The sequence below is a fragment of the Lytechinus variegatus genome, chromosome 1 (assembly GCF_018143015.1).
Source record: "Lytechinus variegatus isolate NC3 chromosome 1, Lvar_3.0, whole genome shotgun sequence".
NCBI classification, from domain to species: Eukaryota; Metazoa; Echinodermata; class Echinoidea; order Temnopleuroida; family Toxopneustidae; genus Lytechinus; species Lytechinus variegatus.
The window spans coordinates 38,677,832-38,822,010 of record NC_054740.1 but is presented as its reverse complement, the minus strand read 5'-3'; the positions used below and the strand labels follow the sequence as shown (position 1 = coordinate 38,822,010).

The 144,179-nt window shown below is 37.6% G+C and overlaps 4 protein-coding genes and 1 long non-coding RNA gene across 8 annotated transcripts in view; 2 read left to right on the top strand and 3 right to left on the bottom strand.

Annotated features, from left to right (window-relative positions):
• LOC121413541 (iduronate 2-sulfatase-like) overlaps positions 1 to 10,776 on the bottom strand; it is a 13,221-nt gene extending 2,445 nt beyond the window's left edge. Inside the window, exons 1-6 of the mRNA XM_041606394.1 lie at positions 10,609 to 10,776; positions 8,341 to 8,483; positions 4,442 to 4,619; positions 3,512 to 3,600; positions 554 to 991; positions 1 to 78 (exon numbers count right to left, since the gene is read on the bottom strand). The exon at positions 1 to 78 is cut by the window's left edge and continues 49 nt beyond it. Coding sequence (XP_041462328.1) covers positions 1 to 78; positions 554 to 991; positions 3,512 to 3,600; positions 4,442 to 4,619; positions 8,341 to 8,483; positions 10,609 to 10,663 — 981 coding nt within the window. The 5' untranslated portion in view covers positions 10,664 to 10,776. The remainder of the gene's footprint in view (positions 79 to 553; positions 992 to 3,511; positions 3,601 to 4,441; positions 4,620 to 8,340; positions 8,484 to 10,608) is intronic.
• Positions 10,777 to 14,766: 3,990 nt separating this feature from the next.
• On the top strand, positions 14,767 to 46,752 carry LOC121413525 (probable asparagine--tRNA ligase, mitochondrial). Its single transcript, XM_041606368.1, has 12 exons — positions 14,767 to 14,950; positions 31,042 to 31,157; positions 31,689 to 31,809; positions 34,578 to 34,799; positions 35,676 to 35,770; positions 37,760 to 37,892; positions 39,520 to 39,624; positions 40,607 to 40,644; positions 41,361 to 41,427; positions 42,188 to 42,319; positions 44,092 to 44,219; positions 46,401 to 46,752. Exons 1-12 carry the CDS (start codon positions 14,774 to 14,776, stop codon positions 46,543 to 46,545), a joined length of 1,479 nt encoding a protein of 492 aa, XP_041462302.1. The 5' UTR covers positions 14,767 to 14,773; the 3' UTR covers positions 46,546 to 46,752.
• A 12,638-nt stretch (positions 46,753 to 59,390) lies between these two features.
• On the bottom strand, positions 59,391 to 67,531 carry LOC121406426. 2 transcript variants are annotated; one of them, XR_005968799.1, is made up of 3 exons: positions 67,416 to 67,531; positions 66,239 to 66,519; positions 59,391 to 59,424 (listed from the first exon to the last, which is right to left on the bottom strand). It is a non-coding gene; the product is annotated as an uncharacterized LOC121406426 (long non-coding RNA). The 2 variants fall into 2 exon arrangements; XR_005968800.1 differs by having other exon boundaries at positions 67,423 to 67,531.
• A 3,316-nt stretch (positions 67,532 to 70,847) lies between these two features.
• Positions 70,848 to 117,479, top strand: LOC121413510 (sushi, von Willebrand factor type A, EGF and pentraxin domain-containing protein 1-like). 3 transcript variants are annotated; one of them, XM_041606347.1, is made up of 20 exons: positions 70,848 to 71,348; positions 72,151 to 72,513; positions 73,513 to 73,932; positions 75,447 to 75,563; positions 78,445 to 78,573; positions 80,349 to 80,474; positions 82,065 to 82,184; positions 85,819 to 85,971; positions 89,141 to 89,266; positions 100,210 to 100,338; positions 103,283 to 103,405; positions 106,305 to 106,388; positions 106,934 to 107,044; positions 109,605 to 109,796; positions 110,265 to 110,489; positions 111,212 to 111,348; positions 113,072 to 113,174; positions 115,117 to 115,401; positions 116,412 to 116,585; positions 117,191 to 117,478. In XM_041606347.1, the coding sequence occupies exons 1-20, from the start codon at positions 71,093 to 71,095 to the stop codon at positions 117,229 to 117,231; spliced, it is 3,414 nt and encodes a 1,137-aa protein (XP_041462281.1). In that variant the 5' UTR covers positions 70,848 to 71,092; the 3' UTR covers positions 117,232 to 117,478. The 3 variants fall into 3 exon arrangements, with proteins under 3 accessions (XP_041462281.1, XP_041462272.1, XP_041462289.1); XM_041606338.1 differs by having other exon boundaries at positions 116,412 to 116,597; XM_041606355.1 differs by lacking the exon at positions 82,065 to 82,184 and having other exon boundaries at positions 116,412 to 116,597; positions 117,191 to 117,479.
• A 3,261-nt stretch (positions 117,480 to 120,740) lies between these two features.
• LOC121413499 (histone PARylation factor 1-like) lies at positions 120,741 to 138,406 on the bottom strand. The gene is made up of 8 exons (XM_041606327.1): positions 138,329 to 138,406; positions 138,135 to 138,266; positions 135,717 to 135,873; positions 134,807 to 134,944; positions 126,933 to 127,119; positions 126,018 to 126,116; positions 124,941 to 125,179; positions 120,741 to 122,604 (listed from the first exon to the last, which is right to left on the bottom strand). Exons 2-8 carry the CDS (start codon positions 138,252 to 138,254, stop codon positions 122,303 to 122,305), a joined length of 1,242 nt encoding a protein of 413 aa, XP_041462261.1. The 5' UTR covers positions 138,255 to 138,266; positions 138,329 to 138,406; the 3' UTR covers positions 120,741 to 122,302.
• Between the last annotated feature and the right edge of the window lie 5,773 nt (positions 138,407 to 144,179).

The following is a 144,179-nucleotide window of genomic DNA, read 5'->3' as shown; positions in this document are numbered from 1 at the left end:
GTTGAGTGTCTGAAGGAGTTTTCCAACCAGGAAATCTGTGTAGGTTGCAGCAGCGTAGTAACTCTGTCTCATCGGAGCCTGCCCAACAAAACGAAAAACAAAAGCAAAAAATACAAAACTATATTGACTTGGTAAACAGATGCATGTAACGTATAATACATGTATGTAATCCATATTGTAAATTGGTGGCTGAGTTTAGTAAAGATCACTTACATGTATATTCTAAATATATTTTACAATTTCATAGAGCCTTAATTCTGACCAGTGGGCGTGTCATGATCAAATTGTATTTTCTGCATGCAATTGTTGGGAAACTGCAGAATGAGAAAAATAAAAAGTTGAGAGAAAGGGGGAAGGAAATTCACGAGCTACCACTTTATCCAATTAATTTTGATGAACCACTAAAAGAGTTTATTTGTTTTTACTGTTTTGTTGCATATATGTATCACTGTGCATTGTATTATAATTGATAAATTTGTATTGATGTTGAATGCACAAGAAAATAATACAAAAGTGAACAATCTCAGGCTGATGTTGTAATGGGCATTTTTACGTGGAATTGAAGAGGAATCGTCCCATTGGGGAAGCTCATATTCAAAGCGTTGATATCATCCCTCTGTCTCAACGTGTTATAGTCTTCGTAGGCAACAGCCGGCTGGGTTGGGGACCGGGAAGGATTAGATGCGATGGAAATCGACTCGATCGGGTACAGCGATTTGAATTCCTCCGGATACTTCCACGGAATGTGCGGCTTGTGAAATCCTACCGCCAAGAAAAACGGCGGTTGCATATCCGGTTCCCGAGGGGACCGCCTGGCTTTATCCGGCCTACCGTGCGCGTTCGTCGGATGTGAAGCTACGGATAGGTTCTTCAGGATTGATGATGAATACTCCAGAGACTGCATGTCTGGGAGCGACTGAAGTGGCATGGCACTCACATTGACTGGACACATGACATTGTCGTGAAGCGTGCCATCCAAATTGGGACACACCTGGCAGAAATGCAAAAAAATAATAATTTTTCATATTGTTGATATGACAAACAGATAGTTGTACATGTTGAAGGATGGTTAAGGGAACCTTGTAAACGGGCCAGTTTGTAGGCATGACCTGAGCATGACATTGTTGGAGATATGATACTCTGTAAACTTATTTTATTTGGAAAATGTGGTAGGTTTCATTCTTTGGGAAGAGGTGGATGAGACAATTATAAAACAGTCCACAACATCGGCTATTCTTAGAGTATATATGTTTACATGATATGTTCAGGATCCCCTCAACATTAAAGTATATAAGATACATCTAGACTTCTAAATTGTGTACACCGTTCAATATGGTAAAAAATAATCAAAGTGTTGGTTAATATGAGTCTGATGACCCAAGTAACCAAAATTTATCTACGCGGTGCTGCACTCAACCCAGGTGAGGTGAATGGGTACCTGGCAGGAATTTATTCTTTGAAATGCGTGTGCACTGTAATCTTAGTAATTACGGCTGCCAAGCTACAGCTGGGGTAATAATATCCAAGTCCTCTGGAAGCGCATAGAGACAGTATCTATAATTGTGATATGCGCTATACACGAACTTTTTTTTATTATCATTATTATTATTGTTATTATTATCATTATTATATAATAAGAATCATCTTCCTCAAATTATTGCTTACTACTTAGCAGAATTTTGGTATGCGGCGCTTGGTGTGTTGGTGGGGGACCGATGGACAATTTTTCACCAGCACATGGTGAAAATGCCCCATCTTTTTTTAAGAGTGAATTGAAAAAATAACAGGTGATGGTATCGGATGCGTTATGGTGAAATGCTACTAAATTCAGAAGATATTCAGTTCATCTTTAATACACTGTAAAAAACACTAAAATTTTAGTAAGCCCGCCACTCTAACAGTCATCATTAAAAAAAATTAACAAGTTTCAAAGTTTAAACACCTTTTTTTCAAAAGTGTAAACAATTAAGTTTAAACAATTTGTTACGAAATTTATATAAGGGGATTGGAAATTATTAAATCACTTTAGTGTATGCACGCACAGATCTCACTGAGTTCACAAGTGTTCATTTTCTCCCCTCTCACTGTCTCTGTATAAAAGTTCTCACTTCAATTCTTTCAGTTCTCTCAGAACGTAAATCAACTATCCGTACATATATTCTCTCACAAGTGGGGAACAGCAAAGTGAAACAATCAAAGCTGACTTTTAGGTTAGACTGTCCGTTTATTATAATAACACGTTCGAGGAATAAGACACAATCCAACTACTATACAATCGATTGAAATGGACTCCAAGACATGCCCCGAGAATCTCTTTCCGAAATGCAAATTACCACCCCTTTTATAGAGAGCTAAATCGAGCCTTGAGCTAGTTTATATCCCTCTCCCAAGAACAACATTCGTCCTCGGCCGAGATGGGCTGCACGCGACTGAGAGTCGGTCCTTGATGTTGCATAACACAAGGGCAGACTCTGTTTGCGAGCGAGCAAGACCCTGGACTTATGCAAAACAGAACTGTCCTCGGCGTGAGGTCAGGCGGGGTCGCACGCGACAGAGATCTGTCATCGCTGGGCGAGGTCGCACGCGACTGAGAGACTATCCTCGCCGTTACGTAAGCGAAGGAGAGTTGCTCCTGACGAGCGAGGCCCAGGTAATATAGTGTTTGACCTCAGCTGGGAATGTCAAGGACGCTGGCAGAACGAGATGTAGACATCCCGCAAGCTGCGCGAGTTACAAGCTCGAGAAGACTTTGTTTTTAGTGAATACCGAGAATGCAACAGTATAGTACAAATACAAATTCGTGAAAAAATGTTTAAAAAATTAAACAATTGTTTTAAAGTTTAAACAAATTGTAAGAGTGACAGGCATAAACAACGTGCTAGATACTTTGTTTTACTGTGTGTGCAAAAGAGTACATTTACTGCTTGGTAGTGCTGCATTGCTTACAATTTTTGTTTGGGGCGTGTGGTGTGGATGGACAAATACCTTATCCTTTTTAAGAGTGACAATGGTTCTAAAATTGGACACAGTGTAAGTGGAATGCTACTAAATTCAGGGATTATTGGGTAATCTTTGAAATATTAACCAAGATACGAAAGGGATCCATGACTGTAAATTCCGCATACTAATTAAATGACTAATTTCAACCTTGGATTTACCCCACTCTATACCCAACCCTAGACATAACTTAAGCACTGCAGCCATAACCCTACATTTTGTGTCACCACAAAAGGAATGCAATCATTGGTGGATCGAGGGGGGGGGGGGAGTCACAGCCGGCCCGTGACCCCCCCCCCCCTCCTTCCCTTTTGAGAGGCACGATTAAAATTTTTAATGTAAAAATGCCGTTAAAACACCAATGTACCCCCCCCCCCCCTTGAAAGTGAAGACCTTTTTTTTGCTTGTCAAATTTTATCGTGGACGGAATGTCCTTAATTTTTTGGTTGAAAAATTTTTCCCTAGGGAAAATGTGCCCCCACCCTGGGATCCGCCCCTGAATGTAATACAATACCTTAGCTCCTTGGTAGTGTTCTGTCGGTGGATGGTAAGGTTGAATCGACCAGCTATAGGGATAATCATCATTACCACCACTAGGAATACCTTGTTAAACAAAATAAAAACCAAGAAAATTAGGCTACTCTTAGCTATGACACTTTTTTTACATTTTCCATCTATGGTACGCAGTAAAAACATTGTTGTTTAACATAACTTTAATCAAACATGCTTTTCAATATCAAATTTGGCTTAAGATTTTGAATAGTTGTTTATCCATTTAAATAACTGATGTATAGGGTTCATGTACAACTTTGAATAAAGCAAAATAGCAGCATTTTTACTGTGTTAACAGGAGAAGCATTTGATCGTATGTATGTCATCGTCTTTGGGAATATAGTTACTTTTATTGATGGCATTGCAATGATAAAATTGTCCAAAAGAAACCTGGTGACTTTCTATTATGATCATTTAAATTGCAAGCCCCTTTAGTTTTACTGTACAATGCAAAAAAATCGTCTGAGGTAATTTCATTTTTGAATTGTGTTCCGTGTATCTCAATGACATTATATTTAAGTTTTCATATTTTACGTCCAATTTTGATGAAATTTTCACCCTTACAATTGATTTTTTCTCTTTTCATTTAAATAAACTTTTGTTGGGTTCCCTTGCTCTTTGATTTCCCAACCCATAGTCCTTGAGGATGCTGAGTGTATTATTCTCCAGAGGCAGCATCCCTGGAATTCTGGAAGGTGTGACAAAATAATGGAAAAATGTAACAAATTTGACCTACATTTTGTACAGAAACCTTTTTATTTGCTTGTCAAATTTCTCGGGACCAAAATGACCTTCATTTTGTTGTGAAACCTTCTCTTCTTTTTTTTTAGCTTGTCAAATTTACAGCCCCCCGCCCCAGTCTAAAAAATGTTCCCAGGGCCCTGTCCCATACCTGGATGAAAAACCTTTCCGACTGATGCGGTGAAGTACCCATTATCTTTGAAGTGTTGCGGTAATGTCGTGTAATTCCCTGCATGCGTCCTCCAGTACGACCCGAAATCGTAGAGCCGAGTGGTGTCTGGGCGTCGCCCCGTCAAGAAGGATACGCGACTGGGAGCACATACAGATTGCTACAGAGAGAGGTGAGGGGGGGGGGAGGGTGAGAGACCATATAATGCCATCGTTATTCTGCTGTTAGTATACAATTCCTGATGAAAGGTGAACATGCATAAGCCAGCCATCTTGAAGAGGAAGAGCCTGGAGCTGAACAACCGCGTAGCCAGGATTTCATTTTGGAGGGGGCGGTAAATGCACGCGAAGCGTGCCAACACTTACAGAGCGCGCGAAGCGCGCTCCCTAGGGGGTGGGTGCAGGGAGGGGGAGTTTCCCCCTCCCGCGCGAAGCGCGAAGCTTTTAGTGTTTCATAAATTAAAATGAAAAGGAGCCGTTTCTCTTGTCTCTAGTACCTCCAATTCGGTTGACTATATTGCGATTTTGAACCTTGTTTTCAAATGATTGTGAATGCACAAAAGAGGTATACAATGGAGGAAATTAAAATGATAATAAATCCGCGCGAAGCGCGGAAGCTAAAGCGTTTTATCAATTTTTCTTGCCATAAAAAGGGTCCCGAGAAAAGGGTTTTCTTAAAGATATATTGAATACTTTCTTTGGAAAGATCAGATCATTGATTACAAAGAATTTAGCAACAGTGCATATTTTTAACTCGCAAAACAGAGAAGATTGGTAAAGGAAGATATTCCTCCCCGCGCAGAGCAATGAAACTCTGAAATTTCAAAGGGCGGACGTTTCATCAAATGTAGATGAATACCCAATCGGCTCTAATTCAATTGATTTTCTAAGATTATTGAACTTCATTCAAGGAATATAGTGCGCAAAAAGTTGAAACTTCTGCGATTTATTGAAACTATCTATCTATATAAAAAAAGGATGCCTAATTTTTTTGACTTATCCTGAAGCGCTTCATTTTGAATATAAAGAAACTTAAGTGTCATTCAAAATTTCCAACTGAGGGCGCATAACAGGACAGGAGATGAATGTATATACAGGGAAATGACATGAAGTTTAATACAATTTGATAATTGTGGAGCGTTGTGGCCCAGTGGATTAGTCTTGGGACTTTGAAACAGAGGGTCGTGGGTTCGAATCCAAGCCGTGGCGTAATTCCCTTTGGCAAGAAATTTATCCACATTGTGCCGCACTCGACCCAGGTGAGGTGAATGGGTACCCGGTAGGATTTATTCCTCGAACGCTTTAGCGCCTATTAATATGGCGGCTCAGCTACAGCCGGGGTAATAATATGATACCAAGTATCAAAGAGCAGTTGAGTATTTGCATATAAAAACTGCGCTATATAAATGGACAAATTATTATTATTATATATTATTATAAAAAATATTGTACTTTATTTAATACGACACGAACGAAATTAGGAACCTGTTTGCCCCAAAATTATGGTTGTTTAGTAATGAGCTGAAAAGCGGGAGAAGTTGACTTTATGTAGGTGACGGCAGAAACTGATATAAAGATTTTACCCGCCCGGAGCCGACCAGACCAGAAGTTGCGCGATCAATTGAAAAAAAAGATAACTTCATATATTTACTTCGGTCTAACCTTACTCAAATTCATACCCTAATGTATACAATTTTAACTTTAACTGGCAAGAAGCACATAGCTGAGGTAGAAAAACAGGGTTAGAGAAAAGGTGGGGAAACAATGGAGAACTTCAATATTGTCATCTAACCGCGCGCAGCGCGGAAGCAAAATTCGTATATAAATTTAGAGCAAGAAGATTGAAGGAGTTTCTCTTTTGAGAAAAAATAAAGAATAAAAAAAAAATACAAAGCTACCTTCCTTTCTTCCCTTTCCTCCCTTCCCTTTTCCTTTTCTCCTCTCTTTTTTTCCTTCTTTTTTTTCTTTTTGGGGACGTTTTGGGGGGGGCGACCGCCCCCACCGCCCCCCCTGGCTACGCGCCTGGAGCTGAATATGGAAGTGCACACAACAAAAGTCCTGTATGAAATCTTAAAAAACATTTTTGATTTTTAATACTTAATTCTCAATAAATTAAGCACGGTTGCTTAAATTGTTGAACAACTCCTGCAAGGTAACTTTCCATGGTAAGCAGAGGTGTATGCAATTTTGAACAGTGTTTTTTTTGTGTGTGTATTATGCTTTTGTTCAGAATCTTCCCGATATAATGTTGCTTATTTCAGGGGCACAAGGCAACCACCCTTCTTAAGTAGTGATTGATAAAGAAAAAGATTAAAAGAAGAAAGGAAGAACATTATATAAAGAGAGGTCGATCTGGTTTCACATTATATGGCTCAGTGGCATACAGATGGGGGACTTGAGGTGCTTGCCCCCCCCCCTCTCACAAAAAAACAATAAATGAATAAAATAACAATGACTAAACAGAGAAGGGAAAGGAGAAGGGTGAAATTTTATTTTCTGAATATTATGTCAAAATCAATCACAAAATTTGTTTTTTGTTACAAAAAATGGTTACCTTGCTTGCATTGCTCACTCGCAACTTTTTAAACCTGCCCCCTCAATTTTTTGACTCATTATACCACTGATATGATCCTATTTTAATAATATTTATGATGATGATGCTGACGATGATGACGGCGATGATGAAGATGATGATGATAGTAATAACAGTAATAATTCCAATACTTATACTAAAAACATAAGTATTATCATTTTTTATATTATAATTACTATTAGAATACAAATAATGATTATGATGATGATGATGACGATGATGGTGGTGGTGGTGATGATGATGATGATAATGATAGTGGTGGTGGTGGATGATACAGCTGATAGTGATAATGATGGTGATAATGATGATCATGATCATGATGATAATGATGGATGATGATCATGATCATGATGATGATCATGATGATCATCATGATGGATGATGATCATGATAGTGGTGATGGTGATGATGATGATGATATCCTGGCGCTGCCCCTGAACAGGAATTGTAGCTCAAATTGATTGGACAATTATATTGGATCAAACGAATCTGCCTCCCCAACATAAAAGAAACATATCAGACAAAAAGGGAGAGAGATATATCACTTTTAAATTGCTGTCCACCTTATAATAGCATATTAATGCTTATCTTATTGGAGAAGGAACGAGCTTCCTTCCATCTCATTCTGCATCTTATTTCCAGGGGAGGGTCAAGGATTTTTCAAAGGGGATGGGTATATTTACCCGAGGAGAAACTTGAACAAAAAAAGGTTTTCAGCCAAAAATGAAGGACGTTTCGTCCCTTAAAAAAATTGACAAGCAAGCAACAAAAAAACCCCTCATTATTCCGACTAGAAAATGATTCTTATCTCTGTAATGAAAGTCATACTTATGATAATAATATAGATATATTTACCCAGGGTAGCCGCTTCAATTCCGAAAACTGTTCTAACAGCGGGCCCTGATTATTACCCTTTCACCTCACCTGGGTTGAGTGCAGCACAATGTGGATGAGTTTCTTGCTGAAGGAAATTACGCCATGGCTGGGATTCGAACCCACGACCCTCTATTTCAAAGTCAGAAGACTAATCCACTGGGCCACAACGCTCCACTTTTTAACAAGTTTGATAAATAAGAGTTGTTATAATTTTGAAAAATGAAGCATAACATATTCAAATATTAGCAAAACGAAAACAGAGAAAAACAAAACATGATGAACATGAGTGAAATTTTAGAAACAAACCAGCACTTTGGAAATCGTTCCCATGCAGGCCCCTGATGATGAAGTAAATTAAACTTTGTTGAATCCATATCATACCTCCATAGAATAAAATCATACAAAATACTTACTTGCACTTTGGCGTTGCTGAAGAGAGCCGATCGCGAAGCAAGTTCAGTGATGTATGGCGATATGATTGGACCTCCATAGCTCTCAAGGGAGGCCCGTAAGTCATCAATCACGATGAATAACACATTTGGTTTCTCAGACAACGCTGTGAACAGGAACATTAAAAAATGAACATGTAATCGTCATACTCAGCTAGGGGCGCCGACTGACGGGGGCTATATACCCCCCCCCCCCATTTACGGCGTTAACCTCTCAAGGGATGGTGAATCCTCTATCACAATGAATAATACATTTGGCATTTGGTTTCTCTGACAATTAATTAATCAAAATTTATCGTTATATACCAAGTGGCAACAACTGACAGGGGCTATAACCCCCCCTCCCCCGCCTTATGGTGGTAATTATGATTGAACCTCCATAGCTCTCACCTCACAATGAATTACACATTTGGTTTCTTAGTGATAATATTGCTGTGAAAAGAAACATGAAAATGCATGAACTCAATCGTCATACTCAGGGGCGTCGCGATCGACTGACAGGGGATAGCCTGACCCCCTTATGGCGGTAATTATGATTGGACCTCCATAACTTTCAAGGTATGCTCGTAAAATCAGTCACAATAAATATCACATTTTGTTTATATCTGACAATGCTTTGAACAGAAACATGAAATTATACAATCGTCATACCCAGCTAGGGGCACCAACTGATAGGGGCCAATATGTATTTTATTGGCAATACATGATTGGCAGCCAGAGGAACATATTTATATGGTATGAACATGGATATTATACAAGACTGGATATCTTTTTTAAATGATAAGCATTCAATAAATAAATTACTCAAAAAGTTTACACAAAGATATTCATTATAATGGATATATGGCGATAATTTTGATAACTTTCGAGAGATGTTCGTAAAATCGTCAATCACATGTAAATAAAACACCTTTTTGACAATGATACTGTGAACAAAAAAAAATGGAAACGATCAGAGAGCAAGGGGGATATCGCCCCCTTTATCCTCCATGGATATATATATATATTTTAAGTAGAGAAAAAAGAGAAAGAAAACGGAATAAAGGGTGATTTTTTTTTAAATGAGGTTGATAACACTCCCTCTCCAAACTCTATGCTTGATCTTCCTCCTCTCCATCTCGAGCTCTTTTATAGATATTATCAATGAAAATACATCAAATCAAGATATAACGAAAATACAGTCACTTCAGATCATTGCCTTACAATATAAATGATCAGTCAAAAATAAGAAATGTAAATCCTTTTCCTCTCATCCCCCCACCTCTCTCTCTCCCTCTCTCAGTGACAGTCACACTTTGTTGCACTCACACGTAACACGGGGCGTAACATAATTATAACGACCTCCAACCCGTGGATCTATCCATCTACCTGCCTGTCTATAACTATTTATTTATAGATTTCTATCTTGTATCTATTTGCTTGAATATCTGTCTACTTATCCATTCATATTTAATCTAATATTTATTTATCTGTTTAAATAATTATGTATGTATGTCTATCTATCTATCTATCACATATTCTATCAATCTATCCACCTATCTTTTATCTATCCACCAATCCATCTATCTATCAATATATCTGTCTATCTTTTATTAATCTATCCACCTATCATTTATCTCTCTATCCATCTCTCTATTTATATCTGTCTTATATGTATCTGTTTAAATATGTATGTCTATCTATCCGTCTATTTATCTTTCAATGGCAAAAAGAAGCTGCTGAAAACTGCTTATCTAAAAAAAAGAGCCAATGGAGTGAGAGTCAAAAGGGGCCTAAGCTTTCGATCCTAGCAGAATCTTCTTCGGAGGCAAAATGACAAACAAATGAGTAGATATTAGATTGAAAGATAAATAGACAGATAGACATACATATTTAAACAGATACATACGGGGATACATAATGAGGAAGATATCTAGATAGATGGATGGAGAGATAAATGTTAGGTGGGTCACAGGGATTGCCTTCGATATAATATGGCTGTGATATTATGCTATGAATGATATAGCCCACGTACATGCATAAAAATTGAAATAATATTATATGTATATATATATATTATAAAATTGTAACTGTATTATACTCAATACTGAACCGATCATCGATAGATATCACATGATCATGATAGGCATATATCACGTGAGAATATCTATGAATGTCACATGATCCGGCATGTCTATATAGGGTTGTATCACATTACACCTGTGAATATATAGCAGCGTCGATCCGTCCTACCTGAATTGGAAGAAATGTTCAACAGAACACACAATATAGCCACGATATACTTCATGATTCCTTCCTTATGCAGAAAATACCAGCAGTTTCACTAAATATTATACCGCAAAAACGAAAACAATAGTTAGGTGTACTGTGTTGCGTATAGAGAAAAGAACAGCGAGCGTAAAAATTTTCAGCTACCAATGCTGCCGCGACATTGATCAGGTAGACTTGAGTATTTAGTTTAACCCGGGAGTTTGACTATTATTGCGAGCATCGGTCTATTAAAAACCGTGGGTGTATCAACAGACGAGTGCACTTATGGAAATTAATTAGTCTTCCTGGTATGGTTGAGCTTCAGCTCCATATCATTTGGGTGAGTCAGTCCCCGGGGGGGGCACTCAGTATATAATGCATAGTGGGTATGTGCCGCGGAGGGGACCCCCATTTTCACACTCAAATTTCCGTTCCAAGGCATAGCAGTTTTGCCTTGTTGAGAAAAAGAACAAAGAAAGCCGCTCCAAGGCATAGCATTTTCTTCTTATCGAGAAAAAGAAGAGGTAAATCCGCTCCAAAGCTTCGCATATTTTTCGTTACGCCGCTCCGATCGCATTGAATGAGTCGAATTTTGGTGAAAAGCGGCCGGAGAGCTCCCCCGGCGGAGGCCGCGCTAGCTGCATCATGCACGCATGACCGTTCCATAGGGATGCATACGCACTCACACGCTGGCGATCCGTTCCAAGGACCCCCGTTTTCACAAACATTTGTCGTTCCGAAGCCCGTTCCGAGGACCCTCCTTTTTACAATAAGCCCGCTCCAAGGCCCCCGTTTTTTGTCTCTCCCGCGGCACACCCCCACCACATTTTTGGTCGAGTGCCCCCCGGGAGTCAGTCTGTATAGTTTTGCAACCGTGCCATTGTCGATCGGGTGACATCAACTGCAAAAAAATTAACAATGTGCTTATTGGCCCATGGAATATAGTCTACCAATGTAGACCCACATCTGTAGTGTATGTATAACAGCCGATTCAAGGAGTCTACATAGCAGACTAGGTATACTCTGACTGCAGATTCTGAAATGGCTCGTTAGCTTTGCCCTTTCAGGCTGCTACGAAAACCAGCAGCAGGGCGCTTCGCGCGCTGAGATCCCACCTCACGAGTCATTCAGAGTCTGCATAGCAGAATACATGGAATATATATGCTCCCGTCCTCGTCCAGAATCCCGGGGGGGGGGGCACTTCCATGATGGGTCTCTTTTGGGGCATGTTACGTATGCCTACGTAACGTAATAGGGTGTCAAAACACTAAAATACTGGAAAAGAGTATATATTTCGCTAGGAAAGCTGCGTGATTACGGTCAAATTTGCGAGGGTATTAAAAGACTAAAATGCTTCGTAAAGGATGTAGGCCTACTTTTTGACCCATCACTACGAGTTTATAGTCCGTTTTGAGCAAGGTGTAGGAGCTCGAGGTGCCGCGGTATTTTACCAAATTAATATGGTAACAAAATTATAACAGAGAAGTTTTAATAATAAGCCCGGGGGGGGGGGCACTTCCATTCACGAGTCGATACCATGCGCGACCATGGGGTCTCGAAAAGCACCCTAAACACGTAATTTCCATATTCTGAAAATGCACCCCTTAACAAGTATTGGCGTGTGAAACCCTACCCTTAACAAGTATTGGAAACAAAACGATACTCTTGGCAAATATTCCCTGAAATGAACCCCTAAACAAGTACAGGAATGTTTTATTATATACGGGTCCTTCGTTCGTCGGCTTTACCTTATTTGGTTTAGTACTCGTGCAAATAGGACTCTACACACGTAGTGTTGGGGCAAAAGGACATCCTTTATAAAACATTTTAATTTTGTTTTATCATCCCCGCAAATTCGACCCTAAACACGTAATTTTCCTAGCGAAATAGATACCCTTTTTGAATTATTTTTGTGTTTTTGACACGTTTATCACGTTACGTACGTAACGTGCCCTATCGTGAAAAGGACATCCTTTTACGTGTTTTTTGGTCGCGCATGGTATCCACTCGTCAATGTAAGTGCCCCCCCCGGGGTAATAAGTTAAGCCTGCTGTTCTCCCAGCGGATCCTGCTATTATACCCCGGCTTTATACTGTACATAAAATAAAATAACATGCGGAAGACGGATTGACATCATAGGCAAAATGCTTGAAGATATGACAAACCAAAATATATATTAAATATGTAATCATATTGAACAAGCATTAGGCTTTTTAGATTTATAAATAAGATATTAATGTAATAATCGTATTGTCCCTGTTTTAGAATGGAATATCGACAAGTTTCATCTCGTGCTAGAGAGAAATAGGAAGATAGTCATCATTTTCATATTATGACATAATGTTCTGTGTCGCGGTTCTCAAAACTCAAAGAAATAATAAAGAAACATATCAGCTCTTTTTAACTGATATTCATATCCACCTCACAATGTTCCTACAAAGTGCTTTAAATAGCTTAAATTGACCCTTTTCAGATCGGAATATCAAATATTTCAAGCTTGCGCTTCGCGCTCGCTTTATTGATTTTCACGGTAAAAAAGGTATTTTTAGAATGCCCAGATTCTAGTTCGAATCTGAAACACGCGCGCGCATGTTAATTCAGATACGCAGCTTGTTCTCTATTTAAATCATTATCTATTACACTATCACAATATAAAAAATTTTCTGCTCGAGCTTTGCGCTAGCATTTTTTAATGTAGGAAGATTTCCAATTACTCATCCTTTTCATGATTTACAAAACATGAAAAGAGTGTCCCATTTTTATAGGTGTAAATCTCGAATTTTTCAGCTAGCGCTCGCATCAGTTCTTTAGTTATCAGGTTATCCTTTTTTACGATTTCCAAAGTGTTTAGAATTTCTAGCACTTTCCACTTTTTTGTCCAAAAATAAATCGGGGCACTGATAGGTTTACTTATAGTAAGTAACTAAAAATTTTAGTCGATATCATTTTCGAGGAAGATATTTTGATAAATTAATTAGATTTTAAGGGTCCGATGCGTTTTGAAAACGCTAAATGCGGTGCCTAATCTAATAAATCCGATATGCAAAATTGCAATATAGAAATCTTTCCCCATCTTTGTTTACTTCAGTGTGTGGTCATTTTTGTTTTTTCAGTTGCTAATTCTCTCAAAATCCCGGGGGGGGGCCACTTCCATTCACGAGTGGATACCATGCGCGACCATGGGGTCTCGAAAAGCACCCTAAACACGTAATTTCCATATTCTGAAAATGCACCCCTTAACAAGTATTGGCGTGTGAAACCCTACCCTTAACAAGACAGTATTGGAAACAAAACGATACTCTTGGCAAATATTTCCTGAAATGGACCCCTAAACAAGTACAGGAATGTTTTATTGTTACGGGTCATTCGGTCGTCGGCTTTGGTTTAGTATGACCCCACCTTCTACACCTCGCGCAAATCGGACTCTAAACACGAAGTGTTGGGGCAAAAAGGACATCTTTTATAAAACATTTTAATTTTGTTTTATCATCCCCGCAAATTTGACCCTAAACACGTAATCTTCCTAGCGAATTAGATACCCTTTTTTCATTATTTTTGTGTTTTTGACACCCTTTTCACGTTACGTACGTAACGTGCCCTGTCGTGAAAAAGACATCCTTTTTACGTGTTTTTTTGGTCGCGCATGGTATCCACTCGTCAATGTAAGTGGCCCCCCGGGCTCAAAATACAAACAATACCTACTTCATTCGATAGATTTAAAAATAAAACTGCAACCAAGAGGGAAGAAATATTTAAGTTATAAAAAAATGGACATATCATGCTCTATTCAAACGTAAATTAAATTGTGACAAAATGATCCCACATTTACAAAAAAGTAGCTTATTTATCGAATGTTGCACACACACCAATACGAGGTAAGATGAGACAATATGACATCTTCGTAGAAGAATAGTAATTGTTCTGTTTTATATTTAGCAAACGATGATTACTGTGTAAAAAATTAATGAAAGACAATGGAAAGTAGAATTCAATGTAAATTTATAATTTGCTCAACATCTAGGTATTGTTAATAGATGAATTATCGTTGCCGAAGTATTTTTGCACAAGCAACAATTATGATGTTGATGATGACGATGATGATTATTATTATAATCATATTTTTTCTTCAAAGCTGCCATATCTCAAGATGGCATCCTCCTGTGCGCACGTCGTGTGTAAAAGGCATGGCATTTTTTTTAAAAGACTGAACATTTTGCAGGGGATACCAATTTCAGTCAGGAATTTCGGTGACGCACATTCTGCCAATAACATCAAAGATTTGATCGGTTATGAAGGAAATGTTGGAAAGGATGTGGAAGCAAAGGTAAGTAAACACGAAGCAATCGCTCGAGTCGATCTGCATCTGCCGTCGCGTCGACTGCTCGCGGTTGGCCCTGCCGGCTGCCCCCGGGCCCGGGCACCTCGCGCCTCGATCGGCAACAAGGTAGTCTCGTGCTCCGCGCGAATCTACCAAACTCACTGCCTCCCGATCCATGCCGAGAAGAGTGAAATGGAATAAAAGGAGAGAGAAATTAGAAATCAAAAGTAGGAAAGTCTTGAAAGAGACAAATCACAGGAGAGAATTTAAAGCTCAAATTACTGAATAAAGCCAAGGGGAAGAGATGAAACTACAGTACTAAGTATTAAAATGAGAAAAGTCAAAACTAAAATAAAAAAGGGAGAAAGAAAGGGGAAAAGCATTAATAAGTGTTGAGTAGCTAGAAGCCAAGGCAAGTGCAGGGCATATTTAAACAACGTTGTTCGTTGAACAAGTTGAAAGAGTGGCGAAAGGGGAAAAGTAGATTGGGAAATGAGAACAGAAAAACGAGGAAGAAAATGAGGCAAAATGCCAAAGATAATATTAATAAGGCAGAGGTTTAAAGCTAAGCCTAAAGCCAAAGGGAAAGACAACAAGAACAAAGGGTAGCAAACAATAATAACCGACACTTAAATTAAAAGAAAATGATACTGATTTAGCCTTAGGGGAATAAAGGAAAACGTCATTGGGAAACAAAAGATTGGTGAAAAAATATAGAAATGATCGAGTGGCAGAAGACCTAAAAAAGGAGGAAAAATAGGAAATTGAAACAGGAAGAGGACATGGAATCAAAGGTATAAAAAGGGACAGTTCATCAAAATAAAAGAAAAAATTTGCCTTGAATTGTGGCACTGAGGGTCAAGGGGACGCACAATCCCATTGCCGTTAGAAATCCTTCTGGAACAAATTTAGTAATAGATTAAGGGTTAGAAGTTAAGATGAGTCCAAAACAAAGAGTGATGACAGTCGGTCCGGGATCGGGATGAATTCCCGGCGGTCTGAGGCTCCGAGACGGTTCCGGGATCAATCAACTTAGACCGTATCCCGGCAGGAAAATAAAATCAATAATGGCCAAATTCATGTTGTAATATTTCCCTAATTAGTAATTGTACTTACGAAATACGAGAGAACAATTTAGTTTCAACTGGCTGTGTGCACATGCACCTCGAAATATTACGCAATTACATATAGCTATCTGTACTCGTCGATCGCATGAGCATGCACGCAATCTAGCTTTGCACACGGCTTCGAGAGATCTCCGCAGACAACAATCGTCTACTGTATAGTCTCATGTGCAGACCTCTTTCGCCTCGGTTCGTTTTACTGAGTCATTCATTTACCCCATACTTTCGAGTTGAATCTGCTACGATATGTATGGACTAGTGAATTTATCATGAAATAATTTTATACTAACAATTGACAATGATGATCTATGTGTATTTGCAAATTTAGTCATTTAAAAAAAGTCGACATTAATTTTGTGATGATTGTATTTGTTGGGGTATTTTTTTGTGAAAGGGTTTGCAAATAACAACTAGACGAATGCGCATCATGTTTCAGCTGGTTAGTGCCGGGAGAGAGAGAGAGAGAGAGAGAAGGGGGGATTACGGGAAGTGCTTGGTCGTTCACGACTGGGGACCATCTGTCATCTGTTGACTTGATGTTTACAATTGCAAACCAGTCGATCAAATCATGGAGCTGTTAATAGCTCTATGGTCAAATCATTTCTCCTAGATATATTTCGACTTAAATTGTAAAATTGTACCAAAACGCTGTTAGAATTGGGGATGTTTAAAGTGGCGTTGTTTAAACTTTGAAACAACATTGTTTTGAAAGTCATATCATACCCTATATGTTGTAAAAATATGTTGTTAAATGCATCAAACAAATTTCCAATGATATTAACAGTTTTAAATGATATCGTTGGAAATTGCAAAAAATATTTAAAAACAAACTGTTTAAAGTTTAAAAAAATTCTATTGGTTTAATAGTTTAAAAAATAGTTGTATATTGACTGGCTTAAACAATGTTTCTTAATATTTAAATAGTTGTTCAAAATATTTTTTTACTGTGAATAGTCTGAGTATCTATTCAAATGTTTTCTCGATCGAAAGTAATTCATGATTAAAGAAAAAATGAGTTTGTTGTTTTGATGCGAAGTGCCGGCCGCCGGGAGTAATCTTGTGTAAATTTCCAAATAAGCTTCTCTGATAAGATAGTATTCACTTTTCTCAGTAGTAGTGATATGAAGGAGATATCTCCTTGGTGATATCATACTGTTCAGAGTTACGAGAGAGGGAGAGAGAGTGAAACTGAAAGTAAATCCATATTCTGGGCTAGCTAGGGCCACAGGCGCACTGACAAGACATTACGCAATTTGCTTATAACTGTCAACCACGTGCGCACCGACCACAGATCAGTGGCACCGACACGTGTGTTATTGGACTGTCAGATCAGCAGCTGGGTCAACTCAAACATAATTCGGGTCATGTCAGTGGTCATTAATGTTTACAGTTTGCGGTGGTGGCACGCTTTGACTGTCTCATCATTATTTTCCCCACGTTTTGAGTGAATGTTTACAATTTGCGGTGGTGGCATGCACACTTTGACCATGGAGCTAACAGTTAATAGTTCTATGCTTTGACTGTCTGGTGCACCGCCAGTGCGCAGTGTTTAAGGCTGGAAATGTAGGTATACACTTTTGGATTGCATTTGTGCGTGGAGATATGTTTCGGGATTCGGGACGAGCCGGGATCCCGATAAGGAAATTTTGAAGTTGCCGGGACGGTTTCGGACCGGGATTTTTTTTCTAGATAACAACACTAGATGCCTGTCTCGTTGCAACCCAAAAATTTAGAAAATTTATGTATTATACTTTATGGCTATGTAGTGTTTCACCCTGGCCCCCCTTTTTTCCTTCTTTCCCCCCTCAAGTATATTTCTCTTTGGTTTTATTTTTTATATTAACATTATTATTATAACAAATGGACAATAACTTATGAGTTGTTCTTAGAGAACCTAAAGTACAAGCTCTATTTTTGAATAATTTTTCCTTTATATTCTCATGTTTTTATATGTTTCCAGTCTCAACCATTGCCATATTTTATTGATTTTTTTAATGTACTTATTTGTTATGAAGGTTTTGTTCTTTATTGTTGAATGTTACAAGGTACACATGAATTATATTTTGTGACATATGAAAATAAACCAAACTGAAGTGAAATTATCAAGTGATTTAAAAAAGCAAATGGAACCATATTGTTATACAAACCTTTGTAAAAATATGTTTCCTTGAATGCATCCTTGAGTGACACCTCAAGCTGATGTGAAGTACATTGCACTTCTTATTCTCCCAAAATTGACAGCTGCTCTGTCTGCTGCTGCAGCAACTAGCCCGTCTCATATTGGCAAGTTGTGTTGTGTACAGTGCTGTCCGATGGCTTGGTGGACTCCTTCACAATCACAAAATGAGGATGGCTAATCAGTTCTGTATTGATAAAAGAGAAATTATACTTCTTGTGTTCTTATAATCAGTTTTGATTGATCTTTAGAATGGCATGTAATATGTTATTACTAGCCTGTCTCGTATTGGTATTAGTTGTGTTGTGTACAGAGCTGGTCAATGGCTTGGTGGACTCCTCTGGCATCGCAAGAGGATGGCTCTCCAATATAAGAAAGGAGAAATAATAATTCTTGTGTTATAAGTTTTGATAGGTCTTCAGAATGGCATGTAATATGTTATTACTAGCCTGTCTCGTATTGGTATTAGTTGTGTTGTGTACAGAGCTGGTCAATGGCTTGGTGGACTCCTCTGGCATCGCAAGAGGATGGCTCTCCAATATAAGAAAGGAGAAATAATAATTCTTGTGTTATAAGTTTTGATAGGTCTTCAGAATGGCATGTAATATGTTATTACTAGCCTGTCTCGTATTGTTATTAGTTGTGTTGTGTACAGAGCTGGTCAATGGCTTGGTGGACTCCTCTGGCATCACAAGAGGATGGCTCTGCGATTGATAAAAGGAGAAATTATAATTCTTGTGTTATAAGTTTTGATTGGTCTTCAGAATGGCATTTAATATGTTATTTCTAGCCTGTCTCGTATTGGTATTAGTTGTGTTGTGTACAGAGCTCGTCGATGGCGTGGTGGACTCCTTCGGCAACACAAGTAGATGGCTCTGCAATTCTGTGTTAATGAATTGCAAAATCATAACACGTTTGTTGTTATAAATTTTGAGTGCATCTTGAGAATGGCATGTAATATGTTGTTACTTTTTACTTTTCGAGGCTCTCCACAATATCTTTCTAGGTTTTCCTTCTTCCCTCTCCGTAAAAAAGGGAGTATGGAAAAAAAAACTACAAGCTTGAAATTTAAATGATTAAAAGTATTGAAAATAGTTTTAAAAGTACTAATAGTATTACCCCCAAAGTCTGGTCTTCGGAACACCATAATCCAGGAACTTGACACTGACCTCCTCTTCATTTACAGCCGGTACTCCTGTCAGAGAAGATGCAGAAATATAATCGCTTGTGATTGTAACACCACTTCTGCCTTTCCTCCTCTAATGAACTGACAATTTGAGTGGTGAAGGTTTTACATGCTTTGTCTTTGATGTATTTGTTGCCTAGGTCTGTACCATGCTTCTTCTGTATCGCAACCAGAGTGGTTAAAAAAAGTGAATGGCTGCTCAATAAAGGCAATGGTGTAGGCAGTGTCAAAGAGTTTACACATTTTCCAATGCTTTTGGTCATCGAGTGTGTGAAGCTGGACCGCAAGTTGTGGCTCAGAAGCGGACTGAATAGCCCTTAAACGGGAAGTTCACCCTGAAGAAAACTTTGTTGCAAAAATAGCAGAAAAAATAGTAAAAATATTGGTGAAGGTTTGAGGAAAATCCGTTAAAGAGTAAGAAAGTTATTAGAGTTCAAAGTTTTGGATTTGTGACGTCATAAACGAGCAGCTGCCCCATGTGTTATGTAATATAAAATGCATGAATTTCAAATTTTGCATGGTTCCTGATGACTTAATTTTGTTTTCTTTTCATGATCGGGTGTGAAATGATTTGTCTATTGATATACAAAAGGTACAGTAAAAAACATTATTTACTTCAATAACTCCATACATCTACTTGATTTGCTAGTTCAGCCCTCTGGACTGCCATACCCGAATAGAACTCCCAAGGATTTAAAAAGCGCGAGCGCGCCCTCTCCCGTTCAGGCTTACTACCCATGATCACCGCGCAACTAGCGTCCATCTTCCTCTTTTGCTTTCGGCAAGCCACCTGTCAAGACGTGCTCAGATAAGTCTCCTAAGAGCTCAAATCTTTTTGAGCTTTGGTATATTATTTTCGCTTATCTGTGGTGCATTCTCCCTTTTAATTTCAATCTTTCCATTTGTGTGTAAGATTGTGTTCAGAATTTACACTTGGCGTGACTTTTAGACGTGTTTTTGGTGACACTTAAATTGTTTTTCTAACGTTTGAGTTCTCGTCGCGCCGCATCGCTTGCGCGTTCGCGAGGCACCGGGCTTGGCCTGCCTACGTGGCAGCAAGCCTTCACCACCTGTCATGGTTATTGTTCTTCACGTTCAAAGCGTGGTGGCTTTTGGTGCCGTTTTTGAATTAAATTCTAGACAGCCTCTACACTTTGTTGTCGAGGGTGTTATTGTTATTTCTTTTTGCAGGTTGGGATCTTCAACTCTGTTCCTTCCTTGCTTTCTGGAATTGATTTATTAAGATTTTCGACTGATTAATTCTTCAATTCTCTTTCCTTTCTGTTCTGAATAAATTTCTTAATTGATATTTTATTCACAGGCGGATCTTAAAGCTCAATTCGTTTTTCCTTCTGTTCTGAATAAATTTCTTGATTGATATTTTATTCACAGGCGGATCTTAAAGCTCAATTCCTTTTCCTTCTGTTCTGAATAAATTTCTTGATTGATATTTTATTCACAGGCGCATCCTAAAGCTCAATTCCTTTTCCTTTCTGTTCTGAATAAAATTCTTGATTAGTATTTTATTCACAGACGCTTCGGGGATTGTTTAATTCGGCTTACGCAATTATACCTGATGATTGTTTGGTTATTCAATCCCCCCTAAAAAAAAAAAAAAAAAAAAAACAGGTGGGTCTCCTTCCTGTTAGAAATTTTTTTGACCTGTCCCGGAATTGTTTTCTTCGTTCAATTCCCTCTTCCCTCCTAGTCTTATATATTTTTTATTTCGACAGGCGGGCTCTACGATTCCCTTTGAGGATTTACTGTGTCGTTCTTCCTCTTGGAATCGTTACTAGAGACGTTCCTCCTTCCTCCTGTTCTGAATTTCTTTACCTTTCCACAGGAGGTTATTTTTTTTTTTCCTCTTGGAAATTATCGTAAAATTTCTCTTATCTGGAATTATTTGTCTCTCAATCCCTTTTCTTCCTGCTCTGAAATGCTTGTTTTTGTGTTTCTTCGCAGGTGGAAAGTTCGTTCTCTTCTGAACTTGCATTCAATTTTGAATTTTTGTTTCGAATTTTTCCTTCGGGCACAAAAAAGAGAATATAGTAGGGGAACCTTGTAGGAGTTTCTTTTTTCAAAGTCTCCGACCTCCTTTTTATTTTCTTACAGGCAGATACCTAAACTATTCTTAGTTTCTTCTTCCTCCCTACCCCTCCCCTCTTGTTTTGTTCTGTTTGCTCAAACAAACTCCTTTTAGGAGGAGGGAAAGACCACTCCGGTCTCCACCTTTAATCTAAGCGAGATCTTTGTAAAAAAAAAAAGAAAAAGAAAAATTCTTGTTTTTCCTTTTTCAGGGTAGAGAGAGGTATCTTTGAATGGGACTAACACAGCCCCAGAGGACCTGGTGCCCTCCACGGGGACCGTCCCGATTGCAAGTTACAGAAGTCGGCCGCCTCCAGGCGAGCAGGAAGGACGCCGCGGTGAGCGCCCAGCGGCGGTGAGTATGAGGGTGCGTCGATCAGCATTCCGAATTTGCGGTCGGATGCTAAGAGAAGGAAGGCCGAGACTGTGGTGCCACGGTCTCGGACAAAGGAAAAAGTGGTAGCCAAGGCTTCCAAGCCTAAACTAGGTCCTGCCGCCGCAGCACCCATAGGGCTATGCGACCCACCGGCTACCGGGTCACCAGAAGTCCGGAGGGAGAGTGCGGTTCTCTCCCCCCGGCACAGGTCAGGATCTCTGCCGTATAAGTCGTCCTCCGTTGACAGCATCGGGAGAGATCGCCCAGCCCCTGACCGCGAGAGGCGTCACACAGACTGTAACCACAATCTGATCGTGACCACAATCTGACCCCGTCAGATTCGGGTGAAGTTTCGTTGTTGGCGGCCGCCCTGCCAGGGGCGGCAAATCGTAAGAGATCACCCGTGCCTCTTGTGCCTTCTTCTGCTCCGGCCACGCCGGCGGAGCCCGCAAAATAAGAAGAAGAAGAAGAGGTCGAAGGAGAGGTCGGCCAGCCCTGTTGCCATGGGCATTCCTCCTTCAGACCCTCTTATCGGTGGCCAGATGTTACAGTCATACATGTTATGCTGCTATATTCTGCTACCGCGAGAGGCGTCACACATCGGGCTGTGACCACAATCTGACCCCGTCAGATTCGGGTGAATTTACATTGTCGGCGGCCGCCCTGCCAGGGGCGGCAAATCGTAAGAAATCACCCGTGCCTCTCATGCCTTCTTCTGCCCCGGCCACGCCGGCGGAGCCCGCAGAAAGAGAAGAAGAAGAAGTGGTCGAAGGAGAGGTTGGCCAGCCCTGCTGCCATGGGCGTTCCTCCTTCAGACCCTTGTGTCGGTGGTCAGATGTTACAGCTATTCATGCTGCTACATTATGCTACCGCGAGAGGCGTCACACATCAGACTGTGACCACAATCTGACCCCGTCAGATTCGGGTGAAGTTTCGTTGTTGACGGCCGCCCTGCCAGGGGCGGCAAATCGTAAGAAATCACCCGTGCCTCTTGTGCCTTCTTCTGCCCCGGCCACACCGGCGGAGGCCGCGAAGAAGAAGAGGTCGAAGGTGAGGTCGGCCAGCCCTGTTGCCATGGGCGTTCCTCCTTCAGACCCTTGTGTCGGTGGTCAGATGTTACAGCTATTCATGCTGCTACATTCTGCTTTCGAGTAGTGCGGGTTCACCCCACCCTCGACGTCTACTCACCCCGCTGATGCCCCTGAGCATCAAGGAGACAAGTGGGCAATAACCACCAGACACCCGGGAAATCCTCGAGCGATTCTGTTAAATCGCCAGCCAGTGCACCGACTAACCGGGTGCCCCAAGATCGCGTGTGCTTTCCAGCATTTTCGTCGATCTCAGAGCACGTGTCCCAGCCGACACGCGGGGCCACCCCGGCGCTTACTGGACAACCCCCCGGTTCAGTCCATAGAGCGAGACTCCCTTTACGAGGACAACCCCTATCCCGCGGTCGACTTTTCAGTAAGCGCTCAGGCGCTGCTTGACAAGTATCTACCTCACATCTACCCTCCGAGTGGGGGTATTGATGAAGCAAGGGAGTCCATATTTTCTCGCCCCGCCTCTTCAGGCGCTCCGAGCTCAATCGGCCGAATTGGGGGTCTCAGAGAGTGACGGGGTCGCTCTAGACGAGGCGGCTCCTACGACGAGGAAGCCGCCAGCTCCGTGGGTGTAAACCCACCCCCGCTCTGCTGCTGCCCGGAAGCGCCAGGCTCCGACGCCGCCGTCTCGAAATTTTCAAGCCTCTCGAGGCTAGCGAGAAGGCAGAGGCAGGGGGGGGGGGCGATTATTATGCAGGTTCTCCCGAATTCGCCCTCTACGTCAAGCTCACATACGGCGACGACTCCTTCAGCGGTAACTCTCTCCATTCTTCCCCCTAAGCGGGCCCGTAGATTGGAGGTATGAATCTCTTACATACCGCATGCCGCACTTCTCTCGTGAGAATGTTTGGCTGCTTTGAGAGGACAACCTATCACGTCCGCGGACCGTCCGCCCAGGCGACGGGACCGTCGCTTTTCTGGCCTGAACCTCACTTTCTATTCGAAAGTAAGGGTGCCCTGTCTTACTTAGCTCCTACCCTTGCAACGCCAGAGTCAGGGCTAGTACAGACACCCGTTCTCCAGCGATCGCCGCTGAAGAGAGGGCGACTCTGATATGAGCACCATCACCGCTCAGCGGTATGTCTCACTATCTCATAGCTCTCCGAGCTTATGAGTATGTATATCGGATCTGAATGTCACGGCGATTAAAAGTTCTCCTGTGCTTAATAATCGCTATGCCTTCACCACCCGGTGCATTATGGTTATGTTAACCTATTTGTCTCGTATTCGGGCGGCTCGTACGAACCCTGCCCGAGCTGCCATCACGGGTCGTCCCCCCGGACACCGCCGGCAGCACCCGCACCGAATACGTGGAAGGAATCAGCTTTTCATATGCTAGATATCCCTCCTGTTGACATTCACAGCTGTTCCCCGAGTCTTTCCCGGTTGGGTAAACATCATCTCGGAGGAAAGTAACCGCCGTACATCTCATGAGATTGTTGGCTATGTACGCGCGTTCAAACTTGTTTAAAGCCCCAGGATTCTCTGTCGGCATTCTATGCCTACTTTCTGGGCACACCCACCGTACCGGGTCGGCGAGTTCACACCAAACTGTACACCGCCAGACCATCGGTCGAGCTCTAACTGTCTATCTTATAGACTGCCCTCTATGTGGGTCAATCTTGCGGGCGTCTCCGCCGCTCCCTCCTTGTGCGGAGTGGTCTACGGTGGATGTCTTTACCGTGCCCGTTAGTCGAATCGGCTTCTTTCTTAGAAATTTTTTCACGGCACACTCGAGTCGCCCCGCATGCTGCTTTCATCCTCCTTCCATGCAAGGCATGTGGCCAGGGTCACCGCACGACCGAGGATGATGTAACAGTGGATGGATGTATGCTTATGCCTTCCTAACCACGATCACTACGACCCGCCTTCTCTCGGGCCGACTGTGGATGAGCCTCTCCATGTAAGTGATTTACTTCACTGGAGTTCTTCTTTTAGAAATTTAGATTCTCATCCCCCGCTGCTTAGGGCGTCATTTTTGCCGCCCCCCGCAGCTTTTTGGACTGTTCCACGCTGCCGCAACCGGCGCCGGCGGTGCTCGCTCTTACGATCACCTGAGAAACAGGCCTTGTGACTGTTTTCATAAACAACTGGTTCTCACCGCAGACTGATGGAAATTTTGTGATTACTTCCTCAAGTCTCCTTCGCTTGTTTCTTCAAGCGAGGACTTCGACACTCTTAGCCAGTTTCCGTCCCTAACTTGATAGGACAGGGCCGTTGCTACCTCATTCGATTCCGTTGGGAATGTAACGGTTGAGGTATCATATCTGGCGATGTCTGTTCGTTTAGAGCATCTCTTGATGGTCGTTTACACGTAATATCGTGACAGATTTTTTTTCGCCAGCTCCCTCTGGCGTACACTTGCTGCTGCTAGGGATTCCCCCGCCCAGCGGACAGCCATCGCAGCCTAGCCTCACGGGCTCTCTCGGCGATGGCGGCTTGAGCCAAGCCACCTCTTCCACCGCGGGCACTGCACCCTCAGATGGGTGCTTCAATCAGTATGGGAGAAAGGGGATCCTGAGTTCTCTCTCGATCACTCGGTCTAACACACTTTTGTCGTGATGTGTACCGCGCTGTATCCCTGACACGCCCGGTTGAGCTGTTTTGACCAGACTGCTCTATTCTACATAGGCAACATGTCCGCGGCATTCCTTATTAACAGGATGGCACTCAGTCGCTTTCTCGACCCTTGTCTGCCTTACGAGTGGTTTTCTTCCTAAATCCCTACTCTCCGTCGTTCCTGGTCCCCTTCGGACCGCTAGTAACTTTTTACCACAGCTCTCTATCAGAATTCTGCAGATTTCTGCCCTCACGCATTTGAGACAGATATCGAATTCTGGGCGTTTTCTCCCACGCGGAGGCTTCCCCTACAGAAATTTCCAAGCTTGCGGGAAGCGTGCGACTAGCTTGCGCAAGCTTGCGGCATGCTAGTAACTAGCATGCGGTTAGCTTAATAAGCGTGTGATATGCGTGCAGAGTAATAGTTAAGCGATCTTTTAGCGAGCAGGGACTGTTCGCTAGCACGCACTCGCTTTTTAAGCGAGTGCCCTGCTAGTCGCATGCTAGTTACTAGCAAGCGGCACGCTTAAATTTCGGTAGGGGTTCTGAGATATCTCGCCTTCTCAGGTTGGTCGATTGATCACTTACTGAGCCTTAAAAGCTTCAGTTTTCCGATCACGATTCTTGTTGAAATTTTCAACAAATTTCGATTCTTACGCTCTAGTCAGCAGGTGATGTTGTTCTCCTGACACTAGGCCGAGGGCCCATGATACTTAGTATTCCTGAGTATACAGGGCATTCCTCTCGAGGACATTTTTGAGGGCCGCCTTTTGGCGCTCAACTAACTCCTTCACTTCTTTCTACTTGAAGGACATTCCGTCCAGCGAGGCGAGATTTGCTGCTTCGGCGCTTAAAGCAGCTGCGGCTTTTTCCCCCTCTCCCTAAATTTCGTTGTTTTTGTTTTTTCTTTTAAATTTTCTTAGGCTTACAATTGAAAACATGCCTCCCTACGGTTTGAGTCCGTGCTGGTCTAGCAAATCAAGTAGATGTATGGAGTTATTGAAGTAAATTATGAAAATACCTGATTTTCTTATTTACGAGATAACTCATACATCTACTTGATACCCTCCCACCGACCCTCCGCCTTGCGTAGCAACATGTTTCAACGTATGGGCTTGCGAAAGGTGAGGAAGATGGACGCTAGTTGCGCGGTGATCATGGGTAGTAAGCCTGAACGGGAGAGGGCGCGCTCGCGCTTTTTAAATCCTTGGGAGTTCTATTCGGGTATGGCAGTCCAGAGGGCTGAACTAGCAAATCAAGTAGATGTATGAGTTATCTCGTAAATAAGAAAATCAGGTAAGTATTTTCATATTCAATTTTCTGAGAAAATGACATTTTATTGATTTTTTACCATTCGCTATGTAGGAATGCTGCTCGCATATGACGTCACAAATCAAATAATTGAAATTCTAATAACTTTTTAATTATTTGATGAATTTTTCTCAAACCTTCGGCAATATTTTTTATTATTTTTTCTGCTATTTTTACAATAAAGTTTTTGTCAGGGTGAACTTCCCCTTTAAAGTGAGATTTGGAGTTGGCATGAGTGGTTTCTGTGTCCTTTTTCACATTCCGAGTCCCAACGGAATGGGCATCAAAGTCACCTGCACAAAGTTGAGCTTTGGAATCGTTGACTTTCAACTTTTTGTTTCTCGAGTTGAGTTTTTGTCTCACCTGCGAAGCAAAGTGAGACTATAGGCGCCGCTTTTCCGACGGCGGCGGCGGCGTCAACATCAAATCTTAACCTGAGGTTAAGTTTTTGAAATGACGTCATAACTTAGAAAGTATATGGACCTAGTTAATAAAACTTGGCCATAAGGTTAATCAAGTATTACTGAACATCCTATTAGAGTTTCATGTCACATGACCAATGTCAAAGGTCATTTAGGGTCAATGAACTTAGACCATGTTGGAGGAATCAACATCGAAATCTTAACCTGAGGTTAAGTTTTTGAAATGTCATCATAACTTAGAAAATATATGGACCTAGTTCATGAAACTTGGACATTAGGTTAATCAAGTATCACTGAACATCCTACATGAGTTTCACGTCACATGACCAAGGTCAAAGGTCATTTAGGGTCAATGAACTTTGGCCGAATTGGGGATATCTGTTGAATTCCCATCATAACTTTGAAAGTTTATGGATCTGATTCATGAAACTTGGACACAATAGTTATCAAGCATCACTGAAAATTTTGTGCAAGTTTCAGGTCTCATGATTAAGGTCAAAGGTCATTTAGGGTCAATGAACTTTTGCCGAATCGGGGGTATCTGTTGAATTACCATCATAACTTTGAAAGTTTACTGGTCTAGTTCATTAAACTTGGACATTAGAGTAATCAAGTATCACTGAACATCCTGTGCGCGTTTCAGGTCACATGACCAAGGTCAAAGGTCAATGAACTTTGGCCGAATTGGGTGTATCTGTTGAATTAACATCATAACTTTGAAAGTTTATGGATCTGATTCATGAAACTTGTACATAAGAGTAATCAAGTATCACTGAACATCCTGTTCGAGTTTCAGGTCACATGATCAAGGTCAAAGGTCATGTAAGGTCAATGAACTTTGGCTATGTTGGGGTTTTTTGTTGAATAACCATCATATCTCTGTAAGTTTATTGGTCTAGTTCATAAAAAAGTGGACATAAGAGTAAGTAACCATGTATCACTGAACATCTTGTGCGAGTTAGAGTAGTATTCAAAGTCAGCACTGCTGCTATATTGAAACGCGTGATGCAGGTGAGACGGCCAGAGGCATTCCACTTTTTTGCTGAAAGAGTCGGTGTTTACACTAGTTACACCCAGGGCTTGACGTTTTCAACTCCATTGGCTATGAAATTGATACTGATTCAGGTACAACTTCTATTGGCTGAAGTTCTGTTGGTGCAGGCTCAACCATTAGGCGATGTGGGATTGATGTTCCTGCAGGTTGAAACTGCCATTAGCTGCAACATTGTTGCAGGTTTAGCTCCAAATCGATTGGAATATATCAAATATCAATTTTCTGCATGACAATTGACATTTAATAGTGATATAACATTGTGATATTACAGATGTTAGGGAAAGTTTCTGTAATGACAATATTCAAGAAATAATCCTCACACAATTTTTTAGAAGCAAGTGCAGAATAGTTGTAACCCGCAAGTGAAAACCCGAACCGTACAGTCCCGTATAATCCAATAATTTGCAAGCAGGACCCGCTGACCCGTCGGGTTTTAACCCGCAAGTCAATTTATCTTTGAAAAATGAAAAACATTATTTCTGCAATCCCCACACTATACATGCTCAAATCAGGAAAGTACATGTATGTGTCTACTACTACCTAGCCTAGAGTGAATTTACTTACAATTTGCAAATTCGCCTTTTATTCCGGAGAGAAAATGTTTTTTGGGGTGACTTTGTACCACGAAATGGGTCCGCTCTGATCTCGAAATTGAAAGCATTACGCAATTAACGCCTCTGATCGGAGCTAGCGAGCCGCAGCTAGCTCAGCGCGCTAGCTAGCCCAGGCTGCCCAGCAAGGATCGGCAGACGGCTATGGGACCTCGTCTATAAAGTAATCAAAATTGCAATAAATACCTGGATAATGATACAGTCAATTTTTCTTCTCATTTATCTCTATATCATTTCCTTCTGTTTTTGTATTTCATTCGATAATATGGCCGCTAAAACTCAATGTTCAGTTTCCCGTCGCCCGCCTGCGTTATGAAATTTGGCCCGCGTTTGAAAATCAAATTCTGAAAATAAACTATTTGGATATCTAGATTCAAAACTGATTTAAAACATTAATATAAGCTTTTCAGTAACACAATTACTTGTATATCTTGTAAATACCTGTAAATCTTTTCTTTCTTTCTTTTTTTGTGAATGGAATGACGCTGCATGCTCAACCATACCTCGAGGGATGTTCGTGCAGGCTCCACTCAACAACCGTAGAAGTGGTGGAGCCTGCACGAACATCGCTCGAGGTATGGTTGAGCTACCTCAATAAATCCCAAAGTCTAGTAACCTCGCGTTGGTGAGTTATTATACGGCCTAGTAACATCCAAAATAACTTATCTTATTTGCTAATTATAACTTAAAAATCATTTGTTTTATTTTTCCAGGGGATGAGGTAAATATCAGACAAAAAAATCATCAAAGCTCAATCTGTTACAAGGCCGACGGGAGGCTCACCCACGTACGCATTGGCGCTTGTGCTAGCTAGTCTGAGCTCTGTCTCTCTGCCAGAGCTCTGGGGGACAATTTGCTCTGTAAAGGCCTCAATGATGGTGATTTTCTGCTTCAGACAGAGTTTATATTTCGGGTATATTTTTCAAAACTGCCAATGAAGTTTGATGATTTCTTCATTGTCATGTATATTTAAGTTATTAATGAGTTCATTCTCACCAAATTTAGACTCCCCCATAGAGAAATACAATTTTCGTGGAGATCTGCGTTTTCAAAGAACTTCAGGAAAAGTAAGGGTATGTGGGCCTTTATTACATGGCCAAGTACTGGAATTAGATGGAGTAAAAATTAGATATTAAATTCATTTATATCAAGTTCAACTCACAGTCTCATCCACACAAACACACCCACACAAAAAAAACTTAAAAAATCATACAATATTAAACAACAAGTAATAATTAATTTAATAAGTGAACAGGTATTCCTCAAAATACAAAAACGTAGTATTTTAAAAGAGCTCCTGAAATATTACAAAAAAAATGAAAATGGAGCCCCCGAAAAAAATGATTGATTTTTCCCTGGCTTCAAGTTCCACAGAATAAAGTGCGTTAAAAGGTTACAAAAGGTCAAACTTTCATCTTCTGAAAAATAATAATGAAATCGGTTCCTCATTATGAGCTGGAAAAAATGGGACGGGAAACTCAACATCGAGTATCATTGGCCCATGCGGTTGCTTTTGACTGCGCTGCATGCACTGGCGTGCGCTGGCATTTGAAAGAGCAACTCGTATTTATCATGTTGAACTGTCTCAGACTCAGTCCTGTTCACTATTCACAAGACAAAAATACGCAAGCATTTTTTAAAAGGAAATATCTACGTCTCTAAAAGAATCTGCCACGTAAGAAGCACAAGATCTTAACTCAATTTTCACTGTGAATGTTTTTATTATGCGTCGTTTATTCTCCCTTTTTTTCGCATGACGGTCTGCGGGTTTGAGAATGAACTCGGCCCGGCCCGCACCCGCGATCGGAGGCATACCGGCAGGTTAACCCGTACCGCAACGGGTGCGGGTTACAACATTAGTGCAGAATACTTGATCACCACATAAAGCATAGCTGATCATTCATGAATGGAAGCGAAATGAGTATTGGATGTCATTGGGATATTACAACCTTCCCGTACACGTTTAATGATCACACATAAACAGGGGACTAACTGCTGAGGGAAAGCAGTGTCTCATTCATTTTTGTACCTAAAACTTTTTATCTGAGGTCATGACACAGCTGTTTCTTCTTTATTGTCTTTTATATTTGTAGGCATGGATCAGAGGGTTGCGACAGCACAAAGGAGTTACATTTTTAGATGTGAATGATGGTTCCTGTGCCCAGGATCTCCAGGTGGTGGTCAAACCGCAAACTGTCCAGAATGATAGGTAAGCGATGAGTGCTGGACGATATTTCAGTATTATCAGAATGTTGCAATATTGAAAAAAAAATTATACCGATAACGATATCGAAACGTGTTTTATGATTATGTTGATATATCGCGGTAACACAATGTGACTAAAAAATTGTTGATTATGAAAATTACAGAGCAACATTTGTGTTCAATAAATAGTGATTAAAATCACTGTTAATTGAAGGAGGGGGGGGTCAAATTGACCCCCCCTTTTGAGACCAAAATTGCGACGCCCGGGGATGCGGTTCTGAAATTACGCAACATTTTGTAAATGCATGTCAGACCCGAAATTGCTCAAAAAACGTGATTCGGTGTACAAAGTCAATGCAAATTGTGTTTTTCAACCAAAAATCATAGATATGTATGATTATTTTCAACTTAAATGTGTTAAATTATTTTTGTAAATAATAAAGCTGTATGGTATTGTTTACCTGTAAAAAAAAAGAATTACACTGCATAATTTGTAATGATTTGAACCTTACCCCTCTTATATATCCTTATACAGTGAATTTACATTTGGAAGTGGTGTAGAGGTCAAAGGTCAAATTGTGAAGAGTCAGTCCAAAGGTCAACCAATAGAACTGCTTGCATCTTCAATTCAAGTAACAGGTTCCTGTGATACAGAGGTAGGTTTCTTATAAAGCCCAGCGCACACTAAGCGATCCGATGCAACACAATTTTTTAATAATAATAAATCGGATTTTGCAAGAATAAGAAAGTTCCAAGAGGTATTCATTTGAAGTTTAGCATAATGTTAGGGATAATGAAATCGTAATTTTGCTTTGTGTCGACCTTGTGGTCATAGTAAAGTCCAAATAAGTATATAAGTTTCTATTCATGTTTCACTTACTAAAGAAAAAAAAAGAATAAGACAATGGAATCGATGTTTCATATTAACTTATTTCACAGCGCATAGACAGGTACTTCACTCTATTCTCATTTACAGATTTATGTTACATTTGGCTATCCATAGTTAAACCGCAATTTAGACCAGAGTTTGAATAAACCCGACTTCAGAATATGGACCCTGTGTCCATGTTCACCTTGTTTTTCAATGACCTAACATATCCTTGCCCATCGTCTCAGTTCTTATACTGCCTGGCAGATCATGCGTTCTTTTTGCCGGAATGTTTCACACTCTCGGATGATCCTGTTGCGTAGGTCGTCCACGTTCCTTGGCAGGGAGGTGTGCACTTTGCTCTTTAATAGGTAGCCCCAAGGAAAGAATCGCACTGGTTGAGGTCGGGTCTCCTGGATGCCGATTCTGCTTCATGGCCCAGTGCTAGGATTCTGTTGTTGGGGAGCTGCTGACATCTCTCCCTGACGATCAGTCTTCGATAAGGAGGGGCTCCATCTTGTGCCAAGCAGATTCTTTCGACGCTCCCATTATGGCGAACAAAGAGCTGATCAAAACCTGGAAACGATCTCTTCATATGATGATGATTGATGAAGATATGTTGAAGATTTCCATCAAAGAAAAATGGCCCTATCAATGATCCATTACCACAAAACCCTTCCCAGACGGAAACCTTCCACTGTAATTGGAGGGAGGTGGATGAAGAATTGGGTGCACATAGTATGTTGTGGTTGTTCACGATGCATGATGCTTTATCTGGGCATATATACTTCTAATAGTTGATGTCAGATGCACATCTTGTATGGAAACCATTGAATGTCCAATCTGATTATCTAATAGTATGAATTAGTCAGTCTAACTCTGAACATTTCTTTTGGATGATACTTGTTTATTTTTGCATGGAGACTTCCTCTAGAACAAGGCGATGTTATTCACTGGTCACACCGATCTGGGTCTCCCATAGCGTCCCTTGTTGAGGTTTAGGCATGTGCCTCATGTTGGTACTTCGTAATTTTCTTCCATATGGTAGACCTTGATGGTACATTTCTATGTAGCAAATGATCTTGGAAAGCCTGAGCAACTTGCAGGCTTGTGCGTTCCATATGATGACCAGGATTACTTGATGCCATGTTGTAGGCTGCATGGTCAGGCAAGCAAATGAAAACCTCATGATTAAGTCCTTAGTCACTCTCATTCAAAAATTTGATGTAATTACTCTTACAAAGAGCATAAAAGTAAGATGATGAACCATCTCTTTCTCAAGAAAGATTTTAGCATTCTCCAGAATCTGGACCGCAAATTATATGCAAATCAGAAGGACACTAAAACTTTATATTCTTCTTCATGTTAGGCCCGTTTCGAAAGTCCATTTTTGATGCACGTGTACACGGCGTGTTTTTCGGTCGTGTACACGTGTACACGTTGTAAACACTGTGAGAGCAAGTTCTGTTTTCATGTCGACACGGACCCGCATCAATATGTCATAAAAAGGGGTCTATATAGCCTAAGTCACGGTTTTAAAGCTTACCTGAGAAGTTTGAAGTATCAATCCACAAAAATTGGTGCAAATTAAAAGTTTACTCGGATTAGCAGCGCATTAAATTAATAAAGAATGCAAAAGAAAATCAGTGCAGGGCCCTAGCTATCGCCGACGCTCGGTGGATGCGCATTTTGTATACTGTACCGTACATGCATGCACAGATCGCTGCAGAATAAGTGTAACTGAAGTTATCGATTAATTTTCATTATTATGTTGCCAATTTGAAGAGCGTTTGTTTGTAGGCTTGTGTGCGAGCGTATAACACGTAAGTTGTAGCGATGATCGCTATCGCAATTGGTGATTCTCAAATTGACACTGAGTGTGATTGAGCAACGCTTTCGAGCTTTTGAGACCGGAGCAGACCCTTTTCGTGCCGATTTCGTGGTACAAAAACGTGAGTCTCCAGAAAGAATGTGGATTAAATTGGCGATTTTGGAAGTGAACTCACTCTGGATTAATTGAAATATGTTGACATATTAGTAATTAAAACATGTGCAGTGTCTGAGAACTAAGATTTAATGTGAGGCTGTGAGCTTGTTTATGCAGATGCTACCGTGTACACGGTGATGGAATTTAGTACACGTGCACTGACTTGACCGTGCGTGTACACGTGTACCCGAAACGGGCCTACTGCATGTAGTTCATCGATGCATGAATATTTCATATTGTATCATGTGTCAAAAGAAAGAAGGAATTGTCAAACTTTATTTTGCTGCCAATTTTACATAGAAAGATCTGGGGAGTGTTTCATGAAATGACTTGTTGGATGTTTTATTCGACAAGTTCTGTTTTATCTGACAGTTAACATAGAAACTGCTTCTAAGCCAATCAACGTCATGGAGACTTGTTAGATCTGACAACTTGTCCGGCAGAAATGTTGATGAAGCACTCCCCTGCATTCGGCAGAATAACCAGCAACATCAACCAAAAGTTTCAGTGAATCAACTCTAACCAAGATTATATCATGACTCCCCAATGCCTTCATCTCTCCTTTCCAGGCATATCCCTTCAAGGCGAAAGTAAGGCATCCCTTGGAGTATACGAGACAGTACCCTCATCTGAGGTCAAGGACACCCGTCAACGGTGCCCTCACAAGGGTACGGAGTGCTGCGACGCTTGCCGTTCACAATTTCTTCCAAGACGAGGGATTCATCAATGTCCATACTCCGGTGCTGAGCTCGAGTGACTGCGAAGGAGGAGGGAATCTATTCCGAGTCCAGGTGGGTTCCGAGAGCCAATTCTCTCAAGGCCATTTCAGCTCTCAAATCAGATTTGCTTATGTTGGCTAGTACTTGCGTAGAGCCAACTGTCACGATTCTGCCACATTTGAAATGGTGGGCTTAATCGTAGTGATCGTATCTGATCAGTCATTGCAGTTGTATTGATTGTCAAAAAAAATTTAAATGTTCGAAATTACGATCAGTTATGAAAGGCCAATGGTGCCATTTGTAATGGATCACACGAAAGTGGGAAGGAGGTATCAACTAGGAGGGCCCCTCTCCTGATCCAAACTGTTGTTTTAAGCTCAATATTTAATAGGGCTTTATTTTTGCAAATTTTGTGACTAAAACTTTATACTTCCTGAGAAACAGAAAAGGAATGGGAACTCAACAGAGTTGTGAAATGTATTTACAATGTATGTATATACTAAGCTTCCAATTTAGAAACAAACTCATATATGTGCATGTGTTCATACATGTACAATATTATGTTCGTGTGTTCGTGAGGCACTGGGAGATTCATTGGGGTTATGTAACGAGTCTGATACACAAGAATATATGTAATGTCTCCACCATTTTTTCATGTGTGATCTGGATGCTGTGAACACAGCGCATCCACATGCAATGGACATTATTGTATGAGACATGCACTGACTGTAGCAGCTGGAGTCAAGCAAGCTGGGCAAACTTGCTGTTTTTATATAAAAAAGTACTTGTGAAAGTAAAAATGCACACTCCACTTCCAAATGAATGAGTTGGTGGGACCTAGGAGGTTTATTTGATTTTAGATTCTGAAGGTAAAAAGAAAGTATTACTATTTTTAAGGGTTTACAGGTATTGTCATGCAAATTGTTTTTTTCTTCTTGCCTTATCAAGCCTTCAGATGATGCAAAGGAAGATAGTGATGATTTCTTTGGAACTCCTGTATACCTTCAAGTGTCTGGACAACTTCAGCTGGAAACAGTAGCATGGTATGGTTCACTTAAATTCAAACTTGTGCATTATTTGTTTTATAAATAAAACCCTTTCAGACTGAATGATAGAATGTTACTTGAGTTGACCCAGGTGAGGTGAATGGGTACATGTACCTATAGCTGGATTAATCTCATGAATGGTTCCAGGGATGAGCAATCAAGTAAACACAAAAATGATCAATAGACAAATGATCATAGGGAATATATACTTATATGGATTTGCATATGCACAGTATATATGTTGATTTTGTTCTGCATACACACATGTATTTCTTCCTTGTTTGATACTTTTTCATTGTTTGTATTTATTATATGTATGTAGGGGAAGGCGGGGTAAGTTGAGCATAGGGGCAAGTTGAGCCACCAGCCCCAGGTCAATAATGAATGAGTCAGACATTGTTGTGGTGTCATGTATTGATGACCCATAGCATAACCCCTAACCCCACCATATTGTTTTCAACTTTGAAACAAAAAGTAGTTTTTTAGAGGGAAAAATATGAATTTCAGCCAAAAAAGTAAAAAAGAGTGTGAAATAGATAAGTGCTTTATAAACACACATGTCTTTAAATATAATAAAGACATGATAACAACATTATTAGTCCAGGTATGGATCTTCATTCTTGTCATAGTCTTTTATATGATGGATGCAAAATAAATGTGTGGATACAAAATTATCGCACTAAGTTCAGACTGGGGTAAGTTGAGCCAAACAGCATGGGGCAAGTTGAGCCATGGTAATTCCTATGGTAATGTTTCTTAAAAAACAAACAAACCTTAAAAATCAATTGAAATGCTGGCTGAAAGGAGCAAATTTGCATGACTGCTCTTTTCCTTTTAAAGGATGTAAGTATTTACAGAGAATTAGCAAGTGAAAAGACTTTAAACAAAAAATTGACATGTTGGTTCTCCCCTCATACATTTTGTACATAGTTTTTGTGGCTCAACTTACCCCAGAAGGTGGCTCAAACTTACCCCATATATGGGGCAAGTTGAGCCATTTGACATCGTTTTTTTCAAAGGTCACGATGGCTTTCAGTGTGGGGATAGAAAGTTATATATAGGTGGAAAATATTTCAGAAGAATTAAATTTCAAGGCAAGGTACTTATTTCGACAAGATTATTAATCATATCAATTCTAACATGCAAAAAGCAAAAACTGTCACAACTTACCCCGCCTTCCCCTACATGTATTTGTTACTTGTATGCAGGGCCCCAAGAAAAACAGTGCTTAGTCCACTGAGGGGTTACCCTGGGTAAACAAATCAAACAAATAGATAAATAATTGAATATATAAACAAACAAATGAATGAATAAATAAATAAATAAAATGCAATATGGACTGGAATTCTCCTCTTTCATCTGATATTACTTAGATTGTTTTTCATTCACGCATTAGTGAGCAAAAACAATTTGAAGAGGGGATACAAAAAAGGTACTTGGCGGGCTGTATCTGGGTTTCAAAAAGAAAACCACATTTTCAGAAAGTTCAATATCTGCTCTTTAATTTGATACCTCAATTACAGAAAATGGTCGTAAAATAAAGTCCAGCTTTAAATGCAGATGAATTCCTTGCTAAATGACATCAATGACATCGTAGGTTCCAACCCCTATTGTATATCTCTGTGAGGTGGTGTGGTTTAGGTTCTGACTTTAGTTTTTCTTTCAGAGGTACGTACCAGGTTCAAATCTGAGCCATGGCCCGTATGCCCTTCAACGAGAAATTTATTTATTGAACTGCACTCAACCAAGGTTAATTTCATCTTTCTTTTTCTTTGAAATTCAAAAGGGCATAAAATTTGCTCAGATGCTTAACTCTGGCCAAAATGCAGTATTTAATATTAAGGGCTCTTAGACACTCCTGATAAAGCAAATGAAGAAGTCTCGTCTGTATCATTATCATTTGACTTTCGTGAAATGTGATGATATTCAGGTGCGTTTTGCATCAAGAGGTTTCTCATTTTCGTTTTGTATTTCTTTTCCATTTAGTTCTCATACGAAGGCCTACACGTTTGGTCCAACATTCCGGGCAGAGAACTCGAGGACAAGACGTCACTTAGCAGAATTCTATATGGTTGAAGGAGAGCTTGCTTTTACTAAATCATTACAAGATATCACCAAGGTAATTATCTTTTTTTTCCTCAATTCTTGAGGTTTGTATCCTTGTCTACTTGCTAATTTGGTCTAATTCTCAGATTGTCTAACACAATTAATAATAAAAGCTGGATATATAAAGCACTTTTAGCCTGAGGATGCGAAGCACTACTATTATTACCTCAGCTTAAGCTTGCGCTGCCTATATAAGTTCTCAAGCGTTCAGAAAATTTCTTCCTTCCGGATACCCATTTACCTCACCTTGGTTGAATGCAGCTTAATGTGGGTAAATTTCTTGCTGAAGGGAAATGAGCCGTGGCTGGGAATGGAACCTTCGTCCCACATATTGAGAGACGAGAGTCATAACCACTAGGCGAAGATGCCCCCACAATGAATTATGAGTAAACTACTTGGTCTCTTCATCAATTTTGTCTAATTACCATTTTGTCCCATAAACACTTGGTCTAATATGAACCCTAAGATTTCCATTTTGGTTACTCATTATTTTGCACTTTGTCAATTTAAAATTGGGTTCATAAACAGTTCATTGTATGATATAGATTAAGTATTAGGCAAAACAGATAGGGAAAATGGCTATACATGGAGCTGCATTGGAACTTAGACAAAGTGGTATATTGGGCTAAATGGCAATTAGAAAAAAAAGTTAGTAGACAAATTGATTGTGGACAAACTAGTATTAGACCATGTGGGAAGAGATTGAATGGAAAGTAGACAAAGTGGGGGTGTTTTTGACTTCATGAGAGTATTTCATGTAGCAAAGAGTGATTGAATTTCACCATTTCATATGCTCTGAGCCAATCAGATGCAAGGATTTCAGTGGCTTATAGAAGTTGTCAGTGAAAATGCGGTTCCAAAATTACGTAAAAACGTGATTTCGTGTACAAAGTCAATGCAAATTGTACATGTGTTTTCAATAAAAAATCATAAATGTATGATTACTTTTGGCTGGTCTACATGTAAATGGATTTATTTCATGAATTGAATTGAATGCTGTTCATGATCTCAAAAGAGTTCCCGACAAAGTTCAGTAAAAAACAATGAAAAACGAAAGGTCCAAAAAGCAAAGAAATACATAACAAATTGCCACAAAAAATGTATTACATAAGAAATTGATCTGATATCGCAGAACTCCCCCCCCCTCCCGACCCTATGATCTCCCAAAATACCCGTACTAGATTTGGTTAAAACAAGGTCACAAGCTTAAAAATTGAAAAGAGATGTTACATGTAAAAACAATTTCTCATAATCTTAAGAAAATTGTCAGCTTTTCAAAGGATTTGTAGCTTTGATTTCCTGTTGAGTTGCCGCCAGCAACTGGAAGGTTCCATGACATTTGCTCCGATTGAAAAATCTGCAAAATTGAACAAACCCTACAGAATCATTACCTTGTTCTGAACCAAAAAGTCTATGATAATCTCAACACTAACCCTATTCCCTCTTGGATATTAAGACCGTAGCAAATGTCGCAGGAGCTAATGTTGTATCACCAACTTGAAAGCTTGTATCCATCTTGAGCTTGTGGGTTATTTTTTTTGTGGCCCATGTCAGTCCATGAAAATCTACTTATTCTCACAACCTGTTTTACTCTCAATAGGCCCCATTGCTTCATTATCTTATGAACATTGATGTTTCAGGTCATGGAAGACTTTGTGAAATCAGTTGCAAATACCGTCTACACAAAGAGCTCAGAGGATGTCCAATTTATTGGGGACAGAATCAACGAAGGAACAAAACATGCGGTGAGTTGGATTTTGATTCAGTGAAAGACAGAATTTCCACTTAGAAGGAAACTTCCACAATTCCAGGAAATCTGGATCATTTTCAGGTTATTTTCGTGAAATGAAAAAATTCCAGGAAATTCCTGGAAATCAGAAAATTGCAATTAAATATAGCAACTTTCAATATTAATGTTATATTTAAAGAATTGTTTGCCTTATACATGTACGTAGCTCAAAATTTTCTGTTCGCGCTCGCCAGGCCGCTCGCATTTTGTAAAGTGCATTCAACAAAAAAGGTTGAATTCTTTGATTTTGGTTGCTTGGACCAAGTTTAGGTGCGCTTTGTTAATGCCTGATTTTCATTAAAAATCAAATTTGAAAATTCCAGGAAATGTCTATGAATTTCAGGAAGTTCATGAGTCAGTTTGGGTAAATTTTGTTTTCGATCTGTGGAAACACTAGTGAAATGTCATTCCAATCACAGTGTACAGGGACCATATGGGGTCCTGTTTCGTAAGGACTCGTTTTAATAACAAATGCACAGTTTCTATAAAAAGTTTACTATCAGCCAATCAGATTGATGAATTTCAGTAGCTTTTAACTTTTTATTGTAAATTCGTTATGATAAGTTCAATGAAACGGACCCCAGTTCTGGTATGCAATGGCTAGATATTGAGATCATGTATGAAATCATCTGGAATTTCCTTCTAATTTTTTAGGTCAATATCAATGTATTTATGATGAAGCCTACATAGCTGGGAGGGGGCAAGTTAGCCTTTCCCCCATCAATATTTCATGCTAAACTCTGTAACATGAAAAGAATGCCCCATAACATGTGACATTGTCTTTTGAATTCCTGCTTTTAGTGGGGAATAGGAAATTTACAAAGAATTACAAGATGACTGGAATACCAGTATGTTATTATTATTATTTTTCATAATTATTGTTATTGTTTAAGATTCCCAGTAGGGCTATTATTCTCCTTTTCATTTTTTTAATACAGGAAGAAGTACAAACTGCATTGCAGAAACCATTTACAACGTAAGTATGAAGCAGTTTAGATTGAATTGAATTTATTTGTTCCACTTTTCATCACACAATATATACAGTGGTGCTCAAAAGTTAGAGAACCACTCAAGAAAATGAGCGTATAAAATTTTGGAATTCTTCCAAGTTTTAGATATTTAATTGTGAAGTCAGGTGATGAGATACTACTTTCAATAAAGTGTGTTTCTCTGGGCTTGGCAAACATGGTAGTGTTGTTGTCTTCATTCAACTCACAGGGGTCACTATCTTTTGAGCACAACTGTACACTTGGTGAGAGATTATTTGATTAAAATATAGTTATACTCGTTTTGGTGGACACTGAGAAGCATAGTGACAAATTTTCATTTTTTTAAATTTCTTCTATAGAGAGAACTAGGAAACCTATGGTATTTAGCTACCTGACTTAACAAATAAATGTGTATATTACTTCAAGTTTTGGTCAACATAATTGCCATAATATGACTTCTGGGACCAAATGTAAATAAATATCCCAATGCTGCTTGGACATCTTGCCGGTGTTACAGAGGTAAACACTATTTTGCTTGATAAATTCATTAAACATTAAAATTTTGAAATTTCCAGTACATGTATTGCCTTTTTAATAATCGATTTGTAAAGCCTACAAACAATGAATATATATGATTAGTATTGAGTGATGCTGAAATGCCACAATTTTGGCCCATTTTTGCTTTTATGCTCTTTTTGTACAGACTCTCGTATACAGAAGCCATCTCAATATTGGACAGACATAAAGATCAATTTGAATTCACACCATCAGTAAGTCGATTGGCATTTCATCCATCTCTGGGAAGCCCACCCAACCAAAAAAAATTATATGAAATGAGAGAGAAATCAAGCAAGTTTAATGCTGAAAATTTCATTAAAATCTGATGTAAAATATACGAAAGCTATGACATTTTAAAGTTTCGCTATTTCACGTATCTACAAAGTGACTGAACTGATGACGTCACCCACTCACTAGTGTATTTTGTTTCTTTTAATTGAATATTTTAGTTTTCTACTCGTTATAAAGTAAAATATAGCTTGAATCATTGTCTGAAAATCTAATTTGTTGGAATCTGATTTTTATGCCTCCGCCCACTGTACTGCAGGTTGGCCCAGAGGCATTGGCCCGAATTCACAAAGGTAGTTTTGAAAAAACATTGGTTGAACCCATGATTTATGTAGATTTCCTGTATAAATTATGCTTAATCTACTGCGTTTGTCACAATGTGCCAAATTGACGCCTGTTTCCATGGCATGCTGAAATGGCAGAAACATTAATCTCTACTTTATTTTCATCATCATATCTGTGTATCAAATATCTTTGAAAATTTAACAGGTCTGTGCTATTATCTATCTCAGATTTTAGAAGGCTAGAGACATTAATCTATTTTCATCATTGTATTCTTGTTTCCTTGTATCAAACTCCTCGAAAATTCAACAGGTTTGCGCAATCATTTATCTCAGAGTTTAGAAGGGCAGAGGCATTAATCAGTTTTTCTTTCATTTATGCTTTTTGCTTTATTCTTCACAGTGGGGCATTGACCTGCAGTCTGAACACGAGGCCTTCTTGGTTTGTCACTGTGGGAACATCCCTGTCTTTGTAGTAGACTACCCCAAGGATATCAAACCTTTCTATGCAAGGATGAATAGTGATAACAAAACAGTTGAGTAGCTGGTTTGACATATTTCAAGAACACATAACTAAAATCGAATGATTTAAATTCATTTTTAAAAAAGACAAATTTAAAGTTCTATCTAGTCCACCCCAACAAAAAGTTTGGCTGAATATTCATTAAAAAATTTGATGGAATAAATTAAAAACAAAAACAGCGGTATGCTCATCCTGGTCAGTATGCAAATGAGGGAACTAATGACAATGCTCATTTCATCAGTTTCTTATGTATTATGCAAAATATGAAATATCTCAATTTTCTCCACATTATTATGTGAAACAATACTAGTAATTGACTTTTCCTTGAATGTGTGGAATTGTCATTATCTATTGTGATTTGATGAAAAGTCTATCTCTTGTCAAATCCGCAAAAAATTAATAATGTATAATTTAACCCTTATCAAACTAGGGGGGGGGGTCGATTTGACTCCTCTACAAATTTTGCCACTACGCCGCCTTGCAATTTTTTACTTCCAAGTCTTGCGCATCTTTTAAGACTAAATTTGCAATGCCCGGGTACACGGTTCCGAAATATCACAATATTTTGTAAATGCATGACGTTCCCAAAATTGTTCAAAAACGTGATTACATTTACAAAATCAATGCAAATTGTGTTTTTCAACCAAAAATCATAAATGAATGATTATTTTTACTTTTGTTGGTTTAGATAGATTTATGTTATGTTATTTATGATCACAAAAGTTTCCTGATAATGTAAAGTTCATTGAAAGAGCAATAAAAAAAAAAACGTTTGAAAAAAATAAAGAAATACATATCAAAAAGAATTAAAAAACAATGAGATACATAGGAAATTAATTATATTTCGCCAATTTTTTTTTTTTGGTTAAAAATGTAAAAATATATATATGTTCACCAAAAATTGAGTTAAAGGCAAAAACATGCAAAAAACCCCCAAAATTAGGGCAAATTTCATGTGCTTATTAATGTAAGCAATTAATTTTTTGAAAATTATACTATAGTTTTTACTGTAGTTTACATCTGGCTCTATGCACCTGCAAATTTTTGCGGTGATCGCACAATTAACGGCTGAGATTGGCGGGGGGTTAAATTGAACCCCCCCCCCCCCCGTATATTATGTTGGTCTGAAATAGCCCAGTTAAGATAGGGTTTAAAATGAAATATCAAAGAAAAGTGAATGGGCACTATCATTCATTCACCAATTTGCATTTCACTGTTTTGTGCAAAATAAGTGAAATTATAAAATATAATTTGCTTTATTTGCATCCAATTTTGATAAAATTTCCCTGATGGGTGTTTCATAAAGCTGCTCGTAAGTTAAAGGACAAGTCCACCCCAACAAAAAGTTGATTTAAATAAAAAGAGAAAAATCCAACAAGCATAATACTGAAAATTTCATCAAAATCGGATGTAAAATAAGAAGTTATTGAACTTTTTGAATTTTGCTTAATTTCACAAAACAGTAACATGCACGTCCCGGTCGGTATGCAAATGATAGCACCCCCTTTGCAACAATGGCTGATAACAGCGCTGTCATGACAATTCACACTCCATAACAGTCTGATTCTTGATCTGCACCTGCAATGCCTGGTATTCTAACCGTAACCAGGCCTGTCTTTTGGGGCTTCTTTGGGGTTGGGGAGGAATTATTCACCCCCTCCCCCTTGAGATCTCGGCGGCTGATTGCACTAGCAATGCAAATTGGTAGTATGTGATCTAAATGATAAGATTTTGTTTTATATGAATCTATCTTTAACTTGATAATGGTTTATATTTTACCCTAGGCAGCGGCTGTTGATCTGTTGGTACCGAGAGTAGGAGAGTTGATTGGTGGTAGCTTGAGGGAGGAACGTCACAATGTGCTCCAGCAGAGAATACAACACCTGGGACTACAGGATGCGGATTACCAATGGTATGAAGAGCAATACCCCAGTTTCAGAAGTTAAGATTGAAGCTAAGATGCAGTGGTTATAGAGTTTACACTTTGGATATGTAATTACTTTGTCACCTTGCTCCCGTAACACAATGGTTAGCAATCAATCGTACGCTTGATTTTCACCATTCATTGTACATTGTAGTCAGTGGAATCAATCGTAGAAAAATGCTGTACGTACGATCATTGCTAAGCTTTGTGTTATGGGCCCCTGGAATAGAAATTCAAAATTCAAACACTTGTGACATTTATTTGAGCAAAAGTTTGTTCAGAAATGGTTTAATCAGCTTAAAATGAATTATGCAGATGACAATTGTGATAAAAATCAAGCACATTATGTATAAAGAGCCTAAGGGCTATTTCACAAATTCGTAAAGGCTCTTCTTGGTAAACTGCCAATATTCCTAAGCAATATTCCATTTGGTTCTACAACCAGTTTATCTACTGCCCCCTTTTGTCTCCTAGTGCATCTACCATGAAGTCTAGTCCACATTTAGGCTACTCTACCTCTTTTATCCATAACCCACTTGGTCTAAAAAACACTCAGTCTGTATAAGATAAACTGTTATGAACCAAATTTTCATTAGACAAAGTACAAAAAAGCAGGTAAATGGAGTATTACGGAGTAAACGGATATTAGACTAGAGGACAGTTAGACCAAGTGATAGTTTAATCAAGTGGCAATTAGACCAACTTGTTGGTAGATTGATTGGATTTAGCATATGTAGTGTTAGACTCTCTTAGATGTAGACCAATTGTTTGCAGACCAAGTAGGTATAAAGCTATCCCCAAACCTTTACTGCCACAATACCACTAAAGCCTGCCTCGCACTACACTATCCAAAACTAAGCAGAGCACTTTTCATTAAATCTGAATATTCCAAGAAGTAAACTTATTCTACTTTCAGTTTGGCACAATGCTTTTTAGAATAATAAAATAAAAATTCTGCTTTGCAAGCCTTGTGGTCAGAATTAAGTCCACATTTTCTTTTAGTGGCAGCAAATTTGGAATTGACTTTGTTTTAATTCTTAGAGGGAAGCTACACTGGAATTTTGATTTTGGTATTAATAGATTATTTAGAACTTTGATCGTAAAGATTTTATATGCTGGTGGCAAGGAATTCAGGGGTGAATTTGTTTTAATTCTTACAGGGAGCCTTGAACTGTACTGGAATTTTGATTTCAGTATTCATAAATTATTCTGGAGTGGTATTCTGAGATCCATTTTATCTCAGATAAAATAAAATATTTTATCTCTGTTAAAATCAGTGAGATAAGATACCCTTAAAATCTCTCCAAATTGGTATTCTGAGAGCAATTTTATCTTCATTTTATCTCTGTAAGACACACCTATTTTTTAATCAATGTCCAATTAGAAACATGCTTTTATAGCTATTTCATTGCACTCAACCAATGGAAATCAATTCTGCCAGGAGGTGTGGCAAAGGAGTGAGATTGCGCCAATTTATTGACTTCAAATACGCTCGCACTATATGCTTGCGCGTCTTTACAGAGATTTCTTTTTAACAAAAATGACAATACTCTCATCTTTTTTCAAAGTCTATATCCCATCTTTTCAAGCATCATTTCAAAGACAATTAGTCAAGAAAAGTCTTATGAAATACTTCCTGATTGTACAGGAATAATGTTAAGATGTTGTTCTCAATAAATATATAATTTTTCTTCATTTTCATGCCAATGTTTGGAGTTAATTCACCTAGAAATATTGATGAAATCAACATTGCGGAGATAAAATAGCCCCTACCCTCTTTTAAGTTTATTTTATTTTTTCTTCAAAGTAACATGTGCACAAGCACATTATCCACGTTGCAACATCCAGATACATGATGGGCCTGTCTACGCAGGCACTGTTCTCATGCGTATCATCATAGATACGCAATATGAAATTTATACGTAAATAAAAATTTTAATTTTATCTGAGAGATAAACTGTAATGTCAGAATATCAATTTCATTTTAAGATGTAAAAATAAAATTTTTTAAAGATAAAATGACCTCAGAATACCGCCCAAGAACTTTGATCGTAAAGATTTTATGGGTTGGAATTTTCATATCGAGTGCTATTGCAATTTTATTGATCGCAATGGAATGTGCAGTTTACGCCTGGCTTAACAAATAAATACCTGCTTTTGCTTCTCCAGGTATCTGGATTTAAGACGCTTTGGAACAGTTCCCCACGGTGGCTTTGGACTTGGGTTTGAGCGCCTGCTACAGTATTTGCTCGGTGTGGACCATATACGAGATGTCATTCCCTTCCCACGATTCCCTGGCTCCTGCCCTCTCTGATGGTAGCTCTGCGCAGCTGTCAAACTTCATTATGGGGACGTCTTCCGATTGTGGTGTAGTGGTGCTGATTTTACCAGACTCCTAAGAAAGGATGATGAATGTCTGCTAGCAACCAGAGAACAGATGACTTTGCATCCTTGCAGAGGGACATGGACAATGAGGATCAAGGAAGCCAGGAAAGGGGGGGGGGGTGTTTCACAAAGATTTAAGTGTGACTTATGGAGTATTGCAAGAAACCTGCAATTAATTGCAAGATAATTTTAGGACCACAGATCAATGGAAAGTCACCCATGAAAAATTGCAATGATTGCAAATATTTCCCTGCAACACCCCCCTAAGAGTCTCACTTAAATTTCAGTTACGCCCTTTACATGCACTACCCTGTGCATGTTAGCGTTTAAGCATGACTCCAAGTCATTCTTATCTCTTTGTGAATCACCCATCAGGACCTAAGACCTCGCATCAAACATAGGTTTCTGGGTTATGAAGATCACTGCCCTACACAACTTTAACATAGAAAGATATTCATTAACAAATCTGACTCGAAATGGTGGAAAAACAATGATTTTGGGGAATTTTATGTGACAGCCTCCAAATGCAGCCTTTTTCATAAGAATTCCTGAAATCGTGTGTAAAGTGAATGGGTGCGCAGGCATGTGGCACCATTGTTTTGTTCAATCTGAAAGTGACTGGCCGATATCTTTTCCAAGAAAATCATATATTTCTCTCAAATTTTTATGAGATTTTTGGCACACATACTCTTGAGAATGCAAGGAACATTATCAACTAAATTTTCTTGAAATTAAAGAAAAATCATGAGTAATGTTAATCTAAATTGTTAAGTGTGCAGACATGCCCCCCCCCCCTTTTTATACAAAAGTGAATGTAGTCCAACTACTTCAGACTCTGCGTTATGCATTTTGTGGAAATTCAAAGGTCTTTGCCTGCAGACTACCAAAGGCTTTTGAAGAAGTTAGTGCAATATTATACAGATAATGCCCGGCTCAGAGTGCATTGGGTCAGCATGCAATAACTCATTGTCTGGATACCATACATTTGTGTCAATGAGTCATTGATATCATTGCCCCCTTTGTTTGCCTCAGAATATCACAGTTTTAAGGGTAAATGAAAAGGAGAGAAAACAAAAAATTGATTTCAAAGTCGGAAAGTCAACAGTCCTCTGATAATGAATTGCTTAATGCAGGCAAAACTTTCTGTTTAACATGGGAGATTTCTGTCATGTTAATCAAATTGAATCCGTCATGAGTCATATATTTGTTTCATCCAATATGGGACTTGATGCGCATTTGCTACTCATGAACCCATTTGATATGTTTTATGTTGACTTTTGTGTAGTTTCAAGGAGCAGGTCCAAGCTATTAACTCTGTGCCTACAGTTAACTGTGTCTGAATTATCAATTGTTTTATTAGTAGATGCAAACTATTAGGCATGGGTCCTAGGAGTCAAAAAGATAACTTGAGCATTAGTTTAGAAATGATTTGCAAGTATTGTGATGATCATTTAGATATTAGGCTGAGTATTTGTGGAGTAAAAGATCGTCTTTAGTTTTGGAAAAGGGTGAAACATGTAAAATATACTTGATCATCTTACATTTTAATCTTCAAACTTTGTAGTAGCACCTTGATCTTTTTTTCAACCCCCGATTCTCTGTGAAAATCTAAATACCGGTATTTAAATCAAACATGATATCTAGTGCCCTCTATCATTGATATAGTGTGTTCCTTTAATAGGGCTCTTTAACCATTTCATCTTTCAAATTTATTGATTTAATATCAAGGAGCTACAGTCAAAGATTATATCCTAAAATTTTCAGCCCAGTCCATGCTTTGGATTAGGTTAACAAAAACGTAAACATCTTAAATATTTTATTTTGACCGGGCAGGTGGGCACCCGATCAAAATACATTGTCATGTAAAATCCCAAAATTTTTTACAGTGAAACGCGTTTTTATTTTACGTCCTCATTATAAATGTTTTAGGACATACACATTCATATAATCTAGTAATAAATTGCAATTGCCATAGGCACTAAATGTATTTGGTGGATTTACCAAGGCTAAAAACAGGCTTTCAATCATTTTTTAAAATTTTCTCTCAGTGAAGTTGTGATTATTTTGTGTCGACTAGTCTGCAAAAGTGGGTCCAAAGGTTTTCCAGAGTTTTTGCCGTTTTGAGTTTTATCTCTGGTTTTTTACCCTGGATCTACTTGTCGTAGAATATTTCAACACAAGATTTTCACTCCCCTGCTCAGGGTCAAATGTCCCATAGGTCATTATTTGAAATTAGATTTGATAGGTTTGCAATATATTCTCGGTCTGGCAATGGCTGGGGTATAAAATTTCATTGCATGAAGTCAATAATCCTTGTACATTTTGTAGATTTTTTCAAGTTTCGTCAAAGTTTCCCAGTACTATATGGTGCCAGTTATGTGCTTTTCTTTTTGTTAAGTAAAAGCCCCAGAGTATTTAGGCCTGTTTAGGAAGTACTTTAATACCAATTATCAAATTATTTTAGATATTTGAAAAGTATATGCAGAGTTGCAAAGTAGTAGGATTTTGTCCTAAATAATTAATAGGATCGTAAGGGTAAAGTGACACTAAATAGGGTTTTCCCCTGGAAATGCGATTTATGAAACATGTAAGAATGATAATTTTTAGTATGTTTTGTTTTCTCAAAAGTTTAAAGAAAAATAAGATTGTAGGCTTGACGATAAGATAAAAAGAAATAAATAAATAGGATTTTTTTTCACAATGTACGTTGGCAGCTCTGTATATGGCACTGTTGAGACAATTCCCAGAAGTGTTTTACAAGTAGCTAAAATCAGTCTCAAAGTCATGCTTTAGTATTAACACACACACACATGAATATTTAAAGATAAATTCCAATTCTGGTAAAGATCTCAAAATTACATTTTACAGAATCTAATATAATGACCACCAAAGTGTCTGTTTATATGAATAGAAAATATGTGCCAAAGGATTCTGGAAAAAATTGTGTAATTGCTGAGAAATAAGCAAAATAAGCGCGGATTCGGTCACTTCCGTCGGGTCTTGATTCCAGCAATAATAATAATACACTGTCCCACATGTGCCTATCTGTGTTGGCGAACTTCAGTGTGATCGTATTTCAGCTTGGATTTTATGATTTCACAAAGTTCATTGTATGTAACTGTACCAGATCTAGATCCACGATGATATAGTCATACTTAACCTTGGTTTTACAGACTTTCTCACGAAATTAGTGTTTTATTGCAACTACTATCAACTAACAACTACTATATTTAGCTTTAATGTGGAGTCCCATTAATTCAGAGTGAGCGCGTTCTCTGAGCATGATCCAACTAATGCAGTTTTGTATTTCATTTTCCACACACAAGTGTATATTTAAAAACAATTTGCAGTTGTACTTAAATCTTTGTGAAGCGCTCCTGTGATTTGTCTCATATGTCGCATGTAATGTCAGATAGCTTGGACCTGCCATCCTGCCTTAAAGTGTACGATTGTCTGTACTACTTGCTATGTTTCATGATTTTACTTTTCTTTCTTGAACAAAACTGTAAGACCAGCAGCCAAGAAGATTTGCTCAAGTTGGAGGACCATAGCAGTTGACCTCATTGATTTATGGAGTAGGCCCTAGACCTCACAAACATGGCTTCCTGTCTGGTTAGAGCTGGGATCTTCCTGCCAGAATCACACAATATGTGATGTCACTGCCAAGAGTTTTATTTTTCAGTGTGCAGAGAGGGGCACTGGACACTGCTATGCATGGTATACAACCTCTTTAATGTAAGTGCTTTATTGACGATTTTAATGACATTTTGTGTAACCGAGAGTATGTGAGACAATGTAATTGATTTTCCAGCAGTCATTACTGAAGATATTAATTAGTTAGGAAATATCGGGCAGTAGTTTTCCCCAAACTGGGCTTTTTTTTTCATTTAGCCTCAACTGCACTTTTTAAATTCATGACGTTCTCTTTAATCTTTGGAATGATATTCTTTTTATGAAAATCTATCAAAACGATACCATCCCTGAAAGCAATTTTGATGACTTTGTAGGGACTCAAGAAACTCCCCATTGCTCTCCTCCCCCTTGTGTTTAATTTTCCCTTCTCTTCTACAATGTAATACTTGCATTATCTTTTGATCCATTGATTGCTGTCTTTCTTTACATACCTCCCTGAAACTATCCGCTCTAGCTGCTGGTCCAATTTCATCTTTGCTTCACACTGTTGAAACATCTGCCATGACTGATATTATAATTTGCTAATAAGACAAAGAAATCAAAAATGGAAATTGATATATGTTTACAGACTATGATATTGTTATTTTTTTATCAGTTACCTAGCCATGATAGAGCAGTGTGAATTATTTTGCAATAAATCAAATCCCTTTTTCTGTACAATTTTTTTTTTGGATGGACTAATTGGAATTATTTTTTCTGTTTGGTCTGATCCCCATTCATCATGAACCTATTTTTTTTTTATGCCTAGTGTGTATCCATTATGTAAACACATAATGCGAGAGATTTAGCCAGACCTGTGTTGGATGATTATGATATTGTGATGAAGGTGGCTTCTCAATATCGGTTTGTCTGCCAAAAAAAAAAGACAAAAACATCAAAAAGCTTTTGTCTTTTATACTCAATTTTGGATAAAGAGTTACACCTTTTTTATGAGGAATGTGTGCTTCAATGGTTTCCACAATGTGTAAAGGTAAAAATGTGTAAAGGTAAAAACTGTACCTCCAATCACTACAAGACAAGTTAGTCTGGAATCTAGTTGTAGAAGTGCAATGTCAAATATTGATTTCTATCCTGCCAGCAGGTGCTTTTTACTTTATAAGCCTTGCCTGCTCTAGTATTTCTAGTTGACCCATTGTATTGGGCCTTTTGCACATTTGTCAAGTATATTTGATGGAGCAGTTTAGCCAAGACAGTTTTGGGCTTCATGGCAGTGATCAAGGTCGATCAAGAATCGGTTTGCACTACAAACAAGCAAAGACAATAACTGTAGACCTATGTTTGAAGAGAGGTCTGCTGACTTCCGGAGTAATGTTTCAATTGCATGTGACATTTTTGGTCTTTGAAAATATGGTAATGATGAGGTAATCCTAAGGTATTCTCTGACCAAGAGGAATAGTATTTTTTTCATCCTATTTGTTGGTATCCATTGCTCTTTAAAACATGCAAGCTGCATGACTAGAAATTCAAATGGTGATATCTATTGAGGGGTCTGTGCCTTTGATTGTTTGACCAGAATACATGGTGCCTTACAGGTGGTGTAAATGATAATAATTCTTGCATCGTTTGGTAAACATTACAGCATTTTGATCTACATGGGTCTTGCCATCTGGACTCTGGAATTCATCCACATTTCAGTCTGTGGGTGAGGCAGTGATCAACCACATTTTCAACATTCTGAATTCTCCATTATCCATTCTTTCAATCATCGTTTAATCATTGCATTGCCTAGTAGTTCTTCACCAGGGAATGAGAATCACATTTATTCACTTGGCTGAATTCAAAATGGGTTTCTGTATTTGTTAAGGCAATTGATAGAACTTGGCATATCTGATTTGATTGATCTGGTCGTCTTTCAAATTTACTTTATCTCTCTCTTGTGCTTTGAAAACTCTATTTGGTCCAAACCAGAGCTGCTACATGTATTTGGACAAAACTGAAATATTGGTTCAAGTCGGGCTTTACTTATTGTGGTCGTAAAGGATTGTGACGTGACGCTTACAGGACAGAGCCAGATGAGGATATCTCTTCGAGACCTGATTCCAGACCTGAAAGTTCTGACCATGGTGATCAATCAATGATGCTTGTAATTCCTTGTAGAGCCTCATCAGCATCCACACATGGTGCTATCACAGTGATGAAGTCAGAGTGAATGATTGTTTGAAGCTTGGCCATGCTGTATTGGATTGTCATACCTTGAATAGCCTCAACAAATTCTCACATGGACCAATAATTGTGGCAGGGACGAAGGGGCCCTCTAGCGTAACCCAGTTTTGATGGAGTGTAATTGGATGACTTCTTCTACTTCGATAGTTACAATGGTTTCCGACATCAGTCTGGTATAAGTTTGGAAATTCCATTTCATGCTGTCCTTGAAATTTGACATTTCCTCTTGCAGAAGATAGTAACACCTTTTCCTCCATCTAGTCTGGAAGAAGCTGTGGACATTTTTATCTGGTGCTGTTTCTAAAATTCCTTCTTAGTCATCTTTTGACTCAAAGTGTTTCCTACATCCATTCTGGAATGAGTTTTTGACAGTTTATTGGGTGCCATCTAATGAATTTGACATTGCACTTCACTACTTTGGGAACATGCATTGTACTGTGGTGATTGATGGTGCATTGTGGGATATAGAGTGCACTTCCTCAGGACGAGCCTATCTTGAGGGTTCGACCTGTTAGATCTAGATTCGCATATATCTTGTCATTCTGAATGCAATAGCTTTGTCTCTCAAAATTGTGTGGAAGAAGTGTTGGATACATACGCAAACCACATCATTTGGTTCTTGTATGATGGTGAATAAATGAAGGGGAGACGTAAACAAAGAAAACAAAACAACAAAAAAGAAGAAAAAAAGAAACCATCAAATGTTTGTTTCCCTTATTGGTTTATTTCTAAATATTAACCAAAAATGCAGTGTCGAAGTTCATGTAAACACAATTGTATTACCGGTATGTAGAGAAAAACGTTGCACTTATTTACAAAACTGTTCTAATACTTCCCATCTGCTCAGGCAACTACTCATTTAAAAATAATAGCCCCCCCAAAAAACAATAATGATGATAAATAAATCTTTGAATAATAATAAAAATGATAATAATAAGATGTGAAATTAAGGTAGGTTGGCAGATATGGGGAGCATTTCATGGAGAGTTTTGTCAGTGATTTTCACTAATTAGCTCTCAGCCAATCAGATGCAAGAATTTTCAGTATCTTGTAACATCTGTTGGTGAAAGTCACTTACAGAAATACAGGGAGGGTTTTACATAAAACCCTCCCTGCGATGGATAGTACAGGGAGGTATGGAGCGAGACCTCAATCAATAGATTTACAACCTTTAAAAAGAAGAGGGGGATAGAGGGAAGGAGGGGGTGGTGATTAGGAAGGGGTCAGATTAAAGGAAATAGGGTGGTTTTGTTCATGGGTGTATAAGGCGATTACAAAGATGATTAACTGATATGGCAAGAGGGGGAGGGGCTGGAAAATCACTGCATTGTCTCTCATACACTTGGCTGCACAAAGTATCATTGAAGTTGTAAGTAAATCACCTACATTAAAAATGTAGTATGTCATGCATGGCAGTGTCCAGTGCCCCGCCCTGCACACTTATAAATAGAACGACTGGTAGTGACGTCATGTATTGTGTGATATTGTCTCGGAGACCTCAGCTCAGACTGGCGGCCATTTTGTGAGGGTTAGGGTTTGCTCCATCAAATCAAGGTCAGTTGCTATGGAAACCTAACTTGGATGGATCTTCTTGGCTGCTGGTCATTTTTTTTTTAATTATTTTTTTGAATAAACCAACCCCTTGGAAAATGAAAAAAAATTCTTGCTTTTCATTTGTATCTGTACCCTTTTAGTTATTGCAATCTCCCTGCCCCTTTTATCATCCGATGCGATACCCACACCCCTTTTATTATCTACTGTCACCCCCCGACCTTTGTTATCTATTGTGATCTCCCGCCCACTAGCATAATTTCTTGCAGCACCTATTGTTCAGGGGGATGATATGGTATTACATCCCCCCTGAATAATAGTTGCAACGCAAGGATTAAGGCTAGTGTCCCCACCCCTTCTGCAAGCAAAACCTGACATTGTTCCTGTAATCAATAGCTTTTCAGATTTCTAATAGGCATTCTAGATCATTATGTAGAAGGTAATCCAAATATAGTGGGGCAGACGTTAATCAATGCACAATTTCCATCATTTTATAGTCGAGTCACTTCGATATAAATTCATTCAGTGACAAATGTGCAGTGTCGGTAAAATGCCTAGACTTTACCGATAATGTTTTAAAAAATATTTGTCTTTTTTTATCATCAGCCCTCATATTTGGATTACCTTTTTTTTGCGCCGTATGAGCAAAATTTTTAAGCACACAGATATTTTCAAGCTAGTGGCAAATTTGCGACTTCATAAATTTGTAAAACGCAAAAATGTATGAAACAATTTCAGCTTATAAAGTACTTTGAAGGTAATGTCATGTTTTGGCTTGCAGCAGGTCAGGATAATCCCCCTCCCCCATTGAGATTTGCACATGAATAAAGAAAACATCCCCCTGAAAAGCGGACATTCTCAAAAATCCTCTTGCCAACAAGTTCAGAAAATTTATCCTTTTCAATGGCATTTTTGCCACCCTTTTCATTGAATTGGTAATTTTTACGTTCTAAAAATACTTTCCATTGATGTGCAAGTCTCAGTGAGTCATCGAACCCCCCCCCATCCTATTTCTATGACTCTGGATAAAATGTTGCAAAATGGATTGATATTGAGGGCCAAACTTTTCCTCCTTTTAAAAAAATACAGATAATGATACCATGGTAACCATTCCTTGTTTTTTTTTAGTGAGATGAAATCTACCAATTTCATTTACTGGTAGTTTCAAGTGTTTCCATGATCCAAAATAGGAATAAGCGATTATTGACCCATTTTGCAACATTCTGAGTATAGTTTCAGTTAAAACTAAGGCGGGATATTGTTTTTTTCATTTTCAAAAAGTGAACTTCATGAAATGCAATTTTGTGGAAATGATTTTGATATTGGTTATTTAATATGAAGATTACTTTCTGACAAAATACGTGCTGTATTCTTGAACTATCAATGCATTTAAAGAGATGCAAATACATGGATCATATATGTAATTTACAAAACCAGAATAGGCATATTACCTTAAATTGGCAGTGCTAACAGATATATATATCTAGTTTGGATAAAGTTTTTAAGTGTTTATGTCACACGAAGTTTTGGATCTGAAGATAATTGGAAGTTCTGTTTTTTTTTCTTTGCTGAAGTAATTGTTTGATCAGGTTTATTCGCATTTGCATTTCCTGAAGTTCACTCTTTTCCCCCACATCCAAGGGTGGGGCGGGAGAGAGAAGGGGATAAGGTGACGGAAGGGAAAAGGAGGAACAGGAAGAAAGGGGGATAGAATGAATGAGAAGGAAGTGGGAGGGAGATAAAAGAAAGGGAGGGAAAGAAAAAGAGATTGTCACATAGAATGGCTTAATAAGATAAAATGACAAACATGATAGATCTATAATTTGTTATTAAAGCTAAGTGTGATTGGGCCAGGGTTATAGACCAACATCAATCGGATGAGAACAGTTTGAGGTGAGGTAAGAAAAAGTGAAAGGTTGCCATGGTTTCTGAAGTTGAAATGCAAAACGAGAAAAGAAATGAGGAAAATACAAGAGAGCGTTCGAGATAACCCGGATGTGAATGCAGGGGGGGGGGGGGGGGTGAAGGATTGTTTTGTTATTGTTGAAAGAATAAAACGATAAAGCTGAATTTGAAATTCATGTCAGATGGAAAAAATGAATAACCGAAAAGAATGCAAGAAACCTGGCGTTCGAGATAATCTGGATGGGGAGTGGGGGGGGATTTGGTGAAGGATTTATTTATTATTGTTGAAAGAATAAAATGATAAAGTTTGATTATGACATTCATGTCAGATAGAATAAAGGATTGACCGTTTAATTATTAAGAAGGTGGTTAAGAGGAAAGATATTTTAGTGAAAAAGGGGGAGATGGAAAAACATAGGCTATGTCGAGAAAGAAATTGGGAATATTAGCAAAGAACGAAAATGTGAACTTATGAATGCAAATTATCAGAGACAATCGGAGAGAAAGAAATAAAGAGAAAAGAGGGATAGAAGTTTAATGCAAGAGATAAAATCAGTAATCACGAAGCTTAGAGAGGAAAAAAGGGAGATAGTGAGAGAGAGAGAGAGCGAGGTGGACCGGGGGGCATAGGCGGCGGGGGGGGGGGGGACGTGTCCCCCCTAAATTTGAGGAGGGGGGGGGGACGGTCCCCCCTAAATTTGTTGTTGATGACTTTTTTTTTGCTTGTCAAAAATTTTTTGGTTGTCCCCTCCTAAAATTTTTGGCTTCCGCCGCCAATGCCGGGGGGGGGGGGGAGTAACCGGTACGAGAATAAATACAAGTAGCCCGAAGGAGGGTGTAACACGATCATTTACTTTATGTTTATAAAATAGTGATATGGATCCCAATCAAATGATTGGCTGAAATATACCATGTGACCAATCATTTATTTTAGCTAACAAGAAATTTTGCTGAGGACCCGTTCTCATGATTTGTTATACAGACAGGTCAAGGTTTTGAGATGAAGACGGTTTATCAAATAAAATGATCCAAACCACTATTTCGTAAAACATCATTTGAACCACAGACAACGTTTGACAATTCACATTCAACAGTGTAGTTATTGTTCTCTGAAGGTTTTTTTTTATAATGATTATGAGCCGTTTTACAATCAGGGTAACTCAACTGTCTCATTTGACAAAAAAAGTTGCTTTGAATTCCTTCAAATTGTGCGGCATATACGGTCAGTCACTTCTTTGTAGGGATTCTATCAAATGATTAAGTTATGTCAATTGCTTAAATTGTCGCAGAGGACCATTTTGCACAGTGGAACTGGTACAATGATAAGCGGAAGTGAGCGAAGTGAACAGTCTAAGAATATTGCATATTACTACACAAGTATTAAAAAGAGATTATCAATTAAGTGACTTTTTACTAAAATAAAAACCGTCTGAAGCGTTTGAGGATTTAGAATGTCAAACGAATCCAATATTTAATTTTGATTGGTGAAAAAATGTATAATGACTGGACATAGAGATGTCCGGGCTCAAAATTGAAAAAAAAATAAGACAGTAAATTTTGCCCTAAAATTCAAGATATGGTCAATTTTGAGAAATTAATGTGTAGTTCAATATTTTTTTTCTTAGCAGTTTGGTCTTAAAGTGCCCAATACGTTTCTTTGTCTGATGCACTGAAGGCCTTTTAATTGATGTTCCCTGATTGTAAAACGACCCATCAAGGAAACAAAAGTCCTCAGCATAGCCGACAGAAGAAGGGGGCATATTTCTCATTTTAGTTGATTCTACTCCCAAATTATTTTTCAAAAAATATGGAAACACTGAAAACATTTAGTTTTGTTCATCTTTACCATTTGATTTCAGTGTGTGTGTGTTTTTTTTTTAATCTTTATGGGCATAAAGCAAAAGCCTGGCGTTTTGTCCCGCCCGGGCATTTGTTCCTATACTGCAAGATTTGGGGCCGTTAAGGGCCTAAGACCACACTCAGAATGGAGTGATGCGTTACATTTTGTTTTAATTTAGATATTTTTTCAACGGAAAAGTGCAAGTCTTCTTTTCCCACATTTTTGGGGGAGGGGGAGTTCTAAACCAACACTCTTTATACGTATTGTAAAATGACCCCCCCCCCTCCTTTCCACCGGCTATGCTTTTTCCTAAAAAAAGTCAACTATTCAAAGCAAATTCCTTTCTTAAGTACCGGAAGAAATATTTAACCCTTTAAACTTTATGTGCTGCAAAACTCTCATGAGATTTTACAAACAAGCAAACAAAACAAAAACTAGGTGAGTAAGCGAAGCATCTGAGCAAAGAAAAAGTGGAATTTAAACCTCAAGCTTGATTTCTGGACAAGTGCATTCATCTTTTGTATTATAAAGAATATTAAGTTCCTGCCTCCATTTTTTCTGCCCACTCAACACTGCCCCCATGAACGCTGCAAAGACTGAACTCCGAATAGGCCTACGAAAAGGCAGTCTTAGAAGAAATAAACAAGAGTGTGAAACAAATTTTGAGAGAATCGTGAAAGCAAGCAAATCGACCGAGCTTTATCATTGTCCTGTTGAAAGCCTCCAAAGGCTATGCTTACTCTTTCAACAACCAGTTATTCAATTCAATTCAATTCATTTTTTTCATCACCATGGACGGCATGCTGTGTTTCTCCTGGAATCCATATGAAGCAATAAATAATCATGATTATGTTTGACATGGAAGAACATGACAGAATTCAGCCTTTTCCTTGAGAAATTCAGGGACCAGTTGCGAATCCACATACAGTTAATGTGTAAATCCAACGATTCCCTACTCAAGGTAGTAGGTGAAGGTTCCGAGTTCTTCACCAATATACGTTATTTTTTTATGTGAATAACGCCATAAAACCCAAACAAACATGTGAAAGAATGACGTTTTCGCATGAGTGGAAAGATGGGCAAAATATGGTGGACCTATTTTATGATGATGTCGGTCAGATTGTAGCATTTTATCGAAAGCATTCCTGTCGTGCATGCAAGCAACGTAAAGCCCCTCTGGCTTGGGCCAGCGGAAGATATATGCAGAAGACCAACTGGATCCTTGATCACCCATCACCATGATGAGACTGCATCGGGTGAACCTTCCAACCATGGGGATCGGCATGGCCGTCGACCAAAGTCCATTATCCACATCCTCCTCGACCCTTCTCATAGTAAAACTGGGTCCTCGCATTCAAATGGCAAATCGAATTGGATAGTCGGCAGTGACATCAGATCTCATTTCACCGGCATATAACCCCCACATGCGGATGCCTTCCAAGCAACATTCTTCTATCCAACTGACCCGCCATCCAAGATCTCCTGAAGAAAACCTGTTCTCTTCCTCGCTGATCAGGTTTCATGGATGGTGACATATATACTCGAGCGTCTGCCTGTTCCACGTCAAGTTTTTGGCCCGTGATGCATGAGGTGGTCACAGATCGTTGACCACCAACAAGTCCTGAAGTCTTGGTTGACGCCAGGTTAATTCTTGCTCTAATGGAAAATGACAGAAAAGAGGGAGAAAGAAAAATGAAAGAGTCTCTCGTATATATCCAACAAAATAAGGAACATAGAGCCCGATTCGTAGAGTTGCAACTATCATGACTACAGTTACTGTATTTGGCAGCTGAGCAGAAAAGTTACTGTAACTTTTCTGCTCAGCTGCCAAATACAATCAATGTTACTATGGTAATAATTACAAATTTAATATTCTTTTATTTTATTTATCTGGTGTGTCTCGAATCAATAAACGAGACAAAGTCATAGGCAGCAATTTTTGTGATATTTTTGGTCCCTCGATGAGAGACAAACATGGGAACGAAAGAATCCTTTCCCACTGGCGCTCGTAGGCAATGCCTGAAATCAAATTAAAATTGATTGATTCAAAGCACTGAATATAAGTATACAATGAACTCATACCTGGTGGGTGTTTCATAAAGCTGTTCGTAAGATACGAGCGACTTTACGCATGACTGGTGATCCTTTCTTGTGCTTTGTACACTGCGTAATTGAGTTATGACCTAAGAACATGTTCCAGTCATGCGTAAAGTCGTTCGTAACTTTACGAACAGCTTTATGAAACACCCACCTGTATATTATTCTATTGTAAAATATCCAAATACGTATTGTAAATTTTTGAGTTCGTAAAAATGAACTGATCAAACTCGATGTAAAATAATAATGATAATAATAATTGGCATTTATTTAGCGCTTTACAATTATCATTACCCAGTCACTGGATTCATAGCATTCCAAGCAGCCTGTTAGGCGCAAACTTGCTAAACCAACCACAATGACGGTTGTTTCCTACCGGTACCCAATTAGCACCTGGGTGAGAGTGGCAAAGTGTGGATTGACGCCTTGCCAAAGGGCGCTATAGGCCATGGTGGAATTCGAACACACGACCCTCTGATTACAAGGCGAGAGTCAGAACCGCTACACCACGGCGCGCCGCGGCGCTTCCACATAAAAATGAGAGTGTTGAAACTATTATAAGACAGGCTCCCCGCAGGACCCTGCCCTGGGTGTAAACAAAAAGCACGAGAGCTTGAACATAACGCCAGATGGTGCAAAAGTAGCAATCAAAGGTGTTGAACTAAATAACACCCAAACTTTAACACTGCAGCTGTAATTGACTGGTCTGTTCATCTATAAATAAGTACATAAAATCAAAAGGAGGAAAATCATCAATTGGCTATATGAATATAATAATGACCCAAATTTAATTACACAATAGTTAATTTCGAGTAAATCAAGAAAATTAGAAACAACTATTGTGAGAAATTTGGCCATTTTTTTTGCATTCGCTTCGGGCACTTCCATGTGGATTTGCAAGATATAAATTAGGCCCTACACACAAGATGTGCTCAAGTTTAAGCAGCAATTTTCCATATTTAATGTCAGCCGAGATACGGACGTGGGTCAAACTCGTACTCATATACTCAGTAATAATAACACCCAGAAGTATGACTGAATAACGCCATAAAACAGATCACAGAGAACAGTAAGGTTGAGCCAATTTGGTTGATCTGGGCCCCGTCTTACAAAGAGTTACGATAGATCCAGTCAACTACATCTGTGGAAAGCCAGCAACGCCAATATTTAAAATACGTGTTTCTTCAAAAGATTTTCTGGAAATGGCGTGTAGTCCTACATTCAAAGTTTTCTTAAAAATTCAGTATGCTTCTCTTTGTTTTCAAAGAACAGTGTGCAAATTTCCTGAAGAAAAAAATGGCATTGATGGACTTGAGGTTGATCGGATCAATCGTTACTCTTTGTAAGACATGGCACTTGGAAGGCTTTCATAACAGAACTTGTCAGACATTTTTTCCGACAAGTTCCGCTTTATCCGACTTTACCATACCCACTTGGCCAATCGAAATCAAGGAAAGTCATCAGATCCGAAAACTTGTAGGACAAATATATTAATTACACGTTCTCCAGTTTTCTTTCATTGAATCCCGTTGTCTAGTATCTCATGTCTCAGTGAATATTCCCATCGGGTCAAGTTGACCAACTAGATCCTTGATCACCCCTTACCTGCATAGGGTGAACTTTTCAACCATAAAGGCCATCGTATCTGCATCGTCGACCGAAGTACACTGCCACACATTATACCTTCTTACGGTGATCCTGCACGTTTAAATATAGGCTCTCTCAAGTTGGAAACAGAACCCGGAAACAGAATTGGCCGGTGAACCGTGACGGACGTCAGACCTATCTCACCGTAATATAACCGCATAAGGATGCCTTCCAAGCAACATTCTCCTATCCAACCGACCCGTCATCTCATCCTGATGAAAACATACTCAAATCCTCGTTGACCAGGTCACACGTTGGTGATGTATAGCCTGGCGCAGGCCTATTCTCTATCCCATTGTTGATCAGCATACATCGATCGTAATCCAGGCCCTGATCTGGGGTAAAAGACTTGGTCGACATTAGGCTATTTTTTGTGCACCTGGAAAAAAAGAAAAAGAAAAATGGGTGGAACTGTCTTCTACAGACATGCCAGCAAAACAGAGCTACAACTCATTACATAAGGAATTACAACTACCGGACTATCGTGGCAACTGCCACGAAACAAATCTAAAAGCAGCCAATCACGTTAAGTATATATATATTTATATATGTTTGGGCCCTCACAATGCTGTACGACTTTCAAAGTAGTTGTTTAACAGTTTAAAAAGTGTTTGAAATATTAAACAAGATAACATTTTCATCATCAATAAATTGCATAGATTTACAATTATCCAGATGGACTGTAGTTAGGGATAATTGCACCCTGAATTTAGATTTAATCCTTAATACAATGGTTTTGAATAACGAGGATTTAAATTTAAATCCTTTGAGAATTAAAAATCAATCTGTAGGATTCAAATCTTAATTCAGAATTCGATTGGTCCGTTACTACACTCCATCTGGATTTCTTTTTAATCCCTGCAATTTAGAGCGTAGCGGTACTTAAAGGTAATATTGTATTAGTCCTAAGCGCTATGATACATAATTATTATTATTTTGTTGATGTCAGCAAATCTAGTCTTGTAATTACTGGCTCACCATTATTAACCTGTAATGAACAATTCCTTTTACCAGTTGCTGTGATAATCTGAACATGAAGTACATGATACAAGGACGGATTTGTGAGAATAGTAAATAGTAAAAAGGAACCCATGTCACAAACTCTGCATGCTTTCACAAGGTTTCCTCCACATGATATTTTTTTTAAGTAACATGATCATTACCAATAATTTGACTACTTTCACGAATGTATTGTATTGTTTTATTTCTATGGAATTTAAATTGTATCTTTTACATAATGACGTTGAGATGTAAAAACGTATTTACTTTGCTGTTATTGTGGAAATAAAAAATTGAAAAATGAGCATGTTCATATCTTGTACCGATAGCTTGTATAGCGCATATAGGAGTATACTCTCTAAATGGAAAAGAGTTGATCTGGTCCCTAATCAGACTCCTTTCATAGTAAGATGAGGAAGTAGTCCCGATGGAATATTTCAATCGTTCAAGAATGCATTTTGACCCTTTTATGTGTAAAAGAGTGTACATTTTAAAAACATTTTCACTCCAAGAAAGGTGAAAATTCACTCTTGAAAGATTGAAACCTCATTCCATCAGGACTGGTCCCTCATCTCACTCTGAGAGGAGTGTGATTAGGATTCAGGTGGGTGTTTCATAAAGCTGTTTGTAAGTTATGCACAACTTACGCACGACTGGAACATGTTCTTGGGTCATTAATCAATGATATAGGGATATCACATAGCACAAAAAAGGATCACAAGTCGTGCGTATAAAGTCGTTCGTATCTTATGAACAGCTTTATGAAACACCCACCAGGGGCCTGTTGCAGAAAGAGTTGCGTTCAAACGCAAATCAAAATATCAAGCGCAAGTCTCGAATACGGGTGCTTCATTGGCTGAAAATCAAGTTGCGCAAGATTTTTCGAGTTGCGATTGATCGCAACTCTTTCTGCAACGGGCCTCAGATTAACTATTTTTCATTTAGAGAGTTTATAAAGATGATTTTCCCCAAACAGATTTTATTATTTTCTCTTGATATGATTAATTAATTAAAATGAAATAAGCTTGCAAAGTTCAAGTTTTCTGTTTGTAACTATGAAGTGAATTTGAAACATCTATTTTTTCAAACATGCATATTATGTTCTACAAAACACTGGATGTATCAATAAAAAGGAAACCAAATTTCAATGCCTCTTCCAGAGAAAAATAGAAAATAAGTGACATCGAAAATAATATGCCCGTAGAAATGAACCCTATTAGCATTACAATTCGTACCCAAGTGATAACGTAATATGACCATGCCTCTGCAAACACCATTCTTATTTAAATTAATGTGCAAATATGAACTTGGTTCACTTTTATGCTCAAAACACTAAAGACAATGAATAAGGGCATAAAAAGATATCTTACCAATCGTTTATGTCTATTTTTGTTTATGTAAGAACATATTGATTACACATTGTTTTATACACCTAACTTTGTTAATTAGCTATACCTTTACCAGGAAAAGGTTATTTAACTATTAATTGGATAAATTTCTCATAAACATTCAAGTTTTGTCTCCTTTATTTAAAAATACACCCTACAAAAATTATCCCACGAATAACGCGAGGTTCAGATACAAGCCGTCTTCAAAGAATCGACTTCTTATTTTAAAAAAATGCCTAATACAGTAATTGATGAAGGAGATAAGAATGAGTTTTACCTAATGTATCGATGCTTCCTGGTTGCTGCTTGGTCCCTAGTGGACTTTCTGTACCTCGCTTTCTGCTAGATCCTATTAATTCTATTAGTAAGTTTGAAGAAAATAAAACATCACTTAAAAAATATAAGTATTAAAAAAACATTCATCTCAAATCACAGCCATGGATGCAAATTTGAAAGGCACAGGTCTATGATGTGTTTTAAAATACGTTTTTTTTTAGACCCTGTGGAGTGGACTACCCTATTATTAAAGGATTTGACATAATAATGATATCAAGATAATGAAAAGACATTGAAGACATTGGTAATATAAACGGTGTTGATATAATCCATCAAAAATCAAATAACATGAAACTACACATTTATATAATTCAGTGTTAGGACTAAACCATTGAGTCAGAAAAATTAAATTTCTTCAAAATTCATTTGGGAGAAAATACTCTTTCGGGCCAAAATTATGTTTATGAAGTGACTTTGATTAAATCGACAATCCTTTCAATGAAATCAATAATAAATCTATGTGCTTTGATAAACAGAACTGCAATAAATCATGAAATTTTATATGTTCTTAAATTTCTTAAATTTTTCTGTGAATCAAAATTCAGCTTTTTGATGAAAAAAAGTTCAAAAGATAATTTTAGTCAATAAACCTCTATTCTATTTACAAATTTATGATAAAATACACAAATCACTAGCACATACATGTACGTAGCTGAAAGCAATCACCAAGTGAATTCTAACAGTTTCTCTATTTCTTTTCTATTGTTAAGATTTGGCAATATATTTTGAAATTAAATGATATCTTACTTTAATTTTCAAAATCATCCGTAATTGTCTTACATTAACAAAGTATATAGCAAGTCTTTTTTCCAAATTCATTTCATGGTAATTTGTAAATTGTATATTGAGAAAAATCAAAATGACAAATAATCAACCAGTACTTTGGTTATCTAAACCGCATGCTTTCGTAATTCCGAAGGTTCGTTAATCCGAAGGTTCGTATTTCCAAAGGTTTGTAATTCCGAAGGTTCGTTAATCCGAAAACAAAATGAGGTTCGGCGTAATTCCGAAGGTTCGTCAGTCCGAAGACAAAGTGAGGTTCGTAATTCCGAAGGCTCGTTAATCCGAAAACGAAATGAGGTTCGTAATTTCGAAGGTTCGTTAGTCTGAAAATGTAATGTCTAACGGCGAACTTTATTTCGTTCTCGGACTAACGAACCTTATTTCGTTTTCGGATTAACGAACCTTCAGAACGACGAACCTTATTTTGTTTTCGGACTAACGAACCTTCAATATCGAACCTTATTTCGTTTTCGGATTATCGAACCTTCGGAATAACGCCTCAAATGTTCGGATTAACGAACCCTTTTACGTTTTCGGATTAACGAATATCGAGGTATAGGCAATTTACGTGTTTCGGAATTACGAAGTGTAACCATCTAAACCTACATCACCATATTTTCATTAATAATCTTCTACTTTTATATACTTCTACGACGCGGCTCAGCAGGATCCATGAGACTTGTTGGTGCTTTTTAAAAAAAATGTGCTGTTTGTGCAAGTAAAAATCTAGTTCGTTGGTTTAGATCTGAATTTTTAAGACAAAAAATGAAAAAAGGTCATGTCTCGGTTTTTGCAATTTTCCATAGAGATTTTAGGTTTTCACATTTTACCAACATAATATCATCCATTGTTCTATTCCCTTATGCAAACAGAGATAACATTCATCATGATTTTTAAACTTTTAAAAAATAAATTTGACAGTTTTTTTTAACGATATCCCTGGATATCATCAAATATAGACAAACTGGAATCACATTTTCATTACACAACAATCGAAAGTAATCATATTCTTCATAATAAATTCTTTTCAAAACATTAATGTGCCTCTCAATAAAGCTATTTTCAATCGTGTGAGACTTTCTTAAAGTTTGTATGAATATAAACACATTTACTTTAAAGTAATCTGAGCAAACACCAATTTATATTGACATAAGCCGTTGGTGTGAGCCATTTCAGAAGGTTCTTTTAATTGCTAGCAGTTAGATAATTATCCCACTTACCTGGTTATCGCCAAAATAATGTCTGAAATCAGTTCCTGCATTTTCCCTCCTTTCCAATCTTGTGGGGAAAAAACCTTCCAGCAGTTTAAATTCAGCAATCCTTGCATCTTTTCTCAGCGTTGTGATACGCCGTTGTTGGTGGTGGTGATGCCGTGGTGTACCCCGTATTCACGGCTTGCATTCCTTTATAAACCTGTACATTCACTATCGCCTGCCCGTCAGCTATTCAATTTTCCCGCCACTGTGCACTCGTTTATTCGCCCCGGTGCATTACCATGGATCTATTATTATGGATAGACATTCGGCGTTTTGTTAACGGATTACTTTCGTCGATATGCCCTATTTACATCGGGGAAAGACTTCCATATGTCCCCTCCACTAATTTTAAAAAATACTTCCCCAAAACCCCCTTCTGTCTTTCTCTTTTTTCTTCTTTTTTTTCTTCTTACTTCCGGTGGGAACTTGGATTCGAACCTCTCGCTGCAGAACGAAGCATCTCCAGTCTGTCACTGAGCTTGCAGGAATTGTTGAAAGCCATGGGTTTCATAACAATTATCAACCGATATTACGACTAGTCTACTCTCCAAGAGTATTGAGTATTTATTTTTCTGACTAAATAAACCGATGCCATTGGGAATTACACACACTCGAATTTTTGACGGAATAAAGCCATATTTTGGTATGTATCCGACTTTTCCTTCTTAAATCTCTTAGATATATGTTAGATAATTCTTGATAAACCTTCTCCATATTTTTTTTCAATTTTAGTGGAGGGGACATATGGAAGTCTTGCCAACATGGGTTTTGGTGGCATGTTTATTTAATTTAATTAATTCAGATCCGAAAGACAGTACATCACTTAAAATAAAGGGGGAATTTATCATACCGGTAATTCACAAACTAGATGAGGTCAGGTCAACATTCCCTATGTGACAATTTTAAAAAGGCATAAGACCCCCCGGGGGGGGGGCACTTCCATTCACAAGTGGATACCATGCGCGACCATGAGGTCTCGAAAAGCACCCAAAAACGTTAAACGCGTTTCTTCGTGAGCGGGACTTGAACCCCTCACGTTGAGATCTACGATCTTATCCGAAACATGCGCTCTAACCGACTGAGCTACTCCATAGCAATATCAGCTCAAATTATAAATTAAAAGGCTGCACGGAATCCTCACCACTTACTCTTTTCTCGTGAGACAAAACGATTAATGTTGTGTAGTTGATTGCTTAAAAACTCTAACAGAAAATGCGGACTTGCAGAAGTCGTTTGACTCCGTAACCTTTAGATATGGCGCCCGACAAACCAAGCTTAATTTGAATTACAAAGGAACATGACGGTATCGCCAATATAGAATTGTAAAAGCAACCTCCGTTTTTATTCAATACTTTCAATAAAAAAGGTAATATTTTATTTCCAAACAAGCTTTTACTCACCGAAACAATATTAGAGGGGGTAAAAGTGATAAATATTAGTAGAATCAAATACATAAAGGCGAGCTGATACATGATTTATCAACCCGATAGAATAGGGAAAAAATCTAAACAGTTGTTAAATGGCCTTAACAGAAAATCAAATCAGGCTTTATAAAAAAGAAAATCACAGCGTCCTTCTCCCCATTTCTAAATCTTCACCATTTGGAAAAATTAAAGGGCCGGTAACATTAACAAATCGGATTCTTTTTAGAATAAAAGTTGATATAGTATGAAAATTCATAATTCCTCTCTAGGAATTCAAGAATATGAAGCTCCCGCGGTCTGTGCTAGAAATGAAAAACTCCCATGAAGAACTTTGCATCTGCCCCCGACTCCACCCCCTCCACGAGGAGAAGTTCTGAGTAATAGAAAACTATACCGGTATTTGGGGAGAGACAATTCTTCTTTTCTTGCTCGTTAGATTTCATGGGACGGATACGAATGAGGAATTGGTGAAATATGATATTATTTTGTAAATACTTTGTCAAAATAAAAAAATACACCTTGATATTAAAAATCTCAATTTTGCTCGATTTATGCTTATATGAAATTTTTGTCCGCTACTCCACGTTGGAGCCCCTCAATATACACCACTGATAAGTCTATATTAACGAAGTGATTCTTCAAGAAAAGAATACTTTTTGTCATATTCTTGCTCTATTTCCCCTTTGTCCTTCGATAGTCATAACGGATATGAAACTGGAAAACACACCTAAAAGTGTTGATCCCTTGCCTTGATCCATATATTATTTATAATTATGATTTCATGATTCGACAAGTTCGGGGTGGGTGGGGAGGGGTATCTGAGAAAAAATAATATCAAGCTCATTTAACCTTGTTCCCATGACCTATGAATGGAGGTAAATATAGTGTTCATGTTCTTAGAAAGAATATCAAGCCTATTAAATTTGTAAATTTGTTCTATTCATTGATTCTGTTACGATACTGCAACAAATAACAATGAAAATTTTAGTTTTAACTTTAATTCCCTTGTCTTTTGTTACAGGAAATAGATCATATACTTAAACAAAATAAAACCAAACAATGGTCTTACATCAATCTCTTGAAGTGTCCGATGTACAATCCAAAGTTATAATCCTAATAAAAATCCAAGTCGGTTCTTCTTCTTCTTCAGGTTACACCTGCCTCCTTCAGGGTTGAAGATTCTTGCAGATGGTTGGTTGGCGAAGATTCCCTAAATTAAAGTTCACAATAATGGCGATGATGAAATTGAAGTTGAAGCACGATGAATAAAAAGAGTCACTATAACGAGTGGAAATGTCCGTGAAGACGATGTTGATGATTCTTAACGGTCAATTTCAGCAATCCTTGGGTTGAAAAGCGTTCATTAAAACAGGTTGATGATCTCGATGAGAACTGAGAATTCCTCTTTCAAAGTAACTGCAAACAGTTCATTGATGGCGTGCAAATAATCATAAAGAGGATAAATGTTATATACCAGTTTGAAATCAACTCTGTTCTGACATAAAATCTAGTGTGAAACTCTGAGTTCTGATCTGATATGATGATCTTCTTGAAAGAAACTGACAGCTTATATACACATTATTCACTATTCTGGAAGCCTCTAGTATTGTCTACAAAAAAGGACATTCTGCTAATTCCTAGAGCAGTCTAATTTTAGAACATTCTTGAATGACCTCAGTGAAATTAACAATGTACTGTAAACAACATAGCTATCCAATTGTTCATTTCCACTACCCTATGAGTCTATTGTAAAGTAGTCTCTTTTCAGATATAACAAAATTCCTCAGCCTATTGTGTATCATTGCAAATTCCAGAAATAATAGAAATTACTCTCATCTCATTATATATATCCTTAAAGAGAAAATAACTAAATAAATGAATGTAATTGCTCTTATAATTCTACATATATATAACAATTGATGGATGGAATGATGTATTGATTGATTGACTATTTGATAGAGAATTTATCTGATTTCAAATAACGGAATTACAAAAGTAACGAAAAATATAATACAACAAAATGAAATGAAATGGGAACCTCCTGGAAAGCAAATCTTGTGAATGATGGCCCCCTTCAATAAATAGATACATGGACATTAAATGTTAAATATTAATAATAAAATGAAAATGCCCATAATATGCAATCATATCTTGGTTTATTCAAAATCAAATATAAATGTCTTAAATTCTATTGTCAAAGGAAATGATGACACTTTTTAACTCAATACGAGTGCAATCATTGTCACTGAACTGAATTAATATTTTATTTTGTAGCTTTGGAGAAATTAAACCCAAGTCAATGTACCCAATTATAAGTTAACACATACAGAAAACCACAATGAATCAATTTTTGAAGATTTTTCACAGATAGGGAAAATGTGTTGAACCTATATAAGTGTATTTGAACTGATTGATACTTTATGAATATACACCCTTTAGCAAGATTTATATTCTTAAAGTAAACCTACCTCCAAATAATGTTTGTAGGGAAAGTCTTTAATCTTGATTTCTACCATTCATGATATTATCTTTTTTTATACAATATTGGAGCGTTGTGGCCCAGAATGTGGTCTCCGGACCTTGAAAGAGATGGTCGTAGGTCCGAATCCCAGCCCAGGCTTATTTTCAGCAAGAGAAATTGATCCAAATTGTGCAGCATTCAACCCAGGTGAGGTAAATGGGTACCTTGCCTGAATATTTATTCCTTGAAACAAGATGTGCATTACATCTATTCTGCTTAAGCCACGGTAAATGTATTGCATTATAGGGTTTTGATAAAATGAGTGTTATGAACTAAAGAAGCAGGTATAATTATCGTTATTATAATACACACAATGTATGATAATCTTTAAAGTAAGAAGACATCCGACATTGTTCTTGAAAGTCTGTATATCTGGATTGCTATATCACTTTTAATAATGATATTTTGGAAGTCATTGAGGGGGGGGGGGTCACGTATTGTGAGTTTGAGTTGATAACTTCCGGTTCAAGTTCCGCAAAGGAAGGTGAAACCTTTTATTTTTCCTCTCTGTTTAAAAGGTATCTAAGAGGAAGTGGCCCTTGCACTGGATGACCTGAAGCCAAACAGTCGTCGAATAACAATTCGATGAATTTAAATACAACTGATTCTACTTATAACCCTCAGATCTTCCTGTGTCACTTAACTATGCAGTCGACCAGACAGTAATCATAATATATAGAGAGGTATTTCCTTAATTCGTTCTGACTTCTGCAGAATTTTACTATTAATACCATAGAGCGATTAAATACCGCGTTGTCTCCAGCAACGAGAATCTACATTTCTATGAGAAAAAAACAGATACAAGTATAGTTGGTTATCTGGAGACGTTTACAATCACTCACGTCCTAGGGCAATCGATTCATCATTCCGGCAATGCAGCTATTGATATCGTTTGTTGTTCCCTGTCTGATCGCCTTGTTGAGTTTTCCCGCCAATTCTGCAGCGGACTCCGGATGGCAGTCACATCGGTGCGGAGCCCCGAGCCCTCTCAAACATGGTACCTTGTCAATCATTGGAGAGGGATTGTACGCTTCCTTCGCATGTAACCAAGGATTTTCACTGTATGGGTCAAGAAAGATTCGTTGCCTTGGAAACGGGCAATGGTCGGCCGAAAGTCCAATATGCGTAGGTAAGATTCAGACATTAGGATGCTTAGAAAATAAGGGGAAGTGAGAAAAATCTTCATATGTTGATAATTTTTTTTTACTAAATTATGCTTACCCAGAGTAGACTTTTCAGTATTAAATTGCTCTACTAGCTATGGCTATGTTATGTTTTATGCATGTATAAAACGCATCATTCCGATCTTAATGCTGGGCACCATGCCAGAAGGCACAAGACTCCATTTTAAAAGTCGTTGGTGCAACCTCATGATATAACTCGGCCGGGGATCGAACCCTAGACCTCCTCTTCATGAGGAGGTCCTCTAACGCTGAAGCACCATGACTGGTTAGTATTAATGTTCATAAAGTTTTCATAAAGTAAAAATTTTCAGGAATCCTGTATTATTGAGCTTAATTGACAAATTGTTTGATAAACCGTCTTTCATTATATAACATTAATTATACGATCATTGAATCACCTGAAGTTTATTATTTAAAACCATCATCAAATTAGCAAAATGGCTACCGCTATTAATACCTTTCGTTGTTGCCTGTCTAATCGCTGTGTTGATTTTTCCCGTCAATTTTGCATGTCAATCTTATAATAAGAAAACAAAGATTCTTTTATCATTAATAACAGAAAAAGAGTTATTGTTAACAGATTCACAGTCACAGTAAAATGTTCTTTCCTTTGATTCACATTTGCATCCCTCATTTCGTCATGATTTAATACTAGCCGCTTCCGCTTATAAGTTAAGAAGATCAAAGAATATAAGACATGTTATAACCACAATCGGACAATGCTGCTCTTGCGTTGATTTTTTTCAGCGACTGGATGTAGTCCACTACCGAAGTTCCCAAAAGGACGGACCTCGACCCGAATGGACGGAGCCGTAGTAGTCTACAAATGCCCCAAGAGGACATGGATCCGAGGCTCCAAGACCATCTTCTGCAACGGTGAACGCTGGAACGACACGGTGCCAACTTGCAAGGGTAGCCCCCGACCCGACCCGGATTTCTTGCCCATTTCCAACTGCCCGTTGCCACCGCAGGTCCACAGCGGCGTGGCCGTGAAGGGTTTCGAATACGTGACCTACACGTGTATCAACCGGACGGTACCCACGCTGGGTTCAGGGGTACTGCGGTGTTTGTCGAATGGCGAATGGGATCGACAACCAGTGGTGTGCGCAAGTAGGTCAATGGAATCAAGGTACTGTTAGATAAATCGTTTTCCTGATTTCGAAACGGAAAAAAGCAAAAACGAAATATAGAGTAGAAATTGATGTTTTTGAGATTTAAAACAAAAAACCGGTAATGTTTTCAATATTTATTAATTTCCAAATTAGAAAAACGAATTTTCTAACAGAACCTTGATTCAATGGGCCCGTTTCTCAACGACCTATGATAGCTATCATGGTAACCGGGCTCAGCAGCCTACCAAAGTCAAGGTTTCCTTGGTACTTGTCATATGACAAATTTACCATAGTTGTAACTCTTTACGAAAAGTGCCCATGGGTTATTTATCAAATCATTCCGACATCCTTCGCGTGAATGCTATTCTTTGGATGTATCACTTTGTTGTCTTTCATTATACATGTTGCAAGGATTACTCATGACAATGTCTGAGACGACTATAGACTGGTGAATCATATTTAAAAAGTGAAAATGGGAAAGAGAAGGTGAAGAAGAAAATGATAATACTAATGAGACAAATATTATGAATAAAAAAGTAGTAGTAGTAGCACTAGAAGGAGAAGAAGAAGAAGACGAAAAAGAAGAAGAAGAGGAGGAGGAATAAGAAAAAAAAAACAGAGAAGGTGAATAACAACAATGATAATGATGTTGATGATGTTCCTGCTGCTGATTTTCATCATTTTTACGACGACGACGACGACGACGATGATGGTGATGATGGTGATGATGTTGATGATGATGATTATGATGATGTTGTTGATGATGATGTTGATGATGATGATGACGATGATGTTGATGGCGATGTTGATGATGATAATGACGATTATGATGATGATGTTGATGATGATGATAATGATTTTGATGATGATAATGATGATTATGATGATGATGATGATGATGATGTTGATGATGATGATGAAGATGATAAGTGACGATTCTGACGACCTTGTCAAGTAGGTCTGATACACAATAACCATACCAAGTATTAAAATACAGAACCAGGGTGTCCTCGTCTAACCGAGCCTCCGAATGGACTGGTCATCGAGAAGTTTGGCCTCTCTGTGCTGGAGTTCCGCTGCTTCCTCAACTTCCACCTTCTTGGCCCCTCAATCCTGTTCTGTGACGGCCAGAGATGGAACGGAACCGCGCCTTCCTGCGTCCAGGAGCTCCCACCCGACCCCTCCCCCCGTCCTGGAGCTGGACTCCTTCCGGAATTCACGGTCGAGGACGGTACCAGCTGTGGCCAGTCTAGAGCCATTCGGCATGGTCAACCAAGTTATTCTACCGAGTTGGATGACAGAGGAAATACTTACTGGGCCGTAGAGTACATATGTGATCCTGGATACCGGGTGCTGATGAATGACAGGCTGTTCTGTTCTGCAGGAGTCTGGATTGGTGAACTACCTCAGTGTGTTGGTAGGTATGTTCCTAATGCTCCAAGGACAGTAATAACCCATATCTTTACTTTCCCTTCATTTCATGTTAAAATAGTGGATATAAAACTGGCTTTGAACATTCTCTACCTAACCGTACAAAGACGACAACTATAACAAGAACAGTGACATGCAGCAGCAAAAATGACCAACATAAAACAACCAAAACAACAACAAAAACTACTACCACTACTACTACTACTACTACTACTACTACTACTACTACTACTACTATTACCCCTAATACCACTACTACTACTACTACTACTACTTCTCCTACAATTCTACTTCTATTATTGCTGCTACTATTTCTACTTCTACTTCTATTATTGCTGCTACTATTTCTACTACTACTACTACTACTACTACTACTACTACTACTACTACTACTTCTCCTTCTTCTACTTCTATTATTGCTGCTACTATTTCTACTACTACTACTACTTCTACTACTACTACTACTACTACTACTACTATTACTACTACTACTACTACTACTACTACTACTACTACTACTACTACTACTACTATTTCTACTACTACTTTAACTACCAGTACTACTACTACTACTACTACTACTACTACTACTACTAGTTCTTCTACTTCTACTTCTATTACTGCTGCTACTATTTCTACTACTACTACTACTACTACTACTACTAGTTCTTCTACTTCTACTTCTATTACTGCTGCTACTATTTCTACTACTACTACTACTACTACTACTACTACTACTACTACTACTACTACTACTACCAGTACTACTACTACTAGTACTACTACTACTACTACTATTTCTACTACTACTTTAACTACTACTACTTCTACTACTCCTGTTTATACTGCTGCTAGTATTACTATTCATTTTCGTCTACTACTTCTACTACTACTACAACTACACTGTAAAAAAAATTAAGTGCTAGTCTAGCACTACAGTGTTTGTTTAGTGACTGCACTACGAGTGCTGATTTTATAGTTCAAATTTAAACTAGAAAATCAGCACTCGTAGTGCAGTCACTATACAAGCACTGTAAGTGATAAATTAGTACTTCATTTCTTTTTACAGTGTACTATTACTACTACTACTTCTACTACTACTATACACTAAGAAATTCGGGTTAAATTTTACACCCCTAGGGGTACACAGGCTTGTCCCTACACGAGTATCCCTAGGGGTGCACACGTACACCCCGAATAGGGGTGTACACTTCTACCCCTTAGGGTGCATAATGTCACCCACCTAAAATAACAAAAAGATTGTCAAGACTTCCGGCCCATTCAATTTCTCATCGATTTTTTTTAGTTACTTTAGTTGGGACTCGAACTCATCTCATTTTATCTGTAGTCAAGACTCTTCCCGTTATGCCACCGAGAATCCCTAAAACGGATAAATATGCAAGTTAATCATTTATCCCCTGCCCCTTTCAAATGATTTAAATAAGAGATACATGACGAAACATTTTTTCGAGACTAATGTAAACGATCCTATCCTTTCAGCGTTCTGTGGCATTAATAACGGGGGCTGTTCACACTACTGTCTTAGTATCAATGGAAGAGCCACATGTACCTGTAGACCGGGATACAGACTTCACATAAATGGAAGGAGCTGTAATGGTGAGTGTAAACAGGGCCCCGGTTAACAACTAATTTCGATAAAGTCAACTTAAACTCAAAGCGATTGATCTAAAATATAGATGGAGATTTCAGATGTTATTCTTTTCGTTCCCAACAAAATACAATCGAAGTAGCAAGACGTCACACAGTTCTGTGTTAGTCGTTGTAATACAATACAAATTAAAAGATATATGAAAAAAGGTACAGTGGCTTTTGCTAGTATGTGAATGAAAAAGAACGAAGGGGCTTCCATCCTTGGCAACTGTAACATGGTTTGCTATTCTATGAGCAATTTGCAAAATTATTACAATACAGAGTCGCGATTGACAGTCTTATAAACCACTACACGAAATATCTATAACTTGACTACAAGAATTTAGATAAAAAATAATTTCAGATTCATTTAAGTCTACCTCAGCGCTTTGTAAGACGGATCCCAGGTACAGTATAATGTAGATAAAATACAATAACCAGCGCTTTTGATTAGTGAAGGAAAAGGGAGAAAGGGAGGAAGTAAAAGTAAAAAATAAGAGTATTTAAAAAGACAGTCATGAAATTTATCCTAGTTATTCAATAGACGAAATGGCGCCCCGCTTAGCACATCTTGTCCACAAACTTTAGAAGTATACTGACGTCGCCTCTGTCATTAACGGACGTCCTCCATTCATTTTTGTCTCACCTGCGAAGCAAAGTGAGACTATAGGCGCCGCTTTTCCGACGGCGACGGCGACGGCGACGGCGGCGGCGGCGGCGGCGGCGGCGGCGTCAACATCAAATCTTAACCTGAGGTTAAGTTTTTGAAATGACATCATAACTTAGAAAGTATTTGGACCTAGTTAATAAAACTTGGCCATAAGGTTAATCAAGTATTACTGAACATCCTATTAGAGTTTCATGTCACATGACCAAGGTCAAGGTCATTTAGGGTCAATGAACTTAGACCATGTTGGAGGAATCAACATCGAAATCTTAACCTGAGGTTAAGTTTTTGAAATGTCATCATAACTTAGAAAATATATGGACCTAGTTCATGAAACTTGGACATAAGGTTAATCAAGTATCAATGAACATCCTGCATGAGTTTCACGTCACATGACCAAGGTCAAAGGTCATTTAGGGTCAATGAACTTTGGACGAATTGGGGATATCTGTTGAATTCCCATCATAACTTTGAAAGTTTATGGATCTGATTCATGAAACTTGGACATAATAGTAATCAAGCATCACTGAACATTTTGTGCAAGTTTCAGGTCACATGATCAAGGTCAAAGGTCATTTAGGGTCAATGAACTTTGGCCGAATTGGGGATATCTGTTGAATTCCCATCATAACTTTGAAAGTTTATGGATCTGATTCATGAAACTTGGACATAATAGTAATCAAGCATCACTGAACATTTTGTGCAAGTTTCAGGTCTCATGATTAAGGTCAAAGGTCATTTAGGGTCAATGAACTTTGGCCGAATCGGGGGTATCTATTGAATTACCATCATAACTTTGAAAGTTTATTGGTCTAGTTCGTTAAACTTGGACATTAGAGTAACCAAGTATCACTGAACATCCTGTGCGTGTTTCAGGTCACATGTCCAAGGTCAATGAACTTTAGCCGGATTGGGTGTATCTGTTGAATTACCATCATAACTTTGAAAGTTTATGGATCTGATTCATGAAACTTGTACATAAGAGTAATCAAGTATCACTGAACATCCTGTTCCAGTTTCAGGTCACATGATCAAGGTCAAAGGTCATGTAAGGTCAATGAACTTTGGCCATGTTGGGGTTTTTTGTTGAATAACCATCATATCTCTGTAAGTTTATTGGTCTAGTTCATAAAAAGAGGACATAAGAGTAACCATGTATCACTGAACATCTTGTGCGAGTTAGAGTAGTATGCTAAGTCAGCACTGCTGCTATATTGAACCGCGTGATGCAGGTGAGACGGCCAGAGGCATTCCACTTTTTGAATTGTTTTTATCCAGTGCAAAAAGCTATTGTCGGACACAGTAATCGATTGACATGGCTTAAAGATTAGTGAGAATAGACTATTTCATTTATACTTAAAGATACTAGCCAGCATTCTGAACCCAGGTTTACATTAAACCCTGTTTTAAAGTTGTGGTTTAACTATGGAGAACCATTAAAGGCACAAAATCCATAACAGTACACATCCAATTGATTAACTTATTTGACACTCAAATTGTTTATAATTGTCTGGGAATAATAGCTGAAGTATTTTGGAAAGTATTTTTCATTATTTTGAAAGCAACAGGAAAAAAAATACTAGTAGAAAACACAAGAAATATACAATATAAACAAAATTTTGGAATATTAGGCTCCTCATAATTTTAGCACAGAGTTAGACCGGGGTCTAACTTAAACCTGACATCAGAATACGGGCCAGTGACCCATATTCTAAACTCGTGTATAATGTAAACTATTTTCTAAAGTTGTGGTTCGATCTTTCAACTCATTTGAAACTCACATTATTCGTACATTTCATGAAATAGAAAACTTAAACGAGTCATTTATATACGATGAAAAAAAATATTTAACGTATGAAATATACAATGTAAACAAAATAAGGACATTTCCGGCTTTCAATCATTATAACACAGCGTTAGACCCACAATGTCTGGGCTTATCTGGGGCCCGTTGCATAAAACTTTTTACCTGAGAAAACTCAGGTTGTTTTTACCGTAGTTTTCGCTCTGTGTTAAAGTCAATGGCAGATATCAGACTAACCTTAGTTTTAATTTTCTACCAGAGTTTTCTCAAGTAAAAAGTTTTATGCAACAGGCCCCTGGACTTCAGAATGCGAGCCATTTTAATTATCGACCGATATGATTACCAAAGCTGTTCTTGTTTTCGCCGCCATTTCTTAGATGTGAATGAGTGCGCTCCGAACAGTGGAAGGGGACCGTGTGCGGAGTTCTGCAATAACTTAGCTGGTGGATTCGCATGCAGGTGCCAACGGGGATATCGGCTCAATGAAGATGGACATTCTTGCTCATGTATGTGACATTTCTATCAAATGATAAAATCGATCGCACTGATATTATCATGTCACAGTCCCACATCGTTGTGGCTGTGACAGAGGGCATACAAAGTCTTATACCCATGAAAATTCCTCGTAGTTATTCCTATCAGCCTTACTATAGTAATTACAATCGCCATCATGTAATAATACAGATATACGAATCTCCATCTTACAAAAACGTAAACATTAATTTCGTCACCCTTTAATTATAATGTACATGTATTTGTCTTGTCACTTTGTAATTACAGCAGCATTGTCATTCTGTAACTATACATGTATTAGACTCGTCACCTTATAATTACAGATGACTCATCACCATGTAACTATATTTGTATAAGGCTTGTCAGCTTATAATTACAGTAGACTCGTCAACTTATAGTATTACATTTAGTAGACTCATCGCCTTACAATTACAATAAACTCGTCACCCTGTATGTAGTAGACTCATCACTTTACATTTACAATGGAGTCGCCACCCTGGAATTATAAATATATAAGACTCGTCACCTTACATTTGAAGGAGACTCGTCACCCTGTAATCATAAATATATCAGACTCGTCAACTTAATTTTTAGTAGACTCGTCAACCTGTAATCATACCCGTGTTTCACTCGTCACCTTATAATCACGATAGACCCTGTAATTATACAGTCATTAGAACCGTCAACTTGTCAGTATACATGTATTAGACTCGTCACCTTATACTTGCACCAGACTCGTCACCTTGTAAGTATACAGGCATTAGAATCGTCACCTACAACTAGAGTAGACTCGTCAGCCTGTAATCATACATGTATTAGACTCGTCACCTTATAATTACAGTAGACTCGGCACCGTGTAATTATACATGTATTAGACTCGTCACCTTATAATTACAGAAGACTCGATACCATGAAATTATACATGTATTAGATTAGTCACCTTATAATTACAGTAGACTCGGCACCATGTAATTATACATGTATTAGACTCGTCACCTTATAATTACAGAAGACTCGATACCATGAAATTATACATGTATTAGATTAGTCACCTTATAATTACAGAAGACTCGATACCATGAAATTATACATGTATTAGATTAGTCACCTTACAATTACAATTGACTGTAATCATTAATATATTTAATCTCGTCTCTTCTACTTACATCAGATTCTTCACCCTTTAATTACACATACATTACACTCGTAACCTTATAATTAATGTAGATTTGTCACCCTGTAACTATACATGTATTAGACTCGTCTCCTTATAATTACAGTAGACTCGTCATCTTGTATTTATACATGAATTTGACTCGTCACGTTGTAATAACAGAAGACTCGTCACTTGTATTTATAATGCATTACACACGTCACCTTACATTTACAGTAGACTCGTCACCCGATAAGTATACATGTATTAGACTCGTCGCCTAAGAATTAGAGCAAAATTTGACTCACCCCCCCTTAATTATACATGTATTAGTATCGCCGATTAGATTTGTTACCCTCTATCTATTCAGGTATATGACTGGTCACCTCCTATTTACAGTAATATCAGACTTGTTACCGTGTAATGTTAAACCTTTCACCCTTTAGGTGTAATTTGGTGTCACCTTACAATTAAAGAAATATTGGACATGTCAACATGTAATTATACAGGTAAAATACCCGTCACTCTCCAATCAGACTGGTATACATCTAGTCACCATCATACTTGTAACCAGATGACAGGTAATTTTGTATCAAATTAACCCTTTGCTTTCAGACCAGCCTACGGATCCTTGCTCTCGAATCCGCTGTGCGTATGGAACATGTGTGTCCGTCAACGGATCTGCGTCGTGCCAATGTCCCCGAGGGTTTGTACTATCTCGAGATTTGCGGACATGCCAAGGTAATGTTCTAACAGAAAATCATAAAACTGAGATTTCGATACCAATCAAGTAATATAGTGTACTTTGCTCTAGTTCATCGTTTGAAAGGTCATTTTCTAAAGAAGCAATTATTTATTCATGATCTGTATTCGATTCATTTCCATTGCATATTTACATTATACATCCAGCACAACACATTCCAGTACCCACTTTGTGATATTACAAATGCCAATATCCATAAGTGGATTTAATGTGATGGTGAGAAGAGGTGACCCTAATAAGAAGCGAATGGTGATGCAAAGAGCAACCCTTTTCCACCAGAGACGTCGTGCCTGAGAACGCGAGCCCCTTTTGGACACTTTTTTTCCGGATGCGAATACGGACATATACAACGTGTTTACACTTGATAGGCTTTAGGTTCAGAACCAAAAGCCGATGCAGAATCGGCTTTTGGTTTATCTTGCACTGCGTTTACACGCTGCTACACCTCGCGGTTCAGAACCGCGAGCCGATGCATAACCCTGTAATGATACGCACACCAAAAATATACGTCATCGGCTCGCGGTTCTGAACTACTTTGGTGGTGCAAACTGCCGATTCTGAACTGCGAGCCGATGCAAGTTAATTGCGTTTACACGCTATGAAAAAGCCGATGCAAAAGCCGATTAAAGTGTAAACACGGTATAAATGACGGTAAATTTGCGTATTAACCATCTAATCTAAAGACAGATAACCCCTCCCGGGATTCAAGAGGACACTGTGAGATCCTCTGAGACATCTTCATTAAGCTGATCATCAACGTAATTTGCATGCAGCGGTCAATCATTTTTTTTGTATGGGGGGGGGTGGTCCAAACATCTGCTGACGTCACTTCATATACGGAGCCGGAGTCATCCTGCCACGAACTTCGAACGGCAACGAAGCATACGCGAACTGAGATTTGTTAGAGTTGTCAGAGTTTGGGCATCTGCTTAAGCGTCGTATAACGTTGGTTTTAACGGGCAGCTGGCGCCGCCTGCAGCACATACACATGTCCGACAGTGCCCTCTTTAATCCAGGAGGGGTGAACTTTAAAGGCCGCCGCACAACTTACGATTGGTTCACGATCCGATTTTGGAACAAATCGCATTTTGCTCATCGTTTGAAAATGTAAATGAAAATTTTTTTCTTGGTTGGGTTAAAAAAACGGAAGGAATACTCATACAACAATTTCCACGATTGTAAATTTTCATAGAAACCAAATTCCAAAAGTCGTAGCCATTCGTAAGGTTTACACGATGTCGTCACGACTAGATATTATATTCGCTTTTATTCTTATAAGGATGATAGCATAGTCAAATAATTTATGAATAGTAAGATATTATATTCAATATTAGATTCAAATACGTTTTATTCCAGAGTCGAGTCGCAGACTAATTGTCAGGTGGTGGCCTTTAAACCCAAGTTTTAATGGTATGGCTGAATGATAAAGCAAAATGAAATATCAGATTGTTCCATTGCATTTCTTTCCTGATGAATCACAGCCACACATGTGCGTCCATCCATTACCACATCATCTCTTTGAGCCTCCTACTCATCCTTTCATCCATCTTTCCATCCATTTCTCTCAGACATTGATGAATGTGAAACCATGAGAGCGCGGTGTGAGTACGAATGTCGGAACACGTACGGGAGTTACCAGTGTCTCTGCCCGTCAGGATGGGCGTTGACTGACGGCGAGAGGTGTAGAGGTAGGCGTGGCACAAACGGGAAGGCCTATACATCATCGCGATACCAAATAGAACACCATAATACAATGTACTAAGAAATTCCTCATGAGAAAAAAAAAGACGAGGCTTACCTTTAGATTACAATGCATCTTATTAAAGGGCGTTGCAACAATAGGAAAATTTCGCTCCTCGTCGCACAACAGATTCAAGAGCATAGTAAATGTCTTGTCAAATGCCTATCATGACAATGGAGAACCCAAGAAGTCTTTGTCGAAAATTGGTGTATCAAAACAGTTTCGTCCTGGACAAATGGCATATTTTTCGTCAGCTCCGGAACTTCGGACGAAACTGCTATTCCGGTTTATCAATGTTCGACAAAGACCTCCAAGCTGCTCTTTGTTACATGACAGGCATTTTTGAATAGTTTATTGTTTTCTTGAATCTGTTTTAACATTGGACATTTATGTTGATTTGCGTTCGATAAGTATAAGTACATTAGATTCACGTTGATAGTCCTAAATGATCAAATTATGAATTAGATAAAACTGATACTAATTGGGATTAAACTCTCAGTAAACATTAATATAACTGATAACTGATTTTTAAAGTTCATATGTCAAGTGTCTACCGTGAAAAGGAGCAAGGTGTTATCCCACAAACTGTCATTAATACCGGGCATGAATAGAAGTACATTTTGTCTGGATGATAGAGGGCAGGTGCATATAGTATGTAGTAATAAAATCATAACAAACACACATATCCACCCTGTAACCAAAATACACAAAACACACACATAAATACATCGTTTTAAACATAGCTATTGCCATCGTCTTCGTGATTTGCTTAAACACATATTCTAGTTTGATTGCATCAAATTGACCATTCGTATACAACGAAAAACGAATCAATTAACAAGGATTACTTGACTTTAAAGCAAATACGAACCAGCAGCCTAGTACGTATAGCACCACCCCAAGTTCTAAGCAATTTAAATCTGGCCAGGCTCCTAACCCATAATGCAACATTGTGAGCAGTGTGGTCTTGTAATCTAGGCCCATTTAAAGGATAATACACTACTAGTAATTAACGACTCGATACAATTAAAGTTCACCGATGTTGTTACTAAGCTAGTAAGCTAGCTAAACAACTAGTTTCCTCTCAAAACATTTTAGTTTCTCTATTTCCAACGATATTATAGGCTAATTTGTTTATTTACTTTATTTCATAAGACTTCCTATTTATAACGCGTAGTCAAAGGGACATCACACAAAGTGTTGGTTAGTTCGACCCTTTAAATGAAATACGCTGAAACGTATCCATGGCGACATCTCTCAAACTATGATAAAAACAGTGATCAACTGAATATTTTGATTGAATATCCAGTTTCGTACATAAACATAATTATGAGACCGAACGATGATCATAAACACCGAGCATCCCGCAGAGTGAATGCGAATTGCGATGTAATCATTTCTTATTACTTCGCTGATGTGTAAATCCTTGGGCGTAATGACTTTCTGCTGAAATGAGTACAATTTCATAAGTATGTTGTGACAACTCGTACATTTCTTGATTAATTCATCAGTAGTCATAGAAACCACCTTATCAGTGCAGATACAGCAAATAAATGCACGGTGTAATATACATTTTTAAAGATTTTTTTAATTGTAAAGTGGCAAAATACAACACAACATAATTCAAAGCTGGTCACAGATTGGTATTCGGGTGACACGACACTTGCTCCGGCGACAATTGCTCTGGGCTTTATCTCGTCTAAGATGTAGGACTGCTATAGGGTTTTATGTTGGGTTTCGGGTCAGGATTAGGTTTAGGTTAGGGCATGATGACCTGTATTCTGAAATCAGGTTTAACTTAGACCACGGTCCAACTCTGTGCTAAAATTATGGGGAGCCAAAAATTCTGCTTGTATATTTCTTATGTTTAATATTTTGTTTCCTTTTTGCTTTCATAATGAAGAATAATACTTCAGTTATCATTCAATTTCAATTCAATTCAATTCAATTTATTTTTCTCAGTATAAAAACAATACAAATATAGTACAAACATTAAATAAATCAGACATGGATATAAATAAAATATTATACTGAAAGGGTAGCAGCCAAAAAGAAGTTAACCTTATGTACGGCCGACCCAAATAAAATAGTACATTATTTGAACAATTAAAGTAGAAAAGGGGAAAGAATTACCTAACTAACCCAAACAAACAATCAGAATAATAATTAAGTAAAAAATGAATAAGTAGTGATGATTTTATATTTACAATTTCTCCTAAAAACATTCAGAGAGCAACTATCCTTAAGATCCTTTGATAAAGTATTCCAAATTAATGGTCCCCTATAAAAAATTGAGTTTTGAAATAATTTTGTTCTTACTTTAGGTATATGAAAATCATTATTGCCCCTGGTTGTATAATTATGTACATTACAATTTAAAACAAAATAATTACATATTGACTGAGGTAAAAAATATTTATAACACTTGTACATAAAAATTGCAGTCTCATGATTGTAAAAGTCATAAAATTTCAAAATCCTCTGAGACTTAAAAATTGGTTCTGTATGAGCATAAAAAGACGAATGATTAACAATTCTTATTGCACGTTTTTGAAGTTTAAAAATTCTATCCAGGTGTGAATAAGAAGCACTGCCCCAGGCAAGAATACTGTAACTTAAAAAAGGTGCAACAAGTGCATGATAAATATTTCGTAAAACAGTAATTGGAAAATTGCGTAATCTGTACAAAATGCCTATGATTTTGGAAAATCATAGACAATTACACACATTTTGGGTGTCATATCAGATAATAAATTGAATGTGTACTGTTAGGGATTTGTGCTCCAGTTGGCTCTCCATAGTTAACCACCACTTTAAACCAGGGTTTAATTCAAACCCGAGTTCAGAATACAGGCAATAGTGTTAAATGTAGGGTTTGAAGCTGGTCATTCCATTAATGTGTGGAATTCACAGCGGAGCAATTGTCGCCGGAGCAAATGTCGTGGAACTGGTATTCGTTTATATTACATTACAAACAAATGTGGTCGATAGTAAAAAGAAACATTTGAAAAATATCCAAAACAGCTAGAAATATGTACAACCATTCGAATATGAGAAAAATAACAAGTTCATACATTTTCATATTTACTGTATTTCGCGAGCTATACCCATGACCTACCCATGACCCGTTCTGGTACTGAATTTCCAATCTTTTAACGTAATACTTTGCCATGGTTGAAAAATCAAAATATTGAATTTTCCATTATATGAGAAGCGTATTGGTCATTGGAATTATGATGTAAAGAGATAGGATTTCACCCTAACCCGCTGGGAGGCAAAATGTTGAAAAATTTCAGTTTAACGATCTAGAAAAAAGAGGAAAAACAACGAAAATTAAAGGATAAAGGGGGGGGGGGTGCATTAAAATTACAAGATTTAATTATAATTTAAAGAAAGCAAAAATTTCATTCTCTCGCGGCTTTTCAAAAGACCCCCCTCCCTCTCCAGCCCTTTTGTTGTTCTTGTTGTTAATAACGCCACTTGATAAAAACACAAGGTTCTATAAAATCATTAATCATTGATATTCCGACAAGTTGCCAATAATGTTTAATGAATCGAATGTTGTGATTTCACTCTGCTAGAATGTGGCATCAATACTTATGTGAGTTCTAACGGGAAACGGTGTCTGGCCTGCCCTGATAATTCCAGAACCGATGGATCCGGTAAAACATCGATTGTAGCATGCGTCTGTGAAGAAGGCTACGAGAAAAACCCGGGAACAAGATCATGTGACGGTAAGATAATAAAAAACGATCCGAATCCTTTGAAAAGTGAACACGTATTTACTTTTCATTTGGTTTTAATAAAAAGCATATTCAAAATGTGAAGAATTTTAATCACTTGGTTTCAGTATAAATATGAAAATGATGAAACCTGGTTTTGAATATCACTCAAAGTATCAATATCCTAAAAATCCTAAGATTCGTTTTCATATTTATCTACAGACAGATTTTCACAGATAAATACCAGACTATCAACTGTCCATTCATGGTTTGCGAGTACATTATCCTACTTGAAAATCAACGCTTTGACCGCGTGAAACAAATATAGATCTAAACGTGCTTTCAAACGAATTTCGCAATGAATCCCATTTTTGTCTACGAATGTCATCTTTATTACCATAACGGATTAGCGATTCGACATAATATGGGCGCGATTTAACCCTAAAAGATATTTGGACCCATCTCACAGCCGGGGGGGGGGGGGGGACGGCGGATTCCCCCTGAGATCTCGGCCGCCGATCGCACGAACGCCGCGAAAATTTGCACAGTGGTAGTGTGCGATAAAATCTACAAGGCTGTACGACTGAAAAATATGATTTTTTTTTAAATGAATTATGCTAACTTAAGCATGAAATAAAACATTTCCTCTAATTAACTTGTTATGGCCCCAAAATTGCTATTTTTTTATTAACAGACTCTTTGTAGGATTCTGATCAAATGTACATCAAATAGAATTTGGTATCGCAAATTTTTTTAATGTATTTTATGGTTTTTTTTTATTTCTTAATATGTATTTCTTTGTTTTTTACATTTTGTTTTTTATTGTTTTTTTATGGAAATTGTTGGAAAACAGATTGAATGGAAAACAGTCCTTTTCAGGACTACATACATGGTGTTTACTGTAAAACCTTCCAATATGGAAATTGTTGCAGACTTAATTCTGATCATAAACAAGCCAACACAAACTAATTTTAATCAGCAAAAGCAGAAATAATGATACATTTATGAATTTTGGCTGAATACACAATTTGCACTAGATTTGTACATGAATTCACATTTTAGAGCAATTTTGGGTCTGACATGCACTTACATGATGTTGCGTAATTTCGTAACCGCGTACCCGGACATCGCAAATTTGTACCGTATTTACACTTAAAAAGATGGTCCGGGCTGAGAATATTTATGTCGTAATAGAGTAGAATTCACTGAGCAAAATTACGAAAATTTCATCAAAATCGGATAACAAATAATAAAGTTATTGAAGTTTAAAGGTTTAGCAATATTTTTGTGAAAATAGTCGTCATGAATATTCATTAGGTGGGCTGATGATGTCACATCTCCACTTTCTGTTTTCTTATGTTATTACATAAAATAATAATTTTTTCATTATTTCATACTTGTGTGAATAATATGTCTCCCTTATTATGAAATAAGTTGCAGCTATAAATATCCAATGCACTAAATCAGTTGTCAATCCAATTTTTCCAGTTCTTGGAGGAAAAAAATTGAATAAACCTAATTTCATATAATAAAATACAAAAGAACAAGTGGAGCTGTGACATCATCAGCCTACCTAATGAATATTCATGACGACTGTTTTCACAAAATATTGCTAAACCTTAGAATTCAATAACTTTGTTATCAGGTTTTGATGACATTTTTGCCATTTTGCTGAGTGAATTCTACTCCATTTATTAAGTAGTACATACTTTCAGCCCGGATCATCCCTTTAATGGGCATAAGTTGCGCGAGACTTGAAATTAAAAAAATCAGCGAGCGGCGCAGTCAAAAAAAAATTAATCACAAAAAATGTCGAAGGGGGGGGGGGGGCGGATTCCTCCCCTAGGCCTTTTAGGGTTAAGTTCCACGACCTTGCCCATGATGCAAAATTAACCTACTCTCCCTAGCCAGCGATGCGTTCTCCTACAAATTCATTTTAATCAGTGAGAGAATATTTACAGTTAGCTTGCAAATGATATTTCATATATGGACGAATGTCATAATTATTTCAATTACGAATTCTTGATACCATATAGAATTGGAGGTTTTAGATTTTACAAATGCGTTCTCTTCCTTACACAGCGCCGGGATCTTGCATCAGATAATACATATTAAAGGGGCATTTCAGTTAGAAAATAATTATATCTAAATAAATAGAGTAAAATTTACAGAGCGAAATGCTGAAAATTTCATCAAAATCAGACAATAAATTACGAAGTTATTGAATTTTAAAGCCTAGCAATATTTTGGGAAAATAGTTATATGCACATCATCATGAATATTCATTAGATGGGCTGATGATGTCACATCCCCACTATCCCTTTTCTTATGTTATTACATGAAATCATAATTGTTTCATTTTTTCATACGTGTGTGAATAATGTATCCCCATTATAATGAAATAAGTTACAGCATTGAATATCCTATGCACTAAATTAGTTCCCAATCCATTTTTTCCGTTCTTGGAAGAAGAAAATTGAATAAACCTAATTTCATAGAATGAAATTATAGGAACATGCAGGGATAGGGCGACATGAAGACATGCAAAGAACCGTTTTACCGGAATAATGCAAACATTTAAAATCGCATAACTTTGTTATTCCTCGTCCGATTTTGAAAATTTTCTTAGTGCTTTGTCTGTCTGATTTTTCTTTATATGTTAAAATCTGATTGTTTTCAGCCCGGATCATCCTTTTAATTGCGATCCGACGCAACTTTACATAGCATAGAAAATAATCCTAGCCTATCATCACAGTTAAACTTGCCGCGTCGCCGCTAATTTGGCGAAAACGTAAAATTGCCTGAGAATGGGTTGTAAAAAAGGAAGGATTGACGGCACAGGGTGGGTGCGCTAGGCTGTCCCCCCCAAAAAAAAAAGAAAAAAAAATCAGAATATTCCGCGTGATGGAGGAAAATCTCAAGCTCCCTCATGATGAATGATTGCATGGCCCTGGGAAGGGGGGGGGGGGGGTGTCGGGGATGCTGAAGCAAGATTGACCATAGGCAGCACCCCATACAAATCACATAGGTATGCTAAAAAGTAGAGAAATTACCCAAAGTCACCTTCATTATGTTGTCAACCCCCCCCCTTTGGCTTGTTTTTTTTTATTCGAAACACCAAACCCTATTAAAAATTAGTCCCTAGGGCCCTGATTAATGCGATATTTTTCTACATTCTCAGATATAAATGAGTGCACCACACGTAATGGAGGATGTCAGCACTTATGTGAGAACACAGACGGTTCATACTTCTGCAAGTGCATGCCCGGATATACACTAGACACAGCGGACCAGCATTCGTGTATAGGTAAGGTGCTCGCATTGATTTAATTGCATTAGCATTTATACTCCATTTAATTTGAAATATATACTCCAATACAATGCCTTGTTCACTCAAAAACAAATTCACTTGATACAGTCTTAAAAAGCATACTAACGAACAGCCTGGTTCCTGACCCTAAATGCAACAGTCTAATCAATACAGTCTTGTAACCATGGTAATATAGACCCACTTGAGTGATGACATACTATAGTAATGGTTTATTGGCGATGTATACATGCTTGGCAGCCAGTGGCTGAAATATACATGTTTACAAAATATGAGAACATACAAAGATATTTTACAAAGAGTACATACATAGTACATTAAATTACACAAAGACTTTCATTATGACGGATCTAACTAAGGACTTCTAAGTGTATAAGTGAAATTATAAATCACATTAAATATTGCAATATTGAATCAAATATTGCATAAATAGACAGAAGAATGCAAAAATTAAATCTAATGGTTAAAAAAGAATATCATATTCAGGAACTCACCAAAAATCTAATTATAGATCAAGTAATGGAAGATTCATTACTTATTAATGAGTAAACATAAATGTGTAATAATCTCATTAATGTTGCAATGTATAAAAAATGATAGTTATTACAAACGTACAAATGTATTTGGGTTACTAATAGAACAAAGGAAAGCAGACTCTAAACAATTACAGGCAATCAGAAAGAAAGAGACCGGCAAGAAAGTATATATTCGAATATTAAGAAATTAGAATAAAAAAAGAGAATACGCGCTACAGTATGGGTGAGCAAAACGAACTACGGTAATCAAGTTATTTTTGCCATTTAACAGATCAACGAAGTAGGGGAGTGGACTGTTTTGGAATTTGTTCGTTTTGCATGGGAATTGTTCATAGATGAGATTTTGACGGAGTTGTTTGGTGTCATTTCTTTTTTGGGGTAGCCAGTTCGATTAGATAAATAGGGTGTTTTGATAGAGACTTAGCAGAATCTAGACATAATTTTCTTCTCCTTGTCTCGAGGGTTTGAAAATTTAGCACATTACATGCACTTTCGTATTATGTTCATACCTAAGTCCCAATATAATCCGGAAAATCTGGATTCTTTCCAAAGTCAAAGATTGGCCTTTTGACAAACCGCTGTGAAAGATAGGGGCGCAGTACTCAAGGAGAGGGCGAATGTATCCAGTGTATACCGTCTTTAGGTCATCTATGGTCATCTCTTCTACATTGTAAAAGAGAACTGTTGCTCGGCTAGCGCCATGAGCGTCTAATGACGGTGTGTGCGCTCTATACACTATTATTATTATTATCTATGGTCAATCCATGTTGCTTCAGGATCCTAAATGTATACATTTTCTTGTTGCATTTCTTGATCACTTGGGAGATATGTTCGCCCCACTTTAGGTTTGATTCCACTAATACACCCAGAATCTTAGTGCTGGACACTTCAGTGAGAGGGGTGTTATCAATTGAGAGCACATTAGGGGGTTGAGGGTTCTTTGAGAAAGTAACACTCATTGAGATGCACTTAGAAGATGGATTCAATTGCATACGATTCTCAAGTGTCCATTTGTGGAAATCTGACAAGTACGACTGAAGGTTTGAATCCCGACCATGGGTAAGTAGCTCTACTATTGTTATGTCGTCGACATATTTGAAACACGATAGATTGCCATCACAGAGGGCATCATTTATCATGATAAGAAACAAGATGGGCCCCAATTTAGTACCCTGTGGAACACCGGAAAAAATGTACTTGGACTCAGATAAAATTCCTTGATACTTAACGCATTGACACCTATTTTCAAGGAAGCATACAATCCAATCAATTAGCCATGGTCTTACTTTATGTTTCATTAGCGTATTGACCAATAATGAATGGTCCAGTTTATCAATTGCCTTTTTGAAGTCTACATATAACTCTTGATACTGATTTGGGTTTTTCACAATGTTCATAAAGATAGTGGACTAAACCGACACGGTAATGCACAGTTGATAACCCTGGTTGGTTGCCAAATTGACGTTGATCTATGTTCTTAGCGATATCCTCAAGGAGCCACTTAGCTGCAAAGGTCTCGGCTACTTTGGCAAAATAATTGGTGAAGGAGATGGGTCGAAAATTGTTGATAGTAGGAGGGTTAGATTTAGGAATTGGGGTAATTTGTGAGGCTTTCCATTGTGATGGTACATCACCCAGTCTAATGAGATCAGCAAGGGAATCACTTAGCTCAAAGGCAAACTCTTTAATTATGCGAATGGGTAGGTCATTGGTAGTTCCTGCTTTACATGTATGAAGTTTCAAATTATGAAGATGAAGGTAGACATCCCACCTTCTAACACCAGGACACTCAGTTTAGAAGGAAGGAAAGCAGGTAGGTTGGTCCTATCTAAAGCTGGTAAATCAGAGCCTATCGAGATGAAATGGTCATTTATAGCATTCGCTACCACTTTTGCATCAAGATTTGGAATACTAACGGATGGTGCAGATATCGTACCCTGGGTAAGTATTTTAATTTCATGATACCAAGCTGAAGGGTTACTTTTTTCAGTTTACTGATTCTTATGTTGTAGTAGTCTTTCTTGGCTTTACAATGCACCGAGCAGCCTTGTTCCGTATTTCCAGCGAGACTGGTCCCCACGTGCGAAGGCACGTTGACGTTGATTGATAAGGGCTTTTATTTGGGCTGTCATCCATGGTCTGTTCATACTGTGAAATTTAACTTGTTTTGCTGGGAGATGAATGTCTAGCTGCTCTTGAACCATCGACATAAGGTTGGTACACTTCGTTGTTACATCATTCGGAGTATAAACATTATCCCATGAGGTCTGAATTATCCATCTGCCAAAAGAATTATCCATCTGCCAAAAGATCTAATGCCACTATCCTGAAGGGATAGTCATGCCTTGTCGTGGTTTTGCGCGATTCAGGGGAGTCCAGAATACACAATTGTGATCGCTACTTCCAATTGGAGAAAACAAATATATGCGAGAGTAGAAATCAGCACAATTGGTAACGACTTTATCTAAGATATTGAAACCTCTTGTAGGTTGGTCCAATATTTATTTAAAGCGATTGTTATTCAACAAAGGTTGTAGATCCAGATCATTCATATCACCAAGGACAGTCACACCAGCGTCAAGGTACTTCACTACATGTAATTCACTACTCAAAACATTTACTGCAATAATACTGTTACCAAGTACATGTAGCAATTAAACAGGCACTTTTCCTCTCAAAAGCATTTTAGTTTCTCTGCAAAAATAAAATCATAGGCTAATATATTCGCTGTATGAATAAGATTTATCTCAAAATATATAATTAAAGACAGGCAATTCATTACACACAGTCCGTGAAAGACTACAGGGTTGGTCAGTTTGATCTCCTTAAAAGAAGCATCAAACGCACCCTGTCAGAGATCAATCAGAAAGATATGGGAAGTTTATAGTTTTTCGACAATTAAGCACGCATCACCCCTGGCACGGGACCAAGCTAGGAAACGCTCTTACACGGAGATACTGCAGGAGTAATGATCTTCGATCAAGAAAAATGAATCAGCTACAGGAACTGCATCCTCGATTTCATAATAATAATAATAATATAGGATATTTATATTGCGCACATTTCCACCTTGTTAGGTGCTCAAAGCGCTCCTATATTACCCGGCTAAGCTAGGCGTTCATAGCGCACACAGCTTCTTATAAGGAATTACTTCCTACCGGTACCCATTTACCTCACCTGGGTCGAGTGCAGCACATCGTGGATCAGTTTCTTGCTGAAGGAAATTACGCCATGGCTGGGATTCGAACCCACGACCCCACAATATACCACAATATCTCATCGTAAATTATCGGCGATCGTTTCAGCGACGGCGTTTCAGTGTGTTCTTTAAAATTTCTCTGAAAGGTTGAATGGTGAAGTAATACACGATGATGTTAGCTCCTCCATTGAAAGACACAAGTGCGTTAGACAATGTAACTATATGAGGGCTCACACCACGACCGGTTACAGTGACAAAAAAAGTCAGGAAGAATAGAGGGAGATAGGAGAAGAAAAAAAGGCATGTAATGATAAGAGGTGTACGAATAATTCGTAGGTTCTTGCGCAACACAGATGTCCCGATCGGATTCGATGAGTGTGGCTCTTGCCCCTGTGGTGATGAACCCCGATGGGAACGACCGTTTTGTAATCCATGAACATGCACTTCTGCGCTGACACTCCTGATGTAATTTTCCCCTTGCCCACCATCTGAATCTACCTGTGCCAATGGATGAGGGGAGATGCCATTTCCGGAGGTTCCTAGTACATCCAAATGCTCTTTTCTGACTCTATGTACTCGGATTCTATTCAAATGCTTCATGGATATTTTGACGATGTGGACGTACTGAAACAGAAGGGAACCCATAACCAACCACGCCATCCCAAATATACTGAAAGAATACGTTGTAAACGATTCCATGGTAAAGTCTATAGCGCAAATTTTCAACTCCGGTGAAATCACCCTGATGACCTGGACCGAGTCGGGTTTGGTGAAGATGAAAATAATCATCACGGCGAAGTGGAGAGTGGTGAGGAGGACAGATGCAAAGACGAGGCGATTGCGAGTGGCTATCCTGGAATGGAGCATCGGTTTCACAATGAACATGTATCGGTCCGTGTTCAAGAGTGCGACGTGGAGAATACTGACACCGATCAGAGAAGTGGCCAAGAATCCTGTCACTCGGCAGAAAGTCATCCTCCCGTCCTCCCATCGGGTGAGTTCTCCCATTATTTCGGCGAGTAGTCCAACGAGGCATATCGCTGAGAACGCTGCATCGACGACGGCCTGCGCAATCACACAGACCTTACTAGAATCTGCCATGTCCGTCGAGGAGATCTTTGGTACAACTTTCATGATCATCAAGTTTCCCAACAGTGATAGGATGCTATGGAGACCTGGGAAACAATTTAGTGCGAGTGACAACGGAGATGGATCGGTGGATGTGTTTGACATATTGCTAAGAGTAGACATGTGCATCGGTCCGAGAAGGGGAATGGGATCCTCCATCGTAAAACAGTCGGGTTATGACGTATTTTTTCCTCAAGATATACGTTGGCCTAAAAGGTAGCTGCCCGATGCACTCATTGTTTCCCATACACCTTCAAAAGATTATTCCGACCAGCCAGTTCAACGGGACCACCTTGGCATATTCCTCGTCTCTTTTACGCGGAATGTAATTTCATTGGTAAAATTATGGACAATATAGTTACAAGGCTTTGGAGAATACCAATCATGCTGCAATATCTGGAAAATGAACTGATTGAATAAAGGAGAGAAACAAATGTATTTCTTCGGAAGTCCATGCGTTCAGTGTTCAGAAGGTTGTGCGATAATACACCTACGCACGGTGCGCTCTGATTTGATAGAATGATAATTAAGAATGACTGACCAATTCCCCATTCATCTTTTGTCATGGAAGAGTGAAGAAAAGAAACTCAAATAGTGATTCTTTTTTTTCATCGGGTAATCATTTGATTATGAAAGTGAATGATGAACTAGGGATTAATGTGGATTTAGTGAGAAGAAAGATTGAACTTTTCGTGTTCTAATTGAGCTAATTAATCAGTCGTTAGCTCTAACGTGGAAGGGGTGGCAAAAAGTATTAAAAACACACACATAATCATATCATGTAGGGTATCATTTTAAATGTTCTATTTATTGATATTAGGTACACATTGATATTTACTACAGCCGAGGAGGGATTATCGATCAAAGTCAGATTTCCAAACTTTTCTTGAGGAGTTTATATCAAAGTAACTATCTTGGATTTTCCATATGACACTAACATTTCGCATACAGGGGTACGTGGCACTGATTTTTGTCGGCCACCAGCAATGTGACCACCGGGGTTCGGCAAAATGACCGCCATGAAAATAACAGCAGGTCGCATTTCATAAGTTGGGTATGCAAATAGGATGGCAGATGAACAATTTTCCACACGGTGCCATGGATAAATTGTTGCCACATCACATCATCTTGACCAAGTTTATTGAGTAAGATCTCATTTTGAAAAAAACACCTAAAAGCTAAATATATTACAACAAATAAGATCAATACAATATCAGGAACAAAAAACTATAGCACATCCAGTTTGAAGTAACAGGGAGCCGGTGGATGCGGTAAATGATAGAATGTTAATCAAACTAAATTAACAACTTGATGTAATATGACTGTCAGCCTCATATTTCTAGGCAATTTAAAAGCAGGGAACAACTAAATGTTGTATGTCAGCTGTGATCTGCGACCTATGCAATTAGTAAACTGGATTTTTTTTGCTAATTATCTAATTTGTAATCTAAACTTTAGTACAAATGTTGTGTATCATTGCAACAAACATTTCTACACATGATGAAGTCATTTTGCCAATGATATACAGTGTCAGGCATTTCGGGGGCAAAATTGGAAAATTAGTGCAATTAGTATGCATACAATAACAGGTAATAAGTCGATTTTGTTACAAACTTGATTATTGATGTTGCAAGATTAAAACTGTAAAATACTGAGGTGATGCAATGTTGCATGAACTTTTGACACCATTTTATGTGCAGCATGTCCAATTTGAGAAAAACACATTTCAAAATTAATATTTACATTGACGTCTTTGTAATAGGTGTTAATTAGTCATTTTAGGGAAAAATAAAGGCATTTGAGACTTAAAACTTATTCATTATTTCCAGAATGGTAATACCTAGTAAACATATAAAAAAATATTTATTATTGACCATTTTTACCCTGTTCACGAAATTGGACCATGACATGCGACCAGCAATGGTAATTTTCATGAGTTTTATATAAACTCTGGCCCTGAAAGTTGTCATATAGGCATATAAGGCACTGATTATTGTCAGACCCCTGCTTGGTTGCCATTTTGAAATACAAGATGTACGCCATGAAAGATATTTTGCTCAAGTTTTACGTATGACCTATAAAACCGTAAATTTGGAGGAAAATGAATATTTACATCCTTGATTCAATGAACACAATAAATTCGCTGCTATTTTGAATTCCGAGGTTACCAAGTTGGAATGATGTACAACATTATAATGGTGAGTAAAACCCATTGTATTGGAACTAAAATAAATCCAACACAATTAACCACGTCTTTGTCCGTTGCAAAGATACTTTGGCACCCTTAATTGCTGATATAGCTGTTACGTAATTACGAAGCACCATCATACTCAAACCAGCTAGCTTTTGTCATGTTTGAATATTCTGCAGTTACACATTTGAAATGGGCTTTGCTTGAATAATAACCATCCGAAAAAAATCATTTTCTGTTGAGAGGCTGTAATAAAACTGTCATTTTGCTAAAAATTGACATGAAGAAAACTGCTCCAGACTTGTAGTACTGATGATTGTATACTGATATGATGATGATGATAATATAATAATGATAATAATAATAATGATAATTAACATTACTAACATATATTTTACAATTTCAAAATAGAATTAAGAAACAGAAATTCTCCAAATAATGATTTTGCCCATACACTGAAGATCGTGAGCCCGGCAGTCACTCAGGAGCGCCACAACGGATGTTACTCTATCACTTAAAAAAGGGGAAGTTCAGGGGAAGATCTGAAATCTCAATCATTCCGCTCACGCTTTGCTCTCGCGTGAACTAATTAGTTATTTACCTATCTCTCTGTTCATGATTACAAAAAGTGCTTAAAATGTCAATTTTTAAGGTCGGAATGTCAAAAACTTTTTGCTCACGCTTTGCGCTGGTATCATTTTTTTTTAAATCAAGACATTTATGTAAAACAGCAATTTAGCTGATCTGTTTACCCTATACTAGTATAAATATTTTTTGATAAATAAATAAAGCAAATAAATTTAAATGTTGAAACTCGTCTTCATTGCTAACTGTATACAGTCCTTAACAAGTCTCTTTTTTAATAAGGCCAGAACGTATATCAAGAATCTCTGCTCGCAGTAATCATCTAGTTACGCATCTTGATCAGGATCACAAACGATGCCCAGAATGTTCAATTTTCAGAACGAAATACATGTGATTTGAAAAAAAAATAGCTCGCGCTTTGCGCCCGCAATTTAGATACTATATGGCTTGAGATTAAATATATTTATGTTGTAAACAAAAATAAAGCTAAGAAGTGACTGCCTCTACAAATAAACAACAAAAGTCAACTCTGAGCGGCCTGAAATGGCTTAGTCTTTTTCCTATTTACGTAAATACATATGATTTAATTTCCTTGAAATGATAACAATAATCATATTGGTAAACTAATCTTTAGACTAACTGATAGTGAAGGAAGTATGTATACATGTAGATGGCTGTTCGAGTTCGGGTAACAAAACTGATAATGGGTGGCAGTAATTGTCTTTAAGCAAAACAGACATAGAAAAACTCTATCATGTCTATGGTGAAGTGTCTTTGTTATTCAGGGTCTCCACGGAATCAATTAATGTCACAAACTGGTTTTCCTAAAATCAGCACAATAAGACTTGTGATTTCAACCCTGGGCATATTTCCTTGAGGCTAACATTGTTAATCCGACAGGTTGAAAATCAAGAGACGAATTCTAATGGCGACCCTAGATTATTCTAATCAGTTTATAAGGGGCAAGACGAGCTAAAGAAAATAATTGAAAATCTTATTTCGTGATTAAAATCAACTGATACTGTTGCATAAATGATAAACTGCTATAATTATTTCGTGTTATCATTGTATGTCTTATGAAACGAGGTGTTTGTGTCAATTGAATGAATTTTATTACTAAATTCAAATTCAATTTATTGAATTTTTTTCATCAATTTAGTATTTGCAGTGGTGTTAAACGATTTACCCGACTAAGGCTTCTCTACAGATTTCTTTATTGTCTCTTCCCTGTTCCTCCCGTATGGGCGGAAATCCCAGGGGGGGGGGGGCAGGGGGATTGCGTCCCCCTACCCAAAATAGTAGGGGGCTCAATATCAAATGTCCCCCTACTATTTTTTTGTCTTTTATGATGGAAAGAAATACATCATTCAAAATCGAAATAAAATATTATTTTGGACGAGATGACCTTACATTTAGATTGATAACTTTTTTTTTTTTTTTTTTTTTTTTGGGGGGGGGGGGGGTCAAATTTTAAGCCCCTGTTTCCCCTTCCTTTGGGGAGAAATTTCCTCCCCATTCTACTCTAACTTTCCTCATGACCTGAAATTTTAGAGTGGAGCCCTACTGGAAAGACCTATCGCAGTGTTCCATAGTGTGTGCCACAACGTTCACAATGAGGAACACAGTGTAAAATCACCTTCACACTGCTAGATTTGAGCATATCGACAGTGTCAATCACAAATTCATATAGTCGACCATGTGAACATGCTGTGAACAGTCACACTGTCGGGGTGTCCACAGTGTGAATTTATCTTCACACTGGTGAATTCGAGCATTCTAACAGTGTGAATAATGTTTTCACATATCTGTGGACGCACTGTGATCACACTGTGTCCACAGTATTGAAATATCTTCACACTGTTGCATTTGAGCCATTTTGATATAGTGAGAATAATATTCTTACATAGTCCACTCTGTACACACTGTGATCACACTGTGTCCACAGTATTGAAATATCTTCACACTGTTGCATTTGAGCCATTTTGATATAGTGTGAATAATATTTTTACATAGTCCACTCTGTACACACTGTGATCACACTGTGTCCACAGTGTTAATTATCTTCACACTGTTGAATTAGAGCATTTTAATATACAGTGCGTATCAAAAAAAGTTTACACTTTGAAAAAGCCCTGGGAATTAAAAAATATAAAACATGTAGGTAATTTTTTTCACATATAATCTTAGGTTTGGGTCTCATCTATCCAAAGAAAGTTAAAGTTTTAACAGAATGTTACACTTGAGTGAGCACTGTCCATTTTTGCAAAGTTCGCAGAAATCTGTTTGCGCAGAAATGCTTGTTTTTACTCTGTGTCAAGGGGAAATATTTTTCTACAGTTATATCGTCATTTGCTTAAATGGATCTGTACCAATGTTGAAATGTGGAAAACTCTTCAGGATATTACAAACGTATAATTTTACAGGATTTTTTCTAAGTGTAAACTTTTTTTTTGATACGCATTGTAGTGTGAATAATATATTTTACATAGTCCACTCTGTGAACACACTTTCTAGCATGGAGGGCGGGGCAGCGGCCCCTCCTCAATCCTTTCACTGCCAGTCTGCCATCCATTGTGGAAAAAGGGTATGGAATGCGCAAATATGAAGGATTATGATGACATTTATCATACTATGATTGTAATAACATTCGTTACTGATGTAAATCAAGATTGCCTTCGTCATGTGCTTTTTTTTTGCACACGCAATATGAATGAATGTTCAAAGAAGAAACGGAGAATAATATTAATGACAATGATAATGACCATTATAATATTAAAAATAGACATACTGAAGCTTTTCGACATGCACTCATCGGAGTAAAATCACATGAATGACTAAAAGTTACAGTAAATTAGTAATATATAAAAGAACGAAACTAGACAATAGACGCCAAATGTCGAAAAGCATCAGTATGTCAGTTTTTTAAGGCTATTTTACGATTTTGCGGTACCAAACAATTATTCTAATAATAATAAAAATAATATAGCTAGATTTTTATAGCGCTTTTCTTTCAACGGCTCAAAGCGCTCACATCATATCATTACTCCGGTCATTGGGTTTCAATCCCGCACGAAATGTGCACAATTTCCACTCCCTGTGGAACATTCCTTGCATTCATCGCAGCCTCATAATGGGGCTGGTAAATTCAATCTACAATAACTTTTGGTGAGAGTACGGTGAGAATTTGTACGTAGATCTAGTTCATTCTCGCCATTCTCTGTCTTATTGAGAATTTTCTGTCACTCAGTATAATAGGATTTATTGTCTGATTCCAAATATAAAGAGATAGACGAATGTGCCTTGATGAACAATGGGGGATGCCAGCATGAATGCAGAAACTCACCCGGAAGTTATTCCTGTACTTGTATGGAAGGTTACGCAGTGGACCCTTATGATCGATACAGATGCACAGGTAAAACGATATCCCCATTCCTTTTTCCTCTCAGGACTACATAATAAAAGAAATCTATATCATATACGAGTATCTTATCCATTATGATCCAATGGCGGATCGAGGGGGGGGGGGGGGGAGGGGTTCAGCCATTAAACATACTACATTTGAAAAAATGGTCATCTGTGCCCCCTTTTATTTAAGATCCAGGGCCCCGCTGCATAAAAGTTACCATCAGTGGCGTACCGTGGGTCACGGCATTGGGGGGGCACCAGCAAAAATTTTGAGTCACTTAGTGAGCGCGCGAAGCGCGCTCAATTGTCAGGTATACTGACCTAATAGAGACATTTTAAGGAAGCACTTGTAGTCATTGTAATCATATATAAAAATACGCATCTCAGCAATCAAATAATGCGAGCGCGAAGCGCGAGCTGAAAATTTTTGATATTCAGACCTAAAAAGGGACATTATAATCGATTTTGTAATCATGATACGTACCTGTCTCGCTAAACAATGCGAGCGCGAAGCGCGAGCCGAAATTTTTGTATATATTGACCCCAAACAGGGAGATCTTAAGGACTATATTTTAGGAATCACTTAATAGTATACATATCTCACCAGTGCCAAGCGCTGGCTGATTTTGTTAGAATTACATCTGAACACATGAAGCACGTTGTGTAGTCATTGTAATCATGATTACCATACGCATCTCACTTATCAAATATTGCGAGCGCGAAGCGCGAGCTAAAAATTTAGATAATTCAGACCTGAAGCGGGGCATTCTAAGGCTTGCTTGTAGGAATTTACTAAGACCATACGTATTTCACTAACCAAATGATGCGAGCGCGAAACGCGAGGTGAAAATTTTTGATATTCAGATCAGAAAAAGGGACTTTTTAAGGACTGATTTTAGGAATTCACGGAGAGCAGACTTATCTCACCAATCCACTGATATGAACATAATCACGAACAGGAAATGTTTTATATTAAGACCTTAACATGGGGCAATCATTTTAAGTAGTCATTAAAAAAGAAGCATATGCCACTACATAAAACAATAATATATTTGGTGTATATTGACTTGAAACGGGAGTTTTTCGTACAACAGGTTTACACATCTCTCTAAACAGACAATGCGAGCACCAGGAACAATGACAACATAGGCCCTGAGCAAATTATGTTTCATAAAGTTATGATAAAAATGTTTCCTATGTGATATAACATGATTATAATGTAATATACCATTATAATGAATAATAATTTCTTCTTTCCCACTACGTTCCTCTTCCTTTCTCCCTCTTTTTTTCCTTTTCCCCCTTTTTTTTTTTTTGGTCAGCCGATTGGGGGGGCACGTGCCCCCCATGCCCCCGGTAGTTACGCCAATGGTTACCATTATGGTAATATCCAATCGTAACTTCCGCGGAATCCTGTTGATCGTTACCATGGTAGTTACCACTGGATGGCAAACTTACTATAATAGTAACTTTTAATTACTGTATGCAACGGGGCCCTAACTGGATCCGCCACCTTCAGGTCAAGTAAAAAATCAGGTCATTTTATTATAAAGACTAACTTTGACTTATCACATGTTAGTCCTATAATAACCATTATTTTACCATTTAGATGTGTGGGGAATGTCAGCATAAAATATAATTTGACAAAATATGTATTTCGGTTCATTTCCCGCTGAAAGCACTGACCTTAGCATGACCTGGAAAAATTTGCAAGAATGTAATAATGAAATTTACATTTTCTTGTATAACCTTTCCATTCATTTTACAAACTACACATAGCACTGCAATGAAGGGTGATAAATACAACGAGTGATTTGATGGCATTGGGGAGTTAAAGTCTGCCGAGTTTCACTTAAATTCAGATTCATTCAATAGTGGCATTATGGCTGCCAGAAGGCTGATATTCAGCATGCTTTCACTGCATTTCTGAATTAAATTTTCTTTCATTATCAGTCGAAAATCAAAGAGGTTGGGAGGCTTCAATAATTCTGAATATTCACTAGTAGATAAAAAAATATAAAAAGCAATCTAATATGAGGTTCTGAATGATTATCACAATACTTTCGTTAAAATTCTTAAAATTTGCACCTCTTTTAGTTCGAAGTAATGACCGAATTGACTTACAATCGTAGCTAAACGTACGACTGTTAAGACCTTATTAAGATTCTGAAGTGAATTCGTTTTTATAGCTATGAAGAGGAACGAATTATCCATTAATTCTCATTCATTTCATGATTCAGAACTTTTGTCTCTTGTTTTTTTATCATTAAATTCTCACAAAGTGTTGTAATGCTTCAAAATTTGGGTCGTAGGCCAATCGTAAGGTGCACACGAACATGAATGTGCAATATGCAATATAACTATGGAGCTTAAAATCGTAAAATATGTCTATATCTACCTTAAAAACCAATTACATTTCTGAAAGTACTTATCAATCCAAGCAAGTGCCTTTCTTAATTATAGATGAATTAATTCGTTCGATATAGCTCCATAACAACCCTAAATGCCCCCCTCCCCCAACTGTCGTACATTGTACATGGGGGCATGGTGAACTCCTTAAAGAAATTCACGACCAAGAAAAATAGAAAAAAATAAGAAAATGTGAAAAATCATATTATTCTTTTTCTGATAATTTTCACAATCTACGACTAAATTATTTCATATATTATAAAGGTCTAAGATTTTTCTCTCTTCGCTCAGCGGCGGCTTTAAATTTTTTTGACAAATTCGCCAGCTGCCCCCTCGACTGAGGGGGGTGGGGGGGCTCATTACGCCACTGATGTTTTCTTTAAAACCCAAGTACATTATTTTTGAAATTTGCCTTTTTTTGTATTTCACCTTTATTCAATATGAAACAAAAGGAAGTACATGAATTGAAAATAAGTCAGGTCACTCGTTTTTTTTAGAACAGAATTCTATACAATCCTAAAATGTACCTTTCTTTCTTCTAGACGTGGATGAGTGCTCGTTTGATAGCTCCAGGTGTGAGCATGTTTGTATCAACACAGAAGGAGGATTCTACTGCGAATGTAACTCTGGATACACACTCAATGGCGACGGAAGAATGTGTACAGGTGAACCAAGAATACACAAACAAAATACCGTAGGTGGATCGGGGGGGGGGGGGCGAGGGGCCCAGACCCCCCCCTATTGGAGCAAAAACAGGGGGGAACAAAAGAAAGAAAGAAATAAAGAATAAAAAAGCAGGGAAAAGAGAAGAGAATTAAGAAGAGGGAGACGAGTGAATGAAATAACACGAGTAAAAGACTTGGAAAATAAAAATAATCTTTCATATGTCACTAAATAAAATTTTTGCTCGCGCTTCGCGCTCGCATTGCCTTTTATGTGATTTACATATCTTGTTTAATATGGATCTTAAATATCAAATTTGGAAGTCAAAATACAAAACATATTTCACCCCGAACATCGAACTTTCATTATTTTGTTTGATTTACGAATTGATTTTTTTAAGCGATTTGTAAAAAATGTCAGTTTTACAGTCTAAATATTAACATTTTCTGCTCGTGCTGCGCGCTTGCAAATTTTTATTTATCAGGTACCTATATTATTTTCGTGCATTCCATAAAATTGTCAAAATATCCCTTTTCAGGTATGATTGTCAAGCGCTGCACGCTCGCATTTTGATTGGCGAGTGATGTGTGTCTCCATATTAATTATACAACAAACTTCTTAAAAATCCACATTTCATGACAGTCTATCAAAATTTTCGGCTCGCGATTTGCAATTAATTGTCCAAAATATTAGCAACTCATGCATCTTATTCATAATTACCAAAGTTATTGAAATGTCCAGTTTTCAGGCCGTAATATCATCAGATTTCGAGCCCATATTGGTTTTATAAATAAGATAATAATTAGATTGTCCCTTTTGTTTCATCTCTCGCTCAGCAAGAGGAAAAGGAAGATCACCATTTTAATATGATGACATGTCCTAAGGATGTCCCGGTCCTTTGTCAAAACTTAAAGTAATAATAATGAAAAATATCAGCTGTTCACTAAGTACGACCCATATCCACCTCACAATTTTCCTACAAATTGCTTGAAATATAGAGCTGAAATAAACCCATTTTATTGATTTTCAAGATAAAATGCCTAGTTTCTAGGTCTAAATCTGAAACACAGGCGAGCAAGTTTAATCAGATACGCAACATGTTCTCTATCATGTCTATTTGAATCATTATCCAGTTTCAGATCACAATATCAAACATTTTGTGCTCGTGCTTTGTGCCCGCATTATTAATATAGGAAGATCCCCTATTACTCATCCTGTTCACGATTTACAAAACATGAATAGAGTGTCCCGTTTTTAGGACTAAATTTCGATTGTTATCGCTCGCGCTTCGCGCTCGCATCAATGTTTTTTTTTGTTATATAGCTTTCCTGTTCACGATTCAAAATATTGATTAAAATTTTCCATTCTTCATGTAGAAAGGAAAAAAAAATTCAGCCCGCGCTTCGCGCTCCGCATTATTTGATTTTTTATTATGTAAAGTCTTCATGGCTAAGAGCAAGCAGTCCTTACAGGTACCTTTTCGATCAGTTCAAAACGTACATAAAAATTTCTGCTCGCGCTTTGCGCTCACACTATTAATGTAAGGAAGATCCCCAATTAATCATCCATTACATGATTTACAAAAACATGAATAGATTATCTACTTTTATTAGGTTAAAAAAATCTCGAAATTTTCTGCTCGCGCTTCGCACTCGCATTAATTGTTAAGTTATATACCCATCCTGTTTAAGTTACAAAAACTGCTAAGAATTTCCATTCTTTAGGTAGAAATGCCAAAACTTTTTTGCTCGCGCTTCGCGTTCGGATTATTTGATTGTTAAAATATGTAACGTCTTCATGGCAAACTGCAAGCAGTCCTTAACAGGTAAATTTTCGATCACTTCAAAACGAGTATCAAACATTTCTGCTCGCGCTTCGCGTTCGTAGTAATTATCTAGTTGCATAAAAACTTGCATGTCACATCTTTTTCATGATAACATTTCCAGAATGTTTAAATTCTAGGAAAAAAACACATAAGATTTAAAAAACAATTTGCTCGCGCTTCGCGCTCGCATTATTCAAATAAGGATTATATCATATATTCATGTTGATTTATAAGAATAAAGCTAAGAAGTGACTATTAGGACTGCCCCTTCAACTGTTCAAAGAAACAAACAAAAATCGGACGGCCGATCGGGGAAAATATGGTTGAAAAAAAATCCGGGCCCCCCTATTGGCGAAGGCTGGATCCGCCCCTGAAGAAAAAAAACGACGAATACAACACACACACCCAAATAAGAATAAACCGAAACAAAGGTGATTACACACAAAAATGTCATGTATAAAATGCGAATACACACCAAAACTACGAATGCACCCCAATATGAATATACAAAAAAATATAAATACATACAAAAGTACGAACACACACACCCCCACCCACACACATGATTACACACAAAAAGTGTGAATACACACAGAAAACTATAGGATACCTTAAAAACGAATACACGTGTAGCAAGAAAATACGAATGCACCCCAATTTGTATTGTTATTTCCATGTTCTTTTTGAATATCAACCTTAATCAATAATTTTTGAAGCGGTCAAGCAAGCTTGCTTTTCAAGAAAAGTTGAGGTCCATTTCTTTTTAATCTGTATAATTCTTTACGTATGTTTTCCGTTCTTGTGAAAAAAGAAGTATTTTCAAAGTAGAGCGCCTGCCTCAAGAGTGGGAGGTCGTGGTTTCCATTCCCGACCAAATTCACTTTTAAAATGGGACCTAGTGCCTTCTTGACAGGCGCTCAAAGCAATAGAAGGGAAAAGAATAGGGCCTGCTGAGAGAAGCGTTCATTAGATCTGAAGCGGCTACTCTGTGGGTAGATGATAATTATAATAACTATTCATTATTATGACTTTTATTATCCGTTTTCATAAACTAGTGTTTAATTTATTGCTTGCAGCTGATGTTTGCCTGCCTTTGTCATCTCCAGCTAATGGTCGAGTCAATGTATCATGCAATGCTGATGGTGCAAATACTTTACTTGGTATGTACAGTAAAAGATTTTTCACATATTCATAATCAAAGAAAAAAAAACATTGGAAAATATCAATTTTGATGAAAAGAAAGGATAGCCAGAAATAGATTAATTGAAAACAATTTGAAAAGAAAAGAATAATAATTAAAAGTTGGTAAATTACGAAATTGAAAACGTATGCTCCATTGGAATTGTGTCCAATGCTCTCCAAAAGTTAAGAGGAACTGTTGCCCCCCATTAACTTCTTCCTATTGTTAGCAAACCCTCAATCAAGTGACGATCCACCTCGGATCTAAGCCGGCGGAAAGGGCATACAACCCACACCCCCTTTATATTGATATAGCTTAATCAAATAAAAAATGTCATTTGCGCCCCCTTTCTTTTCAAATTTGGTATCTCTGCGCCCCCTCCATTTCAAAATCATTGGTGCGCCACTGGTATTGTAGGAATACTCGCAACCTTTTCTCTATACTTTTGTACAGTGTCCCAGTTCTCAATGTTACGAATCATCGTTAAAATTATCTTTTTATTTGATATCCTCTCTCGAAATATAGTTGGATCGAGGTGTGCTTATGAATGCGATGCTGGATTCGGATTGAAAGGGGAGACGGAGCTGTCGTGTCTCTCTGGTGGACAGTGGTCAGGCGCCCCACCCACGTGTGTCCGTAAGATTGATTTTAATTTCCAAACTGGATTACAATTGCGTCAGGGATAAAAGAAACCCGACTTCATGCACAGATACATATCACATAATTTTAATTCATATTAGAATATAGCAACAGAAAACCTCTTGTATAAAGTTATATAAATTTAGACCAAATATTCATATCTTATTCAGGCGTATCGCTAATGGGGGTGACCGCCCTCCTAATAATGAACAAAAAAAAAAAACGGAAAAGAGGAATCAAGAAAGAAGAGTATGAAAAATACAGTTCTGGGCACTGTTGCATAAAAGTTAGTGGCGGGGGAAAGGGAGAAAAGGAGGGAGAAAGGAAGAGAAACGCAGTGGGAAATAAGAAATTATTGTACATTATAGCATGTTATATTACCTGAGATATATTTTTTCACAACTTTATGAAATATAATTTGCTCAGGGACGATGTGTTCATCATTCCTGGTGTTCGCATTGTCCGTTTAACGAGATATGTAATCCTGTTGTACTGAAACACCCCGTTTGAAACCAAATATATTTCCTCGTTATTGTTTTATGTTGTGATATGTGCCTCTATTTCATGACTACTTTAAGTGATTGCCTCATTTTAAGGTCTAAATATAAAATATTTCCAGCCCGTGCTTACGTTTTCATTTTTATATTGGCGAGATATGTCTGCTCTTCATGAATTCCTAAAAAATCAGTCCTGAAAATGTCCCTTTTTTCTGATCTGAATATCACACTTTTTTAGCTCGCGCTTCGCGCTCGCAATATTTGATTAGCGAGATGCGTATGTTAATCATGATTACAATAACTACAAAAGGTGCTTCGTGTGTATAGATGTAATTCTAACAAAACCAGCAAGCGCTTGGCACTCGCATTAGATGTCTATGGTGAGATATGAATACTTTTAAGGGATTCCTTAAATTCCTATAATGTCCCTGTTTGGGGTCAATATATACAAATATTTCAGCGCGCACTTCGCGTTCGCATCATTTGGTTAGTAAAATACGTATGGTCTTCGTGAATTCCTTCAAACAAGCCTTAAAATGCGTCTCTTCAGGTCTGAATTTCCTAAATATTCAGCTCGCACTTCGCGCTTGCAGTATGTAAATCATGATTATAACGACTACAAAAAAAGCGTCAGTGTTTAGATGTTATTCCAGCAAATTCAGCAAGTGCTTGATGGCACTCGCACATGTATACTCTTAATGGATTCCTAAAAAATAGTACCTGTTTGGTGTCAATATATATATATACACAAATTTCAGCTCGCGCTACGCGCTCGCATTTAGCGAAACAGGTACGTATCATGATTACAGAAATTCGCTTATAATGTCCCTTTTTCAAGTCTGAATATAAGAATCTTCAGCTCGTGCTTCGCGCTCGCATCATTTGATCAGTGAGATGCAGATCCATTTAATGGCACAGCCCTTAAAACGTCTCTACAGGTCAGTATATCTGGCATTTGAGCGCGCTTTTGCGCGCCCGCTAAGTGACTCATTTTTTTTTCTGGTGCCCCCAATTCCGTGACCCACGATACGCCACTTGTTACCATTATGATAACTTAGTCATCCAATGGTAACATGCATGGAATCTTTTATTTTGATCGGCTGTAAATTATCGTTACCATGGTAGTTATCATTGGATGGCAAAGTTACCATAATCGTAATCTAAAAAACTTTAACTTCATTCAATCAAGAGCAGAAATTGAACAGTTCTGTTTGTTCCATTTTATTTTTTTGACATCTTTTAAGCCCCCATCACACTTATTCGGAATCAGCAGGAATCAAGCGGAAACTGGAACGAAACAAATATTCAAAACATCTCAAAATTTTTGAGAGGAACTTATTTATTCACCAAACTGGAATTGAAATTCAGTAAATTGGCCAGGTGAATCATCATACACTTGTCAAAATGAACCGCAATGGAGTCAGATTGATAATTCGTGCTACATTCTTGGACATTCTCGGCGCATTCTAAATATTCTGACTGCATTCTGAGTGCATTCGAAATAATATTGTAATTTCTTTTGGCCGTCCCGAAGGTTTTGGTCATGTTCAACACATTCGAGGGGTAATTTCGAACGGTGTTCGAAGTAGATTTAAATGACCAACTGGTGGTCAAACAATAGTCCTTTCATTCAGGTAAATTCTGCTTGATTCGGAATAAGTGTGATGGGGGCTTTACACTATACCTGAATAGTTTACATGGTAGACCTTAATTTGGTCCCGTTTAAAAAAATCCTGTTATACTAGGAAATTTCTGTGAGTTTTAAGCTTCTTATATCATTAAATCTGATTTGCCGATGTCAAAGTTGTCAGAGAAAATATGCATTTGCTTATAATAAATATTTATGAAAGGCGAATTAGGGACCCATTTCATAAAGAGGTACAACCATGGTGACTTTTCCATGTATGGCAACTACCATTGTAACAGGGCTCAGCAGCCAATCACAATAAAGGATTCTATAGTAGGTGCAATAAACGGCAAAGTTATAATAGTTGTACTTCTTTGTGAAACAGACCCTCGGTTGTATGAAGCATTATTGTTGTGAAAATTTCATTTTTAAGGAGTACAGTGCTCAACACTCGCGGTGCCGGAGAATGGTCGAGTTACCCCGGAGGGTTGCCGTCTGGGCCCCAGTTCATCGGGGTCTGTGTGCCGCTTTTCGTGTAGTAGCGGATTCAACCTGCTCGGACGGGGTAATCTGAGGTGCAACAAAAAAGGGGTGTGGTCGAACAGGGCTCCCCTCTGCTCAAGAGGTAATACACAAGAGTAGAATGAATCCATGTGTCCCTTTTTTCAGTAAACAAAAACTTTGAATTTCGATATCTGGAGGTTCTAACAGGCTTCAAGCAATTGGTATCCTGATTAAAATGTAGGCCCATGAGTTTCAATTTTGTTTCCTGGAAAACTAAATTGGTTTCAACAGGTTATACTGATTACATATTGTTTACCTAATAAAAAATACATTTCTTTCGTCAACTGCGCAAAATTCCCCTTCGTTAATAGATGAATATTATCAATTTGAGGAAGGACAAATGTAAAAAAACCCCAGTACATTAATAACATTTTCTGATATTGATATAAATGTACGGTGCATAGAAAGTTTTGATTGGATATAAGCTCTAGAAGTATTGGTTTATTATTACCATTTTTTATTATTACTATTAGCATGATTATAATTATTCTAATTACAAATAAATTCATATTTTCTCATCTCCAAAAAGATGCTCTCATACGATGCGCCGATGACGTCACGACTCGCTTACCCCGCGGTAACTCTGAGATGACCATTGACCTTCCAGAGCCTGATCATCTTCTGGACATGGTCAATGCCACCCATTCAATGACTGGTCATCTGTTTGGGGTTGGTCAGACTGCGGTCACTTTTACAGCCTACTCGATTGACCATGTAACTTGGGCATCTTGCACAATGATGGTGACTGTTATAGGTAAAGTGTTTTGTAACATTTGTGATTTATTCTGTATTTTTAAACAAGTACACACACATTGATACAAATATTGCTTAAAGCATTTTCATTCATTTCTTGAATGATATAAGAGGCGTCCATAGGCGAATCCAGTTAGGGGCGCATCCGCCCCCCCCCCCTCCTCTTAATGAGACACAAAAATGATTTTTTTTAGGGGAAGGAATATACATAGGCAAGAGGACTTTTTTTTTGCTTGTCAAATTTTCCCTTAAAAAATGACCAAGTTTTAGTAGTGAAGACCTTTTTTTTGCTTTACAAAATGCCCCCTTCCCCCTTTGGAAAATCCTGGATCCGCCCCTGATACCTTCCCCAAGATGCCGTAACCAAGCCCTTAGACCACTTGAAGATTGAGCTTCACTGCATGTTTTCAAGCGGGCAAATATTAAAAAGGAATAAAAATATGGGGGTACTATCATTTACAAGGACACCATTTTTTCATATATCCAATTATTAACAGACCCCCAACTTCTTATCTTGCTCCGATCCCAAAGAGTAACCTAAACAAGTATTTTATGTTTCCCCCACCCTAAGTAATGCCTGAAATATTCTATTTCTATGATTAAAAAAAAGAAATCTGCCTCACAAATCAAGAAAAAAAAAAGAAAAACAACTGATTTATTCTCCCATTTGAATATATACAATTAAAATTTATACATTTGTCTTTTCTTTCCTAACCATTTCAGACAAAGAAAAACCCAGAGTAGTGGATTGTCCCCGCTCACAGACGATAAAGACAGAAGAACAATACATGACGTCACTAGAAGTGCCTGAACCTATCTTCATTGACAACGTTGGGGTCGTGAACATTACAAGGATCATCGTAAGTTATGAGGGGTTTCACAAAACATAGATTTGGGCAGGGGTGGTGCCACAGGATGTGACTGCAAAAACTTCATTAGGATTCGTAGAAGATGGTTACGAGTGTCATTTTGGTGGTGTTGGTTCATATGATACTTCTGCCACCACACCATGAAATGAAGACACCAGACACATTGATTTATACACCCTTCCTAATGATGGTGTTGGTTCATATCCCACCGCTGCCACCACACCATGAAATGAACAGACACCAGACACATTGATTTATACACCCTTCCTTTTTGATGGTGTTGGTTTATATCCCACCGCTGCCACCACACCATGAAATGAACAGACACCAGACACATTGATTTATACACCCTTCCTTTTTGATGGTGTTGGTTCATATCCCACTGCTGCCACCACACCATGAAATGAACAGACACCAGACACATTGATTTATACACCCTTCCTTTTGATGGTGTTGGTTCATATCCCACCGCTGCCACCACACACCATGAAATGAACAGACACCAGACACATTGATTTATACACCCTTCCTTTTTGATGGTGTTGGTTCATATCCCACCGCTGCCACCACACCATAAAATGAACAGACGCCAGACACATTGATTTATACACCCTTCCTTTTTGATGGTGTTGGTTCATATCCCACCGCTGCCACCACACACCATGAAATGAACAGACACCAGACACATTGATTTATACACCCTTCCTTTTTGATGGTGTTGGTTCATATCCCACCGCTGCCACCACACCATGAAATGAACAGACGCCAGACACATTGATTTATACACCCTTCCTTTTTGATGGTGTTGGTTCATATCCCACCGCTGCCACCACACCATGAAATGAACAGACACCAGACACATTGATTTATACACCCTTCCTTTTTGATGGTGTTGGTTCATATCCCACTGCTGCCACCACACCATGAAATGAACAGACACCAGACACATTGATTTATACACCCTTCCTTTTGATGGTGTTGGTTCATATCCCACCGCTGCCACCACACACCATGAAATGAACAGACACCAGACACATTGATTTATACACCCTTCCTTTTTGATGGTGTTGGTTCATATCCCACCGCTGCCACCACACCATAAAATGAACAGACGCCAGACACATTGATTTATACACCCTTCCTTTTTGATGGTGTTGGTTCATATCCCACCGCTGCCACCACACCATGCAATGAACAGACACCAGACACATTGATTTATACACCCTTCCTTTTTGATGGTGTTGGTTCATATCCCACCGCTGCCACCACACCATGAAATGAACAGACACCAGACACATTGATTTATAAACCCTTCCTTTTTGATGGTGTTGGTTCATATCCCACCGCTGCCACCACACCATGGAATGAACAGACTCCAGGCACAGTGTTTGAACACCCTTATTTAGATGATGTTGGTTCATGTACCACTGCTGCCTCCACACGACTTACATTCTTCATTTTGATGGTGTTTGTTCATGTCCCACCATTCCCACCCCTTTATAACACCTATGAAAACTTGTGTTTTCTTTTTAGCAGAAAATCCATTCAGCCGTTGCTATTTTCCAATGTGTGTTTTTTTGTTGAATTTGTAATTTCCATGCATTTAGTTTGATTTCCAGGGTCTGCATCATCAAAGGTTATTCAACCAAACCACACATTTCCATACCTTCTTTAAAAACAAATCTTTCTTTTTTTTCTTAAATTGTGTGCTAAGGAGCCTTCAGGTCTTATTACATGGGGTACTTACGAGGTACAATATTTTGCATCGGATAGCAGTGGGAACACGGCTTCCTGCACCACGTCTGTGACTGTCCAAGGTAGGTGGTGTCTTTGCTGTACATTCAGTTATCCTGGTGGGTGTTTCATAAAGCTGTAAGTTACGAGTGACTTTATGAATGACTGTTATTCCAACACCAAATTTTCCACTGATGTTGGGTTAGCTCCTAAGAAAAGATCACCGCTCATTTGTAAAGTCACTCATAACTTACAAACAGACTTGAGTGTAACTTGCGGGGCATTTAACAAAAGTTGCATTTGATTCCAAATCATAAGTCCTCAAATCAAGCACAAGTCATTTGTGAGGATGTAGCTGGGAATTTCAGAGATGGTGATGCAGGATGGTACTTGTAGTGATTTAAGATCTCTATTTATATCTAAGTAGCTGTTTGTAATGTACGTGTATAAAATATTTTTATCTAAACCTAAAGGAACTGTTGCCTAGCGCCATGAGCATCTCTGGATGGTGTGCACGCTCAATAAGATATCACTAGTATTATTATTATAAGTCCACCCCAACAAAAAGCTGATTTGAATAGAAAGAGAAAAATTCAAACAAGCATAACACTGAAAATTTCATCAAAATCAGATGTAAAATAAAAAAGTTGTAATATTTTAAAGTTTCGCTTAATTTCACAAAGCAGTTTTATGCACATCCTTTTGGGTATGAAATTGAGGGGACCGATGACATCTCCCACTCATTATTTCTTTTGTATTTTATTATATGAAAAATTGAAATATTATATTATTCAAACAATAAAAAAACGAAAGAAATAGTAAGTGAGTGACATCGACTCACTCATTTGCATAACACTGAGTTGAGCATAGAACTGTATGTGAAAAATAACCAAAAACTTGAAATGTCATAATATCCTTATCCGATTTTGATGAAGTTTTCAGCATCATTCATGTTTGATTTTTCTCTATTTATTCAAATCATCTGTTTTCTAGGGTGGACTTGACCTTTAAATCCCATCGCAGCACTCGTGTCCTTTGGGAAGGCGTTTATCTACATGTACATTTATCACTCTCCACCCAGGTGTAGTTAATGGGTACCCAGCAGGAAGGATTTCCTTGAATGCTCGAGCGTCCGATCAGGATAGCCGTGTTAAAGCTGGGGTAATAGTATGCAGCGCTTAAACACATTTGTATTAAGCCCTATATACATGTTGCATATTATTATTATTATTTGATTGAATGAAAATTTGTACATGATTTGCATTCAATTGCAGCTCAACTTTCTAAAAACATGCCAATATTTGTGATTTTCGGACTTCAACTTCATTTGCAACTGGGACATAAGTTTCTTGCAACGTCGCGTTAAAGTCATGTTAAAGTTGTAATGACATGAATTTTGTAACGTGGTTGTGTTATGCAACATTCATTGTTGTATACTCGGTAGTGCCTGTCCCTATGCAGCTGATAATTGGAGCTTACATAATAGAGTCTCCTCAGAGGCAGATATGTTAGAGGGCGAACAATTAACATTTGTCCATAAAACCGTAATGGATCATAATTTCGATGGTCTGATACACATTTGATTTCCCAATGTTGTGTCCTCCACTGTGGAGGAGCCGTGGTGTAGTCAACAGAACTCTCAACTCTCGCCTTGTCAACAGAGGGCCGTGTGTTCAAATCCAACTGCGGTTTGGCGTCCTTTGGCAAGGCATTAATCCACACTTTGCCACTCTCGACCCAGGTGCTAAATGGGTACCAGTAGGATGTGAAGGTCATTGTAGCTTGTCCAGTACTGTGTGCGGAGTGGAGGACATTGTGTGCAAGAATGGCTGATTGAATCCGATGACCGGGGTAATAATGTATTGGTAAAGCGCTTAGACACGTTGTTCCGATGTATTAAGCGCTATATAAAAGCGGATTATTATTGCTGCATCATACAAGAACCCTCTTTTACAAAATGCTAATCAAGGTTCACCCCCCAAATGAAGGAATAAAATGATAAATTGTTTGACCTTTGACCTGCAGCTCTTTCTGAAGATTGCGGGATCCTTAACGGTCCTCTAAACGGCAACCACTTCTGTACAGCCTGGCTCAATGGTCAGATATGCCAACCGACCTGCTTACCGGGGTTTTATTTCTTTGATGGTCCCCTGACTTCACCTACATACATATGCGGACGGGATGGACGTTGGGACCCAGCGAAAAAAGCGCCAGACTGCACAGTGTACTCGCTTGTTGGAAATTCGTCAGTGCCCTGTGCACCCGGGAAAGAGATGAAGGATTACCCAGCGTTGGGAGGAGTGGCATGCAGTGAGAAATCATCTGTTTTAGTTTCATTTCCAATTGCATGTCAAGAGAGAATTTCCTATGAATCATATCTTAACCATAGTTGAAATCAAAATGTCTTTTTTAACCATGATTAGGCCGATTTCAAGTTAAATTATAACTGATATTAATTTTTCTAATGGTCAGTGTCTGTTACAATAATACCTGCACTAATGTAAACAGAGCAGCTCAAAGTTATTCCATATATATAATTTTGAGCAATACAGTAAATCAGAACATTTCCGAAAGCAATACGAAGCAAACCACCCCCACCTCCCACCTCTCTCTGAAAAAAATCAAAGCCCTACTAGATTTCAACTATGAATACATCAAGACATTTCCCAACGTAAAAGAAAAAATATCAAAGCCCTCAACTATTTTCTCAATCTTAGATGTAAAACTATAATCCAAAGTTTAAATGTCACACAGAAATTTATCCATTTTAATTAAACACAAATCTAATCTATCCTTCACATCACACTTTTTAAGGCATAGTCCTGCTGGAAATAACAGTGTCACACAGTATGATCACAGTGTGTTCACATAGTGGACTGTGTGAAAGTATTATTCACACTGTTAAAATGGTCAAATTTAACAGTGCGAAGATATTTTCACACTGTGGGCACCTCCACAGTGTGGGAGTTGATTGTCCACAGCGTGTTCACATGGTCGACTATGTGAATAATGTGATTCATACTCTCAAATTTAACAGAGTGAAGGTGATTTCACATTCTGTTCCACACTGTGGCACATACTGTGGGGAAACTGTTCTTTCTGGTAACATGTTCAAATTATCTAGTGAGGAATCGCAAGAGTGATAGTTTTGAGGGATAAAAAGAAAAGGCTTTAAGGTACATGTATATTGACCCTGAACACATTGCAACGCTGGAACAAGTATGGCCCATATTTGCTTCATCGGCCTGATTAGATCGGCAGCAGGAACTTGAATCTACCTTGAACCCATGCATGAACCTATACTTTTGTAAATTTGACAGTGGACTGCCCTCGAGGGATGTACTCATCGGACCTTGGACCGGCCACCCAGCCCATCTGTAAGCCATGTCCTCAGGGTCTCTATCAGGACAGACCAGGCCAAATCTCCTGCCTTGCATGCCCCACTGGGACGACCACCACCTCCACGGGAACCATCAACGTCGGGCAATGCAGAAGTAAGAACACAGGTGGGTGCATCATAAAGCTGTTCGTAAGATATGAATGACTTTACGCATGACCGGTGATCCTTTCTTATGTCACGTGATATATCCCTATGTAATTGACTTACGACCCAAGATCATGTTCTGGTCGTGAGTAAAGTTTTGCATAAATTTACGAACAGCTTTATGAAACACCCACCAGGTCCCTTATTCTGACTGCTTCCGAGTCTTTGGTTGATGAATATGATTGATGAAATTCAATTTTATAAATAAATGGATTAAAGAATATATTTTTGTTGAAAAATGAATATAGGCCTAATTTATAAATTAATTTCATGGATAAATGAAAATAGGCCTAACTGATAAAATTAATCAAAGTAATATATGTACTTAATTGATGAATGAATTTGATCAAAAAGTGATAAGTGATTAGAGGCCTATTCACTATTAAACTGATTTATTGATAAATGAACTTAACTGATAAAGGAATTAAATTGATAAATTGATACATGAATTTAACTGATGATTGAATGTACTTGATGAATGAATGCCATTGATAAATCACTTTGATTTACAAATAAATTTGATAAACTTCCCCATTAATTTTCTCATCAATGCAGGTCTTACAGCACAAGGCAGTGAAACCGAACCTCAGCCTTGATCTAAGTACACTGCACATGAAATCACCAGTTACCAACAAGATTTATTTTTGTTCAGATCAAAGAACAATTCCAAATATATGCGCCAATTCGGCATTATCATACATTCATAAAGTTATAAGATTTTCTGTTTCTGGTACATCAAATCATTAATGATTGGTGAAAATGGATAGGTGCTAAGCTAAACTATATGTATTGGTGTGTTGCATTTGATAATCAGTTTGACCAGACTTTGGGATGTGATTGAAAATACATACTTGGTGAACCAAGGCATAAGAATGTAAGGTATGCCAATAAATTACTTTAACCCTAAAAAGACTGGGGGGGGGGCCTTTTAGGCCCCCCCTGTACATAAATCGCGATAACTTTTTTGCGCATGAAGCGTTCGCGCCGCCATTTCATGACTTTTTTCTCGAGTTTTGCGCAAATTTTGATACCAAATTTGTATACCCCCATGCCGCGGTTGCGGAGTTACGTAACATTTTCGTATCACATGTCACGTAAGAAATTGAAATTTGTATTCGTTTGTGTGTAAAGTGTATGGTATTTGAATGAATGTTATACACATTGTTTTCTAACTACATTTTTATTTGTTTCTTTCTATATCATGTCACTTGTGAATTCAAGTAGCAGTTCTAGGATATGAAAATAATGAAAAACATTGCATAAAAAAATAAAGAAATACATAAGAAATGCAAAATAAAGAAATACATAAGAAATTAAAATCAAAGAAAAACATAAGAAAAGTAGTGCAAAATACCAGAATCGCTTGCACAACTATATTTAGTAATTACCGGTATTTGCATAAGCACATCTAATAATTCAAGTATGAAACAACACAATTCCATGATAAACAACCTCTTCTTACAGCTGAAAACCTTGAAACAGGAATTTATGGACCGCAATAAGTACCAAAATATGAAAAATTCAATTTTTTGGATAAAAATTTGCATATTCGCATAATTAATTATGAATATAATTTGCATAAATTATGTGATATCTCTTATGCTTTGTTTTCACCAGCTAGTGTACATGTAACACATCACTTGTTTATCTTCCAAGATTGCTTTGGCTCATTGCAAGAGAGTGTAATGCAATAAAACATGCCAAATGTTGTATTTCTCTACATAACGAGTGCAGAGTACTTATTTGCATATTTAGTAATTACTAATTTGCATAAGCATATCTAATAATTCAAGCACGAAATAGCACAATTCCATGATAAACAACCTCTTCTTACAGCTGAAAACCTTGAAACGGGAATTTATGGACCGCAATAGGTACCAAAATATGAAAAATTCATTTTTTTTAATAAAAATTTGCATATTCGCATAATTAATTATGCATATATTAAAAAATACAATGAATATCAGTATTTTTACTATGTTTTCTTTTAGAGGACATGACAAAGGATGTGTGTGCCATATTTGGTTGCGATCGGACGACCAACGGCCGAGATCTTAGGGGGGCCCAAAAGGCCCCCCCCCCCCAGTTTTTCTAGCCTCCAAAATAGCCCAGTCTTTTTAGGGTTAAAAAAAGGTTGAAAAAAAAATACATTCTTGATTGATTTCCTACCATAATGATCAAGGCAAGTGTCTGTATATGTGCATATCCAATATCAGGGCCTCTTCTAAAAAGCACTTGCAATTGACTCAATAGAGTTCTGCGGAACTTGGAACCTTCGGGCAGTCATCCACAACTGACTCTTATCTCTCAAGTTTACAAGTGAGATCAATCGCAACACTTTTCTCTCAAGTACACCATTGAGTTCAATTTCTATTTAAATCTGATTCAAATTTGAATAAATGCTTTTTCTTTGCCCTGAACACGAATAAAAATGCATCTTCGAATGTCTCAGACTCGATAATGATACAAATATAGCAGTAAAGTGTTTGAGAGTCAGACAGGTGCTAGATCATAATAGTTTATTCTACTAGAGAGCCTTAATGAATGACAAATGATTGAACTCCAAATTCTATCAAAATTACTCCAAATTTTATTTGGTTCATTTTACATAAAATCATTTACAATCATTATTTTAAAACATGCATAAATGAATAAAAATTAAAAAGAACATGCTTTCTTATTCATCTCGAGCCTTAAAGGGATGGTCCGGGCTGAAAGTATTTATAGCTCAATGAAAAGAGTGTAAATTCACTGAGCAAAATGCCGAAAAATTCATCAAAACTGGATAGCAAATAACAAAGTTATTGAATTTTAAAGTTTAGCAATATTTTGTGAAAACGGTTGTCATGAATATTCATTAGGTGGGCTGATGATGTCACATCCCCACTTGTTCTTTTGTATTTTATTATATGAAATTAGTTTTATTCAATTTTTTTCCTCCAAGAACTAAAAAAAATGGATTGACAACTGATTTAGTGCATTAGATATTTATTGCTGCAACTTATTTCATTATAAGGGAGACATATTATTCACAAAAGTATGAAATAATGAAAAAGTTATGATCTTATGTAATAACATAAGAAAACAGAAAGTGGAAATGTGACGTCATCAGTCCACCTAATGAATATTCATGATTACTGTTTTCACAAAATATTGTTAAAACTTTAAACTTCAATAACTTTATCATTTGTTAACTGATTTTGACGAAATTTTCAGCATTGTGCTCAGTGAATTCTACTCTATGTAGTAAGATACAAATATTTTCAGCCCGGACCATCCCTTTAAATGTCATTTCTCTTGTAACATATGGATATCAAAATATTGTAATGAAAAAGACATTTTGTTACTCATTACTATAACCTATGCATCATAGGTCTAGCAAGAGTTATGGTCCCATTGTGCATATAGAAACAAAGTCTTCCAGATGTTTTTATCATAATGCCTAGCAGTCTTATCTTGCTGGTTTTTAAAATGAAATATACACCACTCTGAGAGATGTGAGTTTACTTTGCACCCAGATCGGGCAAGTAATGTAAATCTCAAACGTAGTGTATATTTCTTTTTATACAACTCCCAAGAATGTTCTGTAATCTGATTGGTCCCAATCGGATCACATGATATTCAGCGAATTGCGCTATTGCATCCAAAACGCAGAATCCTGCACTCTGACGTCATACCAAAAGTACTATCCTGCACTCTGACGTCAGAGTGCAGGAGCGTGCGAGGTCTGGAATTATCTAGAACTTAGATAAAATATAGCATTTGGGGAAACTCAGTAACATGGGGGGCTGTATAAAACAAACAATGCACGCATTCTTGTGCATAGAGGACCTAAATAATGAACTCTGTGCTCGACTGGCCAAATAGATATACCGCACTCTGTCCTGCGGACCTCGGTGCGGTATATTCATTGACTCTTCTCGCACATCGTTCATTATTTGGCCCTGCATGTACGCGCTTACGTGCATTATTTGTATAATATATATTTGTCCCATCGAGGAGTGTTTCATTAAGTTGTTGTAAACTTATGCACTTTAAAATTACGCATAATCAGAATATGAAGTGCCAAGGTATAGGCCTATAAAGTATGATTTTTTTTTCTTGATTTTTTTTTAGTGAGACAGTTTTATTCATAATAATCTCATCTATTATGTACCTAAAGCCTGTATAAGCTATTTTGGAAAGCTGGAATACATCACATGTGAATGCAATCTAGTTTCTTTCCAAAATTGTATTGGTTTTAAAACCTTTGATTTGTCTTCCCGGGACACTTTCTTTTAAAAACTTGTCTGAATAAATTCCATTCTGGTGTTCCAAAACAAATTCTATCTAAGAGTGAACTGTTTGGTATTCTTTTTTTGTGGCTTACTCATAATATGAAATCAAAATTTAAACCTCATAAAAACAATGGATCCATCTATAGATGTGGGATAAATTGTCAAATTTCTTCTTTTTTTTCTTGCTCAAATTCATAAAAGTCTCTGATGGCTCTCAAAGAAAACATCGCCAATCATTGCATACCATTTTTTCAGTATACATGGGCAATTCCATAAAATATGTACGTCTACCCCATGTATGTGGGACCTTCATGAAATTTTCTGTCTCTGATTTTTGGTTCTCATGACAGTCTGTAATGCTTTCAAATGGCCATGATTTGGTAAGTTTATGAAGTGAAGTAAAACTTGAGAAAAATGGGGGTCGGACGCACAATATGGTTGAATGCTATTATTATTTACGTCAAATTTTTTCAAACAAACACATTCATACAATGCAATAACGAACTGGGACAGTGGCATATGTTTCTGGGGAGGATTTACAGAACCCTAAAAGAGAGGATTAATGAAGAATATTGTACCAAACATATACAAAGTTAAGGATCAATATATCCCACTTTAATTGCCACTACTGGTTGAAAGGATAATAACATTGAAAAGATAGGAATTTGTCTCGGAAGAAAATTACTGTAATTCATATCATTTGAGAGTCAGACGGCAATTACTTTGCCCTTGCATGATCAAAATATAATGTGCTCATCTATAAGATCAGCATAGACACTGTTGGCTGGGATATACCCTGTTCTTTTAAAGGCATAGTTCATAACACTCCTAAACTGTCAACTTATCAATGGACAAGTTCCATTTCACAGTTGGAATATATACTCACTGCTGTGCTTCACATTTCAAGTCTGCATGTCAAACTCTAATTTGCAGCTACCATGATTTATGTTTGTATTTTGAATCGTGATTCATTTTCCCGATTCTCGCTTATGAGGTCGCATAAACGCAGCCTAAAAACACAATATTCGTGCAGACATTTTTTTTATTTTTGAATGTGTAATTACAATATCGCTGGCTTAGAATTCAACAATATATGACTTTGACTCCATATCCTATGCAAGGTAAGATGCATACAAGCAATCAAACCTATTTTGTTATATTTTCTTGATACCTCACATGTCGATCCAACACTTTAAAACAATACAAGGCCTGGAAACAACGACTAATCACCATTCCTCGCATCCACCATGCGCATTGGCACTAGCACAACAACAAGCCTTTACTTCTATCTAAACCAAATGAAGGAAAATAAAAGACAAGGTCTCACATCTCCAGAGCAATCAGTCACCTCTGACACCATTCAACATGGTCGTTGAAAGAAAACCTAGGGCTATAAGATCAAACTGACCTGATCTTTCTTTCGATCTTTCAAGTGAGCATCTAAGATTTCACCAAAGACCTCCCTCCCGAGGAGTTGGTAGGCGACAGACAGCAGCATCCCGATCATGGAATGGAAGCGTTCGTGTCCGAAGCAGAAGAGGTCCAGCCCGAGCTCGTACCCCTGGCCGTAGTCGCATTCGTCATTGGCAAACTGGACCAGGGTGATGATCTCCTGGAGGGCGTCCGAGTATCGTGCTTTCTCTGCCTCGGTCTCGCTTTCAACAATCTTCTTGAGGATCTTCTTCAGGTCACCTATGATATGGTCAAAGATGACAAAAAAATAATACAATTAAAATAATGCTGATGATTGCACTCAGGTGGATCACTGTCAAGAATCTTCTTAAAGGGGAAGTTCACCCTGACGAAAACTTTATTGTAAAAATAGCAGAAAAAATAATAAAAAATATTGCCGAAGGTTTGAGAAAAATTCATCAAATAATTAAAAAGTTATTAGAATTTCAATTATTTGATTTGTGACGTCATATGCGAGCAGCATTCCTACATAGCGAATGGTAAAAAATCAATAAAATGTCATTTTCTCAGAAAATTGAAAATGGTTTTCACTGTACCTTTTGTATATCAATGGACAAATTATTTCACACCCGATCATGAATAGAAAACAAAATTAAGTCATCAGGAACCATGCAAAATTTGAAATTCATGCATTTTATATTACATAACACATGGGGCAGCTGCTCGTTTATGACGTCACAAATCCAAAACTTTGAACTCTAATAACTTTCTTACTCTTTAACGGATTTTCCTCAAACCTTCACCAATATTTTTTACTATTTTTTCTGCTATTTTTGCAACAAAGTTTTCTTCAGGGTGAACTTCCCCTTTAAAGATCTCAAAGTTACCTATAAATGTATGGTCAAATATGAGAGAAGAAAAGCAAAGAAATACCACAAGAAAATGATCATGATTATAAGCATTTGTAAACAGGTTGATCCAGCCCCCCCGACCTATTTTCTAATTTTCTCCTTTTTCTCTTCTATGGTGATCACCTTTTTTTTTGTTTGACAGAAAATTTTCGTACATCACTCTGCCACTTACTTGTTGGTGAATCCCTAAGTTCCTTGTTTGTCTGTGGGAACTCTTTATTTAAAGATTTTAGAGCTTACCTATAATTACTAAGGCAAAAAAATATACACTGTATGTGTAAAGATATCTGATGTATTTTGTATGTTTTGGGGCCAAACCACAAACCATTTAATCCTAGATTACTGCATTAGAGAAATAAGGTATATTCAATTGGTCTAAAAACAGCCTTATACCACATGGGTGTAACCCATTTGGCCTAATATCAATCTGGTCTAACTGCCATTTGTTCTACACAACACTTCGGCCAGACCTTCATTTTTGAGGAGCAAGATCACACCTGCACTCTTACTGCGCTCCTAAAAAAAAAAGAGAACAAATTATCGCGCTCCTCAAAAAATAAATAAATAAAAAAAATAAACCTTCACCAAAAGTTGGTGAAATTTCACATTTTACATCTGTATATTCATGAAATACATGTAGGCATCTATTTTCCATGATTTCTTGAAATTATTTGATTTAGTTGGAAACTACCAAAAAAATGAAGAATATTCACCATTTTTTTTATTTATGATGTTAAACTCAGTAAATATTGTAGTCCCATATGCAGATTTTCATGGTGCTGACCAAGTGTAAAACGATCAATAACAATCAAAACGGAGCTCAATTGAGCTCCTCGAAAAAATAAGGAGAGCAATTTATTGAGCTCCACGAAATTATAAACGTGAAGGACTGTTGGGCTGTTACCTACTTAATCTAATGCCTGGTTGGTCTAATTTCCACTTTGTCAAATGAAATTTTGATTCATAAACAGTTCATCTAACCATAAAGATTATTGTGTTATACCAAGTGGACATTAGACAAACGGGTATAGCCTGTTTAAAGAAACATTAGGAGGGCTAGATGGAGACAAACAGCAGACAAAGTAGTTCTAAACAACAATTTAATCCTGGGCCCTGTCTTACAAAGAGTTACGGTTGATCTAATCAAGCTCAACACTATAGAAATCCATCATTGCAATATTATTTTCTACAGGAAATTTGCACATTTCCCTTTGTAAACAAAGAAAAGCACACCACATTATCAAGGAAACTACATGTATGAATGAAATACATCTAGAAAACATTTTGAACAAACATGCTTTTTAGATGATGTTGCTGGCTTTCCATAGTTTTGGTTGATTGGATCAAACGCAACTCTTTGTAAAACGGGGCCCTGGTTGGATGAGACCATGCAGAAAGTAGACAAAGCAGGCCTGTGCCACATCTTACATAGAGTTGCGATTGATTCAATCAATCGCAACTATGGACAGCCAGCAACCCCAGCATCTAAAATGCAAATTTGTTCAAAATATTTTCTAGATATGATGTATATTCATACATTCATCATTCTCTTATAGATTCAGTGCGATTCTCTGTTTATTGAAGAGATTGCACATTTCCTGTATGGACGGATTTCTATACAATTGTGATTGATTGGATCAATCGTAACTCTATGTAAGAGGGGCCCAGGTGTAGACCAATTGGCAATTTATTGAGAATACTAACCATCCGTTTCTGGAAGTTCTCTGTAACCAACCCCTGTACTGTCGAGGGGTACAACGATGCCTGCCTTGTGGAATGTCTTGGTGACCACTTTCTTGTCGCGATCTTTCATCCTCTTCGTCCGAGCTTCGAGAGAGTGCTTGCATTTCTTGGCCCAGTCCGTCAAGGATTTGTCTACCTTCTTCAGGTCTTCTAACTTCTTCTTCTCTTTGGTCTGTTTGGTGAGTTTATCTATGTGTAACCTGGGAAAGAGTAAGGTTTAGACTATGAAATATGTGACTTTCACTAAAATTCATACCATTCAGCCTTGGGGAATGTCTGCACAAGATTTAGAAACTTGCATAATGGAACCATTGTACAAACCCACATTTATGATGACAGTGATGATGATTATTTTCAGCACTCTTTTTACACTCTAAATAATCATGTCCGAGTGATACATTTAATAGTGAATTACATGTGTACACAAAAGCCCCCCTTTTGTCCCTATTTACTTGAAAGTATTTTTACTTGAATATTAACTACCAAGATAATGAGAAATGCTGACTTTGACAGAGCGATTGACTGGATCAGACCAAATAAGAAGTTACTGCATAAAACCAAACATTCAATAGTTACAAAAGGTTAATCTTGGAGTTTATTTAACACACAAGGAGGGATAATGATCGTGTTTTGAGAGGGGTGCTTGATTTTGAGGTGGCTGGTCAGAGGGAAGGGGGGAGAGGACCAAAGAAGACATGGAAGAAGCAAGTGGAGGAAGAGAGTAGGAGGGTTGGGCTGGGGGAGGAGGATGCATCGACTAGAGTAAAGTGGAGGGCAGGGGTGAGAGTGATTTCTGTGAGTGCGGTGTATCCCACTACCCCCGTAGTCGGGGACTAAACCAGATTGAAACTTGGATGAATGACTTTATTCACTATAGGGGAGACCGTGGTTAGTTGAAACATTGTAATTTTCTTTAACGCCTGTAAACTAAATTGCAGTATTGCATAAATTTATTTTAAAGGCTTTAACGAAAATTACAATGATTCAATTTACCCCATGTTCCAACTAACCCCGGTCTTCCCTACTGGTAGTACTCACTTTACAGCAGCAAAAATATTTTCTCCCTGAGGTGTGATGGTACAGTTTTCCTTTGCTGAGTTTGATGCCATAAAAACTGGAGCTTTCTGAGGTTCATCTCTAAATCAAAAGAATAATCAATTGATAAAAACAGGAGCTTTCTGAGGTTCATCTCTGATGAAAAGAATAATCAATTGATAAAAACAGGAGCTTTCTGAGGTTCATCTCTGAATTAAAAGAATAATCAATTGATAAAAACAGGAGCTTTCTGAGGTTCATCTCTGATTAAAAGAATAATCAATTGATAAAAACAGGAGCTTTCTGAGGTTCATCTCTGAATTAAAAGAATAATTAATTGATATTAACAGCTGAAACAGAGAGAAAAAAATACCTTTAATCGATCAATTCAAAATGCGTTTCTTGACCTTAGTAAATGCGGTGAGATGCGAGTCTAAGTTCTATCAGAGGATTTGACAACCCTTAGAAAACACTTTAAAAAGCACATTTTTTTTTACATAAAAAAGGGTATCAACACAAATTTTCATAAGAAGATAAGATAAGAACTTTGAAGAGTATTGATTAAAAAATTCTTTCATTTCCCCTCAAGTAATATAATAACACAGATGTGACAGACGATTCCATGACAAACGATCTGGCAACAATTGCTCCGCTATGAATGTCACACACTAACAGAATGACTAACTTCAACCCTGGATTTAACACTTGAACCTACCCTACAAAACCCAACATAAAATCCTATTGCAGTTCCGAAGCACCGCCATTTGCAGAGGGCCATCTAGTTCTTAAGCCCCTCATTTTATAACAACTTTACACATACCGGTAGTTCTTAATGGTTTGGGGCTGCACATTTATACCTTTTCCAAATACAAGTGCCCCCCTCCTCCTTCCCCTCTTTCCCGATAAAGATTAAATTACCTATAGTATCCAAGGTGGTGTTGTTTCTTATCGTCCCCGACCAAGACTGTCTGAAACTCGGGCGGATCATAGAAGAATCTATGGTGTAATAAATAATTGGGTCTTTGACCTTTGACACATTTCAGCCTGCCAGCCATGACATCATACGGACCACCAAGAATCAAGCCGACGTCTTCCTTCAATGCCTCTGTAAAATATAAATTGAAAAATGAACTGTACACAAAAAAATCACAATACAAATGTTTGTTTTGAGTGGAGCATAATCGAAGACAAAATTCGAAAGATCAGCAAAATGGGCAAGAATCAATTACAGTTAGCATAACACAGTCACGTAATTAATTATTAAATATACATTTTAAGCCTGAGTGAATCTTTAATAAGTACAAGTCCACCCAAACAAAAAACTTGATTTGAATAAAAAGAGAAAAATTAAACAAGCATAAAACTGAAAATTTCATCAAAATCGGATGTAAAATAAGAAAGTTATGGCATTTTAAAGTTTCACTTCATTTCACAAAACAGTTATATGGACATCTCGGTCGGTATGCAAATTGTTTTGTATTTTATTATATGAAATATGAAATATTTTTATTTTCTCGTCATTGTAATGTGAAATGAAGTTTTATTCCTCCCTGAACACGTGGAATTCCATTATTTTAACATTTTGTACTTCAGGCAAGGAGGTCCTAATCGTCAAATTCGTAAAAATTGAAATATTTTATAATTCGAACAATAAAAAACAAAAGAAATAGTGAGTGAGTGACATCATCGACTCTCTCATTTGGATATAACTGGCTCGTTCATATTTTGTTAAAAATAAGCGAAACTTTGAAATGTCATAACTTTCTTATTTTACATCCGATTTTGATGAAATTTTCAGCATTGTGCTTACCTGATTTTTCTCTGATTTAAATCAACATTTTTCTGAGCTGGACTTGACCTTTAAAAGGGGCAATCATACATCATCTAATAATCAAACCAATTTTACAGGCAATCAGTTCTCTTTTAAGCCAAAGATTCTTAGTTACCGGTAATTTTACATGTGATTTTTTTTCTAATATCCAAATCCCTTTCTCCACAATGTTTTTTTTTGAGGGGCCTTTCGAGTAGCAATTTTTCAGATTTAGTGATTGGATATCAGAGATCTGAAAGAAATATTGGTAGGTTTGTTCATCTTCAAAGATGAGTATGAGACTTTCTTATGTAGCATATCTATTGCCATTTAACAAATAATTACACATTACGCAATTATGGTGAAGAAATTAGTTTTTATTGATTTTATGGTACATAATTTGAGATCTTTTCAACTGGTACATTTCATAAGCATGTTAAGAATAATTCCTTTCATTACAAAATTACTGCCACACTTGAATGATTCAGAAAACCCCCCACTACAAACAATAAAGAAAGTCAATTAACCACAAAATAAATGATCTAATAATAACTAGATTTTAATTCGTCATGAGGACGAATTAGGTAGTCTGTCCTTCATTAAGTCAAACCCCCGTTTGGAGAAAGACCGCAGTTCAGATTGCAAACTGCGGTATTTTACCCAAATTTCCGTTTGTAAATCTAAAAAATCATTTTCCAAGCCCAGGGGGCCATTTCATAAAGCTGTTCGTAAGTTAAGAGCGACTTTAAGAACGACTGGTGATCATCGCCAATGGTGTGTACCATTTACCGAAAGACAGGATCACCAGTTGCTCTTAACTTATGAACAGCTTTATGAAACACCCGCCTGATCAACCCCCCTTGGCCAGGTAATCCCGCTGTTTTAATATCCAGGCCAGATTATGAGCGTTGAGCCAAGGACAAAATGATAAACAACAGCTGTGCTATTACGTAAGACTTCTCTTTCTGTAGTAGGACCTTCGGAATTAAATTATTGTACTCGATATTTAATCACATTTTCAAAGGCACATTGTATTCAGAAATTCAATTTTAGTCCAATTTCAATTTGGAACAAAGAAAATCAACCTCGAAATAAGTGAATAAAAATGGCGGCAACTTTGCAGGGACCGCGCTCAGATTGTTGTGTTATCTTCGGACTGAGGTCAAGAAACAGGTGTTTTGATGCTTAAATTGCTTGCTTGGGGCAGTAGGGTTTGTCGTACTTGGAGAAGGGAATTGATTGAGGGAAACTGGGGTATAGTGTTCTCAAATGGAGGTTTTCGTCATGCTTATTCTCGCCATCATGATCACTTTCACCATGTTCATGCATATTAATGTGATCATCATGATGACAACTGAATTTTCATTATGGATCGAATACTTGTGATAGATAGGAGATAATAAAGCACGGTGAAAAAGGTCTCTTTAATATATGACAATACATGTGATATGAAAAAAGTAATTATAATCTGTTTTATCTTGCTATACTTGAACTTTTATAACTTTTAATTGTCATAAAAGATCATGTACGAGGTGGTAAAAAGAAAAAAAACAAAACATCTTGTTCACCCCAGGACTCGAACCTTGGGCCCCAAAGATGCAAGTCAAGTGCGTTATCGATTCAGCCACGATTCCCCATAGAGATTACATGTTCCCATAGAGATTACACGTTACAAGCAAATTTCAGAATTACAAATCTAAATTTGCAAGCGAAAAACAGGCATGATTCCGGCATCTGATTAAAAAATGGAGGAATACATATGATAGACCGATGGGTGTTTCATAAAGCTGTTCGTAAGATAGGAATGACTTTACGCACGACTGGTGATCCTTTCTTGTGCTATGTGATATCCCTATGTAATTGAGATATGACCTGAGAACATCTTCCAGTCGTGCGTAAAGTCATTCGTAACTTTACAAACAGCTTTATGAAACACCCACCAGGAGCTCAGCTACATCATACTCAAAGCTCAGCCAAAACCGACAATACATTGTGGAGATATTGCTCATGAAATAGAGGAATGTAGAATCCAGTTTTGAGAAAAAGTCAGATAGATAGATAGATAGAAAGATAGATAGATTTATAACATAGATAGCGGATATATAGACAGATATGATTAGATAGATATACGTGTAATATGAAAATAGTAATTATAATCTGTTTTATTTTGCAATATTTTAACTATTACTCATTGGGATTCTTATAAATGATCGTGCGCAAAAATCATGTTCACCCTTAGACTGGAACCCCTGCCCGCATGACTGAATGAGATGCAAGTCTGACACTTTACCGATTGAGCTACAATATTTCCCATAGACTTTAAACGTATGCAAAATACGAGAATCTCAAATCCAATTTTGCAAGTGAAATATGGGTATGATCCCGGCATCTGATCGGACAATAAAAACACTCGCGAAAGCTTAGAATCTCAGCTACAACATACTAAAAGCTCAGGGAAAACTGACATGAAAAAATTGAGATATGGCTCATGAAATAGAGGAATGTAGAATCTACATCATGTAGTTTGGGGAAAAAGTCATGTCCCATAGAGATTACACGCAAAATGAGTAAAAATGACATGCCTTTATTATTTGCAATTTTTCAGGATGATCAGTTTATTAAAATGAAAAAAATAAAGGCGATAATTCAGAAAAAGTAAGACCTAAGCTACAACATATAAAAAATTGGGTGAAAATTGACCAATATTCACAGAGTTAGAGCCAAATTTGCATAATTATAATGACGTCATAACGCGCAAAATGGATATTTTGACTTCAGATGCCGTTTTGATGACATCATAATATACGTTAGGGTCCAATGAGACATGAAATCATATGTATAATTCATACTCTATCGAAATATAAAAAAGAAATTGGGGGTCCCCATTCGTTCTGAAGAGCTACAGTGAATTTTCAATAGGCATGTTTTTGGTTACACTTCGTAATTCCGAAGGTTCTTTATTCCGAAGGTTCGTAATTCCGAAACACGTAAATTGCCTATACCTCGATGTTCGTTAATCCGAAAACGAAAAAGGGTTCGTTAATCCGAACATTTGTGGCGTTATTCCGACGGTTCGTTATTCCGAAGGTTCGATAATCCGAAAACGAAATAAGGTTCGTTGTTCCGAAGGTTCGATAATCCGAAAACGAAATAAGGTTCGTTATTCCGAAGGTTCGATAATCCGAAAACGAAATAAGGTTCGTTGTTCCGAAGGTTCGATAATCCGAAAACGAAATAAGGTTCGTTGTTCCGAAGGTTCGTTAATCCGAAAACGAAATAAGGTTCGTTAATCCGAAAACGAAATAAGGTTCGTTAATCCGAAAACGAAATAAGGTTCGTTAATCCGAAAACGAAATAAGGTTCGTTAATCCGAAAACGAAATAAGGTTCGTTAATCCGAAAACAAAGTAAGGTTCGTTAATCCGAAAAATGAAAACCGGGAAAGCAGAGGCAGAGGCAAGGGGGAGGGGGGGGGGACACTGTTGCCGTTCAATTGTTATGAGGATGGGAAGGCAAGGGCGGCCGAACGAATTTTCGTTGGGGGGTAAAGCCAAAAAATGAAACTCATACGTCAAAATGGACACTTTGGTGATATTTTCCCCTTAAGATTATCATCTGCTTGAAGTCATTGTGTGTTTGATAGTGATTTAGTAGAGAAAAACCTTTTTTGAAGTGATTTCTTATTATGGCAAAACGTATATTTAGGCTTTATTTTTCGGGATAGAGTGTAATGAGCGAGCGGCTTAATAAAACAAATTCAAAGGTGAAGTTGTAAAATGTTTTGGGGTCAATTATTCTTAAAATGGCATAATTGCGAGGTGTTGTGAGCGTGAATCACAAGCTAAAACTTATTTCAATAAAAAATGAAAATAAGTTTTTAAAAATCCGAGCAGATTTCTGCTGTCATTAAAAAGATGTGCATCTAACTAAAAAATTAACACGAGCGCAAAACGCAGCTTAAACATACTGACCAGAAAAGGAACCTGTTAAAGAAAGCATTTAGTGACCTCTTTATAGGATGCATATTTCACCAATCGAATGAGAGTGCGAAGCGCAAGCTGAAAATTTGCAATATTCCAGCCTGAAAACTTAACTTGTATACTTTAAAAAGAGTATTTTATTTCGAAAAAACACGAAAAACGGCATATTTATTTTTGAAAAAGGAACTTTCCCATTTTGGAAAATATTCATTTCCCTGTTTTTTATTTCATTTTTGGGGTGCAAGTGCCCCCTGCTTCCCTCCCGGTGGATCCAACTTTCGTCAAACAGGGGGGGGGCAATATTTTTTTCAGCCACATTTTCCTCGATCGGCAGCTTAAAGTTAATTTTTGATTGTTTCTTTGAAAGGGTAGTCCTAACAGTCAATAATTAGCTTTATACTTATAAAATAAAGTAAATATGTAATAACAAAATAAACCCTTTTTAAATAATGCGAGCGCGAGCTATATATATATTTTTTTAATATGATGGGCAATATGTTTGTGATCTTCAAAACGAGATGCCTATGTAACTAAATTTAGATAACTGCGAGCAAGATCGCAAACAGAAATTTTAAATATATAAGCTCTGACCTGATCTAAAGGGGACATTTAAAGAACTTTTTGCAGTTAGCCATGAAGACGATGCGTGTTTCAACCAGTGGCGGCGGAATATATTTTCCTGGGGGGGCAAAGCCAAAAAAGAGGCCAATAGGGGCAATTTGGTGCAAACGTATATTTTCACCATGAGATTATCATCTGTGTAAAGAGGTTGTGTGTTTTGTAGTAATTGAATTGAGCAAAAAAATTAAGTGATCACTGATTGATAAATTATATATTTACGTTTCATTTCTGCGAGCGTATATAGCGAGCAAGCGGTTTGGGGGGAAAGAAATCAAATCTGAAGATGTAAAATTCGCCTTTTTGGTCAATTACTGTTAAAAGGGCATCCTTTTGAGATGTTGCGAGCGAATCACGTGCTCATACTTTTGGAAATTTCATGTAGGACTAGAATGATATAGATATTATTTACCCAGGGAAGCCACTTCAGTTCTGAAAACTGTTCTCCCAGCTATTATTTTTTTACAAGAATGCTTAGAATGTCCAGTTTTCAGGTTGGAAAATCAGAAAATTTTGGCTCACGTTTCTCGCTCGCATCAAGTATTGTTTATTGAGGAACTAATTCTATTTCTGGTTACAAAAAAAATATAAAATGTCCCGTTTTCAGGTGGAATATCACAAATTTTAAGCTTGCGGTTCGCGCTCTCATTATATAGTTTGTGAGATATATATTCTATTCATGAGTCACTAAATGCAGTCCTTAAAAGATTACTTAGAAGCCTGTTCCATAAAACTATTACCTGAGAAAATTCTGGTAAAAACTGAAAACTAAGGTAAGTGTGATTTCCGCAATTGACTTTATCACAGGGCAAAAACTCCGGTAAAAACAACCTGAGTTTTCTCAGGTAGAAAGTTTTATGCAACGGGCCCCAGGTCACTATATAAACAAATTACAGCTCGCCCTCGAGTTAATTCTTTAGAAAGATACACATCTTTCTCACGATTAAAAAAACTGCTCAGAATGTTTAAGTTCACGTCTTGTTACATGAAATGTCTACTAGTTTGAGCTTGCGATTCGCGCTTTCAACATCTCACAAGGATCATTATTATTAATAGTATTATTTTTATTTTTATTACCAGCAGAAGCTGTTATTAAAAATGACATCCCCTCCAATACAAATCCTTTTATCTAGAGGTTACTCGCACGCGACCAACACACTTGATCCCCTGCATCTTTAAACCATTTGCTTAGGCAGCAATTGCTCAGATAAAATCGAAATTAGCCTATGCTTGATCAGGGCGCCTATTCTTAATGAAATACATGCTTTTGGCCACAACACATGCATGTATCATCGATCGTCATTGCATAATATCGTGTAATCTTGTAATGACAACACCGTTTTGTTACCAAAATGAATAATTTTTCATTTTCGGAAATACGAACCTTATTTAATTTTCGGATTAACGAACCTTATTTCGTTTTCGGATTAACGAACCTTCGGAATTACGAACCTTATTTAATTTTCGGATTAACGAACCTTCGGAATTACGAACCTTATTTCGTTTTCGGATTAACGAACCTTATTTCGTTTTCGGATTAACGAACCTTATTTCGTTTTCGGATTGACGAACCTTCGGAATTACGAACCTCATTTTGTTTTCGGATTAACGAACCTTCGGAATTACGAACCTTATTTCGTTTTCGGATTAACGAACCTTCGGAATTACGAACCTTATTTCGTTTTCGGATTGACGAACCTTCGGAATTACGAACCTTCGGAATTACGAACCTTCGGAAATACGAACCTTCGGAATAACCGAACCTTCGGAATTACGAAGCTTCGGAATTACGAATGTATGCGCATGTTTTTGCATATTTTGAGCCTATGGAATGAGCTCGCGCGCACACGTGCTGCAAATTTTAATGGGTGCTCATTCCCTCATTAATAATCGTAGAGAGCTGATCGAGGTATCAATTTGATCAGATCATATCAGGATGCTGTAAGCTGTAAAAGAGCTTTGGGATTGTGGTCAGGACAGTACCCCTTTGCATGCCCTTGCATTTCCTCCTTGATAAAGTGTAAGATATGACATAAACACAAGCGTGATCGATGCTGCCTCCATGACAAAATAGCACAGAGGTGGAGCCGATATCAGTACTCTGTCCTTGTTGTCATGACAATGGGCGCAGCGACCTCCTAAAAATTGATGCAATGACGTATATATTTCGGAAGGAACGGGAGAAGGTGTCAGAATGATATCAAAATCTTAACACCCTTATCAATGTGTAACATATTGCTTACCGGAACTTTACTTATAAGATATAATCAGAATTGGGGTTCTATAGGGGGAAACTTACTTTAAATGTTGTTTAGGGTATGTTCATATTCAAATATAAGATATTTTTTATATAAATATAAGATATGATTTTTATGATCAACTTACCAGAAGGTTTAGCATTATTGATGCTCTTACAGTAATCCCAGAAATCAAAGAAATCTGGGGGCATCTCAACTTTGAACTTTAACCTCAGTTCCTCTTTGATGTCAATGTTTGGAGGAGTGCTAGGGATTTCATCAGCATCTAAGAAATGAATGAAAGTTGCATCAAAGTATTAAAAAGTGATATTACATTCTTTATCTAGGCCTACATGCAATTTATCTGTCTTTTTTGTATGCTGATTGCTTAATAATTCTGTACTGGGAATGTGAATCAATTCAGACACCTTACAAATCTTTTATCTAAATGCACACCAATCAAACCTATGACACTTAATATTATTCATTAAAAAAAGTTAATGGAGCTATATACCATACTGAATAAGAATTAAACAATGGATTTAATTCTGCACACAGCCACACCCTCTTTGTAGTTTAATGAATGACCAACTCTTGTCCATTTTTAAAATAAAATACATGTACATGTAGTAGATCTCATATAATTTGATGAAATTAATTCCAATCTCTGATGCTGTTTTTTTTTGTTTATCAGGGTCTTAATTGCAAAAAAGTTGCAATAAAATGTAACTTGATTCTCAAGAAATCATAAGCATGCATGAATACAAGGCTAATATTACCCTTTCTTAATGAGTAACTACCTGAAAGTGATGTATGTCTATTAAACAGCCAATATGCATGAAGATTCCTCTAATTAATTGGAAACTTATTTCATACTTGTTTCAAAACATTCATCTTGGAGAAATACCTGCGCCCCTTCCCCACCTAGCCAGGAGGCTCCCTAGAGAGCAAAAATCATTCACTTAATAAATCTTAGGGTAAACTAACATTAGTGAATGATTCTTACTCTCTAGTCTATAGGAACCTCCTGGCCTAGCTACCCATCCTATCACAGTTACCTTCGTTCTCGAGAGGACATGTTTCTTGTAAATCTTCTTGAAGTTCTTCAGTTACGAGATCTTGTACTTCAGTTTCGCTAGAATGTTGATCCTGGTCCTGCTTTTCAGAACCTGTCAACTTTTGACGTTTGGAGGGTTGACTTGTCAAATCCTGATCCTGTAACATTAAAGAGAAATTCCAGTAGTTGCAGTAAACACTGATTTCATGAGAAAGTCTGTAAAACAAGGCTTAATTGTCAGTATATCATCGAGGATCTAGATCTGGTACAGTTACATTAACTGAACTTTGTGAAATCTTGAAATCTACGCTGAAAAATGTTCACACCGAAGATCCCCAACACAGATAAGCACACGTGGGACAATGTATAATTATTGCTTAGAGCGTCGGGCCCGACGCTCCACCCGAATCCTGTGCTTATTTGCTGATTTCTCAGCAATTGCACAATTTCTTCCAGAAACCTTTGGCACACGCGTTTTATTTATACAAACAGACACTTTGGTGGTCATTTCATTGGATTCTGTACGAACTCATTTTGATATCGTTACCAAAACTAGCATTTACCTTTAAATTAAAAAGAAAAATGTTGTCATGATTCATCATTTGATTCACAACAGAGGAAGCAAATTTGCAAATGACAAGACTTTTGGACAGTGAATTAGCAAAGGCATAGAAACATAAGGAAATTAGCTCAAAGGCAAATTTTATAATCTCAACATCATTGCACTATCCACACACTGTGCAGACCTAGCCTTGAGGACTCCATGATGTTTTTCTAATATTTTGACATATACTTCTTCATCATGGAGCCTTGAACCGCCTGCCATATATGTACCAGAGACTCACCAAAACAAAGATGGATTTCCCTAGGAATTCCCTAGATTTTATTTATTTATACATCTTCATACGCCTAATGCGTATGAAGGTTTCCAAATTTGGTTAATAAAAAGGCGAAAAATTGAAGGTTTCTTCCCAGACCGATCTCATGTAGATCCCTCGATCCTTTTTTCAACAAAGCAAATACAATAGGTCTGACCCTTGAACCGCATCGTTATGACATAGCTACGATTCGCGATGTTACAAAATACGTGATTAATAAAATAATTATTCATAATCATATATATTGAATTTTAGTATTTGTTGAATAATAGTTTTTATCGATAATTGTTCTTCAAAACAGCATTTTGTAACATTGCTAATGGTAGCTGCGTCATAACGATAATACTGCTAATTATTTATAATCACATAAAAAATTTTAGTATATGGTAGGCCTATTTGTGAAATCATTTTTATCTATAAATTGTTCTTCAAAACGGCATCGCTAATCGGAAGTACGTCATGCATAAGTGGTTCAAGGGTCAACGCTATTGTATTTGCGTTGTGTACATGTGGATCGAGGGATCTACACGACATCAGTCTGGTAAGAAACCTTCATTTTTTTACATTTTTAGGGACCATTTTTTAAAACCTTCCTACGTGTATGCATTACATGTAACGTTAGGCATAGGAAGGCCAGGTGTAGAAATTAATAAAATCAACATATTTTACGTGATTCTTTTATGAAAAATGGATTTCTTAGGGAAATCCATCTTTGTTTATCTGGGTCTCTATATTTAGTATATATGAGAGAGACTCAAAGTCAAGGATTTTAAAAAGACATCATCATAAATGGAGTCCTCAAGACAGAGCTACCAAGTCTCACGCATTATGTGTGAGACTCAAGCATTTTGGACTCTTGTTCATCCCCTCAAATCTCTGTCTCACGCAACTATCACAGCCTATCCCCATATTCATTGTACACAATGTCTGTGATCTCACTCAGATTCACAGAAAATCTCACGCATACATGTAGCTGGTCTTTGAACTTGGCATCTCTGTCAAGACCAGTGAGTGCAGCCCCGACATTTTTCAAAATTTAAGCAAACAGTTCCTACCATACCAAGTCTGGCATTATTGTGATATAGGGAACCACCGTTCACTTCATACAGCAGCGCTTTATTCAGTCACACGCAAAATCCCTATTTCCACCTCCATTCACTTTGTACACAAGTGCGCGTACGCGCGCGTACACAAATCTACGAGTGGTTCCCAAAACCACGATTTTGCCCCAAGTCTCACGCATTATGCGTGAGACTCAAGCATTTTGGACTCTTGACTCGTTCATCCCCTCAAATCTTTGTCTCACGCAACTATCACAGCCTATCCCCATATACATTGTACACAATGTCTGTGATCTCACTCAGATTCACAATCACAGAAAATCTCACGCATAGCTGGTCTTTGCATCTCTACTGAAACCTGATGAAACTAAGTTTTAAAAAAATAAAAAATATTCATCACTGAATGTGTAACTTATTAGCTTATTGATGCTCATCTTGATAATTCTTTATCAAAGTAAACTAAAATGTTATCTTTCTTACCGATTCATCATCTTCATTCATGTTATTTGTTTTCCTTGCTGGATGATTAAATTTCTTGCGATGTTCCTCACTCTTCCTGTAGCATTTTGTCCCATATTTGCAGTCTTGATTCGACGCCATATTTTAAAGAATATATGTCAGCTCTTCTTCAATTTCACTACAATAGTTAGGTCTATATTATATTGAATCTAACGTTAGATAGATTTTAATATTATCATGCATCTGATCCTTACTCTGCAATGCAATTGATTTCACGTTGTTTACTACTATACTGTACACCGGTATATACTACTAGTGCGGCGCGCGCAATATTCATAGTGTAGGAACGACTGGAGGCTGAGATAGTATTGTAATTTTATACTGCTCCTTATTTGTTGATTTTGATGACAAAAAAAATCATTACTGAGTATTTCAAATACCTAAAAATTACAATTAAAACGTTTTTGTTTGAATAACAGTTGATATAAGTGAAAAATGATACACAAAGATATGCAGGAACATATCACAAAGTCTTACAAAAGGTCACAAGATCTTTGTGGTCACCTGACCAAAACGGTAGGCACTTCTGACGACAGAGTACAACGAGGGGCGATGAAATGTCCAGCTCTACGTCACACTCAATGGGACGGTTCGCCGATGAATATTCATTAGGATCGTGGTCGTGTGCGTGACGTGAGGGTGTGGGCGTGTGTGTACAAATACCGAGTGTGCATAGCCAAAGAGGGTTTTGAAAATGGTGTGTGTGTGTGTGTGTGTGTGTGTATAACAACGTAGGAAGCCGGGGGGGGGGGCACTTCCATTCACGAGTGGATACCATGCGCGACCATGGGGTCTCGAAAAGCACCCTAAACACGTAATTTCCATATTCTGAAAATGCACCCCTTAACAAGTATTGGCGAGTGAAACCCTACCCTTAAAGGGGAATCCAGCCTTGGCGATAGAATGTTGAGTTGGGAAGGAGAAAAATAAATTAAACAGAATGGTGAAAGTTTGAAAGAAATCGGACAAGCAATAAGAAAATTATAGCTGCATTAAAATTGAGATCACTATTACCATGTAGATATCAAATTGGCAACTGGGTAAGTAAATTATGACAAGGAGCAAGGACAACTTTCCCATAGGCCATGTACTTTATTATCAGGGATTTGTGGTTTTCTCCTAATTACCCATTCCCCTGGGACAGTAATCTTAATATAACCCAGGTAGTATATTGTTTAATGTCCTCATGAAAAAAAAATACAATTTGAAATAAAACTTTTGGGGAAAATGACATTTTGGCCATAATATGTATTGAAGTACATGGAAGAGTAGTCCTTTCCTTACATCACTATGACATCACATAAGCGGCCAATTTGAAGTCTCCATAGGTATAGTGATTACCAATATTTACAAATGTTAAAAATTCATAACTTTCTTGTTATTTGTCCAATATTGTTCAAACTTTCACCTATCAACTTGTCTGATTTTCTTTTTCTTATAAAAACAAGTTTTTATTTGGGTTGGATTCCCCTTTAACAAGTATTGGAAACAAAACGATACTCTTGGCAAATATTCCCTGAAATGAACCCCTAAACAAGTACAGGAATGTTTTATTGTTACGGGTCCTTCGGTCGTCGGCTTTACCTTATTTGGTTTAGTACGACCCCACCTTCTACCCCCGGGGGGGGGGCCACTTACATTGACGAGTGGATACCATGCGCGACCAACAAAACACGTAAAAAGGATGTCTTTTTCACGATAGGGCACGTTACGTACGTAACGTGATAAGGGTGTCAAAAAACACAAAAATAATGAAAAAAGGGTATCTATTTCGCTAGGAAAAATTACGTGTTTAGGGTCGAATTTGCGGGGATGATAAAACAAGATCAAAATGTTTTATAAAGGATGTCCTTTTTGCCCCAACACTACCGTTACGTGTTTAGAGTCCGATGTGCGCGAGGTGTAGAAGGTGGGGTCGTACTAAACCAAATAAGGTAAAGCCGACGACCGAAGGACCCGTAACAATAAAACATTCCTGTACTTGGCTAGGGGTTCATTTCAGGGAATATTTGCCAAGAGTATCGTTTTGTTTCCAATACTTGTTAAGGGTAGGGTTTCAAATTACGTGTTTAGGGTGCTTTTCGAGGCCCCATGGTCGCGCATGGTATCCACTCGTGAATGGAAGTGACCCCCCGGGCTTCTACCTCGCGCAAATCGGACTTTAAACACGAAGTGTTGGGGCAAAAAGGACATCCTTTATAAAACATTTTAATTTTGTTTTATCATCCCCGCAAATTCGACCCTAAACACGTAATTTTCCTAGCGAAATAGATACCCTTTTTTCATTATTTTTGTGTTTTTGACACCCTTTTCCCGTTATGTACGTAACGTGTCCTATCGTGAAAAAGACATCCTTTTTACGTGTGTTTTTGGTCGCGCATGGTATCCACTCGTCAATGTAAGTGGCCCCCCCCCCCGGGGTAGGAAGTTATTTAACAGAGAATGAGTAGTATAGTGTGGAAAATAAAAGTGTACATGTAGGCCTATATAAAGAAGTTTTACAAAAGAGGAGATAGGAGAACATAATTATTTTGCATTATCTGGTTTATTTAAAAAAAAATATGTATATTCCAGTGAGATTTGCATCTTTTGGGAGGGGATTTTACGTGTTTTGGGAGTGGAAAAATTCAAAATTGATTCATGCTTTAACCTATTTAGGCAGGGGAGCGGGGGGCTCTGCGACTTTTTTTCTTGTGCATGTTTTGAGACCAGTTTTGCGATGCCTGGGTACGGGGTTCCGAAAATTACCCAACATTTTGTAAGTGCATATCAGACAAAAAAATGCTCAAAATTGTGATATTTAATAATAAATAATAATAACGTTTTATTTACTCAGGGTAGCAACTTCAGTTAGGAAACTGCTCTTCCAGCGGGCCCTGCATAACATAACAAGTTATTATTACCCTTCTCCAATCTAAATGCCGAGCGCCTAGCAAGAAGGCAGAAGGTCCCACTTTTATAAGTCTTTGGTATGACTCGGCCGAGGATCGAACCCACGACCTCCCGTTCATGAGGCGGACGCTCTACCACTGAGCCGTTGACTTGTGTACAAAGTCAATGAAAATTGTGCTTTCAACCAAAATTCATAAATGCCTAATTGTTTCTAGTTTTGTTGAACTAAACTGATTTATTTTATGCGGTTACAAGAGTTTATAAACCAAAAATTAGAACATTTGGAACTTTATTTAAGGAGTTAGAGGAAAAGGTATAGCATACTAATCATGCAAAAATGGGTATAATCAATTAATAGCAATATGCATGAAATAGATTACTATACAATTTCATGGATTATTTCAAGCGATTGCAATCTATTTCTTAAAAAAAAATCAGTGTACACTTGCCTCACCTCCTCTCAAGTTGGCTTCATCATCATTTATATTATATGCCATTCTACACTTATCATTCTTTTGAAAAAAAAATCATTATACACTTGCCTCACCTCCTCTCAAGTTGGCTTATCACAATACTATATTCATTCTTTTTTTAAAGCATCATTGTACACTTGCCTCACCCCCTTTCAGGTTGGCTTCACAATTCTATCATTCATTTAAAAAAAACATCATTGCACACTTGCCCCACCTCCTATTAAGTTGGCTTCACAATTCTATCATTCATTTAAAAAAAAACATCATTGCACACTTGCCTCACCTCCTATTAAGTTGGCTTCACAATTCTATCATTCATTAAAAAAAAACATCATTGCACACTTGCCTCACCTCCTATTAAGTTGGCTTCACAATTCTATCATTCATTAAAAAAAACATCATTGCACACTTGCCTCACCTCCTATTAAGTTGGCTTCACAATTCTATCATTCATTTAAAAAAAAACATCATTGCACACTTGCCTCACCTCCTATTAAGTTGGCTTCACCATAATATTCATTCTTTAAAAAAAAACATCATTGCACACTTGCCTCACCTCCTCTGAAGTTGGCTTCACCAAAATATTCATTTTTTTTTAAAAACATCATTGCACACTTGCCTCACCTCCTCTGAAGTTGGCTTCACCAAAATATTCATTCTTTTTAAAAACATCATTGCACACTTGCCTCACCTCCTCTGAAGTTGGCTTCACCAAAATATTCATTCTTATTTAAAACATCATTGTACACTTGCCTCACCTCCTCTGAAATTGACTTCACAATACTATATTATTTCTTTGTTAAAACATCATTGCACACTTGCCTCACCTCCTCTTAAGTAGGCTTCACCATCATTATACACTTGCCTCACTTGCTTTTATCAAAACAAGCTGCACACGAGGCTCGGTGTAAAAATGGCAGAGGTAAAAATGGCAAAGGTAAAAATGGCAGAGGTAAAAATTTGGTGCAGAAGTATCTACAGTATATATCATTAAAAAAATGTTACCATTTCCATAAGTTCCAACATTATAATTTTCTTCTAAAAACTTATTTAATATACTGTACATGGAGGGGCTTTTAGATTTTTTGACATGATGGTTTATGACTGACTATATACCTCTGTCATTTTTACATCTGCCATTATTACCTTTGTCATTTTTACCCCTGCCATTTTTACCTCTGCCATTATTACCTCTGTCATTTTTACCTCTGCCATTTTTACCTTTGCCATTTTTACCTCTGCTAGTTTACCTCTGCCATTTTTGCCAGGCACCGCACTTGAGGGGGAGGGGGTTATCATTGAACGCACATCATCAAAACAATCGCAATATACATTAAATAAAAACACGAAACGAAATACAATATTCATTGTCGTATCAGTAAACTCATTTTATTTTCTTTACAGCTATGAAGCGTATACGTAGCACCCAAAACGTTACAATAATTTTGCATTTTATGATGTATTTACAATTATTTCGTTTTGGGCGTGTCATGTTTCTCTTACATGATAAAAAGTATTAATTCATTTCCTTTGGGGGCAGAGTTAAGAACAATATTTATTTTTGTTTCTAAGACATATCCCTAATTACTTTTCAAATTCTAACTTTGTAACTCTAATATCATGATATTTTTTTTTCTAACATTGATTACTACCGACTACCGTTCATTTTGCATACGTAAACTCCCTCAATAATACCAACAGCAGTTTTTCTATTGTAAGTGAAGTATCAGAAAACTTGATTGAAAATTTCACCATAAACTGAAAGGCAAGAATAAACATTCCATCCTGTTTTTTTTTCATTTATTACAATTAGATGATTAAAATCAATCACAGGAATCCTGTGGGTTTTCAAATACCATAAACTCCCTTTTTCAGGCATTCTTGTCAAGATTTTAAGAGGCGTCAATAAGGTCTAGTCGGTTTTAACAAAAACTTGAAATGAGAGAGATATATTAACGAGGCTTTATTGAAACCTATACAAAAATGATTATGGGCTATAAATGAGTGTAAAGCGCAAAATTCATAAAATACCGCGAGCGAGCGAGCAAAACTTAAAACCTTTTCAATGCAAAAAAATATAATTCCGTGATAGACTTTGACATATGTATTTGTCACCTTTTGAAATTTTCTTTCTTTTCTCTTTCTTTTTTTTTCTTTTTTAGTCGTGAAATTTGATTGAGGGCTCATAGCCCCCATCAATACGCCAACGGGGGAGTGGATAGTCCTTAAGAATAAAGTCTAAAGTATTTGAATTTCTACAAGACTAGGGACTATGTATACGTAAGAACTAGATCAATAACGCAAGTGCGAAGCGCGAGCTGATTTTTTTTCTAAAAATTGACTTTAAAATGTGTCAATCTGAGGACTCTATTTTTGTTTTCATAGTTATTTTTCTTGTATACATCCATTCAAATTTCAATTCTCATTTCGTTTGTATGTTCTCCATTTTACATTTTACACCATTAAAGGAAACCAAAACCCAAGAAAACAAGTAGTCTTACTGGAAAGAGTAAAATGAGAGGAACAATTAAAAAAAAGTCTCATCAAAATCAGTTATGAAATAAGCAAGTTATGGGAGCTGGAAAAATCTTGTTGTACTTTCTATGGGCATCCTCAAATTGGCAAACGTGCTTCAAAATGG

Excerpts from the sequence above, each read along its gene's own strand:
- LOC121413525 (XM_041606368.1), top strand. The coding sequence starts at position 14,774 with ATGGCATCCTCCTGTGCGCACGTCGTGTGTAAAAGGCATGGCATTTTT. Across the intron at positions 14,951-31,041 it reads GAAAGGATGTGGAAGCAAAG|GCATGGATCAGAGGGTTGCG; the intron begins GTAAGTAAACAC and ends TTATATTTGTAG. Across the intron at positions 40,645-41,360 it reads TTGCAGAAACCATTTACAAC|ACTCTCGTATACAGAAGCCA; the intron begins GTAAGTATGAAG and ends CTTTTTGTACAG.
- LOC121413510 (XM_041606338.1), top strand. The coding sequence starts at position 71,093 with ATGCAGCTATTGATATCGTTTGTTGTTCCCTGTCTGATCGCCTTGTTG. Across the intron at positions 80,475-82,064 it reads AGATTTGCGGACATGCCAAG|ACATTGATGAATGTGAAACC; the intron begins GTAATGTTCTAA and ends CATTTCTCTCAG. Across the intron at positions 82,185-85,818 it reads TGACGGCGAGAGGTGTAGAG|AATGTGGCATCAATACTTAT; the intron begins GTAGGCGTGGCA and ends TCACTCTGCTAG.
- LOC121413499 (XM_041606327.1), bottom strand. The coding sequence starts at position 138,254 with ATGGCGTCGAATCAAGACTGCAAATATGGGACAAAATGCTACAGGAAG. Across the intron at positions 126,117-126,932 it reads CACCACCTTGGATACTATAG|AGATGAACCTCAGAAAGCTC; the intron begins GTAATTTAATCT and ends CTTTTGATTTAG. Across the intron at positions 125,180-126,017 it reads AATATTTTTGCTGCTGTAAA|GTTACACATAGATAAACTCA; the intron begins GTGAGTACTACC and ends ACTCTTTCCCAG.